This window comes from Anomaloglossus baeobatrachus, chromosome 7 (genome assembly GCF_048569485.1).
Source record: "Anomaloglossus baeobatrachus isolate aAnoBae1 chromosome 7, aAnoBae1.hap1, whole genome shotgun sequence".
Classification (NCBI taxonomy): domain Eukaryota; kingdom Metazoa; phylum Chordata; class Amphibia; order Anura; family Aromobatidae; genus Anomaloglossus; species Anomaloglossus baeobatrachus.
The window spans coordinates 233,135,712-233,279,890 of NC_134359.1; positions in this window are offsets into that span (position 1 = coordinate 233,135,712).

The window sequence follows — 144,179 nt, forward strand, 5'->3', positions numbered from 1 at the left end:
ATATTACAAAGAGAAATGGGCACATTCTTGCATGTAATTGGCGTTTCAGAGTACAAAAGAGTATATTCGATGGAAACTATCTTGGTAAAGAGGAATGCAACAAGACCAAAAAACAAAAAGCAAACTCCTAAAAACAATATTTATTATTATATAGTATTAAAAATGCTCAAAGATACAGAGCATAATAACTCTTATATTAAAAAATAGTAAACTGGTCATGTGAGGTGGATGGGAGGACAAGAAAGGTGAAAGCCAACTAGTGAGAAAAGGAGCGCTGATTATCTCAACACTCAAACCTTAATTCTAGGTAGTATGACTCCAATCCTTAGTATTTTTCAATTCAAATAGCCTATTGTCCTAAGGGATATGCAGAAGGGGATAGTCTATCCCTCCCTTTTACCTACCTACCAGCGGAGGTGCACCATAAAGCATTGGGTACCCCCCGCTCCTCGTCGGCTTTCCCTATTCTGTCCCTTCGACCCGCAAGTCGCAAGAAACACCACCACCAAGAATGGAAAGTGCAAATAGTCGTCAGGTCATTATCATGATATGGTTACCTAAATAAATTGGTAACCCTGATGCAGCTTATCCTTTGAAATGAAAAGGAGAAGCAAAAAGATGATACTTATAAATGTTTTTTGCATCAGATTTGGAAATCCATAAATAGTTTCTAGAGTTTGGTAACAGATGATATTTGGTACCAATATACCGGTGATGTTAAATAATAACATATAATCCCAGCAGGGAACTTATCTGCTAGGATCACTGATAGCAAATCCCAAACCCGACGCGTTTCCCCCCTATTTATATCTTAGGGGTTCATCAGGGGAAGAACCAAGGATTTCATCATATCCGAACACATCAGTTTCATCAGTTTTTTATCTTAATTGGTTTGGCTTCCTAATGATAACAGACCGACATCAATGGCCTTTAGTAATGGGCAAGTCGTCTGATAAGTATTCCCCGCTCGTGCTCCAGGTATAATAACCGTGGTACACCGGGCAGCAAAGCGGCTATCATTAGGAAGCCAAACCAATTAAGATAAAAAACTGATGAAACTGATGTGTTCGGATATGATGAAATCCTTGGTTCTTCCCCTGATGAACCTCTAAGATATAAATAGGGGGGAAACGCGTCGGGATTTGGGATTTGCTATCAGTGATCCTAGCAGATAAATTCCCTGCTGGGATTATATGTTATTATTTAACATCACCGGTATATTGGTACCAAATATCATCTGTTACCAAACTCTAGAAACTATTTATGGATTTCCAAATCTGATGCAAAAAACATTTATAAGTATCATCTTTTTGCTTCTCCTTTTCATTTCAAAGGATAAGCTGCATCAGGGTTACCAATTTATTTAGGTAACCATATCATGATAATGACCTGACGACTATTTGCACTTTCCATTCTTGGTGGTGGTGTTTCTTGCGACTTGCGGGTCGAAGGGACAGAATAGGGAAAGCCGACGAGGAGCGGGGGGTACCCAATGCTTTATGGTGCACCTCCGCTGGTAGGTAGGTAAAAGGGAGGGATAGACTATCCCCTTCTGCATATCCCTTAGGACAATAGGCTATTTGAATTGAAAAATACTAAGGATTGGAGTCATACTACCTAGAATTAAGGTTTGAGTGCTGAGATAATCAGCGCTCCTTTTCTCACTAGTTGGCTTTCACCTTTCTTGTCCTCCCATCCACCTCACATGACCAGTTTACTATTTTTTAATATAAGAGTTATTATGCTCTGTATCTTTGAGCATTTTTAATACTATATAATAATAAATATTGTTTTTAGGAGTTTGCTTTTTGTTTTTTGGTCTTGTTGCGCTAACACTCCTAGTTCTCATTTATTTTTGGTTATAAAGAGGAATGCCCAAAAATGTATAGTAAAAGACCATAATAAGGCAGTTCTACCAAAGTGAAGCAGGATGACAATAGATAATTAAAGATGATAAAAGATAAAAAAAAGTCGTGTCAATACAATAAAAATAGCGATGAAATGGTAAAAGAAAACAAAAAAAATTAACAAAAAAGGGTAAATATAAAAAAATAGCAAAATCTGCTAAGCATTTCCATGTCTGCCCCACCTCTTAACCCTCCACGATGCTGCCCCTGTTGGAGCCACTGAGCAATAATGCCAACAACACACCTCTTGGCTGCTCACTGTGTTCCACAGTGTTTGATTGTACTGATGAGGATGGGAAACCTACTGTAATTGTTTGTACAAACTTCAACTTTTTCACTTCTAAAGGGATTATTTTTGGAGAGGTTGATTAAAAAAAGTCTTAAATTTCCTTATGATTTTTATGAATAGCAAACCAGTTGCAGACCACAAAAAAGGGATCATTTCTTTTACTTTTGGTAGAGATGCCATTAGTTCTTCACATTCAAATTAGTACAGTACACCTGTAGTGTCTCCATATTAAAGGGATAATTTTTGGATGGCTTCTAAAAAAGTTATTGCTTCCCTGCTCCTAAACAGGGATACTAATTCAGTTTCTTCTTTTTCCTAATAAATAGCCAAGGGCAGGAATGCACAGCATATACGAGAGAATAAAAGAAAAGGATAGAAATTATTTCAACTGAGTGAGGGTGCAGAATGCCTATCAAACAACAGAACAACAAGGAGCGAAAGCATTGACATAGGAAAGCACTCAGCTCACAAAAAAATGTATTAATATAAAGTTTATTGTGCAACATTAAAAACACCTAAAAACAAGATAGACACTATCATGCTACTAGGAAACCACCTGATAGACAACATACGTAATATGTAAATATTATAGAGTATATGTAAATACACCTGTATTGTCTCCATATTAAAGGGATAATTTTTGGATGGCTTATAAAAAAGCTATAGCTTCTCTGCTCCTAAACAGGGATACTAGTTCAGCTTCTTCTTTTTCCTGTCTATAGAAAACAACAATTCATTCATCTGCTCCCCAAAATTGATAATTTTTAGACAGTTTATACAAATTAGGCAGCCTAAAAATCCTGTATTGTGTTGTTAAATGCACTGTTGGTTACCTCTGGTTCCCTTCCTTTTTCTCCTAGACAAATAAATCAGTGGAAGTACTTTGGACTTGAAAAAGGCTTTGCTTGCCTTAGGAATCTCAATTTTTTTTTAGTGTATTCCAATTAGGACACACCGTGTTCTACACATATATTCTAGGCAATTAGAGTTTTTTTTAATTATACGGTTCATGCAAATTTATTCTCCATGAATCTTCAAAAGATCTGCTCATCTCTAGTATGTAAAAGAAAACTATATTATAACTACAGTATATACAGTGGAACCTTGGTTTAAGAGTAACTTGGTTTGAGAGTGTTTTACAAGACAAGCAAAGCTTTCTAAAAATTTGTAACTTGGTTTAAGAGCACATACCCAGAACCAATTATGCTCGTAATCCAAGGTTCCACTGTACATTATGTGCACCTATTTTAGGTGTGAGAGAATAGAATCAATTTTGTTCTTAAAGAGACCATCTTGTCTTATAACTAAATGATGTCATAGGCTTCAGCAAACACTGATGGGTGGGAAAGTTTTATTAGTGCATAGTTCAGAGGAGTTCTTTCTTTGTTTGAGGTATTATATAAACCAGTCCCATTATGTAATCAAGCAGAAAAATTCAGTATACCACAAAGCATGTATGTGCTGTATTGATTTCCCAAGCGCTCATAAAGCAAATCTTATTAATTTGGAATTCCAGAGGCATAGAAGGAGTGTAATTCGCTCAGGTAGGTATACACACAACCTCTGTACTACTAAGGTATGTTCTTGTTTATGTTTCTAGCTGTATAGACTGTAAAGAGAGAGATTTAAAAGTTATTAAAAGGTATTTCTTTGTGTCAGAGTTCCTTTGAGAAGTCTGAGAGGTGCCAGAAAGAATTTAATGATCATTTTTATAGTTGTACACTTGATGAATACTAATATTTTTTTCATGTTTTGAAAAATGATTCAAAATGTTTTGTTACTTCTTAAATTAGATTGTACACAAGATTTTCCCAACAACTCCTTCTGCAAGATTTATTATAGTTTTATTTTACTTTAGCTTACATGTTATTTTTATGAGCCTGAGCTTGTTTGTTTTTTTGGGGGGTTTTTGGGGGGGGAGTGAGGGGGACCGAGAATAGCACTATTCTTAATCATAATACTTTCTAAACAATTATTGTATTTTTTCACTGCTGTAAACTGAGCCTTCATATAGTCTGTATTGAGACCTATACATACTCAACATACAGTTGCAAAAAAAGTAAGTAAATCCTTTAGAGTTACCTCCTTTTCTGCATCAATTTCTATTATATGATATTGTTATCCAACTACGCTAATAAAGCAGAAAAAGTTGTACTGCCTCTGTGCTGCCCCGAGGGCCTCTGATGTCACGGCGGTGGCTCTAAGTGGCGACGTGGCCATACCGGGCGCAGGCAACAGGCTTTTTGTAATGGGGAGTAAAAATAATATTTAAAAAGGGGAGAAAAATAAAATTAATAGTTTGTGATGCCAGTTGGGATGTTCGGCTGTGGTATGGCCGGGCACTGCTGGTGGGCCCCAGGAGTTAGGTGGTGATGCACAGGGCCAGAGGGTTGTCCTCTTGTCCCCCCAACTAGGGCTGGTTCCTGGGGAATGTGTTGAGGTAGGGATGGTGCAGCAGGGAATAAATCAGCCAGAGACAGGACAGGGAGCTTTTACCTTTTACTGAAGCCCTGTATAACAGTCTGGAATGTTCTTTTCAGCCTTACAATGAAGATGGATTTCTTCCTGCCCCGATCAGAGTTTTGCTTCTCTGCTGTGTGATGGTAATGTACTTCTCCTGCTACTATTTCCCTACCTGGAATAGGTATCTTGGTATCCTGGGATTCCCAAGACAAGAAGAATCTGGACTTTTGATCCCTTCTGGTGAGCAGGTGACTGGAATCCTGAAGGAAGATTCCCAATTTTTCTAGAAGCTTCCAGACTCACACGTGCCACTGTGCTCACAGGAATTTCACTGCCCCTTATTAGAAAGGCTGTAGTCTCTCAGTTTTGTCACCGACATTAAAGTCACCTAGGGACTGATATCCTGACAAATGTAGCTGACCCCTCCAGAGGTTTCTGAAAATCATCAAGGACACATGCATGACACTCGGCTCTGCTGTACTGCCAGCACGAGCCGAGTGTCATGCAAGGGGATCGCAGTAGTCCCCGTGTGGCCTTGGCCTAAGGCTTACAATACATGTTAAACAGATGGAAATATACATGTAACTGTATGATACTTTTTGTGGCGACTAGGCACAGGGTGTCACATCTCTGTCTTTTATTGATCTCATTGAGCAAACATTCGCAAGGAATAAAAAATTAACAAACTTCTGTATTAATGGATTATCCAAGACACGGGTTTTTAGTTAAAAAGATGAGATTGGCAGTATGTGATTTACAGGTGCTTTGGCCATCAAAATGAAGGCTAGGGGGCCCTTTCACCCTGCGTTGTTACCTACATTTACTGGTCCCATGGAGGCCTCCGACCAAACCCTCCTGCAAAACGGGTTTCTGCCGCATGTGCCGATGGGGCCATTGACTGTAATGGTGCAGATAGAGTCACCATGTACTCTGTCTTAAACTATTTTTGCGTGTATATGCTTTCTGCAGACAGACACCCAGACACAGTCTACTATGTCTGCGTGTCCGCATGCACAAAGCATATACGTCCAAAAATGGTGTAAGACAGAGCACAAGGTGACTCCGTCTGAAAATTACAGTCAATGGCCCCATTGGCACATGCTTCCGAAACCCGTTTTGTGGGGAGGTTCAGACAGCGGCCCCGATGGAACCAGTGAACGTAGGTAATATCACAGTGTGAAAGCAGCCTTATACAGCTTGGTTATTGGTAAATCTCTGGGAATCAATGATTAGTTTGAACTATACCTAAAGAGATTTTAAGTTGGGTTTACACCATCTAAACATTGGCGTTAAACAAATGTCAGCTGGTAACATGCTTGCCGATTGGTGGCTGTTTAATGTCCTTTTCTTCTCTACTGAGAACAATAATATTTTAACCAAGCCAAAAGATAATTTTATCCAACAAACATTAATTTCCTACAAATGTTAGTTCTGAATAAAAGCGCAATATATATGCACCATTTGCCTGAAAAGTTATGAAAACATTGCTAAAGAATAGAGATGAGTGATTCAATTTTATACTAATTTAATTTTTATAATTTTGGGGGGGATTTCACTCAACCCATTACAGTTGTACAATTTAATGTCTTCTAAAGAACTGACCTTACATCAATCCATGAGTAGACAAGTGGCATAGTTAAGGAAGAAAACTCCGTATTATTCTTAGTATTCCTTGAAGTAAGCTTCCTGTTGAGGTTCAAAAACATAACAGGCAATCCTGAACTAAGTGGGAAAATCAAGGATAACAGCTAACATTTTACAACTGAAGAGTATCTGCTAAAGACTCAACAAACAGCAAGATCCTGTCATGATTCCTATGTGCAGAACATTCTGTGTTGTTCTACTATGCTTTATTGCAGAGCCAATATATATTTGCTTATGGTGCAGAGTGTTTTGCAGGATGAATGCTCTGCTGATTGTTTCACAGCACTGGGTTACACGCTATCCTGGGAGGTGCTCTAGCAGATGCTTCTCGTTTCCGGTGATTGCTCTGCTTTATTAGGGAGCATGTTAGCTCATGACACCACCAGTCGTACTTCCTGTTTATAGTTGTGCTGTTGGCTTCCGTGGTGCTCAGTGTTCTGGTCTTAGTCTCTCAACTCTGGATTGTGGTTTACCTGTCTCTGCCTGTCCTCACCTGTTTCTGTTGTGACTTCCCAGCTTCTGACCTCGGACTTCCTCCTGACCACGTCCCCGCCTCCTCCCTTTATTTTGTATGTGCTCTTCTGGAACCCTGACCTTCGGCTTGCATCTTTACCTTGTCTCTGTCTGCCCCCGTATACTGTTGTGCCCTTCTAGTTTATGATCTCTGCCTGTCTGACTACCTAAATAAATAAATACCTCTCCATTCACTGTATACAAGTGTATCTAGCACCACCTTGTAATAGTCATCACAGGTCCTTAATTCATGTGTTCACTGTTAGAAAATCACTAAACTAGAATGGTCTTCATAGAAGGTGAACAACAAAGGAAGCCACTAAAGTAGCATTATAAAAAATATGGTTGGATGTTGCTACAATGCTTTTTTTGGTATTATTCACCCCTTCTCAACCTTGGATGTATTGGTACATCCTATTTTGCAGAGTAATTCCAAAAATGGACGTACTGGTATGTCATGGCGATCATGCGGGCACATTATTTAAATGTTATTTACACCACCAATGTGATGGTTTGAGTTAGACAACAATGTTTTAATTTGTGCCCAGAGTCTGTTTTTTGCATCATACATATTTCCCCTTTTAAAATAGTTTTAATATGTATATCCCTTTGAATTGATATACTAATAATTTTTTTTTACATCATTGGAAAAGATAATCTCTTTTTTTATTTGTTGGATCTATAGAGGTAAATAATAGATATGAACAGGGAGCGACAGATAAAGCTACTGACAAAGTGACAGAGCAAAAGAGTGAGCAATAGAGAGTGATACAGTGACAGAGAGTGACATAGAGAGCAACAGACAGCGCATCAAAGTGACAGAGCAACAGAGAGAGTGACAAACAGAGTGACTGACAAAGTGACAGAGAGCAACAGACAGAGCGATAGAGAGATAGAGACATATAGAGTGATAGAGCGACCAAGAGAGTGACAGAAAGAACGACAGACAAAACTACAGAGAGAGTGATAGACAGAGCAACAGAGAGTGACAGAGATAACAACAGAGAGTGATAGACTGACAGAGGGACCGACGGAGCGACATAGAGTAACAGAGAGAGTGACAGAGCGAGCAACAGAGAGTGACTGACAGAGTGACCGACAGAGTAACAGAGAGGCACAGACAGGGCAGTAATGGGTCTCCCAAATGGACAATGATCCGAACTATATTGCCAAACAGGTTACAAAGTGGCTTAAGGATAACAAAGTCAATGTTTCGGAGTGGCCATCACAAAACCCCGATCTCAATCCTATTGAAAATGTATGGGCAAAGCTGAAAAATCCGGGGGGAGCAAAGTGACTAACAAACATGCCTCAGTTACACGAGTTCTGTCAAAAGGAATGGGTCCAAATTCCTACCAACTATTGTGAGAAGCTTGAGTGCCGCCCCTAAGCAGGCGAGCTGCTCGGATCCAGGACTGTTGTGGCTCAAGGGTCCCCGGACCCAGGGCTTAGCGGCCACTCAATGAAGGGGATATTTACAGAGAATTAGTTTGTGACGCCACCTGTGGGTTGCGGTAAGAAGGGAGTACTGCCGATGCTGAGGGGAGTACTGGGGAAGATGATGTGGGGGCAGCTAGGTGACTGTTTCCTCCGCAGGTAGGGAGGCCCTGGGACTCTGCAGGGTTGGTGGGTGGTGTTGTGCAGGCTTGCTGGGAAGGCAGGACGCATGGAGGGGGCAGTGTACTCACTCAGGTTGTTGTGATGTTAGATGCAGCCAATAAAGCAGGCTCACACACTGTAGTAAACCAAAGTCACAGGGTACCACTGCAACTGCGGGGAGCCCGTCCGGGTGTCCACTCCCACCAGTATCACTTGAATGGTCCGGAGCTTTACAATTACTTCAAACCCTGGCAGACACAGACGGAAGACGACCCCTGTGCATGAACCATAATCGGGCCTTTTGCAGTCCAATAGCTCACCATAAGCCACAATTATACCTACTTTAGAGGAGGAAATAAGTGGCTGCACAGGTTGCACCAATGATATGTCCGCCCTGACTTCAATGTAGCTTAGTTCAGTGCTATTGGCTATTCCACAACATTTGGTACCACACAGTTAAGCAGAACGCAACTGCCTGTCTCAATGGAGTCTCCCACAAGAGCTGGAGTTTCTGGTCTTGATTGGTGTAGTCTACACCTTGAACACAAAGACGGACTTCTGGGTCTTTACAGGTCTTATTGGCTTGATCACAACTTCGGTGTTCTGGGTCTTGACAGGTGTAGTGTATGGCTTGACCAGAGAGACTCCTGCAGCACCCTGGGATATGCTACCCCAGTGATCTGCAGGATCCTAAGGCTTTCTGGAACACCCTATGCTGACAACCCACACCTCACACACAGGTAGGGGCACATTCCCTGAGACCTGGGCGCAGCATGTGGAGGGTTAACAGTGGTCAGATTTGAGAACCAATCCCTTAGCTGTTAGCCTGGGAAAAGGGTGTGGCTTGTGTGAAGCAACAGGTGTTGCTAGGCAGAGTTGGCAGAGAGGAAAAACGACAGTTGAAGGAGTGACAGTTGAAAGGAGCCAGGGAGTGAGAGGGGTGTGAGGATTGTGAGGAGACCCCCAAAAGGTGACTAGGAGGTAGTAGCCTGAGGGTAGATAGATCCCAGGCACTACGCACGAGGGGGTACTGGACCCCAGAGTAGACGACAGCTTCAGGCGGTCTGCTGATCTAGCCGTGTGTGGTGACTTCCAGGGTACCACACCACCCATAGGCTCAGGGACACAGCCTCATATATAGGACCCGGGAGAGGGCACAGAGAAGTAGCCTGCCCCACAAGGGACCGTGAGGCCTGTCATACTGGGCCCGGAAAACAAAGGAGCGGAGTGCCGCAGGTCACCAACAGCTTCAGGCAAGGGGACCTTCAGCTCTGCATGTGCACGGAGGGCTCAACTGGGACTCACGTCAGCACTGGGACAAAGGAAAGTCGGTTGACCAGCCATGCCAAACTGCACTTGCAACATCAAGTGAGTAAATATCAGTTAATCTGCAAGAACTGTGTCGTGTCTATTACTGGTGAACCACAAGGCGCAGCACACCTACATGGGACTTAAGCCCCTACTGGCGGAGGGTGCGAACACACTTGCTGCTATACCATCCGTCCCTAAAACCACAGCAGCGGCGGGACATCGTATTACCGTAACCCGCCAGTGGCGTCACAAGTGACATACAAAATAACCCTGTTACCGAGCGCCCCCAGGTAACGGAACCGGGCATGGCCACCTGTGACAGTGATCCCCATTATCCACCGCCCAGAACCGAGTATCCCAAGGGCCTGGGGTGTGACAGCGCTCTACACTCCTTGACGAACAGATTGCGAGCTTACATATTTTGGGCCAAAATATAAAGTAATATCTCACTATTTGAGGTATGGCACATTTTATCGATTTTTGCAGGATGTGTGTTGACCTTTTGAATTCAGGTGGTTAAATGGTGAACCTGTCATGTGTTATGCACTCATATAGTGCTAACTGACCCACCTGACCTGGCGTTGTGCATTACAGTTCAGACACTCTGCATTTCACTCATTATATGATGGGCTCCCAGTGCAAGCCTTGCGAGTGTGCATGTCTTATGCTAAGCAGCCGCCCATCCCCTCTAGTGTGGAGGTTGTGTGGCTGTATCATCAGCATCATGCATCTGGGCTGCAGCCATCATTATGAGGAAGTCTCTCCATATTCTGTGTGTGCGCATACATCATCTCTCTTGGCTCCTTTTTGGTGATTTTTTTTAATAGTTCTATGTGGTTTTTCTATGTAGTGTATGGCTTGACCAGAGAGACCGGGCTCCAGATCTTGATAGGCATAGCCTATAGCTTGACCTCGGAGATGGGGCTCAGGATCTGTGCTGGGGAAGGAACAGTCCTGGTTGCCTCCTCAGCAGGGTGATCAGCACTCCACACGCAGGACTCTGAGTCTGCTCTCTTCAATGGCTTGGAGCCAACTCCTGCCTCCGTTTGACATCTTGCCCTTTTATATTTTGCTGCTGCATCACTGCAACCACCTGTTCTGGTGTCCTTAAATTCTTCCCTCAAGGAAACAGCTACTTTTTTTAGAGGTTCCACATGGCCACCAGAGGGCAGTGTCTTGCCAGTAGCACTTTCGAATTGCCTGGACTCAAAGACTGCCGTACTCACTTCCGTACAAATGTATGTTTTTTCCAAACAGGTTTGGCATTTCAATTGTCGTTTTAGGTTAGATAACCCCTTTAAGGATATGCTGCATTGTAACTGGTCTGTTGCACAAAATTCATAGTAAAGTCGGCAGTGGCAAAATAGGCACTAGATGGGCGCTCTGACCCCGGAGATTCCTCACCGCACACAGTGCATGCAAAGTGACGATTCACAAGTCTGCAGTCACATCACAGGCACTGTGCGCGTTGAGGATTCTCCGGGGTCAGAGCTAGGAGCGGTGATCACCTGGCCGCAAGTATATGATATGCAGACTCCTCCCCAGAATCCGACTAGATCAGAGCAGCCTTTCTCAAAACAATTAAAGAATGTACGTCTGGAACACCATGGTGTGAACAAGGTGCAAGATACAAAAATATACAACTAAACAATATGATAAAGAGTTGCACACCAGTCACAATGTATAAGGGAATAATGCAAAGCAGAACTGCTATGGGAATAGTGGACTGAAAAATACAATTGACTATCTGAAAAAAGTGAAAAACATAAAAATTGTATGTCCATAACTGCTATGAATAATAGGAATGAGAGATGTTTAGCCATTATATTGATCAATGCAAAGGAGCCCCAAACCAAACGCCAAGGTAATCTCTATTTTTGGGGTCCCTAACCTACGTGTAACCTCACCTGCAGTTAAAAAACTTGCTCTGTATAGGTAGCAAAGGACCAAGCTATATATGTGAAATAAGACACATGGCTATGGGTGGGGCAGGGTTCTCAGACAGAAAATGCATACTAATTAAAGAATGTACGTGTGGAACACCATGGTGTGAACAAGGTGCAAGACTCAAAAATATACAACTAAACAATAGGATAAAGAGTAGAGATGAGCCACCCCCCTAGTGTTTGAGTTCAGTTCGGTTCATCGAACAGCAGGTCTGTTCAGCGAACATTCGACAAACACCTTCGAACCCCATTGAAAACAATGGAAGGCAAACAAAAACACATACAAACACATTATACATGTACACATACAGTTAATAAACATTGACATTATACTAACAGGTCCCCGCGAGCCGTCCTGCAGACTCTGAATCCTGCCACGTTTCCTTCCGATCATCGCTGCACCCTCCCGGTAACCAGCACTGATGATAGGACATTCCGTGATAGCATGTGACCAGTCACGTGTCTATTATCTCATTGGCTACAGACTGGTCACATGGCTAGACATCATGCTAGGTCCTGTCAGTGCAGCTCTCCGGTACGCGGTGCTCGTTTGAGCATCTCCGTTTACCGGCGGGATGCTTGGGCACATGCTTGTAGCAGAGCTGCATGGGTTGAAGGAGAAAGAAGACAGAAGAGCAGGATTGTGGAGGGGTGAGAGGGAGTAATAAACATGGAGTCTCTAAGTGTGTCTGTGTATTTATTTTTATTAAAGTATTTTTTCTCTGTGTGGTGTCTTTTTTTAACCCTTTATTGGAGATTCTTAATGGCCGGGTCAAACTTGCCTAACATTAACCCTAGAACGCATACCTGGGGCCTCGCAGGTCTGCTAGGTCATTTGATTTCTATGGTAAATTGAATTGCTTGCGTGTTCTAGGGTTAAGAATCTCTGGCTTCATACTAGCTAGTAAAAAAAACCCTTTATTACCCAGCAAGCCACCCGGCATCAGGGCTGCTGGAAGAGTTGGATACAGCGCCAGATGATGGCGCTTCTATGAAAGCGCCATTTTCTGGGATGGCTGCGGACTGCAATTTACAGCAGAGGGGCCAAGAAAGCTTGGGCCAACCTGTGCTGCAGATTCCAATCCCCAGCTGCCTAGTTGTACCTGGCTGGACACAAAAATGAGGCGAAGCCCATGTAATTTTTTTTTTTTTTTTAATTCATGAAATTCATGAAATAATTAAAAAAATGGCTTCCCTATATTTTTAGTTCCCAGCCGGGTACAAATAGGCAGCTGGGGGTTGGGGGCAGTCGTACCTGCCTGCTGTACCTGGCTAGCATACAAAAATATGGCGAAGCCCACGTTATTTTTTTGGTGGGCAAAAAACTACTGCATACAGTCCTGGATGGAGTATGCTGAGCCTTGTAGTTCTACAGCTGCTGTCTGCTCTCCTGCATACACTAGTGAATGGAGCATGCTTAGCTTTGTAGTTCTGCTCCCCCTTTCTCTCCCTCCAGCATACAGTCCTGGATGCAGCATGCTGAGCCTTGTAGTTCTGCAGCTGCTGTCTGCTCTCCTGCATACACTAGTGGATGAAGTATGCTGAGCCTTGCAGGTCTGCACCCCCTGCCTCTCCCTCCAGCATACAGTCCTGGATGCAGCATGCTGAGCCTTGTAGTTCTGCAGCTGCTGTCTGCTCTTCTCCATACAGACAGACAGCAGCTGCAGAACTACAAGGCTCAGCATACTCCATCCAGGACTGTATGCAGGAGTTTTTTGTCCCCCAAAAATATTACGTGGGCTTCGCCATGTTTTTGTATGCTAGCCAGGTACAGCAGGCAGCTATAGGCTGCCCCCAACCCCCAGCTGCCTATTTGTACCCGACTGGGAACCAAAAATATAGGGAAGCCCTTTTGTTTTTTAATTATTTCATGAATTTCATGAAATATTTAAAAAAAAAATGATATGGGCTTCGCCCAATTTTTGTGTCCAGCCTAGGAAGCTGGGGATTGGAATCCGCAGTGCAGGGTGCCCAAGCTTTCTGGGCACCTCTGCTGCGAATTGCAGTCCACAGCCATCTTCTGGCGCTGTATCCAACTCTTCAAGCTGCCCTGGGGACGGGTGGCTCGCTGGGTAATAATGGGGTTAGGGCTAGCTGTATATTATCAACTGGCCCTAAGCCCAAAATTCATCATGTCACGCCAATATTAGACATGGCCACCATGAATTTCTAGTACAGATAAAAAAAAACACAACACACAGAAAAATATTTTTATTAGAAATAAAACACAACACAATTAGTGACTCCATCTTTATTGAAATAAAGAACCCCCCTCCGCAGTAATCCTGGGTTAAGGGTCCCGCACCGTCCAATCCGGATTCAATATCATCTGATCGGTTTGCTGGAAGGCAAGCAATCAGATGATGTGTCAGGTTCAAGGGCCTGAATCACATGACACAGCAGCTGATTGTATAAATGGCTATTATACAATCAGATGATGCATCAGTGCAAAAAAAACAAACTACACACTTCTGTGCAGACTCCTGTCTGACAGCAGCAGCTGATAGTTTAGCCGGCCGGGTGGTAAAAAGCCGGCCTCACCGCTCGACTTATAGTGTCAGCTGATTCCGTCAGGTGACCGCATCAGCTGATCATCACCAGGTCTGAGACAGAGAAAAGAGAGAGAAGAGAGAGAATAGAGAGAGAGGAGAGAGAAGAAAAAAGAGAGAAGAGAGAGAGGAGAGAGCAATGCAGCCTCATTCCGTGAACTGCTCCGATTTTAGAGATGTCTCACAGCTGATGTCCGGCTCCTCCCCTCAGTGCATAATTAAATTAAATTATTATTATAAATAATAATTATAATTTAAAATTAAAAACGGTCAGGACTCAAACTCGTGAACTAATTCTCCTTAGGCAGTAGCTCTACCCATCGAGTCACTGCCTGTAATGAAAAGCATAGGAAGATTTGATAATCTTGACCTCTGTATTGCAGTAGAGAATCCAGAAGTGGATTATTCAGCTACAAAGAGAAGAGATAGAGGGAAAAAGAGAGAAAAAGAGAGAGAGAGAGAAATAGAGAAAAAGAGAGAGAGAAAAAAAGAGACAGAGAGAAAGAGAGAAAAAGAGAGAGAAAAAGAGAGAGAGAGAAAAAGAGAGAGAGAGCGGAGAGGGATAGAAGAAAGAGAGAACAGAGAGAAGAGAGAGAGGAGAGAGCAATGCAGCCTCATTCCGTGAACTGCTCCGATTTTAGAGGTGTGTCCCGCGGCTCACAGCTGGTGTCCGGCTCCTCCCCTCAGTGCATAATTAAATTAAATATAATTATAAATAAATAATAAATTCTTTACCGGGACGGGCGGGACTTGAACTCATGAACTAATTCTCCTTAGGCAGTAGCACTACCCATTGAGCCACTGCCTATAATGAAAAGCATTGGAGGATTTGGTAATCTTGACCTCTGTATTGCAGTAGAGAATCCAGAAGTGGATTATTCAGCTACAAAGAGGAGAGATAGAGGGAAAAAAGAGAAAAAATAAAAACAGAGAAAAAGAGAGAGAGAGAAAAAGAGAGAAAAAGAGAGAGAAAAAGAGAGAGAGAAAGAGAGAGAGAAAGAGAGAGCGAGAAAGAGAGAGAAGAGAGAGAGAAGAGAGAGAGAAGAGAGAGAGAAGAGAGAGGAGAGAGCTATGCCACCTCATTGCGTGAACTGCTCCGATTTTAGAGGTGTGTCCCGCTTCTCACAGCTGATGTCCGGCTCCTCCCCTCAGTGCATAATTAAATTAAATTATAATTATAAATAAATAATAATTATAATTTAAAATAAATTAAAATAAATTCTTTACCGGGACAGCCAGGACTTGAACTCAGTCATGAACTAATTCTCCTTAGACAATAGCTCTATCCATTAAGCCACTGCCTGTAATGAAAAGAATAAGATTTGGTAATCTTGACCTCTGTATTGCAGTAGAGAATCCAGAAGTGGATTATTCAGCTACAAAGAGGAGAAAGAGAGAGAAAAAGAGAAAAAAAAAAGAGAGAAAAAGAGAGAGAGAAAAAGAGAGAGAAAAAGAGAGAGAGAAAAAGAGAGAGAAAAAGAAAGAGAGAAAAAGAGAGAGAGAAAAAGAGAGAGCGAGAGAGAAAAAGAGAGAAAAAGAGAGAGAAAAACAGAGAGAGAGAAAAAGAGAGAGGGAGAAAAAGAAAGAAATAGAGAGACAAAGAGAGAGAAAGAGAAAGAGAGAAAAAGAGAGAAAAAGAGAGAGAGAGAAAAAGAGAGAGAGAGAAAAAGAGAGCAAAAGAGAAAAAGAGAGAGAGAGAAAAAGAGAGAAAAAGAGAGACAGAGAAAAAGAGAGAGAGAAAAAGGGAGAGAAAGAGAGAGAAAAGGAGAGAGAGAGATAGATATCACATGCAGGCACTACCGCCCCCATCCTCATCACCGCACACACAAGCACTACCGCACTCATCATCATCCTCGCACACACGCTGGCACTACCGCATTCATCATCATCACCGCACACACATGCACTACCGCCCCCATCATCATCCTCGCATAAACGAAGGCACTACCTGGGTGAAGTCTCCGGTGACAGTGTGGCTCAATTCAGTTGCTGCGTGGAGCTGACACAGAGCGGTCGTGTTCTATGGCGCTCCCTGTCAGCTTCATGTAGCAGAGCTCAAAGCGTCATGTGGATTACTTCGGACCTGAATGGGTGTTTGGGGATTAATAAAGAGGGGGGTTTTTTGCCTTTTATTCCAAATAAAGGATTTTTCGTTGTGTGTGTTTATTTACTTTCATTTACACGTTAATCATGGAAGGTATCTCGGGGAGACGCCTGTCATGATTAACCTAACCTTATTAGACCGATTGCCACCGCACCAGGGCAATTCGGGATGAGCCGGGTAGAGTCCTGGGACTTACATAGTTACATAGATACTTAGGTTGAAAAAAGCCCTAGGTCCATCTAGTTCAACCTTCCTCCACCAGTTCTACATTTGGTCACTAAGTCATTTATAACCAACAATGTTGTGTGTACTGAGGAAATCATCCAGCCCATTTTTAAAAGCTGTTATAGTATCTGCCATTACTACCACTTGTGGTAGGGCATTCCACAGTCTGACTGCTCTAACTGTAAAGAACCCCTTCCTATTTAGCTGTCGGAATCGCTTTAATGCCACTCGTATTGAGTGCCCCCTGGTCCTTAGTATTGTCTTTGGAAGAAATAAGTCATGTGCCAGTCCTTTATATTGACCACACATGTATTTATACAGATAAATGAGATCTCCTCTGAGACGTCTTTTTTCTAAGCTAAACATATCTAACTTTTTCAACCTGTCATCATATGGGAGGCCTTCCATTCCTTGTAGTAGTCTAGTTGCCCGCCATTGAACTGACTAACTTCTGAATGTCCTTTTTAAAATGTGGAGCCCAAAACTGGATCCCATATTCCAGATGTGGCCTTACAAGTAATTTATAGAGGGGTAACAATACGTTGGGATCACGGGATCTAAGCTCTCTTTTTATACACCCTAGAATCTTGTTTGCTTTTGCAGCTGCTGCTTGACTTTGAGTGCTGCTGCTCAGCTTATTTGTAATGAGAATACCCAAGTCCTTCTCCTGTTCTGTAGTTCCGAGTTTACTTCCATTTAATGTATACGCAGTTATAGGATTAAGGCTACTTTACACACTGCGATATCGGTCCCGATATCGCTAGTGTGGGTACCCGCCCCCATCTGTTGCGCGACATGGGCAAATCGCTGTCACACATACTTACCTGTCCGGCGACGTCGCTGTGACGGGCGAACCGCCTCCTTTCTAAGGGGGCGGTCCGTGCGGCGTCACAGCGACGTCACTGAAGAGTCACTGAACCGCCGCCCAATAGCAGCGGAGGGGCGGAGCTGAGCGGGATGTAACATCCCGCCCACCTCCTTCCTTCCGCACAGCGGCCGGGAGGCAAGTAAGGGGAGCTTCCTCGTTCCTGCGTCGTCACACACAGCGATGTGTGCTGCCGCAGGAACGAGGAACAACTTCGTTACTGCTGCAGTAACGATTTTTAAGAATGGACCCCCATGTCGCCGATTAGCGATTTTGCACGTTTTTGCAACGATGCAAAATCGCTTATCGGTGTCACACGCAGCAACATCGCTAATGCGGCCGGATGTGCGTCACAAATTCCGTGACCCCAACGACTCCGCATTAGCGATGTCGCAGCGTGTAAAGCCCGCTTTACTCTGTCCTAGGTGCATTACTTTACATTTATCAACATTAAATCTCATTTGCCAAGTATCTGCCTATTCTGACATCTTATCCAGATCTCTTTGTAATATTGTACTATCAAGGTCAGTTTTTAATATCCTACATAGTTTGGTGTCATCAGCAAAGACTGATGTGGCGCCCCTGAGGCTTCCGTCGCCACAGGTCATTGCACCCCATCCAGCGGTGTGATGCCCCATTCTGGGAGAGGAAGAGAGTGAACTCCGGTCCCCTGGTAAATCCACACTACACCCATTGTTAGGTACATACTGGGACCAGGGAAAGTGGCAGTTACCCCCCCATGCTGCATGCTGGGAGGGGCCGTAAGACCCATCCCTGCTCCTATAGGGTACAGCTTAGCAACTGTGGAGGTGGGAGGAGCCATCTGAGAGCAGACACAGAGAGGAAGGTCAAGTTTAGTTAGTCTACCTCAAGGAGTGAGAGAGTGAGTAGCCAGCATGTAGTTGAAGAAGGAGAACGAGAGAGAGTGGGGAAGGAGGAGGAGGCCTGCTGGAGGCAGGCAAGTAGGAGGAAAGAAAGAAAGAAGGAAAGAAAGCTCCAAGTCAGTCAGGAGCAGAGAAACAGAAGGAGACGCTTCCTGGTGAAGATCCTGGGACCCAGAGGTCCAGGTGACACCACGTAGGAGACAGAAGGAGTCGCAGGGCCACGGGTAGTCTGTATAGCTGTCGGGGCAGTTTAGAGCTATGGTGGCCTGTTCCACAAGAACATCGGTGGAGGGATCAAGCTGCGACAGGGGACGGTCCCTAGAGACTGGAGGAGTGCAAAGATCATCTCCAAACAGTAAAAACCGAGGCCCAGGGAACGTTGTAGACTCCCAGGGCCAGAACCCATAGCAGAACTTCCAGAAAAGGGGTAATCAGCCGACAGGTGACCCCCCAGCCTGGAGGCTGTAGTGGAGGCCAAGCCAGGTTCATCCTATCAAAGGCAATTCTAAGGAAGACAGCAGAAGAAAGAGACACTAAGAGAAGGGTACCGGCTTTCACTCTCAGAATCACCCAGAAACGGCGGAGGTCCCTGACAGTGGTCCCAGCAGTCCAAGGGTCCCTACAGCGCTGTGACAAGAAGTGTGAGTAAAGAACTTGAACTGCACCCTTGAAGTGGTCTCTGTTATTTCGGCTGCATAGACATTCACAAGCACAAACTGTGCCCCGGGCATTGCTCCACCTGTGGGGAGCAGTACCACCATTGCTGCCATAACATCATCCCGGAGGCCTCACACAGCAGCGGCGGCTTAGTAGCCGCATACCACAGGTGGCGTCATGAACACAAACTTTATTCACCAAGCCACATATTCCACTGACACCCACCAGGGCCACGGAGCCGGGCCCAGCCACCACTGACTACCACCGGACTAGTCCGGCCCGGAACCGGGTGTCCCACAGCCCTGGGGTGGGCGAGTCACTGACACTTTACTATCAATCCCATCCACAAGGTCATTAATAAAGAGATTAAAAAGAATCGGTCCTAGCACAGATCCCTGCGGCACCCCTCTGCTGACTATAGCCCATTTAGAGAATGTACCATTTATGACTACTCTTTGTTTCCTATCTTTTAGCCAATTCCTTACCCAGTTGCATATAGTTTCCCCTAGTCCTTGCTTCTGGAGCTTTAGTATAAGGCTATTATATGGTACAGTATTAAATGTGTTTGCAAAGTCCAAATAAATCACATCAGCTGCATTACCAATATCCAGGTTTGCACTTACCCCCTCATAGAACCCCAACAGGTTGGTTAGACACGACTTAAACTTTGCATACTACTGATGTGAGGCTTATTGGATGGTAGTTGCCTGGATATACCCTCTTACCTTTCTTAAATATCGGTACCACATCAGCAATCCTCCAATCCTGAGGCACCAACCCTGTTACAAGCGAGTCTAAAAAGATGAGATTCAGTGGTCTGTCGATTACGGAGCTCAATTCCCTCAATATTCTTGGATGAATGCCATCTGGCCCTGGGTATTTGTCAATATTTAATTTACTCAGACGTAGGCGTACTTCTTCTTGTGTTAAATTTATTATATCGGGTGAGGACATGGTACAGTCAGCTCCTTGGTGAACACAGATAAGAAATGCCTATTTAATATCTCAGTCTTTTGTTTGTCCTCTATAACTAACTTGTTATTATATTTTAAGGGGCCAATACTATCCTTTGTTTTCCTTTTGGCATTAATGTATTTATAAAAGATTTTGGGATTTATTTTAATGTCATTGGCGATTTTTGTTTCAGTAGCTAGTTTTGCTTGTTTGATTTCTTTTTTGCATTTCCTATTGATATCTTTATACTTCTGAAATGCTATTTCTGTATTCTCAGCCTTCAAGATTTTAAACGCCCTTTGTTTTTCTTTTATTATACTTTGTACAGTCTTACTTATCCATAGTGGTTTCTTTTTTTTCCTGGACATTTTATTACCAGAGGGTATAAGTTTTTTACAGGACTCTAGCAGTATATCCTTAAACTTTCCCCATTTATGTTCAGTATCCCCAGTTACCATGACTTTGTCCCAATCTACACATTTAAGCTGTCCCCTTAATTTGTTGAAATCAACTTTCCTAAAATTCCAGGTTTTAGCATTTCCCCTTTGAAATGTTTTATTGAATATTACGTTGAAGCTTACCATATTGTGATCGCTGGTGCCCAAGTGCTCCCGAACATGTAGATCTGAAATTGTATCCGGTCTATTTGACAGGACCAGATCTAGCAAATTATCTCCCCTCGTCAGTTCATCTACCATCTGAGAGAGGAAATGGTCTTGAATGGTAGATAAGAATTTACAGCTTTTAGCACAACCAGAAGATTCTATGTCCCACTGTATGTCTGGATAGTTGAAATCCCCCATAATAAGAACCCAATTATTATTATTATTAGCTGCCTTTTCAATTTGTTCCAGCATTTCCCCCTCTATTTGTTCAGGTATGTTAGGAGGCTTCTAATGGATGCGGCAATTCCGGGCGGCTGCTGGCTGACATTGTTAGGGTGGTGGGCTCCCCATATCGTGGCACTCTCCATCCTGACAATACCAGCCTCCAGCCATGTGGGTTTATCTTGGCTGGTATCAAAATTGGGGGGGACCGCAGGTTTTCTTTTTAATTATTTATTTATTTATTCATTTTACTGAATGATATAGACCGCCGTCGGCTGTGATTGGTTGCAGTGAGACAGCTGTCACTCAGCGTGGGGGTGTGTCTGACTGCAAACAATCATGGGCGCCGGTGGGTGGGGAAATCAGGGAATACCAGATTGAATAATGAGCGGCAGCCATTTTCAAAAGAGGAACAGCCGCCGGAGCTTTGTGACAGCCGTGCAGTGCCGCGCCAGTGATCGGTGAGTAGGAAAGAGAGGGATTGTGCTGGGGACACAGGATGCATGCAAATACACGACGTGCGCACATAGCCTTACTGTGAAAAGCAATGCTTTTGGTGATCGAACCATTATCGAACGGTAACTGGAACGGCCGAACTTGAAGCAAATCGTTCCAGTTCGTCGAACGACTCGAACACCGCCCAAAATCAAATTTGAAATTGGCAAACGGTTCGAATCGAACATCGCTCATCTCTAGTAATGAACACTGGATCACTTTAGTGCTCACTAATCACTAATTATCACATTTATTATTTAATAATTGTTCTTTAGTGAAACCAATGTAGTTTAATAAATTTGTCCAACTCTGCGGATGGACGATATCAATAGCTATAGTTTTAAACATAAGTCTTGTACAATGTAAAAATCATGCTTATAATAACATATTGTAGAAGGAAAGACATAAAGGTTATACAAACCATGAACAAATGTCTTTATTTGGTTTAATTGATGAATGCATGCTTTAATATGTATTGACAAGTCAAGATCATTTTATGATACAAAGGACAAAATTACCAAACCATGCCTGAATTTTGTATTCAAAGACTCTGGGAGCTAAAGACAAAATGGAAAAACTTTATACTTTTAACCTTGTAATGCTATATCATGAATAGAGATGTCCTGCTGATCGAGCGACCTCTGCCTGTGTACCCAAGCAATAAGCTCAGCTAATACATATTTTAAGTGTATATATTTTAAGTATATAAAGTGTTGACAACCTTGAAATTGTTCTTGAAAATAAAGTATAACACCCATAAAATTATTGAAATTACACGTTTTGTTTTCCTTTGTGTGCATTAGAACAACAAAAAAAATGAGAACAAAAGGCAAATTTGACATAATTTCACACAAAAACCCAAAAATGTGCAGTCCAAAATTGTTGCCACTGTTCAAAAATCATGAGTAAACAACTTTGTTTTAAGCATGTGATGCTCGTTCAAAATCACCAACAGGTGACAAGTGTGGGCAATATGAAAATCACACCTAAAGCCAGAAAAAAAGAGAAAGGTTGACATTGCAAGTCTGTGTGTTCCACACTAAGCATGAATTACAAAAAAAAGAAGAAACTGTTTGAAAACTTGAGAACCAAAATTGTTGAAAAATATCAACAATCTCAGATACAAGTCCATCTCCATTAATCTTGATGTTTCTTTGTCCACAGTATGCAACATACAGTCCCTGACAGAAGTTCTGTCACTTATCCATATTATGTAAATAAAAGCTTATAACCTGACTTTAAATTCATCCATTGGTTTTATAATGTACTCTTTTGAAAGCTGAAACCCTCACAAATTTGATTTAGGTCATGAACATAAAGTTTCTGCAAAGCTGAAATATTGATAATTTAATGAACACAAAAAGTAATGTGAAATTCAAACAAATAATTAACTTCCAATACAAAGATATGTTGCATAACATTGGTGAATGAAGTTGTGGTGCTATTAGAGCCATATTTAATATTTTGTGTGAATTCCATGAGCTGAATGAAAAGGTGTGTCCAAACTTTTGGTCTGTACTGTATATATATATATATATATATATATATATATACCGTATATGCCGGCGTATAAGACGACTGGGCGTATAAGACAACCCCCAACTTCTGCCCTAAAAATATAGAATTTGGGATATCTTGTGATACATACGGTATTCAGTATGCTTCAGTATGCTAAGAGCAGGGGGCCACACTGTGTGAGGAGGTGTTTTTTTACTGTCCAGTATAACCAATAGGATTAGTGCAGGGGCGGGGGTACTGTAGCAATATGCACACTTACACCAGCATGTACGGTAAGCTCTTCATTAATGTCCCTGCATGGATGCGAGGGGAATCTGGCGTTACTGCACTAATCCTATTGGTTATAATGGACAGTGAAAAAAAATACACCTCCTCACACAGTGCGGCCCCCTGCTATATATCCGCTATATATCCGCTGTATATGCTGTATGATATACCAGTACGGGGCCGGGCTGTGTATCGCGTTTCCATAACGACGAGGCAGGAACTTCCCTGCTAGAGCGCTGACGTCAAGGCAGAGCTGCTTGCCTCTGATTGGCCAGCGCTCTGCCATTCAGCAGCAGTGACAGGAAGTTCCTCCCTCGTCGCTATGGAGGCAGAATCCAAGCGTGGAACGGAGTGGAGCGGCGCACTACAGCACCCAGGTGTATATCCGGCGTATAAGACGACCCCCCACTGTACCCATTATTTTAAGGGGGTAAAAAGTCGTCTTATACGCCAGTATATACGGTATATATATATATATATATATATATATATATATATATATATATGAAAGGTTATCTATATATATAATTGCCTTATTCTGTCTGACTGTCTGTCTATCTGTCTGTCTTGCTCCAAAATTGTGTGAGCGCGTATGTGCGATATCTTCAGTGTGTGTGTGAGTGTATGCGATCGGATGTGTGTGAGTGTGTTCAGATGTGTGAGTGTGTGTGTGTGAGTGTATGCGATCGGATCTGTGAGTGTCAGCAGAGGAGCACGGCGTGCTGGGGGAGGCTGGGAGGAGAGAGGCTGATCCCGGGGAAGGCTGGGAGGGGGAGGCTGATGCTAGGGGAGGCTGGGAGGAGAGAGACTGATGCTGGGGTAGGCTGATGCTGGGGTAGGCTGATGCTGGGGGAGGCTGATGCTGGGGGAGGCTGGGAGGGTGTAGGCTGATGCAGGGGTAGGCTGATGCTGGGGTAGGCTGATGCTGGGGGAGGCTGGGAGGGTGTATGCTGATGCTGGGGGAGGCTGAGAGGAGAGAGGCTGATGCTGGGGGAGGTTGGGAGGAGAGAGGCTGATGCTGGGGGAGGCTGGGAGGGGGAGATGGATGCTGGGGGAGGCTGGGAGGAGGGAGGCTGGGAGTAGAGAGGCTGATCCTGGGGAAGGCTGGGAGGGGGAGGCTGATGCTGGGGGAGGCTGGGAGGAGAGAGGCTGATGCTGGAGGAGGCTGGGAGGAGAGAGGCTGATGCTGGAGGAGGCTGGGAGGAGAGAGGCTGATTCTGGGGGAGGCTGGGAGGAGAGAGGCTGATGCTGGGGGAGGCTGGGAGGAGAGAGGCTGATGCTGAAGGAGGCTGGGAGGGGGAGGCTGATGCTGGGGGGGGTTGGGAGGAGGGAGGATGGGAGGGGGGAGGCTGAGAGAAGAGAGGCTGATGCTGGGGGAGGCTGAGGCTGGGAGGAGAGAGGCTGATGCTGGGGACAGAGAGGCTGATGCTGGGGACAGAGAGGCTGATGCTGGGAGGAGAGAGGCTGATGCTGGGAGGAGAGAGGCTGATGCTGGGAGGAGAGAGGCTGATGCTGGGAGGAGAGAGGCTGATGCTGGGAGGAGAGAGGCTGATGCTGGTGCACCATGGGGGATGGAGCACGATAGGGGGTGCGCAGCATGGGGGATGGAGCACGATGGGGAGTGCGCAGCATGGGGGATGGAGCATGTTTGGGAGTGTGCAGCATGGCGGATGGAGCATGTTTGGGAGTGCGCAGCATGACGGATGGATCACGTTTGGGAGTGCGCAGCATGGCGGATGGACCACATTTGGGAGTGCGCAGCATGGCGGATGGAGCACGTTTGGGAGTGCGCAGCATGGCGGATGGAGCACGTTTGGGAGTGCGCAGCATGGCGGATGGAGCACGTTTGGGAGTGTGCAGTATGGCAGATGGACCAGGTTTGGGAGTGCGCAGCATGGCGGATGGAGCACATTTGGGAGTGCGCAGCATGGCGGATGGACCACATTTGGGAGTGCGCAGCATGGCGGATGGAGCACGTTTGGGAGTGCGCAGCATGGCGGATGGAGCACGATGGGGGGTGCGCAGCATGGCGGATGGAGCACGATGGGGGGTGCACACCTCTCCCCAACACACACACACACACAACACACCACACACACACTGGGAACCACAAACACCACCCTACACAGACACCCACACACACAGACAACGCTGCACACACACAACACCCAACACACAAACACCGCGGCATACATAAATATATGCACATACCACGCAACACACACACATTGCACAAAACATACCTTCCCCCAAAACACACCACACCCACACAAACCGCGCAACACACACACACACAACGCTACAGACACACAGCGCTCCACAAACAATGGCACACACGCAACACACATACAACACCGCTCTCACCCCCCGCCACACCCAGACAACACCCAGAACATGTACAGCGCCCTACACAAACACTTGGTAACTACAGACAACAACATCTATATATATATATAACAAAAATCATACATTAACTACACAATACGTAAATTCTAGAATACCCGATGCGTAGAATCGGGCCACCTTCTAGTATATCTAATAAAGGTTTACTGGTTTTAGAGGTTTTCGATTTGGTGTATTTGTATATACCTCTATATATATATGTATATATATATATATATATATATATATATATATATATATACAGTACAGACCAAAAGTTTGGACACACCATCTCATTCAAAGAGCTTTCTTTATTTTCATGACTCTGAAAATTGTAGATTCACATTGAAGGCATCAAAGCTATGATTTACACATGTGGAATGAAAAACTTAACAAAAAAGTGTGAAACAACTGAAAATATGTCTTATATTCCAGGTTCTTCAAAGTAGCCACCTTTTGCTTTGATTACTGCTTTGCACACACTTGGCATTTTCTTGACGAGCTTCAAAAGGTAGTCACCAGAAATGGTTTTCACTTCACAGGTGTGCCCTGTCAGGTTCAATAAGTGGGATTTCTTGCCTTATAAATAGGGTTGGGACCATCAGTTGTGTTGTGCAGAAGTCTGGTGGATACACAGCTGATAGTCCTACTGAATAGACTCTTAGAATTTGTAATATGGTAAGAGAAAAAGCAGCTGAGTAAAGAAAAACGAGTAGCCATCATTACTGAAAGTCAGTCCGTCTGAAAAATTGGGAAAACATTGAAAGTGTCCCCAAGTTCAGTGGCAAAAACCATCAAACGCTACAAAGAAACTGGCTCACATGAGGACTGCCCCAGGAAAGGAAGACCAAAAGTCACCTCTGCTGTGGAGCATACGTTTATCCGAGTCACCAGCCTCAGAAATCGCAGATTAACAGCAGCTCAGATTATAATGCCCCTAATTAGAGACCAGGTCAATGCCACACAGAGTTCTAGCAGCAGACACATCTCTAGAACAACTCTTAAGAGGAGACTTTGTGCAGCAGGCCTTCATGGTAAAATAGCTGCTAGGAAACCACTGCTAAGGACAGGCAACAAGCAGAAGAGACTTGTTTGGGCTAAAGAACACAAGGAATGGACATTAGACCAGTGGAAATCTGTGCTTTTGTCTGATGAGTCCAAATTTGAGATCTTTGTATCCAACCAAAGATCTCCCTGACGAAGCGGTAGCGAAACGGTCTTTGGAGTGTTGGTGAGGGCTGGCTACTACCTTCTGGATATGGCTTGAACATTTTTTTGGTCATCTCTGCACTGGTTTAATTGCTGATATTCTCTTACTACCTCATGATCTGTGTATGCTGCTGCATATCTCTGCACCTTGCACTTTATTGTATACCATAATAATATATCTGTATCATGAAGTGTTGGTGCGGCTTTTGACTCCTTATTTAACCCCTTAACGACCCTTGACGTACTGGGTACGTCATGGTGACATGGTGCTAAACGACCCATGACGTACCCAGTACGTCATGGCGAAATCGCGGTCCCGGAGCCCCGGGGAGTCCAATTTGTTTAATTAAACAGTAGATTCGGGAAGGAGGGGACCTCTGCCTGACCTCAGGAGGGGTGGTGCCTCCTCCCCGAACCTACAATGGCTGTGATTGGCTGACGAACGCCACTCAGCCAATTACAGTCACTGTAATGTTCCAGCCATTGAAAATGGCTGGAACATTGAAATCCAGCCCTAATCAGTGCTGCTGTAGCACTGGCCATTGGCTGGAGCTGGGTGATCGGTGCTTCACCCGCCCCAAGCTCTGATTGGAGAGACCGGTCTTGTGACCGATCTCTTCAAGGTGACCTGTGTCCGTCCCTGAGGGTGCCCATCGGTAAGTAGCTGCCCCCGCCGCCCGCCCCTGTCCCCGATCGCCCTGCCAGCCCCGCCGCTGTCTTCTATCACCCTGCCCGCCACCGCTAGTCCCGCCGCTGTCTCCGATCGCCCCACCAGCCCCGCCGCTGTCTGCGATCGCCCCGCCCGCCACCGCCAGCCTCGCCACTGTCTCCGATCGCCCAGCCCGCCAGCCCCAGCCCCGCCGCTGTCTCCGATCGCCCCGCCCGCCACCGCCAGCCCCGCCGCGGCCCCGATCACCACCGCCAGCCCCGCCAGCCCCGCCGCTGTCTCCGATCGCTCCGCCCACCACCGCCAGCTCCGCCGCTGTCTCCGATCGCCCCGCCCGCCCCGCCGCTGTCTCCGATCACCCCGCCCGCCAGCCCCAGCCCCGCCGCTGTCTCCGATCGCCCTGCCACCACCGCCAGCCCCGCCGCAGCTCCGATTGCCACCGCCAGCCCCGCCGCTGTCTCCGATCGCCCCACCGCTGCTCCCGATCCACTGCTGTCCCCGATCGCCCCGCTCGCCACTGTCCACGCCGCCACGCTCGCCACTGTCCCCGCCGCCACGCTCGCCAGTGTCCCCGCCGCCACGCTCGCCACTGTCCACGCCGCCACGCTCGCCACTGTCCCCGCCGCCACGCTCACCACTGTCCCCGCTGCCGTCGCACCCACCTACACCCACACATGTGTTGCAAGCCACCCTCCCCCCACATGTGCTGCAAGCCACCCTCCCCCTCCATGTTCTTGGGGCCCCCCTCCCACCGGGGTCCCCCTCCTCCATGTGCCATCTCTCTCTCCGATCAGACTCTGCCCTCCTACCCGATCTGCTGCCTGCTCTCTCCCATCCTCTTCATCTACTGCCCCCTCTCACACTCCTCAATCTGTTGCCTCTTTCATCTGCTGCCCCTTCTGTCTGCTGTGATCCTGCTGCCTAGATCCATCCTGTAAGGTGGGTATCCCCATCTCACCTCCCTCCCCCCATCCTCCGCCGCTCCTCCATCCGCTGCGCCATTTCCCATCATCCATCCACTGCGCCCTTTCCCATCCTCTATCCGCTGCGCCATTTCCCATCATCCGCTGCGCCCTTTCCCATCCTCTGCCGCTCCTCCATCCGCTGCGCCCTTTCCCATCTTCCATCCGCTGCGCCCTTTTTCATCTTCCATCCGCTGCGCCCTTTCTCATCTGCCGCCCTGCCCTCTCACATCGCATTATCCAGCGCAGTTGCTCGCTTCCAGACTGGAGTGGATGATGCGATGCGAGACTCGTGCATTGCTCTCACGTTTGGCACTGGTCTTAGTGGCAGGCGCTCATATTTTTTTTTTTTATTCATTTTTTTTTTACTGATGTCTGTATTTTTTATTTCGCCAAACTAATTTTTTTGTATGGGGGGTCTAGTTTCCAAAATGGGATCACACGTGGGGGAGCTCCATTGTGTAGGCACCTCAGGGGGTCTCCAAATGCAACATGGCGTCTGCTAATAATTCCAATCAATTTTACTCTGAAATGGCGCTCCTTCTCTTCTGAGCCCCGCCGTACACCCAAACAATTGATTTCCACCACATATAAGGTACCTGTGTACTCAGGAGAAATTGCACAATACATTTTATGGTGCGTTTTTTCCTGATACCCTTGTGAAAAAAAAGCTACCTGTTTGAAAAAACAATTTTGTGGTAAAAAAAAAGATTAAAATATTTTCACAGCTGAACATTACAAACGTTTGTGAAGCCTTCAGGGGTTCAAAGTGCTCACTAAACAGCTAGATAAATTCCATGAGGGGTCTAGTTTCCAAAATGGGGTCAATTGTGGGGGAGCTCCATTGTTTAGGCACTTCAGGGGGTTCTCCAAACGCAACATGGCGTCCGCTAATAATTCCAACCAATTTTGCTGTGAAATGGCGCTCCTTGCCTTCCGAGTCCTGCCGTGTGCCCAAACATTTGATTTCCACCACATATGAGGTATCTGCGTACTCAGGAGAAAATACACAATACAGTTTATGGTGCATTTTTCATGATACCCTTGTGATAAAAAAAGCTACCTGGTTGAAGCAACAGTTTTGTGGTAAAAAATTTTTTTTTTTCTTTTCCCGGCTCAACGTTATAAACTTCTGTGAAGCCCCCAGGGGTTCAAAGTGCACATCAAACATCTAGAAAAAATATTTTAGGGCTCTAGTTTCCAAAATGGGGTCAATTGTGGGGAAGCTCCATTGTTTAGGCACCTCAGGGGGGTCTCCAAACGCAACATGGCGTCAGCTAATAATTCCAACCAATTTTGCTGTGAAATGGCGCTCCTTGCCTTCCGAGTCCTGCCGTGTGCCCAAACATTTGATTTCCACCACATATGAGGTATCTGCGTACTCAGGAGAAAATGTACAATACATTTTATGGTGCATTTTTTCCTGATACCCTTGTGATAAAAAAAAGCTACCTGGTTGAAGCAACAGTTTTGTGGTAAAAAAAAATTTTTTTCTTTTCACGGCTCAACGTTATAAACTTCTGTGAAGCCCCCAGGGGTTCAAAGTGCACATCAAACATCTAGAAAAAATATTTGAGGGCTCTAGTTTCCAAAATGGGGTCACTTATGGGGGAGCTCCATTGTTTAGGCACCTCAGGGAGTCTTCAAACCCGACATGGCGTCCGCTAATGAGTGCAGCTAATTTTGCACTCAAAAATTCAAATGGCGCTCCTTGCCTTCCGAGTCCTGTCGTGTGCCCAAACATTTGATTTCCACCACATATGAGATATCTGCGTACTCAGGAGAAAATGCACGACACATTTTATGATGCATTTTTCCTGATACCCTTGTGAAAATACTAATTTTTATGGCTAAAGTAACATTTTTGTGTTAAAAAAAGTAAAATTTTCATTTTTTCTTCTACATTGCTTTGGTTGCTGTGAAGCTCCTAAAGGGTTAATAAACTTCTTGGATGTGGTTTTGAGCAGAGTGAGGGGTGCAGATTTTAGAATGGGTTCACTTTGGGGTATTTTCTGTTGCCTAGGTTTCTCAAATCACTCCAAATGTGATGGGGTAAATTTTGTTGGAAAAATGAGAAATTGCTGATGAACTTTGAACCCTTCTAACTTCCTAACGGAATTTTTTTTTTTTTCAAAAATTGCGCTGGTGTAAAGCAGACAAGTGGGAAATGTTATTTAGTAACTATTTTGTGTGACATATCTCTCAGATTTATGGGCATAAAATTTCAAATTTTGAAAATTGCGAAATTTTCAAAATTTTCGCCAAATTTCCGAAATTTTCACAAATAAACGCAAAACATATCGTCCTAAATTTACCACTGACATGAAGTACAATATGTCACGAAAAAACAATGTCAGAATCGCCAGGATCCGTTGAAGTGTTCCAGAGTTATAACCTGTCAAAGTGACACTGGTCAAAATTGCAAAAAATGGCCGGGTCTTTAAGGTGAAAACAGGCTGGGGGCTGAAGGGGTTAATGAATTATTCACAGCTTATTAACCGTTTACTATATTGTATAAGCGCTTATGACTTTACCACTGGTGTAATTAATCTATATACTGGTTTAAGTGCTGCTATTTTTTGTACTACCCCATGATCTATCTATGCTGCTATATTTTTTTCTGCACCTTGCACTTTATTGTATACCATATATATCTTACTTGCATTATGAAGTGTTGGTGCGGCTTCTGCTTTTCTATTTAACTTTATACAGTACATGAGCGGTTAATATCATGAATAGCACCCCCTGTTGATGAATTAAAGAGATTTTGGACCATTGTTACCCTTTAAAAGCCATCCTTGATATACCTCTTTGCCCTTTCCCTCATTTGTCTGGTCATTGTTTTGTTTTTAAAAATGTGTGTGTATAGTTTTTAATCAATAAAAATTAATTATGTATCATACCATGTTTATGGAATATTTTGAGGTTAACAAGCAGAAAAGACTTGTTTGGGCTAAAGAACACAAGGAATGGACATTAGACCAGTGGAAATCTGTGCTTTGGTCTGATGAGTCCAAATTTGAGATCTTTGGATCCAACCACCGTGTCTTTGTGCGACGCAGAAAAGGTGAATGGATGGACTCTACATGCCTGGTTCCCACCGTGAAGCATGGAGGAGGAGGTGTGATGGTGTGGGGGTGCTTTGCTGGTGACACTGTTGGGGATTTATTTAAAATCGAAGGCATACTGAACCAGCATGCCTACCACAGCATCTTGCAGCGGCATGCTATTCCATCCGGTTTGCGTTTAGTTGGACCATCATTTATTTTTCAACAGGACAATGACCCCAAACACACCTCTAGGCTGTGTGAGGGCTATTTGACTAAGAAGGAGAGTGATGGGGTGCTACGCCAGATGACCTGGCCTCCACAGTCACCAGACCTGAACCCAATTGAGATGGTTTGGGGTGAGCTGGACCGCAGAGTGAAGGCAAAAGGGCTAACAAGTGCTAAGCATCTCTGGGAACGCCTTCAAGACTGTTGGCAGACCATTTCTGGTGACTACCTCTTGAAGCTCATCAAGAGAATGCCAAGAGTATGCAAAGCAGTAATCAAAGCAAAAGGTGGCTACCTTGAAGAACCTAGAATATAACACATATTTTCAGTTGTTTCACACTTTTTTGTTAAGTATTTAATTCCACATGTGGGTAATTCATAGTTTTGATGCCTTCAATGTGAATCTACAATTTGCAAAGTCATGAAAATAAAGAAAACTCTTTGAATAAGAAGGTGTACTTTTGGTATGTACCATACATATATATATATATATATATATATATATATATATATATATATATATATATATATATATATATATATATATATATATTTGGTACTGTTAACATTCTTGCTATAGCCATATAGGCAACAGCCCATCTATGGAGATGTCACAATAATTAACACATACCGTGCATTGAATGTTCTAAAGAAATATGGCCGAATTGCTTTTTCATTCATCAACCTCCAAAAACTGGAATAAAAAATGATTTAAAAATATCACATATACTACAAAATGATACTATTAATCCGTTCCCAATTTGTCCTATGTTGGTTAATGCTGTATGGAGTGTAATGTACAGATTGCAATCTGGAACCCACCATATTTGAAATGCATAAGAGCCCCCCGCAATGAGATTTGGAAATGCAAGTGGATTACCACAGCAAGGTCCCCACCACCACCATCTTGATACTCCCATAAAACCCAGCTAGTGGCTGGATTTCACAGGAGATTATAATTGTTGCTAAATATTGCAATACTGTAGTATTCAAACAAGCACAGCAAGATTCCAACAGAATCGGGTGTACGGCCGGCTTCACACTTGCGATTAACTCGCACGAGTGAAATGCGAGAAATTCTCGCATTGCACTCGGACCCATGTTAATCAATGATAATCTGCTATTTTTTTCTCAGTCCAAATCGGACTGAGAAAAAAATCTCAGCATGCTGCGTTTTGGTGAGTTTCTCACGCGAGTCTCTCCAATGCAACTCTATGGAAGCGGGTAAATAAACGGATGTCACAAGGACGGCACACACACCATCCTAGTGACATCCGTTTTTCTAAATACATTTATCCTATGTTTCAGAAAACACTGCAAATGAGTGAGGTCTGGCAATGTCGGTCAATCTCTATCTCTGTCAGTCGGTCTCTCCCTCTCGGTCTCTATTCTCTCTCTCGGTCGATCGGTCGGTCTCTCTCTCTGTCTCTATCTCTCTCTCTGTCCATGTCGGTCTCTCCCTCCCACCCCCTCTCTCATACTCACCGATCCACGGTCACCGGTGCGGAGCTGCACGGCGTTCACACTCCTCTTTTGGAAAAGCCGGCCGCTCATTATTCAATCTCGTATTCCCTGCTTCCCACCGGCACCTATGATTGGTTGCAGTCAGACACGCCCCCACGATGAGTGACAGCTGTCTCACTGCAACCAATCACAGCTGCCGGTGGGCGGGTCTATATCATGAAGTAAAATAAATAAATAATTAAAAAAAAACGGCTGAAGGCTGGTATACTCAGGATGGGGAGCTCCACGTTATGGGGAGCCCCCCACCCTACAAATAGCAGCCTGCAGTCGCCCGTTATTGCCGCATCCATTAGATGCGACAGTCCCGGGACTGTACCCGGCTCATCCTGAATTGCCCTGGTGCGGTGGCAATCTAGGTAATAAGGAGTTAATGGCAGCAGCCCATAGCTGCCACTAAGTCCTAGGTTAATCATGGCAGGTGTCTCCCCAAGATAACTTCCATGATTAACCTGTTAGTTAAAGAAAATAAACACACACATCCAAAAAATCCTTTATTTGTAATAAATGACAAAAAACAACAACCTCTTTCACCATTTTATTAAAGTCCCCAAATACCCCTCCAGGTCCGACGTAATCCACAGAGGTCTGACAACGCTTTCATCTCTGCTACATCAGAAGCTGACAGAGAGCGGTCACAGACCACAACCGCTCACTGTGAGCTCCACAGAGCCACTGAAGTGAGTCGCGCTATCAGCGATGACGTCACTCAGGTTACCCGCGGCCACAGATCTCAGCGGGAGGACTTCTGCTGTGGCCGCGGGTAACCTGAGTGACGTCATCGCTGATAGCGCAGATCACTTCAGTCACTCAGGGGATTTGCAGTCACCGGTGAGACCTTCACCGGTGACCGAAAATCAGGCCATGACACACAGACAGAGCCGCGGGATGACAATGAAGTTGGGTGAAGTTCATCTGACTTCATTCTGATCGTGCGAATCTGTCTGTGTTTGCTGTCAGTGGCCGTTCAGCTCTGCTACATGGCTCTGTCTGTGTCTGCTGTCAGCGGCCATGTAGCAGAGCTGAATGGCAGATGACATAGCTGCTGAGAATAAAAACGGATCACATACGCATCAAACACGGAATGCACACGAACTACAATCAGTTGAAAAATCCCGAATCGCATTGCAGTTGCATTGCACACTGATCATAACGTGAACAGAGCTCATGCTACTTTCTAGCATAAGACTCAGGGCTCTTTTCCACTGGCGTTTTTTTTCTCCAAATCCCATCACTTGAAAAAACGGATTGCAATCTGTGTAAGGATTTCCTATGAGGCTGTCTCCTTTTACCCGTTTTTTTATGTCTATACACGGTTTCACCTTCAAATCGCAGCATGCTGCGATTTGATGCGATTCTCAGCTCTCTCACCCCTATGGGGGCGAGAGAAAAGTCAGAATCCGGGTGGCATACGCATGTCACACGGATCCTGACACTTGCATACCACATCAGACTGGCTACCGGAGGAATCTCCTGTAATACCAGGCCTGGCCGCGGTTACATGCACTGAAACCCCGGAGCTGTCCCCTGAGCTCCAGAGTGCAGCCTGAACAGCGAGCGCCGAGTGATGGATTCCCCGGCGATTGCTGTTCAGGTCAGCACAGCTGCAAACAGATCAGGCAGAACGCTGGAGCTCAGATTACAGCTCTGGAGCTCAGTGCAGGTAACCGCGGCCAGGACTGGTTTTACAGGAGATTTCTCCCGTAGCCAGTCTGACGCTGCTTACCTAAAAACTCACATAGCACTTGCATGACGCTCACATGTCATACGGATGCTATGTGAGGAAAAAAAACACACACCGTACGCAGAACACACGCAGATCATACACAGGACACTCGACTCACATTTTGAGCCGGGTATCGCTGTGATTTTTTACACGTCAGTGGAGAAGAGCCGTCAGACCGATTTTACACACACAAGTGTGATTCCAGCCTACCACACAGTTATGTACATTTACTTCATTGGCCTCATAATAGTAAATGAGTCTGTCAGAACTGTCAGTGTTTCCATTGAAATCATGCTTTTCGGGGATTCAGATGAAAATCCCAATGCAGTGCTCATCAGAGAAAAGTGTATGTGTAACATAAAGTAACAAACAGCTCATCGGAAAAATACTTCATGGGTATTGTTGTGATCAGGGATCTCAAACTCGTCTGGGAATATCGGCTGCACATAGAAAAAAATGTTATTCAGGAGGCTGCATTCTTTGCAGAACAAAGTGACTTTTTTTAGTGATACCATATTTTTTTGCTATACACTTTTGGATCACTTTTTTGGAAAATGTTTTGCTCATTATTTTATATTTTTTTAAATCTCATTCATCGTGTGGGTTATGGTACAGTTCTATAGCTTGGGTCATTACGCATGTGGCAATAACAAACATGCACTCTTTTGTTATTTTAGTTGATATATAAAAAAGTATTTTTAATGGCCCCAAAAAATGTTCATGTTTTATTTTTATTTATTTTTTTACATTTTCTTCCCTTTTTGTAACTAATATCGTTTTACAATTAGCACCATATAGTAATTTTGCCCAACATCTAGTAATGTTCCCATCTTGGTCCTCATCTTGTGGTAATGTCCCCATCCTGTAGTAATGTCACCATTCTGGCTCGTACCATATCCTGGTTCTCATCTGGTAGTAATGTGCCGATCTTTGTCCACTTAGAGCAATGTGCTCATCCTTGTCCCCATCCGGTAGTAATATGCCCATCCTTGTCCCCATCCTGTAATAATATGTCCATCCTTGTCCCCATCCTGTAGTAATGTGCCCATCCTTGTCCCCATCCTGTAGTAATGTGTCCATCCTTGTCCCCATTCAATAGTAGTGTGCTAATTCTTGTCCCCTTTCAGGAAAGTGCCCATGATTTACCTCTTCCTGTAGTAATGTGCCCATCCTTGTCCTCATTCTGGTCCCCATCTTGTAGCAACGTACCCATCCTTGTCACCATTCTGTAGTTATGTGCCCATCATGATCCCTATCCTGTAGTAATGTGATTATCCTGGCCCCCTTGTAGTAATGTGTCCATGCTTGTCCCCATCCTGTAGTAATGTGCCCATGCTGGTCCTCTTCTTGTAGTAATGTGCCCATGCTGGTTCTCTTCTTGTAGTAATATCCACTTTCCTAGTTCCTTTCCTGTAGCAATGTTTCATTGCATCCTGTAGTAATTTCCCCTAATATGCCGTTCTTCACATACACATTAAAAAAAAAAAAAAAGTTTCTTCTCAACTGTCCTTCATTTCCTCGGTGTCCTCTTTCCTGCTTCTTAGGGTCACAGGCACGTGAACACCCTGACAATTTATTGGTGCAGTGTGCCTCTGCCATCAATCCTTTTATTTCAGTTGAAAGAATTGCTGGCACCGAGCAGAGATAAGCTCTGTGCACACCTATACCTACGGCAGCCCCAGGCCAATTGGAGGCCAGCAGCTGACCTCATATGCCGACATCAGCTGCTGGCCTTTGATAGGCCGGCAGATACAGTAGTGGTGTGTGATCCAGCAATTGATATAACTGAAATAAAAGCGCTGACAGCAGCGGCCCACTGCACTAGGCCATGATCGTCAATGGGTCCACGTGCCTGCAGGCAGCAAGAAGCAGCCTCAGGAGCTACATGAGGCCTCTGGCCCATGTGTTTGAAGCCCCTAGTTTTGATCATCACCATGAGCAAAATTTAATTTACAAAGTGTGCATATGCAAGGTTTCAGGTCCTTGTCAGTTGAAAATAAACCATAAGGCAAGCTAAGAAATTCACCTAGAAAATAAAGCAAAAATAAGTACAGCGAAAATATCAGTAATCAGTGCTCAAATACATTTAAACAAGTTCATTGTTTATATATACAAAACGACTTATAAAAGCATGAAGAATGTCAGAAATGTACTCTTTACAAAATAGTGAACCTGTTAAAGCTAAGAGAACAAAACATCTGCATTTATTTTTTACATTACTTAGTTGTGCCTTGTGGCATTAGACGTATAATTGAAAACACTACATTTTGGGGTTTGACATTTTGAATGTTCCCTAATGAAATGATAATGAGTTTAATTAAAGCTTTTGAAGTGACATATAAATGCCAGCCATTGCTACAACAAATTGTTAATAATTTGCATACATTGGGTGTTAAGAATATTCTTAACTATTTCATTGGTGTTATTTAATATTTCATCTTAATAGCTATATATTATTTCTACAGTCTCTAAACAGATTAAAGGGAGCCTATAACCTGGTTTTTCCAATACAAACTAAAGCCACCACCTTCAAGGCCTCTTTTATCAGTCAAGCCACCTAAATATAAGCCCCCAACTCCCTCTGCATTTCCATTATATTGTATATAGGGGAACCATAGGGCATCAAACTGTTTATAAGGAGGTTATGGGTCATCATACAGTGTATAAGGGCTAAGGGTAGAGAGGAGCAGATCTTTTCAAATTTACCGGACATCACCAAATTTTTCCAAATACTTTTGCTGTGAATACATCTGCATAATTAAAATGCCTCTAATTAATTAGAAAATATGTGCATAACAATTTGAGTTCCCCTTGACATCTGTTGAACCCATTTTGAGCTCTGTAATGCAAACACAGCCTTTTTGATGTCCAAGTGACTATCTGGCGACGGGAAACTGGATAGTAACCAGCAGCCTGTTTAACAGCACAGCCTTTTCAGAATTTAAGGGCTGCTTATATGGTATAAATTGTCCTAAATGATCCATTTTGAGGGATTGATACATGCCTTGCTGTTGTTTACAAAGAGGCAGTGCAAACAAATACTTTTTGCACAAGCAGTCCAAAAATTACCCCTTTTTTAGGGAGACAAAACAGGAGTTCCATATTCAAAGCTTATTCAAACCTTGTTGTCACAAAGCTTTTCAAAAATTAAGCCTTATTTTGGGAGCTCGTTCATGTATGCATACTCTAAAGAGAGTAAATTTGTGGTCATCAGTAGTACTGTCCAGCCCTATGAAACAGTGAGCAGCTTGGAGATTTGTAGCTGGTGTGGCCGTGCAGTGGTGGCAGGAGCAGCAAGGTAGAGAGTTAAGCTGGGTTTACACACTGCAACATCGCAAAGGACATCGCTGTAACGTCACCGGTTTTGTGACGTAACAGCGACCTTCCTAAGTCTCTGTTGAGTCGATGGTGAGCTGTCAAACAGACAAACCTGGCCAACAACTCAACAGCGATCCGGACCTGCAGAGCGACCTAGCTGGTTGTTGGGGACGTTGATAAGCAGCTTTTTGAAAGGGAAGTTGCTAACAAAGTCGCTGCAAAGTCTTTCACACACTGAAACTTTGTAGCGATGCATGCTGCACAGCGGGAAACAAAGGACCTAGGAATGGTCCTGAACAATTTGTAGCGATCAGCAACTTCACAGCAGGGGCCGGGTCGCTGATAGGTTTCACACACTGCAACATCGCAAACAACATCGCTATTGCGTCACAAAACCGGTGACGTTACAGCGATGTCGTTTGAGATGTTGCAGTGTGTAAACCCAGCTTTAGGAAGGAGTAGGTAAAGAGATGTGTAGTAGTTTCGATCCAGCAGTGGAAGCCCGAGTGGCTGCAGTACAGCCTTCCAGCTACCTCCATTTTGGATGACCTCACTTCCTTGTCACCCCTGTGTGATTTCCAGGCTTTGAAAGTACAGAATCATCTTCTTCACTGATTCAGCTGACCTATGCCTCCGTGTGTGAAATGGCCAGTGCTCTTTGCCCCCCTTGGCTGTTTCCCACCTAGATGGAGATATTTGACCTGTATCAGAGTGAAATTAGCGCTGACAGTATCCCTACCACCACAAATCGTAGAGTCTATAACACAAACTTGTGTTAAAATGATGTTCTAATCTCCTCTGGTACCATGTCTTTCAAGAACAAAGATTGATTGTTCATTTCTTCTAAAAATTCAACTGGAAGACATTTTTCTGATTTAGCATGTTTCATAGCCCTCAGAGTGCTGGGGGTTAAGGAGCTGTGGCCAGAAGATAAACAGGTGTCATCAACAGATTGGAATTTTTGCTCTGTTCAACTTTAAGTGTTACGAGGTGGAAAGTGATTCAAGTTGATGGTGTTGCTGTCAAAGGATACATTTTCATGCGGTTCTTCTTATTTTACTACACAGCCAAGATTAGAGCATGACTGGGGGTTGCAGCCTATAGCCGTGGACTTTATCTGTGCTGCCATCAATAGATAGGGAGACCCAATGCTAATTTTATTTATTTATTTTATACCACGACATAGACGCACAAACAGGGTCTGTGATTCCAACCAATCACATACACTGTCTTGGGGCAGGGACTGACTGTAGCGAATCAGAGATGCCGGTGGGCAGGTAAAGCAGTGAATATGGATGAGGGATAATCAGCGGACCTGGAAGTACAGCTGCAAGAGCAGTTACAGCCACACCGGAGACTCGGTAAGTATGTAATGCTTTATTTTCTTTCTTTTTCAGCCCCTTACACCATTTTACAACACATACGTTTGGCCTCCCATTGAATTAATTGGGCTTGGTATGTTCAGCTGAACTGTTCAGCGAGCATTGGGAGGCTCGGTAAAGATCGTTGAACCGAACTTTGAAAGGTTCGCTCATCTCTACTTACTAGTCCAAGGACACATGTGCCCCAGGTGGTTCTCCAGATTGTGAACCTATATTATGACCCTATTTAATAGGGTTAGTTGTCAAAGATTTTGTACTGAGGTCAGCGGTCTCCCAACATAAACTTGCAACCTCATATACACCTGTGATCTCATAAGTTTGGTTCAGGAGACCGACATTATGTTTGGGAATCATGGACCATATATGGACCATAAAATATGGCCGCCTGAATATGGCCTTATACAGATTAGACTAATCACACAGAAAAATAGTAAGAAAAAATAAAGGAAAGCATAAAATAAATAGAGAAAAAACTATTAAACAGTCATGTCATCCCTTTCCTTTTCCCATTCAATTTCGATTTTATCTACCCTGGCGAAAACAATTTCCCATCACAATAAATTTCCTGTTTAAATATCCCTTTCTTTTTCAATACAAAAAATTTGAAAAGGACCAAATACTTTTCAATATAAAAAAATTATGGAAGTAAAGTATATTGTGTCATACTACGTTTCACCAGTGGATTGAATGAGAACTATTGACTCAGTTCCTCGGAGGGTAAATCTTATTTATCTCAACACAGAAATAATAATAAAAAATAACTGTAAAATCACCTTAAATTTCCGCTAGTTGAAGTCTCCATTAAGTAGGATAACAATGCGTTAATAAAACAAGCACATAAACATAATGATAAATCCATGTACACCTACTTGGTTAATCTTTTTACCTTGTACCATGGGCCAATTATACTTTCATTTATTTGTGACTGAAGGGTGGAAGAAATAGGTCATTAAGCTAATGTCTCCTGACTCCAGCTGTTTTTTCTCCATCAGATCCCTTCAAACTACAGAGAGCAAAAAGCTGCTGAAGCTATTTAGTGTATCATTGAAAAATAACACTCAGCTGCTACAAAGTCATACCAGGAAATGTACCATGCACGGAGAATGTACGTGACCAATTTGTAAAGCAAAAACTGCACACCTCTGTGTCTTTTGGATTTATCAAGAGGGATGTTTTTAATGAGTATTTTTATTAGGAGCATTAGTCATTGCAATCTAAATATGCCGTATGCGAATATTACGCTATCACCGATTTTTATCATAGCGCTCTGTTAAGATGTTCCTTATTATTAATTTTTGGTTAATTACTTTGCTTCCCATGGAAGTAGATGGATATAGGTTCCATTAATAAAACGAATGAGACCTTTGGCTGAAGCATGCAGAAAAAAAAATAGTATAGCTTTGCAATAACACAAAAGCTTTGTAATTAGCATGAACACATTAACATTTTTTGGAATACTATACTGTTACTACTGCATTGAACGTGGCCAGAATTAATACTATATGTATGGCCTTCACACGTCAGTGATTCTGGTACGTATGTTGCAGTTTTTATACGTACCAGAATCACGGACATACGCAGAACCATAAAAATTAATGGGTCTGCGCACACATCAGTGATTTCTCACTGTTTCCCTGCTGTGTACATGCGAGGAGACAAGTCCATTTTTTTCTAGTATCACTGATGTCCCATGGACCACACAGTGGTGTGATCCATGAAACACGTACCAGAAAATTCATCTACCTTTAACATAAAAAGCTTTTAAAACTCAACCATTTCCAGCGATTCTGTCTCCGACCACTGCTGGCTGCTGCTTCCTAGCTAGCTAATTATGCTCATGCATATTCACTGCACAGCTGACCCAGAAGTAGCTGCAGAGGGGAGACAGCAGCAGCCGGAGACAGCATCGTGGGAGACTTCAGCACCATGCATAGCAGCGGAATGAAGAGGTGAGTATAAGTTCCTGATCACCGTGTATTATCACAGATAGCACATGGCGATCACACATGTGCCAAAATCACGGCACATGGAGAGACATACGCACTTTTATCTCGTTAGTGAAAAACGTGTGTTTTTCACTTACGTGAGAAAGGGGGCCTAAAAGGGGATTTCAAAATTTGGCAAAATTTGGTAAATTTTGGATCTGGTTTTCATACATACAGTATCTGTCCAAAGGCTGTATCTGTATTTAACTTGGACATTTCGGGTAGCCATGCATCTTAGATAGCTCAGTAAGCTGACACTTACCTCTCCTTATTTCCATACTCATCTGAAAATTCAGCTTGAGCAAGTGTGCATGTGTGACGCCCTGGCCTATCAGGTCGTCACAAGGGTGCCGTGTAATCTGCCCTTCTGCATGGTACCCGCTCCTCTTTGGTTATGAGTCTTATCCCTTTGGTGTTGCTAAGAACAGGTATACACAAATCCTGAGGAACACTCTGCACCACACCCACCAAACTCCCATTGAGCAGCCTGAGGGGAATAGGGCCGCCCAGATGGATGGATAGTAGAAGGAAGGCCAGAAGTGTCAGTGGTAGTAAGAGAGTGTCAGTGAGCAGTGACAGGAAGAGGTCACGCTGCGGAGCTGGGTTCCTGTACCCATCCCAGGTGCCAGATGTTGGCCTGGCCTGGAAGGAGCTGGAACCCCGGTCGCAGGGGGTAGTGGCAAGGGGCACGGTACTGCCACGGAGGGCAGTTCGGCGGCCTTGTGCTACAACCAGGCAGGGACCAGGGCACGACGGGGTACTCGGACCCTAGGCTGGGAAGTAGCTTTATGCAGCCCAGTAATTAACCCGACGAGGACGGAATCTTCATGAACCGCTCTCTACCCGCTCCAAAATTGGGGTACTAGTGCAATGAGAGGGATAGGACTTCCCAAAAACGTCCAGAAAATCCCAAGCGTGAACCCTGAGAGCAAGCTCACCCTGCTAGCCACGCAGGTGAGTTGGACCCGAGTAGTTTTAGACAAAAGGGATCCACCAAGACTAAACACAGTGCCAAGGGACAAGGCTTCAGACTAACCAGCAAGGCCAAAAGGGCACAGACCCAGTGTGTGCGAACTAAAGCTGCAGGGCATTCAAGACTTTGGTTTACCCGGTGTCAGTGTCAGCATCTCTGGACTGTGTGAGTACGTTGTGCCCCCTTGCTTCAAACGGATCCCCAGCCTACCATCACCGAGCCCCGGGACACCTTCCCCTACCCACGGAGGGGTTAACATCACCAGCTGCCATCCCATCGCTCCCGGGCGCTCTCCCTCTCTCCTAAACGCAGCAGCGGTGGTATCCCATTTTACCACAACCCGTGGGTTGTGTCACGAACACTATCCAATCCACCCTTTCTTCCCCTTTTTCATTTCGAGCGGCCGCATGACCCCGCCTCGGGTCCGGGGACCCCTCGAGCCACTGCGGATCTGGACCCGAGCAGCCCGTCGGCTGTCGTGGGGGCAGTACACATGTTTTTTAAGACATCTTTGATAGCAGCTTATTTATTGGGATTACAAAAATATCAGGCACTTGAATTTTAAGAGTCCAAACATTATCTCCCCTAAGCCCAATTACACATCATATGGCTGGCCAGTCCTTGCAATATCAGAAGGTTCAGCTGACGTTACTGTCATTTTCCTTTCCTTTAAAGCCTTGTGTATAAGTGTCTAGGAAAAGTAAATTGCCTTGTCCACGCTGTCCTTATCTATGTCACTCCTAGGTATTGTTTGTGAGTTGATACACCAGCACTTCTGAGGTGGTGCTCAAGTAGGGTCCAAAGCTGTCTCAAGTAGATGTAGAAACTTGGCAGTCAAGATAAATGTGAATAGTTGTCTTTTATTGAGAAGAACTTGTAGGACCAACACAAGCACAGACTGGAGTAGCTTTTCTAGTCAGGGACTGGAGTAGCTTTTCTGGCATAAGAAATATCGGCATTTTTATTTAGTTTGACAGATGGGTTTAGTCACGACTAGTGTTGAGCAAGTAGTTAGCTATTCGTACTGTTTGAAATAAATCTGCTGAAACAGGTGGAGTTGGGAGAGAGCCAAAGCGGGATCAGTCATGACTACTGTTGAGCGAGTACTGTCCGCTACTCGCATATTTGTAATGAGTAGCGGGCGCAATGTAAGTCAATGGGAAATACTTGCTAAGTAGCGAGTAACGTGAAAGCCGTACTATTCGCTACTCGCATGAAAACTACGGCTTTCAGGTTACTCACTACTTAGCGAGTATTTCCCATTGACTTCCATTGCGCCCGCTACTCGTAACTAATATGCGAGTAGCGGACAGTACTCTCTAACTACTACCTCAACAGTAGTCATGACCACCTGTTTCAGAAGATTTATTTCAAACTGGTGTGAAAACGCCAAAAGACTCAGTATCGGGCAAAAAGTTTGTGAGTTTTCAAATCTTTAATGGCAGTTTTCTGGTGTTAAATCTTTGATAAATGCAGCCAAAAGTATTTCTTTATAAAGAAATGGAGATGATTATGGCATCTATCTATGCAGATATGAAGAAAAAAAATAAAATATTTTATAAATTGAAAAATACATTTGGCAAAACTTCAAAAAATGATGTCTCAACCAATTCAGTCATCAAAGCTCTTGGTGCCCTCCATCACATATGAAGTCACCTTTATTTTAAATGGCACATGGGACATGGGTGTATTTTGCACCTTCAGATTACAGCTGTGATTCCAAGAGTTGTTATGACTATGGCCCCAATTCATCATTGCTGTATTTTTCCTGTTTTCTAGAGTAATTTGCTTGTTTTTAGTGGCTTTAGAACACTTTGTAAGTTGTGCAAAACGTATAGCGACTAAAGGGTGCTTTACACGCTGCGACATCGCTAACGATAAATTGTCGGGGTCACGTCGTTAGTGACGCACATCCGGTGCCGTTAGCGACACCGCAGCGTGTGACACCAAGGAGCGACGATCAACAATCGCAAAAGCGTCAAAAATCATTGATTGTCGCTCCTTTTCATAATATTGTTGGTGCTGCATGCCGCTAGTGGTTCGTCATTCATGCGGCGTCACACATCGCTATGTGTGATACCGCAGGAACGACGAACATCTCCTTACCTGCGTCCACTGGCAATGAGGAAGGAAGGAGGTGGGCGGCATGTTCCGGCCACTCATCTCCTCCCCTCCACTGCTATTGGGCAGCCGCTTAGTGACGCCGCAGTGACGTCGCTATGACGCCGAACGCACCTCCTCCTTGAATGAGGGATTGTTCGTCGGTCACAGCGACGTCACTGAAAAGGCATGTGCGTGTGACGCTGCCGTAGCGATAATGTTCGCTACGGCAGAGATCACCAAATGTCGCACGAACGACGGGGGCGGGTGCTATCGCGCACAAGATCACTAGCTATCGCTAGCAATGTCGCAGCGTGTAAAGCACCCTTCAGGCGAATATCAAGGCAGAAATTCATTTACTATACAAGATAAAAATCAGACAATTTCCAGAAATAAAAAGTTTTATGTGCCATCTGGAAAAACAGCAGCTTGTTTTATTAACCACACAACATTATCTATTCAACTTAAATGAGCCAGATGCTGAATTGCTATTATCAAGTGTTACATACAGTATATTTTTCTCTCAGGTGAAATTAATATTTGCAGCATATGAACCAAATGTTACAAAGAGATGTCATCCTTATGATGTGATCTTATACAATTTGCATTGAATTAAACCTCTACAGAAAGTATTATCTGAAGATGTTCTGGGGTATCTGGCACCATGATGTTAGGAGTAGATCTTTTAAAGGGAACCAACCACCAGGATTTTGTTGTATGAAGTAAAGGCAGTGCCATACAGGCACTAATATGTTGAATCCAGACATATCTTTTGTTGAAAGATTGGATGCTTGATTGCTGAAATATCTGTAATCAAAGTTCCAGAAATGCACTGCACTTTAGTTGACATGTGTCCCAGGGGTGGGCCATTAAGATTTGGGTCCTCGCTGTAAATTCCTCCTTCTGCTTCTTCTATTTCGTGCCCCTTTTTCTTTATTTAAATATCGCGCCATGCCACCATCCCCTTTTTGTTATTTAAATATTGTGCCATGCCGCCATTGCTGCTATTTGCGGCATGTGCACATTGATACAGTGACAATGTCTTCATTAAAATGGCACCGGAGTCCGCACAGGCGAGTACCATGATTTCCGGAGCCACTTTATTGAAGACACTGCGGTGAAGACTATGAGAGATTTATTTGTTTTTTACATCTACGCACATGATCCTGTCGCTCATAGCTTTCTTCGCAGTGTCTTCAATAAAATTTCATTGGAGATAGTGGTACGCGCATGCACGGACTCAGATGCCATTTTAATGAAGAAATTATTACTGTGGCAATTCGCACGAGTCGCCAACAGCAGCAATGGCTCCGCAGCAAGATATTCAAAAAGGGGCACAACATAAAGGATGCTGGAGGAGTAATATACATTGAGGACCTGACCCACAATGGCCCGCCTCTCAATCAAAGGGCAGTGCATTTCAAGCCACACATCCACACCCTCTCCGCCTCAAACTCAATAATATTTCCCAGATTCGTACATTCCTTTCCCAATATGTTGCAAAAACCCTAGTGCATGCCCTTATTATCTCCCGGCTGGACTATTGCAACCTCCTGCTCTGTGGCCTCCCTTCTATCAGTCTTGCACCCCTACAATCTATTCTAAACTATGCCGCCTGACTAATCCACCTGTCCCCCTGCTATTTCTTGACCTCTCCTCTCGGCCAATCCCTTCACTGGCTTCCCATTGCCCAACAACTCCAGTTCAAAACCCTAACCATGACCTACAAAGCCATCCACAATCTGTCTCCTCCACACATCTGTAACCTAGTCTCCTGTACCAACCTCCGATCTTCACAAGATCTCCTTCTCTACTCCCCTCTCATATCTTCTTCCCACCATTACAACCAAGATTTCTCCCGTGCATCCCCCATACTCAGGAATGCTCTGCCACAGCATATCAGACTCTCGCCTACCTTGACAAGGTTCAAAAGGAACCTGAAGACCCACCTTTTCTGGCAAGCCTACAACCTGCCGTAACCCTCAGTCTGCTATAGCACCACACAACCATCTCTACCCTCACCTATTGTATCCTCACCCATCCCTTGTAGACTGTGAGCCCTCGCGGGCAGGGTCCTCTTGCCTCCTGTACAAGTCTCTGCCTTGATTTGTATATGATTTTTGTACTTGCCCCTATGTATACCGCTTTTCACATGTAAAGTGCCATGGAATAAATGGCGCTATAATAATAAATAATAATTATAATTTTTTCAACTTTGATTAAAGATATTTCATCAACCAAGAATCGGACCTTTCTACAACAGGTATGCCTACAATCAGCATCCTAATGCCTGTATGGCACCGCCTTTAGTTAATATCACAAAATCTTGGTGGTTGGTTCTCTTTAAGTCATGTTGTCAGGTTAGACCTAACTAGATCAGACTGTTATTTCCCAGAACATTCCCACAGATGATCAATGGGGCCGAAACTTGGAGAATTAGAAGGCAATCACTTTATACCATTTTCCTGAAAAATTGCACAGTGTGGTGGACACTATACTGCTAGAAGAGGCCACTACTATTCGAGAATAATATTAATATGTATGAGTGTGTAGGTTGTTCCAAATATCTTGGAGATCAACCGTGTATGAAGCTTATGCAAATCCTTTTCTCTCTTCATGTAATCCCAGACAAATTCAATGATGGTGAGATCATGGCTCTGTGGGGGCTGGATCTTCACTTATAGGACTCATTGCTCTTATACATACTGAAGATATTTATTACTGACATTGGCTTTATATTTGGGGTCATTGTCCTGCTACAGAAAACATTTAGTCAATCAGATGCCTTCCTGATGGTATTGTATGATGGATAAGTATCTCTTGTATTTCTTGACATTAAGGACACCATTATTCTTGACCAAATCCCTAACTCTGCTGAAATTTGCAGAGATCCTTAACCAAGTATCATTATTGTCTGAAAACACACAATAAGAAAATACTCCACGATAAATAAAAAAACAAAAAAAACAAAAACAAAGCAATATACAGTACAGACCAAAAGTTTGACACACCTTCTCATTCAAAGAGTTTTCTTTATTTTCATGACTCTGAAAATTGAAAATTCACATTGAAGGCATCAAAACTATGAATTAAAACATGTGGAATGAAATACTTAAAAAAGTGTGAAACAACTAAAAATATGTCTTATATTCTAGATTCTTCAAAGTAGCCACCTTTTGCTTTCATTACTACTTTGCACACTCTTGGCATTCTCTTGATGAGCTTCAAGAGGTAATCACCGGAAATGGTTTTCCAACAGTCTTGAAGGAGTTCCCAGAGATGCTTAGCACTTGTTGGCCCTTTTGCCTTCAATCTGCGGTGCAGCTCACTCCAAACCATCTCGATTGGGTTCAGGTCTGGTGACTGTGGAGACCAGGTCATCTGGCGTAGCACCCCATCACTCTCCTTCTTAGTCAAATAGCCCTCACACAGCCTAGAGATGTGTTTGGGGTCATTGTCCTGTTGAAAAATAAATGATGGTCCAACTAAATGCAAACCAGATGGAATAGCACGCCGCTGCAAGATGCTGTGGTAGGCATACTGGTTCAGTATGCCTTCAATTGTTAATAGATTCCCAACAGTGTCGCCAGCAAAGCACCTCCACACCATCACACCTCCTCCTCCATGCTTCATGGTGGGAACCAGGCATGTAGAGTCCATCCGTTCACCTTTTCTACAAAGACACGGTGGTTGGATCCAAAAATCTCAAATTTGGACTCATCAGACCAAAGCACAGATTTCCACTGGTCTAATGTCCATTCCTTGTGTTCTTTAGCCCAAACAAGTCTCTTCTGCTTGTTGCCTGTCCTTAGCAGTGGTTTCCTAGCAGCTATTTTACCATGAAGGCCTGCTGCACAAAGTCTCTTCTTAACAGTTGTCCTAGAGATGAGAAGGTGTGTCCAAACATTTGGTCTGTACTGTATGTGTATGTATATATGCAGGAATTAGAACCAACTCAATACCAATAGGTCTTAACTAGAGATGAGCCACCCCCCTAGAGTTCGAGTTCGGTTCGGTTCATCGAACGGTGCCCTGTTCGACGAACCGTTCGACGAACCATTCGACGAACCATTTGACGAACCATTCGACGAACCTCTCGAACCCCATTGAAAACAATGGGAGGCAATCACAAACACATAAAAACACATTATAAATGTACACATTCAGTTAATAAACATTGCCATAACACTTACCTGTCCCCACATTCCGTCCTGCACTCTGTCTCCTGCAGCTTTCCATCGGATAATCGCTGCGTCCTCCCGGTAGCGATAGTCACATGTCTATTATCTCATTGGCTACAAACTGGTCACATGGCTTTGACGTCATGCTACGACCTGTCAGTGCATCTCTCCGGTACACGGTGCACGTTTGTGTATTGCCGTGTACCGGCGACATGCTCTGGCACACGGTCGACTCCCCGTTCTGCTTCCCTGTTCCGTTATTGACCGGCTGACACAGCCGGTCAATAACGGAGATCACCGTTGCCATAGCAACGCGCCTGTTAGCGGTCACTTCACCGCTAACAGCACGGCACCGGGAATCACGTGATCGGAGCACCATTGCTATGGTAACCCGTCTATCAGCGATAACAGCCAGCAGCACTGATCACTCATGGAGTGAAAAGCCTGCACGGGGAGCAGCAGCGTCTTCCTCCCATGCAGTGCTGCTGATGGAGCAGAGCTGCATGGGCTGAAGGAGAAAGAAGACAGAAGACGATGAATCATGGAGGGATGCAAGGGAGTAATAAACAGGGAGTCTCTAAGTGTGTTTATGTATTTATTTCTATTAAAGTATTTTTTCTGTGTGGTGTCTTTTTTTTAACCCTTTATTGGAGATTCTTAATGGCTGGGTCAAACTTGCCTGACATTAAGAATCTCTGACTTAATTCTAGCTAGTAAAACAAAGCTAGTATTAACTCATTATTACTCAGCGAGCCACCGGCATCAGGGCAGCTGAAGAGTTGGATACAGCGCCAGAAGATGGCGCTTCTATGAGTGCGCCATTTTCTGGGGCGGCTGCGGACTGCAATTCGCAGCAGAGGGACCCAGAAAGCTCGGGCTTACCTGTGCTGCAGATCCAATCCCCAGCTGCCTAGTTGTACCCGGCTGGACACAAAAATGGGGCAAAGCCCACGTCATTTTTTTTTTTTTTTAATAATTTCATGAAATTCATGACATAATTAAAAAAAGGTACCTGCCTGCTGTACCTGGCTAGCATACAAAAATATGGCGAAGCTTACGTCATTTTTTTTGTACTTTTTTGGCAAAAAAAAATAAAAAATGCTTCCATGGATTTTCCATTGCCAGTGAAGGTAACACCAAGCAGTGGGGGTTAGCAGTCAGTAGCTGCTTGGATTACCCTTAGCTAGCAATACAAAAAAATGCAGCGGGAGCCCATATCTATTTTTTTTAATTACTTATTTAAAAAACTAAAAACAAAAAAGGCTTCCCTGTATTTTGATTGCTGGACATCACAGTGCTGTAAAAATAAATCTTTAAAAAAAATGACGTAGCGCTCCACGGTATTTTTGATTCTCAGCGCAGATAAAGCAGACAGCTACGGGTTGCCACCCCCATCTGCTTGGCGTTACCTTGGCTGGCAATCAAAATACAGGGAAGCCCATTATTTTTTTTTATTTAAAACAATAGTTAAAAAAAAAAATGGACGTTGGGTCCCCCCATTTTTGATAGCCAGCTAGGGAAAAGCAGACGGCTGTAGCCTGAAAACCACAGCTGGCAGCTTTACCGTGGTTGGGAATCCCATGTGAAGGTCACCCCAGGCTCTTTTTTCATAATTATTTTATAAATATTAATAATTACAAAAAAAAGTAGGGTCCCCCCCCAAATTGGATCACCAGCCAAGGTAAAGTGGACAGCTGTGGTCTGGTATTCACAGGGTGGGAAGGTCCAAAGTTATTGGCCCATCACAGCCTAAAAATAGCAGGCCGCAGGTGCCCCAGAAATGGCGCATCTACTAGATGCGCCAATCCTGGCGCTTCACCCCAGCTCATCCCGTGCACTGGTGCGGTGGCAAACGGGGTAATAAATGGGGTTGATATTAGCTGTAAGGTCACCTGACATCAAGCCCAGCAGTTTGTCATGTCATGGCGTCTATCAAATACCTGACATCACAAACTGTCAGTAGTAACAAAAAAAATAGACAAAAAAAAATGTATTTGAAAAAAACACTCCCCAAAACATTCCCTCTTTCACCAATTTATTATAAGGAAAAAAAATAAGGGGGTCCCACGATGACTCTGGACCATCTAGAATATGTGGGGACATGCTCAGGGAACGTATCCCCCATTTTCTAGGAGTGCAGACCCTCTATGTGAGGAGTGTGGGTGCAATGAATCTGCACCCACTCTCCCCGGGTCCACAGCAGCAGAGTCCATGTCGTAACTGCTGCTACCAAAGCTGCCATGCCCTGCTCATGAGGTAAGGGCATGCCTAATCAGGAGAACTAGTCTACATTTCCAAATATTGGTATTTGCTGATATTATACGCTGTATACCTGTGATCACGTGAGCGGGGACCGGAAATACCGGCCTGAATAATGTCTCCAGGGTCTCAGCTACCCCCTGAAACCCCGGAGATTTTCTGACGCTGGGGGGAGCTATTCACTTATTTCTGCCTGCTGTTTATAAAGGACAGATCAGAATAAGGCTACATTCACACGACTGATCCGTTTTTGCGGTCTGCAAAAAAGGTCCAATTTTTTCACGGGTGCATCCGTGTGGCATCCGTTTCCGTTCCGTATACGGTCCGTATGTAATCCGATTGTCATCCGTGTGCCTTCCGTTTTTTTTGCGTACTGCAAAAAACTGAAGGAGGGAAAATACATAAATTTACCCAGGATCCATAGCTTCAACTTACATGAGGCGGTCACATGTTCACTCCAGTACCATTTTCTACTGCTTTTCACAGCGTAGAGCGCTCTGGTGATTTTCCTGTGCTTGTACAATTCATATCAGTCTTTTCTGTCATTATAATGGCAGAAAAACACATAATGTCCCACTCTCCTGCATTTTGTAATTTTGCACCCTTTGGTGCCTTTCATGTGGCACTAAGGGGTGCTTAGCCTTGTATTTAGCCAAAAAAATAAATAAATTTAAAAAAAAAAATGACGTGGGGGTTCCCCCTATTTTTGATAGCCAGCTAGGATAAAGCAGACGGCTGCAGCCTGCAGACCACAGCTGGCAGCTTCACCTTGGCTGGTAATCCAAAACTGAGGGCACCCCACGCTGTTGTTTTAAATTAAATAAATAATTAAAATAACACTTGGGGGTCCCCCCAAAATTGGATCACCAGCCAAGGTAAACTTGACAGCTGTGGTCTGATATTCTCAGACTAGGGAGGGCCATGGTTATTGGACTCTCCCCAGCCTAAAAATAGCAGGCCGCAGCCGCCCCAGAAGTGGTGCATCTATTAGATGCGCCAATCCTGGTGCTTCGCCCCAGCTCATCCCGTGCCCTGGTGCGGTGGCAAACGGGGTAATATATGGGGTTAATACCAAATGTGTAATGTCACCTGGCATTGGCGTTCGTGAGGTCAAGCGTCTATCAGATATCCGACATCACAAATCCAGTCAGTGATAAAAAAAAAAATAGACAACAAACATTATTTGAAAAAACACTCCCCAAAACATTCCCTCTTTCACCAATTTATTAGAAAGAAAAACAAATCCAGATCTGCTGTAATCCAAGGGGTTCCCATGACGATCCATACCATAGTAACTGTCCCATTCAATGAAGAAGAGAATGTTCCCCTTTGGCTGGGAGAGCAATGCAGTGACCTGACCTAACATCAATAGGTCAGCCCAGGTCACTGCAGGGGATGACAAGTGCTGCTGTCAGGAGCGAGGTACATTACCTGCAGTGACGATCTCCTGCACTGCTGATAGCAGAGCTGTCACTGACTTCAATGACCACCGCCTTCACAGCCAAGTATCACTGGAGCCTGTGACGTCACCGCTAGTCCCAGTCTTGGGTCGGCAACGAGAGGAGATGAGACAAGCGGCGGCCATGGAGGACAGTGACAGCGCTGAGGTCGGGAGGGCAGGATTTCATCACTGCAGATAAGTCGAACAGGGTAATGTGTGTGGAGTGTGAGGTGGGTGGAGCCAAGTGGGGTAATGTGTGGGGAGTGCGAGGTGGGTGGAGCCGAGCGGGGTACTGTGTGCGGAGTGCAAGGTGGGTGAACCCAAGCAGGGTAATGTGTGCGGAGTGCAAGGTGGGTGGAGCCAAGCAGGGTAATGTGTGCGGAGTGCGAGGTGGTGTAAGGTGTTAAATACTGTTTGTATAGAGTCTAGTGCAAGGGTACAAGGGAAACACAGACACAGGTTTGCTAAATAGTTCTTGTATTACTTCATACAAGTAAGTGCACAAAACATGAAGGGTTAAACAGTTGCAGGGTGCAGAGGCTGGGAACAAATTAATCAGGAATGGAACCTCAAAGTTCAGCAGAAGTGTCAAAGTATAATTCAGTCTCTCTTACTGTACTTGTAAACGACCATGGCAGAGCAGAAGGGTTCCTGTGTGGACACACGTTCCAGGGATCCAAAACAGAGGATGACAGAAAAGTAGTTCTTCCAAAGACTTCAAGATATCAGGTTACAGGCAGGCTACTAACAGGATTCAGAAGCACTGGTCCATCAGCTGAGATGGCTTAAGCAGGTAATTGGCAGGGAACAGAGCGGGAACATAGAAGCTGAGGAATCCATATTGACTGAGGGCAAAAGTGAGGGCAACAGAACAGGAAGCAAGATGGCCTATGAAGAAAAAACAGATTAAAGCAAAATGACAAAACAAGGCAAAAAGACAGAGAACCTCACATTACTCCCCCCTTAGGGATGGTCACTGGACGACCCCAGACCAGGTTTGTCTGGGTATCTCTGATGGAACTGGCGGAGTAAGCAGGGAGCATTGATGTTGTCGACTGGTTCCCAAGAGTTGTCTTCCGATGAGTAGCCCTGCCACTTAATCAGGTACTGTAGCTGATTTCTGTGCAACCTTGAGTCCATGATTTTCTCCACTACAAATTTTTCCTGACCATCAATTAACACTGGATCAGGAGGGGAAGGAGAACGTCCAGGAAATGTATTAGGTATTGCTGCCTTTAGGAGAGAAACGTGAAACACGGGATGGATTCTCATAGCTCTGGGCAGTTGAAGACGACAAGCCACAGCACTTACAATCTTAGTGATCTTGTAGGGTCCAACATACTTTTGTCCCAACTTAGATGATGGAATTCTCAACTAAGGTTTCTGGTTGATAGCCAGACCAAATCTACCTTGAAGGCTGGTGCAGGCTTACGAAACTTATCAGCTGCTTTCTTATACCTCTCTTGAGCCGATCCCAGGTTCTCCTTTAGAAGATCAAGATTCTGCTGTAGCGAAGAGCTTCTGTCAGCCACAGCTGGTAAGGGCGAATCTATGGGAAGGCGAGGAAGAATATCAGGGTGATAGCCCAGATTAGCATAAAAAGGAGACTGTTTAGTGGAGGCGCTCTGAGAGTTGTTATATGAAAACTCAGCCAGTGGGAGTAGATCCACCCAGTCATCTTGTAGATGGCAGATGAAAAAGCGGAGATACTGTTCCAAGGTCTGGTTGGTCCACTCAGTTTGTCCAATTGTCTAGGGGTAAAAGGCAGAAGAAATATTAACTTTGATGTCTAATGCCTTATAAAAATTCTGCCAGAACTTTGAAGGTAATTGCACCCCTCGATCAGAAATAACCTCATCTGGTACTCCATGCAGACGGAACACATTTTGAATAATTAGGTAAGATGTCTGTTTTGCAGTGGGTAAGCCGACACAGGGGATAAAATGAGCTGCTTTCGTTAAACGGTCCACCACCACCAAAATAGTGTTCTTCCCTTGGGAGGTTGACAATTCTACAATAAAGTCCATTGCAATGGAACCCCATGGATGGGATGGAATAGGTCGGGGCTGTAATAGACCTGTAGGTGAAGAACGTGGAGTCTTGAATCTCGCACAGACTTCACATGAAGTAACGTAATTTTGAACATCTCTTCTGTAAGTGCGCCACCAAAAGAAACGAGAAAGGAACTCTTGAGTCTTTAGAATTCCTCTGTGTCCAGCCATTTTTTGAATCATGAACGAGTTGCAGTACTCTCAATCTGACTACCTCAGGTATGTACATATGTTGCCCTTGAAACCACACACCATTTTTGAAGACCAGACTTACTTCATCAGATGGATTTGCTAGCAAGGAATCTGAATGATATGCCTCCTTGATGTCATTGAGTAAAGGCTACTTTACACAGTGCGATATCGGTTCCGATATCGCTAGTGTGGGTACCCGCCCCCATCTGTTGCGCGACATGGGCAAATCGCTTCCCGTGCCGCACAACATCGCCCAGACCTGTCACACAAACTTACTTGCCCGGCGACGTCGCTGTGACCGGCAAACCGCCTCCTTTCTAAGGGGGCGGTCCGTGCGGCGTCACAGCGACGTCACGGAGCGGCCGCCCAATAGCAGCGGAGGGGCGGAGATGAGCGGGACGTAACATCCGCCCACCTCCTTCCTTCCGCATAGCGGCCGGGAGGCAGGTAAGGAGAGCTTCCTCGTTCCTGCGGCGTCACACATAGCGATGTGTGCTGCCGCAGGAGCAACAAACTACATCGTTACTGCTGCAATAACGATAATCGAGAATGGACCCCCATGTCACCGATGAGCGATTTTGCATGTTTTTGCAACAATGCAAAATCGCTCATCGGTGTCACACGCAGCAACATCGCTAATGCGGCCGGATGTGCGTCACAAATTCCGTGACCCCAACGACTCCGCATTAGCGATGTCGCAGCATGTAAAGCCCCCTTAAGTCTTGATTATGAATCACTCCCAGGAATCTGGAATCAGGAAGAATTGTCTTAGGAGGCGTGAATGGAATGGTGTCAGTCGATAAGATCCTAGACAGTGCATCAGCCTTCCCATTGCGTGACCCAGGCCTATAGGAAACTACAAAACTAAATTGATTTAAGAAAAGGCTCCAACGAGCCTGGCGAGGAGTCAAGCATTTGGCCGACCAGATAAATTCTAGATTGCGGTGATCAGTCAGGACGATTATCTGCTGTGCCGTTCCCTGAAGAAGGTGTCTCCATTCCTTGAAGGCAGCAATAATGGCCAGCAATTCTCTATTTCCCACGTCATAGTTTCTTTCCGCTGAAGACAACCGCTGGTAAAAGAAAGCACAAGGATGTAAAACATTATTCTCACCTGTCCTCTGTGAGAGTATGGCACCGATGGCGCAGTCCGAGGCATCCACCTCTACTATGAAGGCAAGTTTAGGGTTAGGATGCACTAAGATAGGCGCTGAGGTGAATTTATTCTTCAAAAGGGAAAACGCTTCTTGGGCTTGAGACGTCCAGGTGAAAGTAGACTTCTTACGGGTAAATTGTGTGATAGGTGACACTACCTCAGAAAAGTTCCTGATAAAACGCCGATAGAAATTGGCAAACCCGATGAAGCGCTGAACCTCCTTTACATTCTTGGGAGCTGGCCAGTCTTTGATGGCTTGAGTCTTGCTTTCATCCATGCTTATTCCCTGTGAAGACATTATGTACCCCAAAAATTGAATCTCGGTCTGATGGCATTCACAGTTTTCCAGTTTGATATAAAAATGGTTCTGTCGAAGACGCTCCAATACCATCCTCACATGTCTATGATGTTCATCTGTGGAGTTAGAAAAGATTAAAATATAGTCTAGATAAATCACCACAAATGTATCCAAGAGATCCCTGAAGATATCATTAACTAGATGTTGAAAGGTAGCTGGGGCGTTACACAGGCCGAACGGCATAACTAGATATTCAAAATGTCCATAGCGTGACCTGAATGCAGTCTTCCATTCATCCACAGGTCTAATGCTGACCAAATTATAGGCCCCACGGAGATCCAATTTAGAAAAAATCTTTACATGCCGAACTCTTTCTAATAATTCAGGGATCAAAGGCAGTGGGTAGCAGTTTCTGATTGTGACCTTATTGAGCTCCCGATAGTCTATGCAGGGCCTAAGAGAGCCTTCTTTCTTTTTCACAAAAAAGATGGGTGCGGCTGCAGGAGATGAAGAGTGGCGAATGAAGCCCTTGGCTAAATTTTCATCTATATAGTCCTTCAATGCTTTTAACTCTGGTCCAGCCAGGGGGTAAATTTTGCCAAAGGGTATCTCAGCACCAGGTAAAAATTCAATTGGACAGTCATAGGGACGGTGGGGGGCGGAAGCTGGTCAGCGTTCCGCTTATCACACACATCCGCATACTCACAGTATATTGCTGGTAGCTCGGAGATTGGTGTGGGTATCTTAGGCGGGCTTTGCACACTACGACATCGCAGGTGCGATGTCGGTGGGGTCAAATTGAAAATGACGTACTTCCGGCATCGCATGTGACATCGTAGTGTGTAAAGGCTCGATGATACGATTAACGAGCGCAAAAGCATCGTAATCGCATCATCGGTGCAGCGTCGGCATAATTCATGATTACGCTGACGCGACGGTCCGATGTTGTTCCTCGCTCCTGCGGCAGCACACATCGCTGTGTGTGAAGCCGCAGGAGCGAGGAACATCTCCTACCGGCGTCACTGCGGCTTCCGTAGGATATGCGGAAGGAAGGAGGTGGGCGGGATGTTTAAATCCCGCTCATCTCCGCCCCTCCGCTCCTATTGGCCGCCTGCCGTGTGACGTCGCAGTGACGCTGCACGACCCGCCCCCTTAATAAGGAAGCGGGTCGCCGGCCAGAGCGACGGTCGCAGAACAGGTGAGTCCATGTGAAGCTGCCGTAGCAATAATGTTCGCTACGGCAGCTATCACAAGGATATCGCAGTTGCGACGGGGGCGGGCACTATCGTGCTCGGCATCGCAGCATCGGCCTGCGATGTCGCAGTGTGCAAAGTGCCCCTTAGGGGCTGAACAGACTGAAACCCCAGGACTTATCTGCTTCTGCTTCTCTGGAAAATGCAGCTCCTTGGTTTCCCAGTTTATTGTAGGGTTCTGAGAACTTCTGAGCCTGCAGCCATGGCAATCCTAGGATGATGGGAAAATGGGGAGAAGAGATTAGCATAAAAGACAGTCTCTCTTGATGATTGTTATCCAGGAGAACCTTCAGGATCCACTGGTCCAGAGGTTAACAGTGAACCATCCATAGTCTCCATCTGTACAGGAGTAGTCTTCTTCACAGAACGTATCCCATGTTTATGGGCAAAGGAAATGTCCATAAAATGCCGCTTGCTCCGGAATCAATCATAGCAGAGCTAGACACCCTGACTGTGTTAACCCAGAGCTTGATGGAGAGAAATATATGAGAATTGTTCTTCTTACAACTCAGCTGAGACACTGCTGAGGAAACCTGAAAAACTGCAGCATTGATGTGGGAATCGGAGTCAGCAATAACGGAGTTCAAGTCCGAAAAATCAATGTCTACAGCTGCTGATCTCTCTGGAGCCCGTGATTCAGATATTACAGATCTCCGTTCACAACATTCACAGTGTACGACAGCTGCGGTAGTCTTACGGGATCGGCTGGGGCAGTTTGTAAGGAAATGCCCTGACTTACCGCAATAGAAACATAAATTTTCCTTCAGTCGATGTTCCTTGCGTGCATCACTGACCCGTCTCTGTAGAGAGTCCACCTGCTTGGGTTCAGGCTCAGGGTCTCGAGTTCTCCTACCAAGAGACTCTTTAACTGGAGAAGAAGGAAGGAAATTGTTAATACGGTAATTTTCAGATACTCTCTCCTGTCTGCGCTCAGTATGACGGACATCGATCCGAATGCAGAAATTGATGAAATCTCCCAAGGCAGAGGGAGGGTCTGCACGAGCAAGTTCGTCCTTAATCACAGAAGACAATCCTTTCCGGAAGACAGACTTCTTAGCGGAGCTATCCCAAGTGGTGTCGAGGGCCCATCTTCTGAACTCCAAGGCATACTCTGCTACAGAACGTTTACCTTGATGCAAAGTCAACATGGCTGCTTCTGCTGTAGCACCTCAGTTCGGGTCATCAAACACCTGACCCATGGCTGAAATGAAATCATTTAGATTATTCAAACAATCATCATCAGTCTCAATCAGGGGATTAGCCCATGCAAGAGCCCTGTTGGTGAGCAGCATGATTATTGTTAGCACTCTCGATCACTCACTGAGGAACTGTGATGCATGAGCAGCAAAAAACAGTTTGCATTGGTTAATAAATCCCCTGAATTTTTCCCGTTCACCGCCAAAGTGGAATGGTGGCAACTTGGGGATTCCAGAAACCGGGGGTGAAGATGGTGCTTGGAGTCTCCCCTCTAGGGCCTCAATCCGGGCCCGTAAATCACGAATGGTTTGTCCAAAAACCTGCAGATTGTGTTCATTACGATCCTGCACACTTGCACAGCTGGTCTTTAAAGCCTGTATCTCCGCAAGAATTGTGTCTGTCACTTCACACAGATTGCAAATACGGGCTTCCATATTCCCAGACCCTGCAGACTCTATTCTTGGCTTCTGAATCTTGTAAGGTGTTAAATACTGTTTGTATAGAGTCTAGTGCAAGGGTACAAGGGAAACACAGACACAGGTTTGCTAAATAGTTCTTGTATTACTTCATACAAGTAAGTGCACAAAACATGAAGGGTTAAACAGTTGCAGGGTGCAGAGGCTGGGAACAAATTAATCAGGAATGGATCCTCAAAGTTCAGCAGAAGTGTCAAAGTATAATTCAGTCTCTCTTACTGTACTTATAAACGTCCATGGCAGAGCAGAAGGGTTCCTGTGTGGACACGAGTTCCAGGGATCCAAAACAGAGGATGGCAGAAAAGTAGTTCTTCCAAAGACTTCAGGAGATCAGGTTAGGCTGGTTTCACACTACGTTTATTTAACATGCGTCCTAAACGTTTTTTTAGCGGAAAAACGGATCCAGTGCAAATGCGTTTTCACTTCAATGCATTTGCAATGGACTCGCGTCCACCTGCGTTCGCATGCGTTTGCGTGCGTTAGACACAGGATCCGTACTTTTGCGTTATTTTAACATGTTTCAAAAACGCTACTTGTAGCGTTTTTTACCTTTGTCAAAATAACGCATCTCACAGGATCCTTCACATTGCGCCGCGAGCTGCAATGCATTTCAATGAGCGCTGGATCCTGCCTAGCAGAATGCGTTGAGTTGCGTTGTAACAGGATCCTGCTTTTGTACTGAGCATGCCCAGAAAGTACTGAGCATGCCCAGAACCAGTCTCGCGTGATCTGTCTCTCTCTCCTCCTCCCTCCCTCACCCTCTCTATCTCTGTATTTCCCCCTTCCTCTCCTCCCTCTCTCTCCCCTGAGAGCTGCGGACACTCGTAACCAAGGTAAATATCGGGTAACCACTTCTCTTAGTTACCCGATGTTTACGTTGGTTACGTGTGCAGGCAGCCCTGCTCCTAGCAGCTGCAGACACTCGTAACCAAGATAAATATCGGGTATCCAAGCCCGATGTTTACCTTGGTTACGAGCGTCTGCAGCTGTTAGAAGCCGGCTCCCAGTCTGGCACGTTTAGTTCCCCTCACTCCCGATCACATGACTCCAATGCCCGCCCCTAAACATCCAGTGACAGGATCCTGCAAAGTAACACATGCGTTTGTATGCGTTTTTTGCTGTAAAAGCAGGATCCTCTTTTGCAGCAAAAAAACGTTCAGGACGCATGTTAAATAAATGTAGTGTGAAAGCAGCCTTACAGGCAGGCTTCTAACAGGATTCAGAAGCACTGGTCCATCAGCTGAGATGGCTTAAGCAGGTAATTGGCAGGGAACAGGGCGGGAACATAGAAGCTGAGGAATCCATATTGACTGAGGGCAAAAGTGAGGGCAACAGAACAGGAAGCAAGATGGCCTATGAAGAAAAAACAGATTAAAGCAAAATGACAAAACAAGGCAAAAAGTCAGAGAACCTCACAGGTGGGTGGAGCCGAGCGGGGCCATGTTTGCAGAGTGCGAGGTGGGTGGAGCCAAGCGAGGTAATGTGTGCGGAGTGTGAGGTGGGTGGAGCCAAGCGGGGTCATGTGTGCAGGCGGCGGAGTGTGAAGTGGGTGGAGCCTAGTGGGGCCATGTGTGCGGGCGGTAGAGTGCGAGGTGGGTGGAGCCTAGTGGGGCCATGTGTGCGGGCGGCGGAGTGCAAGGTGAGTGGGCCATGTGGCGCTGAGGACGTCAGTGCCGGGGACTGCATGGCTGGGGACAGGTGAGTGTGAGTGTGTATGTGTGTGTACATGCCGAGTGCAGGAGGGGGCGGAGCCAAGCGGGGAAGTGTCCGCTCCCTACACACGTAACCAGGGTAAATATCGGGTTGCCAAGAAAAGCACTTTGTTTGGTTACCCGATATTTACATTGGTTACCAGCTTACCGCAGGCTGCCAGCGATGGCTCCCTGCACACTGTAGCTGTAAAAAGCCCTGCTTTTGGTGATCGAACCGTTCTCGAACGTAACTCAAACTGTTGAGCTTTTAGCAAAAAGCTCGAGTTCCAGTTCAAACTCGAGCATCCCACAAAATCACTCGAACATGAAATTGACGAACCTCGAACCTCGAACATCGCTCATCTCTAGTCTTAACTTAAGAATGAATAACACCTAGGTTCAATTAAAGCAATATATTTCTTTATTACATCACTGATTACACAGACCTTGCGATATCTAGTTGACCGACTTTGGATCTACTCTAACTTTTGAATATCCTTTTTAAAATATGGACCCCAAAACTGGATCCCATATTCAAGGTGTGGCCTTACAAGTGATTTATAGAGGAGTAACAACACATTGGGATCACAGGATCTAATCTCTCTTTTTATATTTTTTTATTGCTTTTGCAGCTGCTGCCTGACATTGAGTGTTGCTGCTCAGTTTGCTTGCAACTAGAATACCCAAGTATTTCTCCTGTTTTGATTTTTCTTCATTGAATTGGTTGGTGGCTGACCCCCACCTTGCCGTGCACCACCAATTTGGTTTGTTTTTCCACCTGTCTTGATTTTGGCTATTGGTGGCTGTTCACATTTAACCATCAAGCCCTGTCCACAGGCTATTTATTTCATGCAGCATTTGCTTGGGCCTGTCTCGCCCACAGCCATGATTGAGTCATGGGTACGGGATTGAAAAGCACCAGGTCAGTGCTGCTATAAACAGTTCTACTTTTTCTTATGTGAGGCCGTATGGCACATTTTAAATAAAAATATTTTAGAGTAGGACTGCCCCAAAGAGATTTGCTGTGACATGGCGGGGTAGCTCAAGAAATTGCAATTTTTGTCAAAAATCTCAAATTACATAATAGTACAGTTTGGGATTTTTAGTGCAGTGCACATCTTATAATACATGCCATTTTGAGTTGAGCTGGCTTTTTTGTTCTTTCTTCTGTTCTGTAGACCTGAGTTTACTTCCATTTAATGTATTTTAAGCAATAGGATTACTCTGTCTTAGGTGCATTACTCTACAATATTAAACGGAACTTGTCAGGTCCAATATGCACCCAGAACCACGAGCAGTTCTGGGTGAATATTGCTAATCTCTGTCTATAGCAGTCCCTGTATACACTAGCATAGATAAAGAGATCTTTAGAAAAAGTATTTCTAAAGATTGTTTCTTATATCCTAATAAGGCCAGGAACTAAATGCAGGGGCGTTAGTTTTCTTGGCTATTCAGCCCACATAGCTTGCTAGGACACCCCTGTGGCGTCCAGCAGAGGATGGATGTGTACTGAGCATGATCTGGAGTCCCAGCACTTCCAGTCAAACACACTATACCTCCTGAAGCTGGGAAGCTTACACCCGGCATCAGTTTAATGTGCATGATTGGAAGTCCCGGGACTCCTATATCTGTGAGTGAAACATCGCACTGCACTTGGATGACATCTGAGTGCAGTGCAATATACACACAGATGAGACAATGAAGGATATTGAAATATTAATCTCTCCCTTTCCTTCGCAGCTGAGATCCGATCACAGGATCAGATCACAGTTTTGTGACACTTGGTTCACGCTTGCAGCAGAGCAGGAGTCGAGTGTGATTAGCATATTGCATCCTATGCACTCACACTGGTTGCTGTTATGATTCAGTGACCAAGGAGGATCAAAAAAAGAGGGCAAAAACTAGGAAATCCAGAGTGTCACCAGAGTGGTTGGAATCTCAGCTGACTGCAGACCTCACACTGACAACACAACAAGAAGTAGCCGTGGGACGAGCCTACGATGACCTAGTCGCCTCGACACAGCGGGAGAAGTAATTCTTCCTAAAGGGAGAAAACATGGAAAGCTAATCTGCCTCGGAGCAGTTCCCCAAAGATATAGATAGCCCCCAAACATAAAAAGCTGCTGAGACAAGATGAAACACAGTACACAGGCAGAAAACAGATTCAGCAAAGATGAGGCCTAAACTATCTATATAAGAAAGGACAGAAAAGAAGACTGTCTGCAGCCGTGCAAAACCCTAAAAGAACCAACACACCTGATAGGAAAAAAGCTGAGACCACACGATCTCTCTCCCACTATATCAGTACTCTGGTGCTACTGGGATCCACGTAAAACACTAATATAGAGAACGGACTAAAATTAATACCAAGCATGACAAAACACAAATACATTTCAAAATATGGAGCAAGTTAAATAGACATTCCCAGCAGGGAATGATCCAACTCCAACCAGAACTCCACTAGCAAAATCAGGGAATAAGCCTAGTACCTCCAAATTAAATAACAGAAAAATGAAAACAAAACCATCAGAGGTACAAGACCAAACTTATCTGTTAGGAGTTCAGGTAGAAACAGAAGATAGGGCAGGCTTCAGAATGTCCACAGCACCACAGGAAGCAACATTGATCACCAGCCAAGACCAAGAGATAACTACTCAGTTATATAGGCCCAGTCTGAAGAACCAGATTTCCAGTCATCATCAGCTGTCTGGCTACTGTTAAGCAGACCAACTCCACTACCAGCACTGGTCACAAGAGGGAGTCGCAAACCAGAACCCAGTCCAAATGTGTTCACAACAGGTTGCCATACGATTACGTAAATCCAGCCTAAGGGGTACTTTACACGCTGCAACATCGCTAGCAATTGCTAGCGATGTCGAGCGCGATAGCTCCCGCTTCCGTTGCTCATGCGACATTTGGTGCTCGCTGCCGTAGTGAACATTATCGCTATGGCAGCGTCACATGCACATACCTGGTCATCGACGTCACTGTGACCGCCGAACAATCCCTCCCTCAAGGGGGAGGTACGTTTGGCGTCATAGCGACGTCACTGCGGCGTCCCTATGCGGCCGGTTAATAGAAGTGGAGGGGCGGATATGAGTGGGACGTAACATCCCGCCCACCTCCTTGCTTTCGCATTGCCGGTGGACGCAGGCAAGGAGATGTTCGTCGCTCCCGCGGTGTTACACATAGCGATGTGTGATGGCATAGGAACGACGAACAACATCGTACCGGTGGCAGCAGCGATATTAAGGAAATGAACGATGTGTCAACGATCACCGTTTTGGAACGATTTTGCGATCGTTGATCGTCGCTCATTAGTGTTACACGCTGCGATGTCGCTACCGGCGCCGGATGTGCGTCACTAACAACGTGACCCCGACGATATATCGGTAGCAATGTCGCAGCGTGTAAAGTACCCCTTAGAGTAGGATCCTATATTATTCGCCAGTTTCAGGTTCACATGTATTTTTTTCAGAAAGCCCCTGTCCTCAGGTGCATTTTGTTTTACAAAAAAGAAGAAAAACCTTTTCTTTACTCACCCTCCCCAGGTCCAGTGCTGAGTCTCCACAGCTGATGTTAGTGTCTACTATTGCCTGCAGCACAGACACCAACCAGTGGCTCATGCTGTCTGCTTGGGCAGATAGTTGAGTTAACTGATTGGCTGCAGAGCATTCAACATGATGCCAACAGTACTGACTTGGCGCTGTTGCCAGTGAGAGTGTCTAAAATGCAATTTGTTTTTTTATAAAACAAACTGCACCTGAGGATAGGGGTTTTCTGCAGCTGGAAAACCCTTTAAGCCAGGGGTCTCAAACACGCGGGCCGCGGGCCGCATGCGGCCCCTCAGGGTAGTTTGTGCGGCCCCCAGGCCCGTGCCCCTTTTCACTATCGCGGCAGGAGCAGGGGCCGCAGCCACTGTCTGCACTTTATGTCAGATGAATGTGTTGTCGGTGCTGCGCTCCCACACCGGCAATGCAATCATCTCACATAAATCACTGACAGTGACACTGCAGCTGCCGCGATAGTGAATGGGGGCACGGGCCTGGGGGCCGCACGAAGCACAGATGAGGCAGCGGAGGGAGCGCGGGACAGGTGAGAAGAATGGTTTGTGTGTGTGTGTTGGACATTAACCCCTTAGCGACCTATGACGTACTGGGTACGTTATGGCTCCCTGGTACTTAAGGACCCATGACGTACCCAGTACACCATGGCGAAAGCTGCGATCATAACAGCGACTTACAAGGTCGCTGTTGCGTCACAGAAAATGGTGATGTAACAGCGACGTCGTTGTCGCTGTCGCTATGTGTGAACCCAGCTTAAGGAATTTGCAGCGATCATAGCCACTAATATTTCAGCCATTGAAAATCGCTGAAACATTGAAATCCAGCCAAGACCAGTGCAGCTGTAGCCCTGATCATTGACTGGAGCTGGGTGACGTCTGTTTCACCCGCCTCCAGCTCTGATTGGAGAGACCGGCCTTGTGACTGATCTCTCCAATCACTGTGGATCTGGGGCCGGAAACCGCCCCCCTCAGCTTCACTCCAGAGTCTGTGGAAGGTGAGGGGAGCTGCTGACCCATTACTACAGGATGGGGTCAAAGTGCGCACATTACTATGAGATGGGGATAAGGCTGGGGACACTACTATAGGATTGGGACATTACAAGGATGGGCACAATACTATTGGATGGGGACATTATTACTATAGTATGGGGACATTACTATAGGATAGGGACTAGCATGGGCACATAACTATAGAATGGGGACAAGGCTGGGGACATTACTATAGGATGGGGACAAGGTGGGCACAGTACTATAGGATGGGGAATAGGATGGCACAGTACTATAGAATGGGGACTAGGATGGGCACATTACTATAGGATAGGGACTAGGATGGGCACATGACTATAGAATGGGGACAAGACTGGGGACATTACTACAGGATGGGGACAAGGTGGTCACATTACTGTAGGATAGGGACTAGAGATGAGCGAACCGGTCGCAGCTCGAGTTCGCTTCGCCGAACGGAGGTCTCTTTCGAGTTCGGTTCGGCGAACCAGTTCGGCGAACCACTCGAACCGCATAGGAAACAATGGCAGGCAAACACATGAAAACACCTAGAAAACACTCTCAAAGGTCTCCAAAAGGTGACAAACAACTCACAACACAAACACATAGGAAAGTGACAAGGACATATACTCATGCGAAAACAAAAGAGCTGGACAAGGAAAAAGAGGAGGAGACACACATATAAGCATGGCACGCCCTTCTAAAATCATGTAAAACACCGCAAGGTGACTCCAAGCGGAGTCTCCCTTTTTTCCAAAAATTGGGCCACACACACCCACCCCTTCAGTGGCAGCACTTGTGCCCTAGTTGTACACTTCACAGCTAGATTTGCATCAAGCACATTCAAAAATATGCCATCCTTAACCGTCCCCAGGATGACCCCGGGGTAGGTAGCAAAGTCTTTGCTGATCCCAGATCTGTTCATTTTGGGTCATTTTTAGAAACACTGCAAGCAAGGGTTACTCCAAGCGGAGTCTCCCTTTTTTCCAAAAATTGGGCCACACAGACACCCCATCAGTGGCAGCACTTGTGCCCTAGTTGTACACTTCACAGGTAAATTTGCATCAAGCACATTCAAAAATACGCCATACTTAACCGTCCCCACGATGACACCGGGGTAGGTAGTTAAGTCTTTCCTGATCCCAGCTCTGTTCATCTTGGCTCCTTTTAAAAAACACAGCAAGGGTTACTCCAAGAAGAGACTCCCTTTTTTCCAAAAATTGGGCCACACAGACACCCCATCAGTGGCAGCACTTGTGCCCTAGTTGTACACTTTACAGGTAGATTTGCATCAAGCACATTCAAAAATACGCCATACTTAACCGTCCCCAGGATGACACCGGGGTAGGTAGCTAAGTCTTTCCTGATCCCAGCTCTGTTCATCTTGGATCATTTTTAAAAACAATGTAAGCAAGGGTTACTCCAAGCGGAGTCTCCCTTTTTTCCAAAAATTGGGCCACACACACATCCACCCCTTCAGTGGCACCACTTGTGCCCCAGTTGTACACTTCACAGGTACATTTGCATTAAGCACATTCCAAATCCACAAGCATTTACTCTCCCCAGGATGACACAGGGGTAGTAAATTCCTTGTGGATCCATGACTTGTTCATTTTGATGAACGTTAGTCTGTCCACATTGTCACTGGACAGACGCGTGCGCTTATCTGTCAGCACATACCCAGCAGCACTGAAGACACATTCGAAGACAATGCTGGCAGCTGGACATGACAAAATCTCCAAGGCGTAACTGGATAGCTCTGGCCATTTTTCAAGATTTGAAGCCCAAAATGAGCAAGTCTCCATTTGCAAAGTCATGGCATCGATGTTCATTTGGAGATACTCCTGTATCATCCTCTCCAGCCGTTGACTATGTGTCAGACTTGTTGTCTCTGGTGGCCTTGCAAAGGAGGGTCTAAAAAAATTATGAAAAGATTCAATAAAATTGCTGTTACCAGCACCAGATACGGTGCTACTGGTACGGGTAGACTGTTGAAGATGACGAGACCGTCCCATGTTTGTCAAGTTACAACTGGGAGATTCATTCCCTGCACCACGGTTGTTTGGTGGAAAAGCCGAGCTAAGATCGAGTAACAGCTTCTGCTGATACTCCTGCATACGTGCGTCCCTTTCTATGGCTGGAATTATGTCACAAAATTTGGACTTGTACCGGGGATCTAATAGTGTGGCAAGCCAGTAGTCATCATCACTTCTAATTTTGACAATACGAGGGTCATGTTGGAGGTAGTGCAGCAAGAAGGCACTCATGTGTCTTGCGCAGCCATGCGGACCAAGTCCACGCTGCGTTTGTGGCATAGAGGTGCTAACCGTTCTTTCTTCCTCTGACATCTCCCCCCGACCTCTTTCAACAGAAATTTGACCAAGGTCTCCCTCATCCGCTGAGTCTTCCATGTCCATGGACAGTTCGTCCTCCATTTCTTCATGTTCTCCTGCACCTTCCTCAACATTTCGCCTGCTACCATGCGCCCTTCTTGATCCCTGTCCCCCATGGTCCCATGCCTGCCGCGTTGGTGATGATGAACGTCTGGACCTTGGTGATGTTGTTGTCTCTTGCGCATACGAATCCTCTTGTAGTTCCTCCCCTTCCTGTTGTCCCACCTCCTGACTCCGAATAGTGTTTAGCGTGTGCTCCAGCATGTAAATGACTGGAATTGTCATGCTGATAATGGCATTGTAAGTGCTAAACATATTCGTCACCATGTCGAAACTGTGCAGAAGGGTGCATAGGTCCTTGATCTGAGACCACTCCATCAGGGTGATCTGCCCCACCTCTGCATCTCGTTGGCCCAGGCTATACGTCATGACGTATTGCACCAGGGCTCAACGGTGCTGCCACAGTCACTGTAACATGTGGAGAGTCGAATTCCAGCGTGTCGGCACATCGCATTTCAGGCGATGAACCGGCAGGCCGAAAGACTTCTGGAGCGATGCAAGTCACTCAGCAGCGGTGGTTGAACGGCGGAAGTGAGCAGACAGTTTTCGTGTCCTGTTCAGCAGGCCATCTAGGCCGGGATAGTGTGTTAAAAATTGCTGGACAACAAGGTTCAACACGTGAGCCATACAAGGCACGTGTGTCACCTTGCCCAGGCGAAGGGCCGCACCCAGGTTTCCAGCATTGTCGCACACGGCCTTACCAGGCTGCAGGTTGAGTGGAGACAACCATTTATTAAACTCAGTCTCCAGAGCTGCCCACAACTCAGCCGCTGTGTGACTCTTATTTCCAAGACATTTCAAGCTATAGACCGCCTGATGCCGTTGCGCTCTGCTGCCAGCATAGTAATGAGGGGTGCGTGATTCCTTCTGCGCAGTTAGAACGCTGGTGGCCTGACCAGGCAAGATTGGGGCGGAGGTGGAGGACCCAGACGAGGTGGAGGAGGCAGAAGCAGTGGCGGAACTTGGACAGACAGAGGATTGACACACAAGTCGTGGGGACGGCAAGACTTGTGCAGCAGACCCTTCACCATCTATCACCATAGTTACCTAGTGCCCAGTCAGAGACATGTAACGTCCCTGTCCATGCTTACTTGTCCAAGTATCGGTGGTGAAATGCACCCGTTCACACACAGAGTTTCTCAAGGAAGCGGTCATGTTGTGTGCGACATGCTGGTGTAGCGCAGGCACACCTTTCTTAGAGAAATAGTGGCGACTGGGCATCTGGTACTGGGGCACAGCGACAGACATAAGGTCTCTAAAATCCTGTGTGTCCACCAGGCGGAAAGACAGCATTTCGGTAGCCAAGAGCTTACAGAGGGATAAAGTCAACCTCTTAGCTTTGTCATGGGTCGCAGGAAATGGCCTTTTATTTGTCCTCATCTGAGGGACAAAGATCTGGCTGCTGTGTGTAGACGGTGTTGAGTAGGGTGTCCCTGGAAAAATGCAGGTTTGGGAGGAAAGTGCAGGTGTAGACATGATGTTGCCTTCATCCAACGTTGGTGCTATCGATGTCTGAGAGAGCTGCACACACGCACTTGTTTCCCCTTCCAAACCAACTGACGACCTACCAAGCAAACTGCCTGTTGCGGTTACAGTGGTGGAAGTTGTGCGTGGAAAACCAGGTGTGACAGCTGTCTCCACAGTCCTAGAAGATGAAGAGCGCGCGGATGCACTGGAAGGGGCAGGTGGTGGATGGTTCGCTCTGCTAGGCCGCATTGCAGCACAGTGAGCTTCCCACTGGGACATATGATATTTATTCATGTGACGATTCATGGAAGAAGTTGTCAAACTGCTGAGGTTTTGCCCTCTACTAACAGAATCACGACAAATTTTACAGATCACATCTTTTGGGCGATCTTTTGCTATGTCAAAAAAGGACCAGGCTAGGCAAGGCTTAAAGGGCATGCGACCTGCTGATCCACCCCGACTAGTGCTCAGAGGCAGAGTGGTGGCTGAGGATGCAGTTGTAGATGTGCTACCAGTGCTCTGACTCTGTCCAGAAAGGCGCAAGGTAACTTCGTCGTCAGTTGCATCCTCCTCCACCGCCTCTGTTGACCTCCTCGAGTGCCTGACTGTGGGTTGACAGTAGGTGGGATCTAGAACTTCCTCATCAATTGTTGTGTTTGCACTCCCCTCACCCTCAGACCAAGCCTCTTCTTGCCCTGACAGAATATTTAAGTTGTCATCCCAATCTGGTATCTGCGTCTCATCGTCATCAGTATGTTCCTCATTGTCTATAACCACAGGTGTTACAGTTTGTAAAAAGGGTCAACATTATGCTCAGAAACTTGGTCCTCATGGCCTGAATCAGAGTCACAAAGGTTCTGGGCATCACTGCAGACCATTTCCTGGTCTGTACTCACTGTAGCTTGGGAGCAGACCTCTGATTCCCAGGCTATAGTGTGACTGAACAGCTCTGCAGACTCAGCCATCTCAGTTCCACCATACTGTGCAGGGCGGATGGAGACTTCAGAGCTGGGAGAAAGCAAGTGTGATTAGGCTGACAACTCAGAGGACTGGTGTTTTTTGGATGCGGTAGTTGAGGTGGCGGAGAGGGCACTTGTTGGACCACTTGAGATCCATTCAAGCATTTTCCTTTTTTGGCCATCATCTACCTTTGTTCCAGTTGTTTGTGTCCGTAAAAAAGGGAGCACATCGGATTGTCCACGGAATGTAGTAGACATCTTACTTTTGCTGGAAGATGGTCTATCTTCAGCAGATGTTAACGGAGATTTGCCACCTTCCCCACGGACAAACCCTTTTTTTCCTTTTCCAACACGCCTCTTCTCCTTTCCACCAGCATCTGTCATTTTGCCACTCATTTTGATTGCGACAATATTGTGCACTTAAAATGTGGTAGTAAAAATTGAGAGGTGGTGTAGATTGCAGCGGTAGTCTAGCTTTATTAACAGCAGAATAAACAACAATAATTATCCCTGACAATGCAACTACGGCCCCATTGAGTTTGAGTGTGCAATGCAGAGGTTCTGCAAATAGATTTGCACTAGTGGGACACTAATGGAAGTCCAACAGCCACTTTTAGGATGCCACAAAGTTTGCTCAGTGTTTGCTAGTATAATGGCTTAGTAACAATGAGTTTGAGTGTGCAATGCAGAGGTTCTGCAAATAGATTTGCACTAGTGGGACAAGTCCAACAGCCACTTTTAGGATGCCACTAAGTTTACTCAGTGTTTGCTAGTATAATCGCTTAGTAACAATGAGTTTGAGTGTGCAATGCAGAGGTTCTGCAAATAGATTTGCACTAGTGGGACACTAATGGAAGTCCAACAGCCACTTTTAGGATGCCTCTAAGTTTACTCAGTGTTTGCTAGTATAATCGCTTAGTAACAATGAGTTTGAGTGTGCAATGCAGAGGTTCTGCAAATAGATTTGCACTAGTGGGACACTAATGGAAGTCCAACAGCCACTTTTAGGATGCCACTAAGTTTACTCAGTGTTTGCTAGTATAATGGCTTAGTAACAATGAGTTTGAGTGTGCAATGCAGAGGTTCTTCAAATAGATTTGCACTAGTGGGACACTAATGGAAGTCCAACAGCCACTTTTAGGATGCCACTAAGTTTACTCAGTGTTTGCTAGTATAATGGCTTAGTAACAATGAGTTTGAGTGTGCAATGCAGAGGTTCTGCAAATAGATTTGCACTAGTGGGACACTAATGGAAGTCCAACAGCCACTTTTAGTATGCCACTAATTTTACTCAGTGTTTGCTAGTATAATGGCTTAGTAACAATGAGTTTGAGTGTGCAATGCAGAGGTTCTGCAAATAGATTTGCACTAGTGGGACACTAATGGAAGTCCAACAGCCACTTTTAGGATGCCACTAAGTTTACTCAGTGTTTGCTAGTATAATGGCTTAGTAACAATGAGTTTGAGTGTGCAATGCAGAGGTGCTGCAAACAGATTTGCACTTGTGGGACACTAATGGAAGTCCAACAGCCACTTTTAGGATGCCACTAATTTTACTCAGTGTTTGCTAGTATAATGGCTTAGTAACAATGAGTTTGAGTGTGCAATGCAGAGGTTCTGCAAATAGATTTGCACTAGTGGGACACTAATGGAAGTTCAACAGCCACTTTTAGGATGCCACTAAGTTTCCTTAGTGTTTGCTAGTATCATGGCTTAGTAACAATGAGTTTGAGTGTGCAATGCAGAGGTGCTGCAAATAGATTTGCACTAGTGGGACACTAATGGAAGTCCAACAGCCACTTTTAGGATGCCACTAAGTTTACTCAGTGTTTACTAGTATAATGGCTTAGTAACAATGAGCTTGAGTGTGCAAAGGGCAGGAGGGTACAGTGGCAGGATTGTGGGTCTGGGTAGAGGAAAGGAAGCCTCACTTTCTATCCCTCCTAATCGGGAAATGCAGCGAGGAAATCCCTGACCTTAGCTACACAGACGCTGTTATCTTGTGTAGCTGTTAAAATCTGTTTTCACAGTCCTGACTGTCACCTATGGCTCTGAGCCTGCTGGTATTAGCCCTTACAAGGGCTAATAGTAACTTCTATCCCTATTCTGTATAGCGCTCTGTGTAGAGCGTACACAGCAGTATCGGAGACAGGAGCTACGCTAGCGGTGACTGACACCCAGACGCAGAAGGCAGATAATGGTGTCCAGATGGGCAGATGCCCGTATTTATAATGCAGGGACATTTAAACAGGGAGTTTTTAAACTAGGATCGGGGGGGAGGGAGGGTAGTGGAGCAAATAAGGGGATAGATAGAGCAGATAGAGACAGGGAGACGGTAGGGGTCAATGAAGGATTAGGGGGGGATGGGACATACAAGGAACGTAGGGAGGCTAGGAGTAATAAAGGTGTTAATAGGATTAAATGTCTACTGGCAAATGCAAGAAGTCTTGCAAACAAAATGAATGAATTGGAGACTCTTATGTCAACCATGGATTATGATGTGGTGGGCATTACGGAAACCTGGCTGGATGAAAGCCATGACTGGGTGAAAAACATACAGGGTTATAGTACATTTAGGAAGGACAGGAAAGGCCAAAAAGGTGGTGGGGTGTGTATATTTATCAAATCTAACCTAAAACCTGTGTTGTATGATGACATTGAGGGGAACAGCAACAATGTAGAGTCAGTATGGGTAAATATACATGGGGAGGGGAATAATGGAAAAATGCTAATTGGAGTTTGCTATAAAGCTGGGGTCACACTAAGCGACAGCGACAACGACGTCGCTGTTACGTCACCATTTTCTGTGACGTAACAGCGACCTTGTAAGTCGCTGTTATGATCGCTGCTTAGCTGTCAAACACAGCAGAAGCAGCGATCATAACGTCGCTGTGCTACATGTGCAGAGAGCAGGGAGCCGCGCTTAGCGCTGGCTCCTTGCTCTCCTAGGTACAGTACACATCGGGTTAATTACCCGATGTGTGCTGCACCTACATGTCACACTGCAGAGAGCAGGGAGCCGCGCGCACTGCTTAGCGCTGGCTTCCTGCTTTCCTTGCTACAGTATACATCGGGTTAATTAACCCGATGTGTACTGCAGCCACATGTGCACAGAGCAGGAGCCGGCGCTGGCAGCAAGGGCAGAGGCTGGTAACGAAGGTAAATATCGGGTAACCAGGGAAAGGGCTTCCCTTGGTTACCCGATGTTTACACTGGTTACAGCTTCGCAGCTGCCAGACGTCGGCTCCTGCTCGCTTCATTTCGTCGCTCTCTCGCTGTCACACACAGCGATGTGTGTGTCACAGCGGGAGAGTGACGACCAAAAAATGAAGCTGGACATTCAGCAACGACCTGCGACCTCACAGCAGGGGCCAGGTCGTTGCTGGATGTCACACACAGCGACAGCGACGGGACGTCGCTGCAACGTCACAGAAAATGGTGACGTTGCAGCGACGTCGTTGTCGTCGTCGTTATGTGTGACACCAGCTTTAGCCTCCTAACATACCTGAACAAATAGAAGGTGAAATGCTGGAACAAATTGAAAAGGCAGCTAATAATAATAATCGGGTTCTTATTATGGGGGATTTCAACTATCCAGACATTCAGTGGGACATAGAATCTTCTGGTTCTGCTAAAAGCTGTAAGTTCTTATCTACCATTCAAGACCATTTCCTCTCTCAGATGGTAGGTAAACCGACCAGGGGAGATAATTTGCTAGATCTGGTCCTGTCAAATAGACCGGATACAATTTCAGATCTACAGGTCCGGGAGCACTTGGGCACCAGCGATCATAATATGGTAAGCTTCAACTTAATATTCAATAGAACATTTCAAAGGGGGAATGCTAAAACCTGGAATTTTAGGAAAGCTGATTTTAACAAATTAAGGGAAGAGCTTAAATGTGTAGATTGGGACAAAGTCATGGTAACTGGGGATACCGAACATAAATGGGGTAAGTTTAAGGATATACTACTAGAGTCCTGAAAAAAACGTATACCCTCTGGTAATAAAATGTCCAGGAATAAAAAGAAACCACTATGGATAAATAAGACTGTACAAAGTATAATAAAACAAAAACAAAGGGCATTTAAAATCTTAAAGGCTGAGAATACAGAAATAGCATTGCAGGAGTATAAAGATATCAATAGGAAATGTAAAAAAGAAATCAAACAAGCAAAATTAGCTACTGAAACAAAAATCGCCAATGACATTAAAATAAATCCCAAAATCTTTTATAAATACATTAATGCCAAAAGGAAAACAAAGGATAGTATCGGCCCCTTAAAATATAATTACAAGTTAGTTATAGAGGACAAACAAAAGACTGAGATATTAAATAGGCATTTCTCATCTGTATTCACCAAGGAACTGACTGTACCAGGGATCATTCAACAAAGTGAAAAATCAAAGTCCACCACCCGATATAATTAATTTAACACAAGATGAAGTACGCCTACGTCTGAGTAAATTAAACATTGACAAATCCCCAGGGCCAGATGGCATTCATCCTCGAATATTGAAGGAATTGAGCTCCGTAATCGACAGACCGCTGTATCTCATCTTTTTAGACTCACTTGTAACAGGGTTGGTGCCTCAGGATTGGAGGATTGCTGATGTGGTACCAATATTTAAGAAAGGTAAGAGGGTAGATCCAGGCAACTACCGTCCAGTAAGCCTGACATCAGTAGCATGCAAAGTTTTTGAGGGCATTTTAAGGGATGACATGCAAAAATATATTGCAGAAAATAATATGATAACTGACAAACAGCATGGATTCATGAAAGATAAGTCGTGTCTAACCAACCTGTTGGGGTTCTATGAGGGGGTAAGTTCAAACCTGGATATTGGTAATGCAGCTGATGTGATTTATTTGGACTTTGCAAAGGCATTTGATACTGTACCACATAATAGCCTTATACTAAAGCTCCAGAAGCAAGGACTAGGGGACACAATATGCAACTGGGTAAGGAATTGGCTAAAAGATAGGAAACAAAGAGTAGTCATAAATGGTACATTCTCTAAATGGGCTATAGTCTGCAGTGGGGTGCCGCAGGGTTCTGTGCTTGGACCGATTCTTTTTACTCTCTTTATTAATGACCTTGTGGATGGGATTGATAGTAAAGTGTCAGTCTTTGCCGATGACACCAAACTATGTAGGATATTAAAAACTGACCTGGATAGTACAATTTTACAAAAAGATCTGGATAAGATGTCAGAATGGGCAGATACTTGGCAAATGAGATTTAATGTTGATAAATGTAAAGTAATGCACCTAGGACGGAGTAATCCTGTAGCTGAGTATACATTAAATGGAAGTAAACTCGGGACTACAGAACAGGAGAAGGACTTGGGTATTCTCATTACAAATAAGCTGAGCAGCAGCACTCAATGTCAAGCAGCAGCTGCTAAAGCAAACAAGATTTTAGGGTGTATAAAAAGAGAGATTAGATCCCGTGATCCCAACGTATTGTTACCCCTCTATAAATCACTTGTAAGGCCACATCTGGAATACGGGATCCAGTTTTGGGCTCCACATTTTAAAAAGGACATTCAGAAGTTAGAGTCAGTTCAAAGGCGGGCAACTAGACTATTACAAGGAATGGAAGGCCTCCCATATGATGACAGGTTGAAAAAGTTAGATATGTTTAGCTTAGAAAAAAGACGTCTCAGAGGAGATCTCATTTATATGTATAAATACATGTGTGGTCAATATAAAGGACTGGCACATGACTTATTTCTTCAAAAGACAGTACTAAGGACCAGGGGGCACTCACTGCGAGTGGAAGAAAAGCGATTCCAACAGCTAAATAGGAAAGGGTTCTTTACAGTTAGAGCAGTCAGACTGTGGAATACACTACCACAAGAGGTAGTAATGGCAGATACTATAACAGCTTTTAAAAAAGGGCTGGATGATTTCCTCAGTACACACAACATTGTTGGTTATAAATGACTTAGTGACTAAATGTAGAACTGGTGGAGGAAGGTTGAACTAGATGGACCTAGGTCTTTTTTCAACCTAAGTAACTATGTAACTATGTAACTATGACATGTGACATGGACATCCTATCACACATGCCGTTGCTTCTCTGGCTAAAATTCCAATTAGCGGTGTGTGTGTCTGGGATTGGCTGACATGCTGGCCCGCCCCACTACACGCGCGCACTTAGGGAAGGAAGACAAGGAAAAAAAAAAAATGGCGATCGCCATTATCCCAGCAGCAGTGATCTGAATGCGCTGTTCCCGCACACTACACGCTGACATTTCATAATAGTGTGAGTCACAGAGTGACTTACACTATTACAGCGGAAAGCCAGCTAGTAATTAGCTTGGCTTTTTGCTGCTAGAACCGTTCTCAAACGTAACTAAAACTATCAAGCTTTAGCAAAAAGCTCGAGTTCTAGTTCGATCTAGAACAGCCCCCAAAATCACTCGAACCGTGAACTGGAGAACCATGAACCGCGAACCGCGCTTAACTCTAATAGGGACATTACTACAAGGGAACAAGGATGGGAAACATTACTATAGAATAGGGATAATGTTGGGGACATTACTATAGGGTGGGGACAAGGTTGGCTCATTACTAAAGGATGGGCACATTACTATAGAATGGGGACAGTACAATAGGATGGGGACATTGCTACAAGGGGACAAGGATGGGGAACACTACTATAAGATGGGGGACAAGGATGGGGAACATTACTATAAGATGGGGGACAAGGATGGACACATTACTATAGATTGGGGACATTACTATAGGATGGGGACAAGGATGAACACATTTCTATAACATGGGGACAAGGATGAACACAATACTACAAAATGGGGACAAGGATGGGGAACATTACTTTAGGATGGGGACAAGGATGGAGAACATTACTTTGGGATGGGGACTAGGATGGAGTACAATACTACAAGGGGACAAGGATGGGCACGTTACAACAATATGGGGAACATTACTAAAAGATGTTGGTCAAAATTTCTATATAGTGCTAATTGTAAGACTATTAGTTACAAGAAAGGAATAAAATATGAAAAAAATAATGTTTATATTTAAACAAAGAATGTGCACGTTTGCTATAATGAACAAGTGAAAATGTTCAAAATCAGTGATCCCAAGGTGTGTAAAAAAAAATAAAATATATATATATTATATATGGTACCAATAAAAATGTCACTTTGTCCTGCAAAAAATGCGGCCCCCCAAATTATTTTTTTTCCTCTGTGCGGCCCATACACCCAGCTGAGTTTGAGACCCCTGCTTTAAGCCATGTTAAGGCTTTATGTTCCCTTTATGGGGTATTCACTTTTTCATTTAGGTTTTATAACTAACTTAAAGCAGCACTCTTGCTGATAGCAGTGGCAGCTTTTCCTCTGCAGCATGAGAATAGAGCTGGGACAATAAAGATGGCCAAACCCAGTGATCTGGATAGCTTTAAATCAGTTCTAAAGCATAGAGTCAAGTTGTTAGTACTCCTTACCTAGGAAACAAGTCATTTTAAGAGTGCAGAGATAACCAGAACCATAAGCACGAAACTGTACATAATGAAATTAAATATTCCTTTGTTCTTTAGAATGGAAAGGATTTTAAATAATCAGCAAATTAACACAGCCTAAAAGAAGATAACATTTTGCCATAATCAATTTCATGTATTTTTTTGTTTGCTTTTATGTATATACAGAGCACATGCATATACACAGAGCACATACATATACACAGAGCATACTGTATATGCGCATGCATACACATGTAAATACAAAGCACTTACACACATATGTATACACAAAACACTTGCACACATATTTATCCATAAACCACTTACACACATGTATATACAAAGCACTTACACCCATATGTATACACAAAGCACTTACACACATATATATACACAAAGCACTTACACACATATGTATACACAAAGCACTTACACACATATGTATACACAAAGCACTTACACCCATATGTATACACAAAGCACTTACACCCATATGTATACACAAAGCACTTACACACATATGTATACACAAAGCACTTACACCCATATGTATACACAAGTACTTACCAAGATATGTATACACAAAACACTTACCCACATACAGTCATATGAAAAAGTTTGGGCACCCCTATTAATGTTAACCTTTTTTCTTTATAACAATTTGGGTTTTTGCAACAGCTATTTCAGTTTCATATATCTAATAACTGATGGACTGAGTAATATTTCTGGATTGAAATGAGGTTTATTGTACTAACAGAAAATGTGCAATCCACATTTAAACAAAATTTGACTGGTGCAAAAGTATGGGTACCTCAACATAAAAGTGACATTAATATTTTGTAGATCCTCCTTTTGCAAAAATAACAGCCTCTAGTCACTTCCTGTAGCTTTTAATGAGTTCCTGGATCCTGGATGAAGGTATATTTGACCATTCCTGTTTACAAAACAATTCCAGTTCAGTTAAGTTTGATGGTCGCCGAGCATGGACAGCACGCTTCAAATCATTCCACAGATTTTCAATGATATTCAGGTCTGGGACTGGGATGGCCATTCTAGAACATTGTAATTGTTCCTCTGCATGAATGCCTGAGTAGATTTGGAGCAGTGTTTTGGATCATTGTCTTGCTGAAATATCCATCCCGTGCGTAACTTCAACTTCGTCACTGATTCTTGCACATTATTGTCAAGAATCTGCTGATACTGAGTTGAATCCATGCGACCTTCAATTTTAACAAGATTCCCGGTGCCGGCATTGGCCACACAGCCCCAAAGCATGATGGAACCTCCACCAAATTTTACTGTGGGTAGCAAGTGCTTTTCTTGGAATGCCGTGTTTTTTTGCCTCCATGCATAATGCCTTTTTGTATGACCAAACAACTCAATCTTTGTTTCATCAGTCCACAGGACCTTCTTCCAAAATGTAACTGGCTTGTCCAAACGTGCTTTTGCATACCTCAGGCAACTCTGTTTGTGGCGTGCTTGCAGAAACGGCTTCTTTCGCATCACTCTCCCATACAGCTTCTCCTTGTGCAACATGCTCTGTATTGTTGACCGATGCACATTGACACCATCTGCAGCAAGATGATGCTGCAGGTCTTTAGAGGTGGTCTGTGGATTGTCCTTGACTGTTCTCACCATTCTTCTTCTCTGCCTTTCTGATATTTTTCTTGGCCTGCCACTTCTGGGCTTAACAAGAACTGTACCTGTGTTCTTCCATTTCCTTACTATGTTCCTCATAGTGGAAACTGACAGTTTAAATCTCTGAGACAATTTTTTGTATCCTTTGCCTGAACAACTATGTTGAATAATTTTTGTTTTCAGATCATTTGAGAGTTGTTTTGAGGAGCCCATGATGCCACTCTTCATAGGAGATTCAAATAGGAGAACAACTTGCAAGTGGCCACCTTAAATACCTTTTCTCATGATTGGATACCCCTGCCTATGAAGTTCAAAGCTCAATGAGGTTACAAAATCAATTTAGTGCTTTAGTAAGTCAGTAAAAAGTAGTTAGGAGTGTTCAAATCAAGAAATTGATAAGGGTGGCCATACTTTTGCACCGGTCAAATTTTGTTTAAATGCGGATTGCACATTTTCTGTTAGTACAATAAACCTCATTTCAATCCAGAAATATTACTGAGTCCATCAGTTATTAGATATATGTAACTGAAATAGCTGTTGCAAAAAACAAAATTGTTATAAAGAAAAAAAGTTAACATTAATAGGGGTGCCCAAACTTTTTCATATGACTGTATGTATACGCAAAGCATCTACACACATATGTATACACAAAACACACACATATGTATACACAAAGCACTAACACACATATGTATACACAAAGCACTTACCCATATATATATATATATATATATATATATATATATACACAGAGAGCATCTACACATATGTATATGTGGCGCCCCTGACCTGGTCAGGCACCACTGAGTACTGCACCCATGCTGGGGGCAGTGCAATACAGGTAATCCAGAAGGCTGACCGAGGTGTGACTACACTGGCGCATAGTGATCAGGTCTCACACATCTACCTTTGAGAGGGCTCCTGGGAGCTTCCAGGAGGAGGCGTGGCCTGCATGTCCACTCAAGGGGTGTGGTGGAGAGCCGGGTTGCTAGGTGGCGTAGGCAGGCACAGTGGGGAAAGAGGAAGAGAAGGAGGAACAAGCAGTCTGGAGCAGAGTGTTGAGGGGAGAGGAGTCTGGAAGTGGAGCTCAGACAGAGCAGACGTGCAGAACCCACGAGTGAGCCAGTTTAGTGTGCAACTCAGGGAGAGCAGACGTGAGGAGCAGACCCTGGAGCTGTTACAGTCTAACAGCGTCCGCGCAGTGACTACCGATGGGGGAGATCGGTCACCTGGTAGTGCCACCCGAAATCCACCCAAGGCTAGAGATAGCAAAGGGGTGGCAGAGTAAGGGGACTGCCAGGGAGGTACCAGGCCCGCAAGGGTAACAGGTCCCAGTGCAGAGATAGATTCACCTTTCTTCTGCCAAACCTGCCGGTGGGGGTACTTCAGACCCACACCATACCAACACAGAGTCCGCAGCCACGTAGGAAAGAGAGGGCCCATAGTTCACAGGAGGCAAGCAGCCGTAGTGACCTGGTCCAGGCTACAAGCAAACGGGCCGAAACGAGGGGAGAACAGGCAGCAGCAACTTCCCTGGGTGACCCCCGTAGGGACTTCAAGTCGGGGCCACCACAAAAACACAAAGGGCTAAGGAAGGCGAGTTGGTAGTCACCCTCATCAGCCAGCTGGAAGGATTCCTGGTTCCAGCCTGGTTCATCCCAGCTACGCCCAGGTTACTCACCCTGCCACCCAAATGTGAATAAAACCCCTGAAAGACGTTCTGCTTGTGCGTGTGAGTCATTCTGCACCTTGTGGTTCCACACACTTACACAGGGCCCTGGGGCTTGCCTCACTCTCGGGAGGACACTACAACTGACTGAACCCACCATCAGCCCCAGGCACCCCTTAATCTGCAGTGGCGGTCACCCTGACTGCAATACCGAGAGTGGCGTGACGACAATCCTAAAAGAAGGTTCCCTACCTGTGACCAGACTGTTCCATCCACGTGGAGTCCCTGAAGGTAATGCACCGACACAACACCTGTGGGGCTTCACATATACACAAAACACACACATATGTATACACAAAGCACTTGGACACATGTATACACAGAACACAAACATGTGTATATACAGAACACATAAATGTTTCTGATGTGTACAGCGCCTTTACTCAAGTTATATCATGTTTCCATGGTTTAATAATCTACTAATTAAACTTTGGAATTTTCTCTCCATTTGAGCCTAATCCATTCCTATACCTTTAGATATGTTTCCCAACCTTGGCAGTGGTATTGCTCTAAGCTACAGAGAATTTACACATTGTTTAGGTGAGCTATTTTTTTTCTCTTTACTGTACACACAAAACTCACAGATCAATACATAGAACACACATGGACACAGGGAGCCCATACACACATGTATAAACAGAGTATATACACATACATATACATAGAGCAAAATTTTACTTATACTGTCATATACACTTCATATTCCAGATACTTTTTTGTTTGTTAAAGCAACCCTTTAAAAAGGAACTGGTTTTTAACCTAAATCATATGACACATAATTAGCCCTAATTATTTTGTGAATAACTTAAAATCTGCAATTCACATGTGGACCGGGAGCTTTTATGCAAAGGCTCATTCAAACGCACGTATACTATGGATGTCTGGTGTCCAAGTTAAAACAGACAGTACACTGACCAATATAAAGCAATAGGGCTATTCAGATGACAGGTTTATTCACCAGGACTGAGCGTCCATGTGAAAAAAATGCAACATTCCCTATTACATATTACATATCTCAAATGTGAATCACCCTTTTCAAGTCTATGGGTGCACAATAAAAATAATCGTATTCAATACTCAACATTCATATAGCATCTGATTTTTACAGATACATTGTCATTGTTAACCTAGGAAATGGTATTTGAACATTGCTGTATTTTAAAATATTGATGTATAAAAATGGATCCTGTACAGATGTAATATAACAATACATGGATGACAATACAAATGTAAATCGTCTGTTTTCTGCATAAAAATCTGATGATTTTTCATATGCTCATCAGATCCTGACTTAAAGGGAACATGTCAGCAAGTTTATGCTATATAAGCTGAAGCCAGCATTCTGCAAGGATTAACACAGAAAATTCAGGGATGCCTGTTTTGTTACAGTTCAATCTGTTCTTTATTTGCTATGTTTGTTAAGTACCTGAACCCTTATCATTGCATGCCGCCCCTTCTGATTGGCACCTCACTGTCAATGTTCAATCTTTATAGAGAGCCGAGACAGATCTCTCAGCCCTGCTACATGACTAAAGGCCCTGTCAGACTCAGAGATAAATCTGCGGCAGATCAGTGGTTGCAGTGCAATTGTGGACAATCAGTGCCAGGTTTGTGGCTGTGAACAAATGGAACAATATGTCCATGATTTCACTGCAACCACAGATCTGCCAAAGATTTATCTCTGCGTGTGACGAGGCCTTAAAGCTAAATATTCTGATTGTGTCAGAACAGCTGCACCCAGTAATCTAAGTGATACATCATTGGATTTTGGATATCTTTGCCTATATCATGGTTCTCTTAGATGAGGTAGCAAAAACCTGATGACAGATTCCCTTTAAGACTTTTGACTCTTTTAGGAATACGCAGCAGACAAGATAGCAAGCTTTAAGAGCCTCTCTAGAGTAATAGTATTCACTAGCATTGTTCACAGACCTGTACAATCATTATATTTTATTACAGGACAAATGTTCCCAGATCCTCCTAATTGCTTGACGGTAGGCATGTGCCCAGCCTCCCTAAGGGGTAAATACAGAACCATTCAATATTGAAATAGAAATAAACTGTATTCACACTTACACTTGTTTGTCTTATCTGGTTTCTAAATGTGCCCAGCTTGTATATGTTATCTTTTATTATACTGAATAATTTACAATTCTTCCTATATAAACAAGATTTGATTTGCCGAGAAATCTCCTGGGTATGGCTGCTGAATCGAAATGGAATGCATAAGCATATAAATAAATAATGTATATAATAAAGGTAAGCTCTATTTACGGAAGAAATCCATTTTAGCAAATCAGTTTAATTTTGCAAGGAAAAATAGAAGTGATTAATATTAATAAGACAAGCAAGCAATATAGTCAAATAATCCAAATGGGAAATTATATTGAAATCTCTTTTCACATTTTCTGTCTGTTCAAACACACACTTTAAATAATGCAGAGCAAGCATATGGCGTATATTGGTTTATTAGCCTGAAATGTAGAAACCATGCAATTACTACATATTCCCAGTAACACGTTGATTATGAGCATCTTATTTATTGCTCACTAAGTGAGTAATCTGAAAATATACTGCTACAACTAATCTCCAATGGAGAATATTCAGAAAGATGTTTGAAAGTAAAGTGTAAGAGGTATGTATTGTAACCATAGCTAGCATTGGGGCAAAGGAAGCAGCCACCTCGGGCACACTCATATGTAGGGGTACAACACTGACCACCATCACTTACATTCTACAAAGTGCAGCAGTCCAATCATCACCTGCTCATGAGTTCTGCACACTAAACACTTACTGAGCTTGGCTTTATCAGTTCAACTGCTTCCTCTGCAGAGAGCAGCAGTCAAGCAGACCCTGAAGAAGTGGTGAAACGCGCGTCGGGATTGGACATCCAGGCTCGGATATAGTCACTACAGGTTAGCATGCTTTATTCCATGTAAACGTTTTAGTACAATATCAATGCATAATTACGGATGTGGTAGTTGTTTAGGGGTAATCCAAGGATATTATACCTTAGATATAGATATCTAAGATATGAGAACTACGGGGGTTTACAAATCCCTATTAGTTTTGCAATCACCCTCACACAGTAAGCTGTTCAGCAATAGGATAATTGAACACCTTTACATTATCCCTGTGATTTAACAGCTACAGGATATTAGTGTGCCACCAATAATATAACTTGTGTAATAATTGAGATTGATTGTTTATAATACATGGTTATTTTTAACTGATCACGTTTGTATTTAATGGTATAGCATTGCAACCTTTTCTATTTTAGTAAGCAACTGGATTGTCCTTGTGTTGTAAGGTTGACCCTAGCTTGTATAAACCAATAAGGTTATGGTTTTAAATATTGTGAATAAAAAGAGTTTTTAATTGGATTTGAGCACCTCCCTCGATTTTTTGAAAGTGTTTTTCATATGTAAATGGTGTGATCCTCATAACATGAAGATTAGCATATAGGGATATAAGAGACAATCTTGTCAGCTTTAGTGTACAGAGCGCAATAGCCATTAACAAAGTCAGCATCTGCTGCAGCCAACAAAGCAGTTAAAATGACAAAGCTGAGCTTAGTAAGTGCTCAGAGTGCAGAGCGCAGCAGCCGGTGAGGATGTAATTGCTGCGCTTTGCAAAGTCAGCAGTTTAATTAAAATTTGTCTATAGAATTTTCCAAAGGAAAGCAATAGTACAAAAGACTAATGCTGTGTAAAAACTTTGCGAGAATTCCTTTGCTTGTCTCTTTTTGCTGCTCCCTACTTTTATTCATATATTCATATGAACATTTGGCTGCCCCGTGAACTGGTGGGTCGTCCTTGAATGGGGGGTGATTTGAACTTTTTCATATTTTTATTTTTAAAAACTTTTTTTTTTTTTACATTTTTTATTTATTTTATTAGTCCCCTAGGGGACTATATGGATCAGCTGTCTGATTGCTTATGCATTTCTGTTGATTAGAGCATCACAGCTCTGATCAGCAGAAATGCAGCGTTCCTGTAAGAGACGGCGCTGTGTCGGCTCTTACAGGAAGCCCGTTATGGCAGTGTCAGGGGTTATAATATGACTCCGAGCTACCATGGCAACCATCGGCTCCCTGTGATCACATCAAAGGGCTACTGATGGTGGTGGGGAATGACAAGTTCCCTGCCATGGCCATTTAAATCCTGTTGTCAGTATTTGGCAGCACGATCCAAGTGGCAAGCAGGCGTGGGTGGATCGCATATCCACCCGCATCTGTTAGGCCCACATGCCTGCTGTTCAAATCAGCAGACATTTGCGGAGATCACCACTGGCTCACTGCAGCAGCAGCCAGTATGCCATTGGTCGTGAATGGGTTAAAAAGAAACTGTCATGTAATTTTTTGATATTAAACTGCCTCAAATGTGTTTTAATTTATTCAATGTGCATCACTAACATGGTTTTCTAAAAAAAAAAAAATGTCCATGTATCTATCTTAGGCCTCTGCCACACTCACGTGAATTTCACGCACGTGCCGAGAGACACGTATTTTCCCTGCGTGTTGTGTGCAGGTAAGTACGTGTCTCTGGTACGTGCGTGACACGTGTGTTCTACGTGTGCTATCCGCGATAGCACACGTAGAATCAGTAATTATTATACTCACCTGGTCCTCCCTGCTGTCCGCGCTGCTGTCCGTGGTGCTGATCCTCGGTCTCCAGCCCTCCCGTCTCCCCGCTGCTGCTGCTGCCAGGCAGTGAAGTGAATATTCTATGAGATTAATGAGCGGCGGTCGGCAGCAAGAGGCAGCAGCGGCAGAGACAGGAGGGCTGGAGAAGGTGAGTTAATGTTTTTTATTTTTTTCCCTGACATGTGTGTTTACTCCGGCGCGTGTCACACGGGACCGCATCCACACTACACCCGTGTGGTACGGGTGCGGGCCGTGTAACACCCGTGCTGCCGGAGAAAACACTGACATGTCAGCGCTTTGAAAATCGCACACACGTACAAACGCACACGGACACACGTTCCGTGTGGTTTTACGTGTGTGTGCCTGCTACAATAGGGTAGCATTGGTTAAAGTGTCTCCGTGCCGCCGGTACGTGTAAAAAATGACAAACACGTGCCGGAGGCACGGATGTGTGGCACAGGCCTTAAAAAGAGTTTTGTATGCTTAGGGGAATGCAGTAAATACCTTGAGTTTCGGTCAAGATGGTGGCCTTTTGCTGGGAATCAGTCATGTCACTTACATTCAAGCAAGATTCTTTTTTCAACTTAGTCACGTCTTCTGCAGTCCTTTGCCAGAAAGTCCTGTAACCCACGAGGTAACAACAACATTCACACCAGACTGGTCACATGGCTATGACGTCATGGAAGGTCTTGTAGTCAGTGAAGGTTACCTGGGGGCACAGCTGAGGCATTTCTGCTGTTTTGGCATGTCGGGATTTTCATATGTGACATGGCGTCCACAATCTATTCCAACCAAAATAATGCTTCTTCAATATGGAGCCCTGCCATGCACCCAAACAGTAGTTTTCCTCCACATATGGCGGATCGGCATACTCAGGAAAATCATACAACAAATTGTATGGTGCATTTTCTTCTGTCACTTTTGTGAAAATACAAAATTTGGTGCTAAAACAACATTTTTGTTAGAAAAATGTGAATTTAATGTTCAATATTATAAAAACTCTGTAGAGCAACTGGGGGTGTCATATGTAGATTTTTGCAAACTTCACTCACTGTCATGAAGGCATCGGGTTCTGTTAAGACTACAGATTCTGACATTCTGCCCGATAAATTCTCAGGTGTCTGTGATCAACGCAGGCAGACTCGGGCGACGACCTGTACAGTGGCAATTCATAGGCAGACTAGGAAGAGTTAAGCACCTCTGCTCCCTTCTAATATATGCTGGCTAGATTCTTCCACCTATGCCAGCTATAGTTAATCTTAGCTGGTCCGGTGAGGCGTTGTGATCCAGACTATCGTGCGATTGTTATACTTGTTTCTAAATGTGGTTATGGAGTTAACCCCTTTTTGCCTTTTTGTTGTTACCATCCTGCTCTTGATTTACTCCTGAGTAGAGATGAGCGAACCGGTCGCGGTTTGGCTCGAGGTCGGTTCGCCGAACGGGGGTCCCGTTCGAGTTCGGCTCATCGAACGTTCGACGAACCAAACTCGAACCTATAGGATATAATGGGAGGCAATCACAAACACATAAAAACACATTATAAATGTACACAAACAGTTAATAAACATTGCCATAACACTTACCGGTCCCCGCGATCCCTTCTGCACTCTGTCTCCTGCCGCTATTCCATCCGATGATCGCTGAATCCTCCCGGTGACCGGCACTGCCAGCAGAGATGCAGGACCTATCGTGACGTCAAAATAGCCATGTGACCAGTCACGTGGCTATTATCTCATTGGCTACAGACTGGTCACATGACTATGACACGTCATGTAGGACCTGCGAGTGCATCTCTCCGGTACACGGTGCACATATGTGTATCGCCGTGTACCGGCGACATGCTCTAGCACACGGTCGACTCCCCGTTCCGTTAGGGACCGGCTGACACAGCCGGTCATTAATGGAGATCACTGTTGCCATAGCAACGCAGTTAGCGGTGACGTCACCGCTAACCGCGGCTCCGAGAGCACCGTTGCTATGGTAACACGTCTGTCAGCGTTACCGCTGTTACCGCTGACAGCCAGCACTGATCACTCACGGAGTGAAGGCTGCACGCTGCTTCCCGATTGTAGTGAGGATTGTAGTGAGGATGAGGTTCCCCAGCCCCAAGTGATGAGCTGGTGAACCTCATCCTCACTACAATCGTCACTACTACTACACTAGTGAGGATTGTAGTGAGGATGAGGTTCCCCAGCCCCAAGTGATGAGCTGGTGAACCTCATCCTCACTACAATCGTCACTACTACTACACTAGTGAGGATTGTAGTGAGGATGAGGTTCCCCAGCCCCAAGTGATGAGCTGGTGAACCTCATCCTCACTACAATCGTCACTACTACTACACTAGAAAGAAAGAAGACAGAAGAGCAGGATCGTGGAGGGCTGACAGGGGGTAATAAAGATGGAGCCTCTAATGTGTCTGTGTATTTATTTCTATTAAAGTATTTTTTCTCTGTGTGGTGTTTTTTTTAACCCTTTATTGGAGATTCTTAATGGCTGGGTCAAACGTGCCTGACATTAAGAATCTCTGGCTTAATACTGGCTAGTAAAACAAAGCCAGTATTAACTCATGATTACCCAACAAGCCACCCGGCTCCAGGGCTGTTGGAAGAGTTGGATACAGCGCCAGATGATGGCGCTTCTATGAGAGCGCCATTTTCTGGGACGGCTGCGGACTGAAATCTGCAGCAGAGGCGCCCAGAAACCTCGGGCTAACCTGTGCTGCGGATTCCAATCCCCAGCTGCCTAGTTGTACCCGGCTGGACACAAAAATTGGGCGAAGCCCACGTCATTTGTTTTTTAATTATTTCATGAAATAAGTGAAATAATTAAAAAAAAACGGGCTTCCCTATATTTTTGGTTCCCAGCCGGGTACAAATAGGCAACTGGGGGTTGGAGGCAGCCCGTGGCTGCCTGCTGTACCTGGCTAGCATACAAAAATATGGCGAAGCCCACGTCATTTTTTTGGTGGGCAAAAAAATTCTGCATACAGTCCTGGATATAGTATGCTGAGCCTTGTAGTTCTGCAGCTGCTGTCTGCTCTTCTCCATACAGACAGACAGCAGCTGCAGAACTACAAGGGTCAGCATACTCCATCCAGGACTGTATGCAGAAGTTTTTTGCCCCCTGAAAAAATTATGTGGGCTTCGCCATATTTTTGTATGCTAGCCAGGTACAGCAGGCAGGTACGGCTGTCCCCAACCCCCAGTTGCCTATTTGTACCCGGCTGGGAACCAAAAATAAAGGGAAGCCCTTTTTTTATTATTTCATGAATTTCATGAAATAATTAGAAAACAAATGACGTAGGCTTCGCCCCATTTTTGTGTCCAGCCAGGTACAACTAGGCAGCTGGGGATTGGAATCCGCAGCACAGGTTGGCCTGAGCTTTCTGGGCCCCACTGCTGCGAATTGCAGTCTGCAGCCGCCTCAGAAAATGGCATTTTCATAGAAGCGCCATCTTCTGGCGCTGTATCCAACTCTTCCAGCACCTGCCTGCTATACCTGGCTAGCATACAAAAATATGGCGAAGCTCACGTCCTTTTTTTGTAGTTTTTTGGCAAAAAAAATAAAAAATGCTTCCCTGGATTTTCCATTGCCAGTGAAGGTAACACCAAGCAGTGGGGGTTAGCAGCCAGTAGCTGCTTGGATTACCCTTAGCTAGCAATACAAAAAATGCAGCGGGAGCCCATATATATTTTTTTTAATTATTTATTTAAATAACTAAAAATAAAATGGGCTTCCCTGTATTTTGATTGCTGGACATCACAGTGCTGTAAAAATAAATCTTTAAAAAAATGACGTAGCGCTCCGCGGTATTTTTGATTCTCAGCGCAGATAAGGCAGACAGCTATGGGTTGCCACCCCCATCTGCCTGCCGTTACCTTGGTTGGCAATCAAAATACAGGGAAGCCCATTAATTTTTTCTATTTAAAAAATAGTTAAAAAAAAAATGACGTTGGGTCCCCCCATTTTTGATAGCCAGCTAGGGTAAAGCAGACGGCTGTAGCCTGAAAACCACAGCTGGCAGCTTTACCGTGGTTGGGGATCCAATGTGGAGGTCCCCTCAGGCTCTTTTTTATAATTATTTTATAAATATTAATAATTACACAATAAAAGTAGGGTCCCCCCCAAATTGGATCACCAGCCAAGGTAAAGCGGACAGCTGTGGTCTGGTATTCTCAGGGTGGGAAGGTCCATAGTTATTGGGCCTTCACAGCCTAAAAATAGCAGGCCGCAAGCACCCCAGACGTGGCGCATCCACTAGATGCGCCAATCCTGGCGCTTCACCCCAGCTCATCCCGTGCCCTGGTGCAGTGGCAAACGGGGTAATAAATCGGGTTGATACTAGCTGTAAAGTCACCTGAGATCAAGCCCAGCAGTTTGTGATGTCATGGCGTCTATTAGATACCCAACATCATAAACTGTCAGTACTAACAAAAAAAAAAAAATCGACAAAAGAAATTTATTTGAAAAAACAGTCCCCAAAACATTTCCTCTTTCACCAATTTATTGTAAGAAAAAAAATAAAGGGGTCCCACGACGACTCTGGACCGTCTAGAATATGGGGGGGAGACACTCAGGGAACGTATCCCCCATTTTCTAGGAGTGCGGACCCTTCATGTGAGGAGTGTGGGTGCAATGAATCTGCACTCACTCTTCTCGGGTCCACAGCAGCAGAGTCCATGTCGTAATGGTTGCTACCAAAGCTGCAATGCCCTGCTCATGAGGTAAGGGCATGCCTAATCAGGAGAACTACTGTAGAGGAAGCTCTGCTCACTGGTATATAGGTGCTCAGAGGTAATAATAGATAAAATTAGTGAGTAACCTCGGCACTCTAAATCTCCCAGACTAAGTCAGTAAGTCACAACGGATAGTAATGCAAAATCACTCTCTATTGGTCCGTATTAAGAAAAAAAATGTTTTCATAAGCATATATGTTTTTGTCCAAAACAAGTTACAAATGACGTTTCGGCCTGAGCCTTCGTCAGATTGGACTTATCTGCATGTAATCATGAAAAATGACAATAATCAGTATCACATAAGAGTGAGAGAACAATAACATAAACTCGAACAATGTAGAGGTACAATTGGGATGCAGCAAAAAAATTGCAACACTGCAAGAAATGAAACACATGATACAAATGTCATAATACAGTACAAGGACAATATAGTAATGACAAATATGGGGTCAGAGTAGGCTTAGACAGCTCTGGTACGAAAGAGATGTCAATCATAAATCAACATGTGCAGTAGGTGTAGAGCTACAGTATGCATGGCAGAGCTAATGGGTAGACCGACCATAGAAAAAGAACGGAGAAAAAGTGGAGAAAAAGTGGAGAAAAAGTGGAGAAAAAGTGGAGAAAAAGTGGAGAAAAAAGTGGATAAAAAGTGGATAAAAAGTGGAGAAAAAGTGGAGAAAAAGTGGAGAAAAAGTGGAGAAAAAATGGAGAAAAAGTGGAGAAAAAGTGGAGAAAAAGTGGAGAAAAAAGTGGAGAAAAAGTGGAGAAAAAGTGGAGAAAAAGTGGAGAACAAGTGGAGAAAAAGTGGAGAAAAAATGGATAAAAAGTGGAGAAAAAGTGGAGAAAAAGTGGAGAAAAAATGGATAAAAAGTGGAGAAAAAGTGAAGAAAAAGTGAAGAAAAAGTGGAGAAAAAGTGGAGAAAAAGTGGAGAAAAAATGGAGAAAAAAATGTAGAAAAAGTGGAGAAAAAATGTAGAAAAAGTGGAGAAAAAGTGGAGAAAAAATGGAGAAAAAGTGGAGAAAAAGTGGAACACCCTTTGGAGCCTTTCATGTGGCACTAAGGGGTGCTTAGCTTTGTATTTAGCCAAAAAAAATGAAAAAAAAATGACGTAGGGTTCCCCCTAGTTTTGTAGCCAGCTAGGGTAAAGCAGACGGCTGCAGCCTGCAGACCACAGCTGGCAACCTCACCTTGGCTGGTAATCCAAAACTGAGGGCACCCCACGCTGTTATTTTAAATTAAATAAATAATTAAAAAAAAAAACACGTTGGGGTTCCCCCAAAATTGGATCACCAGCCAAGGTAAAGCAGACAGCTGGGGCCTGATATTCTCAGACTAGGGAGGTCCATGGTTATTGGACTCTCCCCAGCCTAAAAATAGCAGGCCGCAGCTGCCCCAGAAGTGGCGCCTCCATTAGATGTGCCAATCCTGGTGCTTCGCCCCAGCTCATCCCGCGCCCTGGTGCGGTGGCAAACGGGGTAATATATGGGGTTAATACCAGATGTGTAATGTCACCTGGCATCAAGCCCTGGGGTTGGTGAGGTCAGGCGTCTATCAGATACCCGACATCACCAACCCAGTCAGTAATAAAAAAAAAATAGACGACAAACACATTTTTATTTGAAAAAACACTCCCCAAAACATTCCCTTTTTAACCAATTTATTAGAATGAAAAACAAATCCAGGTCTGGTGTAATCCAAGGGGTTGCCATGACGATCCACACTGTCCCAGTCAATGAAGAGCAGGATGTTCCCCATTGGCTGGGAGAGCAGTGCAGTGACCTGAGCTAACATCAATGGGTCAGCCCAGGTCACTGCAGGGCATGACAAGTGCTGCTGTCAGCGAGGTACATTACCTGCGCTGATCTCCAGCACACTGACAGCACCTGTCACTGAGTTCAATGACCGGCGCCTTCACACCAAGTATCGCGAGAGGCCCGTGACGTCACCGCTAGTCAGTCTCGGGTCGGAAGCGAGAGAAGGTGATGTGACAAGCGGCGGCCGTGGAGGACAGTGACAGCGCTGAGGTCGGGATGGCGGGACTTCATCACCGCAGGTAAGCCGAGCGGGACCATGTGTGCAGAGTGTGTGTGTGTGTGTGTGTGTACGTGTGTACATGCCGCGGACAGGAGGGGGTGGAGCGAGCTGAGCGGGGAAGTGTCGGCTTCCTGCACGTAACTAGGATAAACATCGGGTTACTAACCAAAGCGCTTTGGTTGGATCCCCGATGTTTATCTTGGTTACCAGCTTGTGGCAGGCTGCCAGCGATGGCTCCTGCACACTGTAGCTGTAAAAAGCCCTGCTTTTTGCTGCTAGAACCGTTCTCGAACGTATCTAGAACTATCGAGCTTTTGCAAAAAGCTCGAGTTCTAGTTCGATCTCGAACAGCCCCCAAAATCACTCGAGCCCCGAACTGGAGAACCTCGAACCGCGAACCGCGCTCAACTCTACTCCTGAGTCTTTCATTGTTTGTTTCTGTGTGTGAGCAGTATGTAAGAGTTTTGGTGTTCCCTTTTCTGTCTTTATCTATTTTCCATCACACTCCTGCCCTGTTGTTTCTTGGTAGGAGGGGGATATCTGAGTGATACTGGTTAGGAGCATAGCCAGGAATGGAATTCGGGGCCTCTCCACCATCAGTAGTAGCGCTGAGGTTAGGAATAGCTTAGGGTCGTCTAGCGTGAGGGACAGCATAGAAGCCCCTATCTTAACAGTCAACTCATGACAGGGGGTTGATGTTCCTCACCACACATCTAGAGAAGTTTTTTTAGGAGTATTGTTTCCAAAATGATGGGGGTTTACACAGTTTAGGCCCATCAGGGGTTCTCCAAACCCAACATGGGGTTCGCTAATGATTTTAGCCAATTTTGCATTTTAAAAGTCAAATGGTGCTCCTTTCCTTCCGAGCCCTGCTGTGCACTTAAATAGTAGTTTTCCACCACATGTGGGGTATCTGCGAACTTAGGAAAAATTACACATCAAACTATGAGGTGCAGTTTCTAGTGTTGCCCTTGTAAAAATAAAAAATGTTGGGGCTAAAGGCCGCTTTACACGCTGCGACATTGCTAAAGCGATCTCGTTGGGATCACGGAATTTGTGACGCACATCCGGTCACTTTAGCGATGCCGTTGTGTGTGACACCTATGAGCAATTTTGCATTGTCACAAAACCGTGCAAAATCGCTCACTGGTGACATGGGGGTCCATTCTCGAATATCGCTGCTTCTGCAGTAACGATGTAGTTAGTCGTTCCTGCGGCAGCACACATCGCTCCGTGTGACTCCGCAGGAACGAGGAACCTCTCCTTACCTGCCTCCTGCCCGCAATGCGGAAGGAAGGAGGTGGGCGGGATGTTCGTCCCGCTCATCTGCGCCCCTCCGCTTCTATTGGGCGGCAGTTCAGTGACGCTGCTGTGACGTTGTTGTGACGCTGAACGAACCGCCCCCTTAGAAAGGAAGCGGATTGCCGGTCACAGCGACGTCGCAGGGCAGGTAAGTAGTATGACGGGTCCGCGCGATGTTGTGCGCCACGGGCAGCGATTTGACCGTGTCGCACAACCGATGGGGGCGGGTACCCATGCTAGCGATATCGGTCACGATATCGCAACGTGAAAAGCAGCCTTAAGACAAAATATTTTTGAGGGAAAAACTTAATTTTTTATTTTCATGGGTCAACGTTATAAAATTCTGTAAAGCACTTGATATTTAAAGTTGCTAATCACACATCTAGATATATTTCTTGAGTGTACAGTTTCCAAAATGGAGTCTCTTATGAAATATTAGAAGTTGCTGATAATATTTTAACCCATCCTACTTTTTAACAAAATTAATTATGTTTCAGAAATGTTGCTGATGGAAAGTAGACATGATGTAAGTGTTATTTCTTAACTATTTTGTGTATCATAACTCTCAAGTTTAAAGGCATAAAAATTAAAATTTTGAAAATGTTCTAAATTTTTGCCAAATTCCCGATAGTTTCTCAAATAAATGCAAAAGATATAATTCAAACTTTTCCACTAACATGGACTACAATTGGTCATTTAAAAATAATCTCAGAATCACTGGAATCCGGTGGAGTTATTACCTCATAAAGTGACACTGGTCAAAATTGAAAAAAATTGACTGGTTAGGAATGTGAAAACAGTCTCAGAGGTCAAGGGGTTATCATTTATGTGACAATGTAATATAGCTGTATATGGTTTAAACAAAAAGATGTTATAAATGTACTGTACATACAATGCTTTTCTCATCATATGCAGTGATTCAGCCATTTTTGAGGTGCCACTTACTGTTTCTTTTTATTATTTATATACTTGTGAAGTTATGAGTAGGAAACTCATGGCTCTTGATATCTGCTGAATTTTTTCTCTATAATGTCTCATTTTGTCTGTACATGTCCCCTCTTAATTGTAAAGTGATGCGGAACATGTTGGTGCTGTAGCGCCCGGTTCCAGTCCTGGTAACCCCAGACATGTCTGCTCCCATGCCACAGCAGGGGCACTGTTCTGCTCACCGGTCCGGTGATCCAAGGCTTCCGGTTCCTGCCCTGGGGCCTGCCGCAGCCTCTTCCTGCTTCCAGGCCATACGCAGGCCTTTTGTGAGTGCCAAAATGGTGCGCGTATAGCCACGCCCCCTTTCTTAAAGAGCCAGCATCCTATTACCTGGAAGTGACCATTGACGCCAGCAATCTCCCTGTAAGTATTTAAGGCATTCTCTCCTTAGGGAAGATGCCTGAGCAACATTGCCTATCCATAGTGTGTTGCTTGTTCTCAGGTCCCGTACCCGTTGCTGTGTCTAGTCCCACGTTCTCATGTTCTAGTATCAGTTTCCTGTACCCGCTAATCTGTGTTTCTCTCCAGAGCTTGCTACTACTACCACCTCCATCCTGTCACGTCTGAGTTACCATCTCCGTGCTACCACATCTGAGTCACTACCTCTGTGCTACCACGTCTGAGTCGCCACCTTCGTGCTGCCAACCGTACCGGACTTTAGAGACTCTTTAGTCCATCTGACCCGACCTCACTGATCCTGGCTGCCGTGCATTTAGGCCCCCTGTGACTGCAACTGACAATCCCTGTATAAGGGTTAGCTTGAGGTTAGCTCCTTCGGGACAGTCTGCTGTACAGCCTAGTGGGTCCACTCCCGGATGCTTGCTACCCCTTGGCAACCATAACAGCTGCTACAAAAATTAAAAATGTTATTATTATTATTATTATGGAAATTGCTGCAGGATTATGTATAGGTACTAGTGTACTCATAATGTAGGAAATTAGGAGTTAATATGCATGTCTGTATTTTAAGACTATCTTCTGAAAAAAATCATATAAAGCATAATTCATGAAAATTGCACCTCTTACTGCCACATAAATGTATTGTATTTGACGAAATGGTTTAAGCAATTCAATTTAGATAAAAAGTGCCTTAATTGTAAGGTTCTAAATAATTCAATATTCAATGGGGATATTTTATTAATAATGTGTTAAAAAAGTAAAGAATCAGAAGTAATTCTTTATTCAAATTATTACCATTTGAAGACTGGATTATTGCTTAATAGATTCTACCTAAAACATTTAGAAGAATTTGTTAATCATAAGAATAATATATTTAGGTTATGTTGCCAAAGGGCGATTAATTCAATATATTTTTGCTGCATATTCATATGTAAAAATCTACCGTGTATTACAAAAATATCACAAAATCTCATTTTCACTCCGCAGATAAAATCTGCAGAGTAAATTGACCAGTGTCTTTTCACCCAGTGTTGCACACCTGTCCCAAATCGAAGCTCCGCTTCCTTCTCCCCGGTCCATTAAAACTTTTTGTGCCCCACGTCAGGCTTTACATGTAGCCTGGTGTAATCTCAACTGATGGGTTCTCTAGGTCTATATAAGGCTTACAAAAACACACTCCTGTGTCTTAGTATGAAGGCTTTTAGTTTCTCTGGACATCACAACTTACTCAGTAACTGTCTGTGGTCTCCATGATGTCTACTGTCTACCTGCAGTTTCCAGTACATCTGCTTCCTGTTCCCAGTCTTCCAGACCTCTGCTACCTGCCTGCAGACTCTAAGACATCCCTTTCAATAGGGCTTTCTGTCTGTACTGGAAGAGGTTACTAATTAACCACTGTGCTTCCAACATGACATCAGCACTGCCGCTAATTGCTATATTTATGTACTGATTAAGATTATGGTGTTGTAGTCATGTATTGATGGTGGTTCTGGTTATAAATTAATGTACTGATGATGGTTCTAGTAATGTATTCATGTACTGATGATGGTTCTGGCAATGTATTCATGTACCAATGGGGGCTTCTGGTGATGCATTAATTTATTAATAGTAGTTATGGTGCTTTATTACCGCTTTAAAAATAAAATAAAAATAATAAATTGAAAACTTATTAACCCATACAGTGAAAAGAAAAAAAAATCGAAATGCTTAATTTTGCCACCTTGTCTCCCAAAAAAATTCATTAAAAAGCAATCAAATGTTTTATGTAGGCCAAATTGATCAATAAAAACATCAGCTCTCCATGGAAAAAAGTTATCACACGACTCCATATACAGGACAATAAAAATGTAACTGGTCTTAAAAAATTGAGTCACAATGGGTTTTTTTTCAAAAAGAAAAAAAATTATGAAAATTTGGTATCCCCGTAACCGCACTTAATTGGAGAATCATGTTTACATATTTTTAGCTTACATTGAATACCTTAAAAGCAAAATCCAAAAAACAGAGATGGAATGCTTTAATTCAATGAAGGTTATAATTTACTGTAGGATGGCATGTTATTTAAATTTTCGTATCGAATGTGCAAAAAAGCTACAATCTACAATCGGCACTGCACTAGGTGGTATGGCAGTGACTGTACCACCGGAAACTAGATGAGGTGAGAGTTGAATTGTCATGCAAGTAGATGACAGGAGCATACTTTTATTTCCTCACCATACAATCAGGGATTGAGATCTCACAGTGAAACAAAGTAAGAAAAGAAGTAGTTGGAGTATGACAAACAGTGAATGATGATTATAATGATGATACCAATCAAGTACTATTTGAGGACGAAGCCTAGCTACTAGAAATTTGAGTGTGATAAGGAGTAGCTGGACAGATAGAGCCATGTTTTCGTTACTGGCCCACTTGCATTTCTTTCCCGAAGTGAGCAGTAGATGTTGTGGCATGTGTTGATAGAGAGTTGTGCTTTATATTCTATTCATAGTCTATTCAAGCCTGGATATATATGGCTTATTTTCTTCCTACGAAGTCTGCACACAGCAAAAGATTTGTCAACCAGCAATGTATTTCTACATTCAGAATGTTTGCATGTAAAAGTCACCACCAACATGACTAGAACTTTCAGCATTTGTGGCATCACCTGATTCTCAACTCACCGCAGAAGAAGCAACTCTACCGAAAAAATAATTTTTGCCTGAATGTTGGCTCTACTATTTATCCCCAACATTCACATCCTCCTCCTCTGATGATACCTTGTGACACATCTGGTTCCAAGCTCTTCTACACCACACAATCCCATCATCCGAAATTGGCTGACGATTGCCTCAGTGTTGGAAATGCTCTCCCATTACTGTTTCTCACTTTTAGATTTTTCCTAACCTCAAAAAAAACTACATACAAAAGTATAAGACCTAAAATTTAGCTTTTATTAATATAGATATAAAATGGAACAAAATTCATATATAGGGCACATGCTACAAGGTGTTGGGGGACAGACAGAAACAGGATACACTCAAAACAGGAAAACTATTCATAACATATCAATATGAGGTAGAAAATTCCTACTCCTAATAAAGTGCAAAATGTTAAATTGTGGCATGTGCTGAAAAAGATAAGTTCATAGGTATTCACTATAATACGAACATGACTCTGAACGTCACCCTCAACAGCAAATCCCATAAAAGTCAATGGGGAGCCCAAGTTCGGGGCTAGATGGTCATAGTATGGGCTAAGGGGCTGCTAAAGAAACCTAAATGGGGGTAAGAACATGTCATTTGCCCTGCAAACGTGTGCATAGGTAAATGAGTTTATGTCACCCTAGCAATTATGGTTACATAGCAAGTAAATGAAGAACCTAAAAATTTTATCAGTGATCTGACAGAGAAGGATTTCAGGTATTCTCCACAGATCAACAATTTAAAAAAAGGGCCCTTAAAGATCCTGTGCCCAGTTCACCCACACAGTCAAGATTGCCAGACTGCCCCCACAGAGCAACAAGTTTAACAAATTTCCCCTATGTAGTCTGTAGGCGCAGTTCACCCACACAGTCAAGATAGGTAAAGTTGTCCACACCCGCATGCATGACAATTTGTTAATGAAAGTAAGCTGTGGACAAACTAGTGCAATAAGGTCTTACCCAGTAAAACTGTAATAGAATTAAAGAGGGTGGTCACTGACTTTATGTGGTTGTGCCTAACACAACCCTGAATGGAGCTTAGGAACAGCAGCTGCAGAAGCCACAAGTCTGAAAAAGTTCTACATGGAATCAAAAGAACAATGTGGTTGTCTCGTTGTAGAGAGGTGTCGGCACTGCAGGTGGGACTCAGTCCTGCTGCTGTGATGTAGCCTTTCTCTCCCTTTGGCCCACGACCTCATCCTCTCCACAGAGCAAAGTGACAGGGAAGGTTGGCGGGGGTCCTGGGTGAGTGAGTGGACTTTGTGTAAACAAGCCATACCTTCATGCAGGTATTTGAACAATCCGAGAGACTCCTACCGGGGACTGATGGACAGCCTTTTTCTAACAATTACTCATCATTATTGTGGGCACAACACTTGAACAGTGTAGGCTGGAACACTTTACTTCAAAAGACACTTCTACCACAGACTGCTCCTTGGCTCTTGGTACTACTGCTACTCTTAAGGGGGCTTTAAATGCAGCGATATCGCCCCCGTCGTTTGTGCATCGCAGGCAAATCGCTGCCCGTGGCGCACAAAATCGTTAGGAGCCGTCCCACGGACTTACCTGTCTAGCGACGTCGCTGTTGCCGGCGATCCGCCTCCTTTCTAAGGGGGCGGTTCGTGCGGCGTAACAGCGGCGTCACTAAGCGGCCCAATAGAAGCAGAGGGGCGGAGATGAGCGGCCGTAACATCCCGCCCACTTCCTTCCTTCCTCATTGCCGGTGGCCGCAGGTAAGCTGTAGTTCGTTGTTGCCGAGGTATCACACGTAGCGATGTGTGCTGCCTCGGGAACGCCGAACAACCTCCGTCCTGCAACAATCAATGATTTTTTGAAAATGAACGACGTGTCAATGATCAACGATAAGGTGAGTATTTTTGATCGTTAATGGACGTTCGTTGGTGTCACACGCAATGACGTCGCTAACGATGCTGGATGTGTGTCACGGAATCCGTGACCCCGGCGATATATCGTTAGATACGTCGTTGCGTGTAACGGGGCCTTTACTCTGTGCTTTCTTTCACTTACTTCTCCATGATGAACTGTTTGCCCAAGTCAATAGTAGCCCTATACTATAAGACTAGTACCACTGGACAACAATTGCAACTCAGGATAACCTGATTGGGGTCTGGTAATCACTACGGATGGATGGAGCACTCCATTGTTCCATTCTATGTTGCAGTTTCTGTTTTCTGATTTTGGGCATTGCCATGTACACTCGTTTTCGAGCCTAGGTACTTGCTGGCTTTTACACCATCAATTCTGTCTGAACTTTTCTTTACACTATCCTCTAACAAACTAAGCCTTGTCTTGCCTCTATAAATATTGTCCCTAACCACTCCCAGTGTTCTTAACTAGTCTGTCTGGCTACTCCTTTAACATATTGCCATGGAGCAGTACCTTAAACCAGCCACTGGGTAGACACATGTTCAACATTAGAATACCGTATTTTTCAGATTATAAGACGCACTTTTCCTCCCAAAAATTTGGAAGGAAAATGGGTGGTGCGTCTTAAAATCTGAATATAGCTTTACCTGGGGGTCCTGTCTGTGCGGCGATCGGGCGGCCGGGTGCCTGTGGCTGTGTGTAAGCGGCTGGGTACCTGTGCTTGCGTGCGGGTGGCACCGGGGTACCTGTGGCTGCGTGCGGGCAGCAGTCGGGTGCCTGTGCCTGCGTGCATGCGGCAGCTGGGTGCCTGTGTGCGGGAGGCAGCTGGCACCGATACGCACCCGGCTGCCTCCCGCACACAGGCACCCAGCTGCCGCCCGTCTGTACGCAGGCACCCGGCTGCCGCCCCCACGCAGGCACAGGCACCCGACTGCTGCCTGCACACAGCCACAGGTACCCGGCTGCCACCCGCATGCAAGCACAGGTACTCGGCCGCTTGCATGCAGGGTGGGTGGGCAGCTTGCTGGCTGCCACTCCGTGCGTGCGGGCGGCTGTGCAGCAGGTTACCCAGTTTGTCCACAGTCCCAGTTTCAAATGATGGCGCCGGAGGCGGGCACATGCGCAGATGGAGCTCTTGGATGAGAGCTCCATCTGCACACACACTGCTCCAGGCGCCATCATTTTAACCGGGACTGCGGACACTGGGACACTCACTGCACCGGCCTGCTGTACGACTCACCCACCGCCGCTGCTGCTGCCACCATGCCTGCCACCATGGACGCCGCCGCACCTGCCACCACGGACGCCGCCGCACCTGCCACCATGGATCCCACCACACCTGTCACCACGGACCCCGCCGCACCTGCCACCACGGATCTCACCGCCACTGACCCGCCGCAACTGACCCGATGTGTCTGTCCGCACAACCTGTGTCTCCTGTGACCCCGCTTCACCACCACTGCTGCCCCCCTCCGGTAAGACAACACCGGAGTATAAGACGGACCCCATTTTTATTTTTTTACCTTTTTTATGTCTAAATTTGGGGTGCTTTTTATAATCCGGTGCGTCTTATAAAGCGAAAAATGGTAAATACATCCACAATATGTACACTATTCCTTATATTTACTGACATTTTCAGGGGTTGGTTGCACAAGTCCAGCACCCACTATCATCTGCACTGCTGAAGAATGATGAATTCAAAACACTGAATGCCAATGAAAGGTGTGTTATATTTGACTATTTGACGCGTTTCAAAGCGATCCTCACTTCTTCTTCAGGAAAAAAGGTAACCTGGTGGCTTTCCTGAAGACGAAGTGAGGATCACTTTGAACTCAACCTTTTGGCTATCTCATCATTATCAAGTAGCTCAAAGACAGTCACATTGTTCTTTAAGTTTCTTTTTGGAAAATATGTTAATATACAGTTATGTCCAGAAATATTTGGACAGAGACACAAGTTTTGTTATTTTAGCTGTTTACAAAAACATGTTCAGAAATACAATTATATATATAATATGGGCTGAAAGTGCACACTCCCAGCTGCAATATGAGAGTTTTCCCATCCAAATCGGAGAAAGGGTTTAGGAATCATAGCTCTGTAATGCATAGCCTCCTCTTTTTCAAGGGACCAAAAGTAATTGGACAAGGGACTCTAAGGGCTGCAATTAACTCTGAAGGCATCTCCCTCGTTAACCTGTAATCAATGAAGTAGTTAAAAGGTCTGGGGTTGGTTACAGTTGTGTGGTTTTGCATTTGGAAGCTGTTGCTGTGACCAGACAACATGCGGTCTAAGGAACTCTCAATTGAGGTGAAACAGAACATCCTGAGGCTGAAAAAAAAGAAAAAATCCATCAGAGAGATAGCAGACATGCTTGGAGTAGCAAAATCAACAGTCGGGTACATTCTGAGAAAAAAGGAATTGACTGGTGAGCTTGGGAACTCAAAAAGGCCTGGGCGTCCACGGATGACAACAGTGGTGGATGATCGCCGCATACTTTCTTTGGTGAAGAAGAACCCGTTCACAACATCAACTGAAGTCCAGAACACTCTCAGTGAAGTAGGTGTATCTGTCTCTAAATCAACAGTAAAGAGAAGACTCCATGAAAGTAAATACAAAGGGTTCACATCTAGATGCAAACCATTCATCAATTCCAAAAATAGACAGGCCAGAGTTAAATTTGCTGAAAAACACCTCATGAAGCCAGCTCAGTTCTGGAAAAGTATTCTATGGACAGATGAGACAAAGATCAACCTGTACCAGAATGATGGGAAGAAAAATGTTTGGAGAAGAAAGGGAACGGCACATGATCCAAGGCACACCACATCCTCTGTAAAACATGGTGGAGGCAACGTGATGGCATGGGCATGCATGGCTTTCAATGGCACTGGGTCACTTGTGTTTATTGATGACATAACAGCAGACAAGAGTAGCCGGATGAATTCTGAAGTGTACCGGGATATACTTTCAGCCCAGATTCAGCCAAATGCCGCAAAGTTGATCGGACGACGCTTCATAGTACAGATGGACAATGACCCCAAGCATACAGCCAAAGCTACCCAGGAGTTCATGAGTGCAAAAAAGTGGAACATTCTGCAATGGCCAAGTCAATCACCAGATCTTAACCCAATTGAGCATGCATTTCACTTGCTCAAATCCAGACTTAAGACGGAAAGACCCACAAACAAGCAAGACCTGAAAGCTGCGGCTGTAAAGGCCTGGCAAAGCATTAAGAAGGAGGAAACCCAGCATTTGGTGATGTCCATGGGTTCCAGACTTAAGGCAGTGATTGCCTCCAAAGGATTCGCAACAAAATATTGAAAATAAAAATATTTTGTTTGGGTTTGGTTTATTTGTCCAATTACTTTTGACCTCCTAAAATGTGGAGTGTTTGTAAAGAAATGTGTACAATTCCTACAATTTCTATCAGATATTTTTGTCCAAACCTTCAAATTAAACGTTACAATCTGCACTTGAATTCTGTTGTAGAGGTTTCATTTCAAATCCAATGTGGTGGCATGCAGAGCCCAACTCGCGAAAATTGTGTCACTGTCCAAATATTTCTGGACCTAACTGTAAGTGCCTTTGTAACTTAGGTTTAGGGCAAAATGAAGAGGACTATATCAAGAGCAGTAAATATCAGAGAACTGAGGTTCATTTTCTGTGTCATCTATATCCAAAAGCAGAAGCAATTAAAAGGTAATTGCAGACAAGTAGAATAAAATAAAATAATATAAATTGGTTGTGATATATTAGGGGTAAAATATAGTGGAACGCTGAAATGAAAACCTTTTCTTTACATGATCTTTAAACTACTAGTTGCCATTCTGCTCTTCACTGAATTCTGAAGGAACCTATTCATGAAAATAATGGTTTCTAGATTTGGACTTTTTTAACCATTTCACATTACATGTTATTGCTTTCTCTGTTTGAATGGAAAATGTTACCCTTTAGAAAATATATATATTTTGTTGAATCCACATTCGTGTCACCTCATGAATGCTTTTTTCTCTTTTTAAATATAAGTTTAACACTCCGACTGGAGTTATTACATAGCATTATACAACTACTGGGCTTCTGATGTTAGTACAAAGGCAATACTGCCATAATTATCTAGAAATTAGCACCCTGGTACCTTTGAAATAAAAGTGCTGAATTATACCGTAAAGATAAGCACTATGTTCCTCTGGAAAAATAAAGCTTCCAGGAAAAATAGCGTCACGAGAAGCTTTTATTTACATGTAAAACAATTCTTCCCCACACTTTCATGTGGAGCATCTATTTCAGTTCAGGAAATTAAACTTATGATAATTTTGGGAGCTTCATGCAAATAGAATCTATGTGTATTTGGGCTTTGGGAAGAGTCAAATTGGGCCTCCTAAAGGATCCAGAAGGACAATGTGGTTGTCACTGTGTTGCTGGAGAATGATAAGATGAGATGAGCCAGTTGTTGAATGCGGATGAAAGGTGGTTTATTTCATCCTCATTCAACGTCTGGATATCTAATCACTCTCCAGCAGTGGAGAAACAACCACATTGTTCCTCTGGTTCCATTTGGATCATTCTCAGCCTTAGGGCTCGTAGATTCTGCAGCAGCTGTTTCTAAAATATATACAGGGAAGTGTCAGGCACAAACATATAAGGTGAGTAACCTCCCTTATTTTTTACCGGATACGACCCTATTGCACTCGGTTGTCCACAGCTCACTTTTTCACATTGGGCCTCCTGTGTCCATCATGTTCAGCTGGACAAGCATAAGACATGGCTACCTTGACCACCATGCTTTCTTCATGCTGTCTTTAGCCATATAACAAATAGGCAATGAGTACTGTTAAAGGGTGAAATAGTAGCCAATATTAAAGGGGCAAACTAATATATATATATATATATATATATATATATATATATATATATTTATTTATATATAATACAGACCAAAAGTGTGAACACACCTTCACATCTCTAGAACAACTATTAAGAAGAGACTTTGTGCAGCAGGCCTTCATGATAAAATATCTGCTAGGAAACCACTGCTGACGACAGACAACAAGCAGAAGAGACTTGTTTGGGATAAAGAACACAAGGAATGGACATTAGACCAGTGGAAATCTGTGCTTTGGTCTGATGAGTCCAAATTTGAGATCTTTGGATCCAACCACCGTGTCTTTGTAGAAAAGGTGAACGGATGGACTCTACATGTCTGGTTCCCACCGTGAAGCATGGAGGAGGAGATCATGGTGTGGTGGTGCTTTGCTGGTGACACTGTTGGGGATTTATTCAAAATTGAAGGTATAAAGAACCAGCATGCCTACAAGAGCATCTTGCAGCGGTGTGCTATTCCATACGGTTTGCATTTAGTTGGACCATAATTTATTTTTCAACAGGACATTGACCCAAAAACAGCTCCAGGCTGTGTAAGGGCTAGTTGACTAAGAAGGAGAGTGATGGGGTGCTACGCCAGATGACCTGGTCTCCACAGTCACCAGACCTGAACCCAGTCGAGATGGTTTGGGATGAGCTGGACCCCAGAGTGAAGGCAAAAAGGCCAACAAGTGCTAAGCATCTCTGGGAACTCCTTCAAGACTGTTGGAAGACCATTTCCGGCAACTACCTTTGAAGCTTATCAAGAGAATGCCAAGAGTGTGCAAAGCAGTAATCAAAGCAAAAGGTGTCTATTTTGAAGAACCTAGAATATAAGACATATTTTCAGTAGTTTCACACTTTAAGTATTTCATTCCACATGTTTTAATTCATAGTTTTGATGCCTTCAATGTGAATCTACAATTTTTTAGAGTCGTGAAAATAAAGAAAACTCTATGAATGAGGAGGTGTGTCCAAACCTTTGGTCTGTACTGTGTATATATAGGGGGTCAAGGCTACGCCACCCCTGCAGAAGTGGCCGGCACACGGGAAGGTTTATTAAATGTATTAGTCAGTATTGTGTAATTTGCTAAATGACCACTAGGTGGCTACTGCTTTCCTGACACCTCTAGGAAGTAAGGGGTTAAATTAAAGGAGGGTGTAGAGTATAAATGGGCAGGATGTAGAAGGAGGGTAGGAGAGTCTGCAGTAGGAGAAAGAGATAAGAAGCCCAAAACATTGATTATAGAAGATCCTAAGGGTCGACCTTTGACACTGAACATGCAGAGTCCTGCTTACTAGAGGACCAGTTATAACTGCGTCCCCAGAAGAGGGGTTGAGTCCGGACTGTCGAGGTGGTGTCCGTCTTTCCTTGATAGAAAACCCAACAATTTCCCCAGAGAGACAGAAGGTCAGTGGGCTCTTAAATGAGAACATTAGGTCCTGGCGAGAAGCACAGGCGGAGGGGTGTTATCGGAATAACCCCCTTCAATAGCACAAGCTAAATCCCTGTGGGTGGGACAGAGTGGCTAAAAGACTTTTTGAATCGGCCAGTGCAGTATGACATCAGCCAGGAGAATAAGGGGCCTAGTGGCATTCAAAGAAGGAAACCGTAGCAATCCATTAGGCACTAAACATGGTTTCAATTTAAAAGAACCACGGAAAAAGCAAAGGAGTTGAAACCGTGGAAAGAGCTGCACACCACAGGCAACAATCAAGAACAGGAGAACAAAAAGTGGCTAATATGCAAAAAATTACAAGTATTTATTAAATGGTAATCAATTCATTACAAATGTAACATGGAGAAGATGAAATAGACATGAAAAAACACTGGCACAAAGAATGGTAAAACAGTTAATGCAAAAGGCTGCACAAAAGGCTAGAATGATACAATGCAGTGCAGTAACAATGTAAGTACATGATCAATCATAAAAACATACCCAGTGCAGCCAGATTAACAAATGGTAAAGTGCCAGTAGTGCAGAGGACAGAGGTCTGGATACCCCCCTAGGAAGGGTAACGCGCGTTTCGCGTGAAGAGAGTAACACGCTTCATCAGACCGTGAGGGATATGATTTTCTCCGTTACCGGAAGTACTAAATGGACCAGGTGACCCGTCACATGATCCTTGTTAGCCAATGAATGGTGAGGAGGTCGGCGCATGCGCGGTCGGCGCGGGCGGCCGGGGGTGCGCGCACAGCGTCAGGCAAGGCGTGCACGAGAGGGGGCGCGGCTCCCAGTCCTGCACGCCACTACCAGAGAGACGCCGTCGGGCAGGCCGGGACGACAAGCGCGGACCACGCATGCGCTCAATCACACCATCCACGTCGGGAAGATCACAACTGAAAGTAATGTACTCAGTATGTAAATGTAGAAAGTGCCCGCCGAGTGCCAGCAGTGAATCATGTATAAACATATAATAGTTGATCCGATAGAGGAGTAAAGAAAATAAGTACAATAACGGGCATGATGATAGATGTCCATGGCGAGCACAAATTCGGAGACGGAAAAAAGTTCCAAAGTAGATTCTTCAAACCGACAGTGGTGGTTAAATGCTGGTCACACAGAACGGAGAAAAAAGGCTATGAAAAGAATGAAAAAATAAGAATAATTAATTAAAAACAGAGTAAAAACATAAAATTCTGGAACAAATGCCAGAATAAAAAACAGGCAGATGTTCCAGAAAAAAAGGGGGGGGAGGATAGACAAACCTATTCGAGATTAGAGTCGAGCCCTCTGGTCCCCTATTCCGACTTACTCCACCGGATACTGCTTGGAGCTTTCGAGGATGGTATTATCACCAAAAAAGTCTTTGATGGCTTATTTGTCACCTCTCCCAAGATTCCGACATGTTACCTCCTGCCCAAAATCCACAAAAATCCCGAAAACCCGCCGGGGCGTCCGATCGTGTCTGGCATTGATGGTCTATGTGACCCAGTGTGCCGATTTATAGATTACTACCTAAAGCCACTTGTTGAGACCTTACCATCTTATGCCAAAGACACGACGGACGTCCTGAATAGGGTTGACGGGATTTTTGTGGACACTGACACCCTTTTGGTGACAGCAGATATTGAGGCCTTGTATACGAGCATCAATCATGAGGATGGTTTGGAGGCGGTCCGCTTCTTTCTGGGCAACACCAACCGGGATGGCCATTTCTGTGAACTTATACTTGAGCTGCTCCGCTTCATTCTCACACACAACTTTTTTATTTTCAAAGATCGTTTTTATTTACAGACACGCGGCACTGCGATGGGCGCGGCCTGTGCGCCTTCGTACGCCAATTTGTTCCTCGGCTACTGGGAGAGGGGCATCTTTGGCGACGAGGGCGTCCAGGCGGCTGCCCATGCTCAGTGCTGGATTAGATACATTGATGATGTATTTATTCTTTGGCAGGGTACAGCGGAGCAGCTTACCACATTCATGGATACATTAAATCTTAATTCCATTAATCTCAAACTCACTTATAAATTTGATTTACAGCACATTGATTTTTTAGATATTTCCATTGGAGTTGACCCATGTCGGCAACTACAGACTGATGTCTTTAGGAAACCGACATCGGTCAACTCCCTTTTACACGCTTCATCCTCTCACACTTCTAGTACTATTCAAGCTATCCTGGTTGGTCAGTTTCTCAGAATGAGGCGGATCTGTTCCACCTCTGACAATTTCAAGGCCCAGGCTGAAGATCTCAGCGCTAGATTGGCTGCTAGGGGCTATAGTCACCGCTCCATCAAAAAGGGTTTCAATCGGGCTCGGTATACCCATAGGCGGGAACTCCTACAGCCTTCTGGTCGAGGGGATAGGGGGTTCGGAGAGGTTCGTTTCATTTCCACATTCAATCATGAGTGGCAAACTATGCGCGGTATCTTGAACAAATATTGGCCAATTCTGAAGAGCGATCCGAGCCTGAGCTCCCATTTACCTGACCATCCACTTATGACGGCTCGACGTTCCAGGAATTTGAAGGATTATCTTGTGCGCAGCCATTACGTTCCAGCGGTGTCCCATCCTTTTGGCCAAATTGCCCCCTTATACGGTTGCTTTCCATGTGGCCACTGTCTTGCGTGCACCAATGTTCCTCGCAGCAAGACCTTTACAACTGTAGATGGCAGCCGCACTTTTGACATCAGGTGTTACGTTTCTTGTGCGACCTCGAATGTGGTTTATTATGCCACTTGCGGCTGTCCGAAGGTCTACATAGGTCTGACTTCACGGGAACTCCGAATTAGGGTCCGTGAACATGTGAGGGACATTGGTGCGGCCAAGACGGTGGTGGATGTTTCTACCCTTAAAACCCTGCCTCGACATTTTCGTAGCCATCATGATTGTAGTAGCAAGTCGCTTAGGATTAAGGGTATAGATGTTATTCATGTTGGCAGCAGGGGTGGCAATATTAGGAAAATTCTTGCCCAAAAGGAAACGAAGTGGATTACCATCTTGGGTTCTATGACCCCAGCTGGCTTGAATGAGTCCCTTAGCTTTGCCCCTTTCCTGTAGTTCCTCCCTTTTCCTCCCCCCCCTTTTTTTCTGGAACATCTGCCTGTTTTTAATTCTGGCATTTGTTCCAGAATTTTATGTTTTTACTCTGTTTTTAATTAATTATTCTTATTTTTTCATTCTTTTCATAGCCTTTTTTCTCCGTTCTGTGTGACCAGCATTTAACCACCACTGTCGGTTTGAAGAATCTACTTTGGAACTTTTTTCCGTCTCCGAATTTGTGCTCGCCATGGACATCTATCATCATGCCCGTTATTGTACTTATTTTCTTTACTCCTCTATCGGATCAACTATTATATGTTTATACATGATTCACTGCTGGCACTCGGCGGGCACTTTCTACATTTACATACTGAGTACATTACTTTCAGTTGTGATCTTCCCGACGTGGATGGTGTGATTGAGCGCATGCGTGGTCCGCGCTTGTCGTCCCGGCCTGCCCGACGGCGTCTCTCTGGTAGTGGCGTGCAGGACTGGGAGCCGCGCCCCCTCTCGTGCACGCCTTGCCTGACGCTGTGCGCGCACCCCCGGCCGCCCGCGCCGACCGCGCATGCGCCGACCTCCTCACCATTCATTGGCTAACAAGGATCATGTGACGGGTCACCTGGTCCATTTAGTACTTCCGGTAACGGAGAAAATCATATCCCTCACGGTCTGATGAAGCGTGTTACTCTCTTCACGCGAAACGCGCGTTACCCTTCCTAGGGGGGTATCCAGACCTCTGTCCTCTGCACTACTGGCACTTTACCATTTGTTAATCTGGCTGCACTGGGTATGTTTTTATGATTGATCATGTACTTACATTGTTACTGCACTGCATTGTATCATTCTAGCCTTTTGTGCAGCCTTTTGCATTAACTGTTTTACCATTCTTTGTGCCAGTGTTTTTTCATGTCTATTTCATCTTCTCCATGTTACATTTGTAATGAATTGATTACCATTTAATAAATACTTGTAATTTTTTGCATATTAGCCACTTTTTGTTCTCCTGTTCTTGATTGTTGCCTGTGGTGTGCAGCTCTTTCCACGGTTTCAACTCCTTTGCTTTTTCCGTGGTTCTTTTAAATTGAAACCATGTTTAGTGCCTAATGGATTGCTACGGTTTTCTAACTTTGCTTTCTGTGTTTTGCACAGTGTCTCCAATTACGGCTATGGATTTCCATGTGCGAGAAGAGACATGGCGGTCTCAGCTTAATGATTTTTTCAGACATGACAGTGGTGCAGATGCCAGGTCCGGTGAGGTGAGCCTGCGGGAGGAGGTGGCCAAGTATAAGGGGCTCATTCATAAACGTACCAAAATATGGTGGAACCATGCCTTTTTGGAACGGTATCTACAACAGGGACTCATACCACGTGGACTGAGGGTCCAGGTGTTTCCATCATTTGATATTGATGACAATACCTTTAAAGATAAATGGGAAGATTTCGCCAATAACTGTTCAAAGGGTTTTATCCAACTATTATGTGACCTGAACAGCTCACAACTTCGGGCAATTGAAACTGAGACAGCCGACTTACAAAACAGGATTACTGCGGGACTCAGTACGGAGGCCTTCAAAACCTTTGAGACAGACATTGAGAACGATATGTCCAGATGGGAGAAAAAAGTTAAGGATAGCAAAATTAAAAAATTCCATCGAGACGAATTAGATTTGCAATCCAACAGGGTTTACAAATGGAGGATGTCATCTGACCGATCTAGACCGTTTAGACGATTTAATCAGAACCGATCACGCTCCAGATCCACTTCAACACGGTCGTACACCTCAGGTGAGGAATCTTCCATAGAGGCGTATGATCCCTCCACATCCGGTAATAGGATGTTTATACCCCAAAGGAAATATAAGAAGAAACAGGCGGACACGCCTAGACCTCTATCCGATCCCCCCATGACTAGACAACAACATAAAAATGCTCTACAGGTAATTAACCTGTCCTCACATCCACTTTCTCAAATTCAGATTGAATTATTATCTAAAGGCCTTAGTTTTTCTCCCACTAATTCATTTAATTTCTTTACAGCCTTGAAGGACCTCCATATTTTCTCTCGCAAGGTCCTGTTGAAAAAGTTACACTCCAAAAACCCTCTGTCCTATAACCCTATCGACCGGGCCGAACAAGAAGCTCTCCAGGCCCTGGAAGACCTCCTGAGTGAACAACAGGTAGATCAACAAGGTGGTTTTCCACCTTCTATCTTACCACGCTCCACACGGTTCCCTCCCTTGTCCCTCTGTTCCTCTGTAGAGATTTTTACTAGACTCGTCTCTGACGAATTTAAACTTCTATCCACAAGACGTAGATTTGACAATCTTAATCATGCACAGAGGAGGGCACTCCGTGATTTGCAAAATCTGGATGATGTCCAGATAAAACCGGCGGACAAGGGAGGCAACATTGTGGTTTGGCCCAATAGTCTATATGAGAAAGAGGTATACCGCCAGTTACGCGATAGACAAACCTATTCGAGATTAGAGTCGAGCCCTCTGGTCCCCTATTCCGACTTACTCCACCGGATACTGCTTGGAGCTTTTGAGGATGGTATTATCACCAAAAAAGTCTTTGATGGCTTATTTGTCACCTCTCCCAAGATTCCGACATTTTACCTCCTGCCCAAAATCCACAAAAATCCCGAAAACCCGCCGGGGCGTCCGATCGTGTCTGGCATTGATGGTCTATGTGACCCAGTGTGCCGATTTATAGATTACTACCTAAAGCCACTTGTTGAGACCTTACCATCTTATGCCAAAGACACGACGGACGTCCTGAATAGGGTTGACGGGATTTTTGTGGACACTGACACCCTTTTGGTGACAGCAGATATTGAGGCCTTGTATACGAGCATCAATCATGAGGATGGTTTGGAGGCGGTCCGCTTCTTTCTGGGCAACACCAACCGGGATGGCCATTTCTGTGAACTTATACTTGAGCTGCTCCGCTTCATTCTCACACACAACTTTTTTATTTTCAAAGATCGTTTTTATTTACAGACACGCGGCACTGCGATGGGCGCGGCCTGTGCGCCTTCGTACGCCAATTTGTTCCTCGGCTACTGGGAGAGGGGCATCTTTGGCGACGAGGGCGTCCAGGCGGCTGCCCATGCGCAGTGCTGGATTAGATACATCGATGATGTATTTATTCTTTGGCAGGGTACAGCGGAGCAGCTTACCACATTCATGGTTACATTAAATCTTAATTCCATTAATCTCAAACTCACTTATAAATTTGATTTACAGCAGATTGATTTTTTAGATATTTCCATTGGAGTTGACCCATGTCGGCAACTACAGACTGATGTCTTTAGGAAACCGACATCGGTCAACTCCCTTTTACACGCTTCATCCTCTCACACTTCTAGTACTATTCAAGCTATCCCGGTTGGTCAGTTTCTCAGAATGAGGCGGATCTGTTCCACCTCTGACAATTTCAAGGCCCAGGCTGAAGATCTCAGCGCTAGATTGGCTGCTAGGGGCTATAGTCACCGCTCCATCAAAAAGGGTTTCAATCGGGCTCGGTATACCCATAGGCGGGAACTCCTACAGCCTTCTGGTCGAGGGGATAGGGGGTTCGGAGAGGTTCGTTTCATTTCCACATTCAATCATGAGTGGCAAACTATGCGCGGTATCTTGAACAAATATTGGCCAATTCTGAAGAGCGATCCGAGCCTGAGCTCCCATTTACCTGACCATCCACTTATGACGGCTCGACGTTCCAGGAATTTGAAGGATTATCTTGTGCGCAGCCATTACGTTCCAGCGGTGTCCCATCCTTTTGGCCAAATTGCCCCCTTATACGGTTGCTTTCCATGTGGCCACTGTCTTGCGTGCACCAATGTTCCTCGCAGCAAGACCTTTACAACTGTAGATGGCAGCCGCACTTTTGACATCAGGTGTTACGTTTCTTGTGCGACCTCGAATGTGGTTTATTATGCCACTTGCGGCTGTCCGAAGGTCTACATAGGTCTGACTTCACGGGAGCTCCGAATTAGGGTCCGTGAACATGTGAGGGACATTGGTGCGGCCAAGACGGTGGTGGATGTTTCTACCCTTAAAACCCTGCCTCGACATTTTCGTAGCCATCATGATTGTAGTAGCAAGTCGCTTAGGATTAAGGGTATAGATGTTATTCATGTTGGCAGCAGGGGTGGCAATATTAGGAAAATTCTTGCCCAAAAGGAAACGAAGTGGATTACCATCTTGGGTTCTATGACCCCAGCTGGCTTGAATGAGTCCCTTAGCTTTGCCCCTTTCCTGTAGTTCCTCCCTTTTCCTCCCCCCCCCTTTTTTTCTGGAACATCTGCCTGTTTTTTATTCTGGCATTTGTTCCAGAATTTTATGTTTTTACTCTGTTTTTAATTAATTATTCTTATTTTTTCATTCTTTTCATAGCCTTTTTTCTCCATTCTGTGTGACCAGCATTTAACCACCACTGTCGGTTTGAAGAATCTACTTTGGAACTTTTTTCCGTCTCCGAATTTGTGCTCGCCATGGACATCTATCATCATGCCCGTTATTGTACTTATTTTCTTTACTCCTCTATCGGATCAACTATTATATGTTTATACATGATTCACTGCTGGCACTCGGCGGGCACTTTCTACATTTACATACTGAGTACATTACTTTCAGTTGTGATCTTCCCGACGTGGATGGTGTGATTGAGCGCATGCGTGGTCCGCGCTTGTCGTCCCGGCCTGCCCGACGGCGTCTCTCTGGTAGTGGCGTGCAGGACTGGGAGCCGCGCCCCCTCTCGTGCACGCCTTGCCTGACGCTGTGCGCGCACCCCCGGCCGCCCGCGCCGACCGCGCATGCGCCGACCTCCTTACCATTCATTGGCTAACAAGGATCATGTGACGGGTCACCTGGTCCATTTAGTACTTCCGGTAACGGAGAAAATCATATCCCTCACGGTCTGATGAAGCGTGTTACTCTCTTCACGCGAAACGCGCGTTACCCTTCCTAGGGGGGTATCCAGACCTCTGTCCTCTGCACTACTGGCACTTTACCATTTGTTAATCTGGCTGCACTGGGTATGTTTTTATGATTGATCATGTACTTACATTGTTACTGCACTGCATTGTATCATTCTAGCCTTTTGTGCAGCCTTTTGCATTAACTGTTTTACCATTCTTTGTGCCAGTGTTTTTTCATGTCTATTTCATCTTCTCCATGTTACATTTGTAATGAATTGATTACCATTTAATAAATACTTGTAATTTTTTGCATATTAGCCACTTTTTGTTCTCCTGTTCTTGATGGCATTCAAAGAAGCACAGGTGCCAGGAAAGAGGTCGACCAGTAAATTTAATGATGGAATGGAGTCTGGAGGGTGCCCGTGTAACGTGATCTGAAGGTACCCATTTGGTGAATGCAAGTAAAGTTCCATTGTTTAAAAGAAGTGCATCTGTGTCAGATTCATTGTCTCAGTGGAAGAATGAACTGTGGTGAAAGCATCTCTGCAGTGGAGTGGTGACCGGGATGCAAGGGGTTACTATTGCCTCTCCTAGCCACTCTACATACTGTATATGTGTCGTCCCAGGGACATCGATCCAGCTTCAGGGACGCCACAGAGCCTTCTTCTGAATATGGCAACAGGCATATCAGTTTTGTATATATGTGTCATGACGCCACTCACGGTTTGCGATCAGGGTTATGGGTGACCGCCACTGCAGGTTTAATGAGCTTCTGGGGCTGATGGGGTCTGCAATCGGATGGTGTGGCCTCCTGTGAGTGAGGCTGGCCACAGGGGCTCAGGTGTGTAGGATAGCGGGTCCCAGAATAACTCAGTCTCAGTCCAGAAAGTCTTTCAACTGCTTTTTACTCACGTTTTGATGTTTCTGTGAGCTGACCCGGGCGATGCTTCAATAAACCCGGTGAAACCAGGTATCCTTCAAGCCAGTCTGAGGGTAAACATTAACTCGCCTTCCTAGCACTTTTGTGTTTGGATAACCCCTGACTTGAAGTACTGTGGGGTCTATCCAGGGAAGTCGCTACTGCCTTTTCTCCCCTTTTTGGACCGTTTGCCGGCAGCGTGGACCAGGTGAGACGGCTTCTGGCTTTGTCTCCTTATGGGTCCCTGCGTTGCTGCTGAGGCTCGGACTCTGTGTGGTTGGTGAGGTACTTGTAGTACCCTCACCGGCAGGTTTAGCAGATCAATAAATTGAAGTCTACACAAGGGACCTGTACCCCGTACGTGCCTAGTCACCGGCAGTCCCCAACTCGACTGACTCTCTCTCTGTCTTTCTGACTGGTAACCGTTCTCCCCCGCTAACGGCTACTCCACGTGCAGGGTCTGACTAGCGTGAATGCGCGTCTGCGTCTCCTAGCAACCGCCGCTCACTACTACCAGACTGGCTCGCTCCTCATTTCCCTGACAACCTCTGCACTTTAGCTCCCAGCCCCTCTGCTATAACTCCTGAAAAGAATTGAAGGCTAGCCCCCCTCTGGAGACTACCCAAGGGTCCCCTCTAAAGGTGTGGGAGACCTGATTGCTATGTGTCTGTGTGTACACACCTCATTCCGGCCCTTAGGATTACCTGGAAGTACTGTCCCAGCATGGGTGCAGTACTCAGTGGTGTCTGAACAGGTCAAGGGCGCCACATTCCCCCTTGGTTATCAACAGCACATCCTTGGGCTGCAAAGGCAAGAAAATTAAATACAACGTTTCCCACACAGGGGAGATATTTGCATAAAAACATACCAGGTACCATACCACCACCACCCACGAGTCTTTAACCAAAAACCCGTACAGGAAGTGATCACCAGTCCTTTTGGTGACCTGGTCTCAACCTGGTCCGTCGCAGACCATTCCGGCTACAGTTCTTTTTGTCCTGGTGGCGTAGGGTAGGCCCCAGCATGGGGGGACGATGCACTATGGGGTATGCGCAGCATGGGGGGATGAAGCACGATGGGGGGTGCAGCATGGGGGATGGAGCATGATGGGGGTGTGCAGCATGGAGGATGGAGCACGAGGGTCTCCGGACCCGGGGGGGTCTTGTAGTCACTTCAAGTAAAAAGGGGGCTGATGGGATGGTGGAATAGGACCTTTATGTACGGGCTGGGCCGTATGGAGTTCGTGATCCCACTCACGGTATGTGGGGAGTTTTGACACCACCGCTGCAGTTACGGGGCACCCGGGGGAGATGTTGTGCAGCAAGTTGTTAACCCCTCCGTGGGCAGGGATGGTGGCCCAGGGACCCGTTTGGGTTTGGCGGTGCAGGGAGATGGGTGACTGCAGGGTGCTGGTGTACTCACTATTAGAAAGCACACGAGTCTCTGGTAAACCAAAGTGATGGCGGTCGGTGCCTGCAGCCGGCCGCGTTCGGGTTCCCCCACCTGGCTGGTGGTCTCTGTCTTTCTCCTGCACCTGTTTAGAATGGTGGACTGCCTGTGCTTGCAACTTCAGGAGTCCGCTCCCGGCTGGTTGTCGCCTAAGGAGTCCTTTGCCTGCAGACGCTGGCCCGTGGGATCTCTGAGCCGTGGCGGTGGCGTTTTATCCCCCTTGGTGGGCTGTTGCCTTCTATTAGGGACTTTGGGTGGGACAGGATCTCTAGTCCTAGCCTCAATCAGTTAATTAACCAGCTCCAGTCACTTCTGGACCTAGCTTTAGGGTCTGAGTACCCCCTGTGTGCTCCGGTTTCCGAGTCAGTTCCCCGGGTCGGTACCGGCGGGCTACAACCCTGTCCCGGTCCACCTCGGTTCCACCAAGCCATCTTCCCGGCTCCGTCAGACGGAGACTGCCGTCTGCCTCCTAGGCAAAGCCACCAGGGCTCCTACCCTGGTACCTGTCAGTTTGCCTTCAGTCCTGAGACACAGGCCTGACCTCCACTCTCCTTGAACACTAAAACTGATCTCCTTGAACTCTCCGCTTGAATTGTTCCCCGCCCTCGGGCTGTCTAAAACTCCTCGGTGGGTGTCTTCCAACCACCTGGTTCCGCCCCCTGGTGTGTCTATCAAGTCCTGAGGGGGGTGATGGGGGGGGGTGACTAGGGTTTTAAGGTTGGCTGTGTGTTACCTGTGAGGGAAAGGTGTAATGCGAGGCGCTATTTGTGACTACCTGGCCCGGCCAGGGCATCACACTAGCTCTACAAACCTTGCTGCTGCTATGTAAAAAATCTATTCTCTAATAATACCGCTCTTTCTTAGCTGAATTTAGTGTATGGCAAGCTGATGGAGAAGAGATAGTGTATTAGAGGCATGTAGCAGGGATTCTAGCCTTACAGACTTTGCTACTACTTGAAAAAATATATTCTATTAACTAATAATGCTGCTCTTAGCTACATTTAAAGTATGGAAAGCTGCTGGAGAAGGTATACAAGTGTATTAGAAGTCTGTAGGCAGGGATTCTAGCTTTTCAGACCTTGCTGCTGCTACCTAAAATATTTCTTCTATTCTCTAGCAATACTGCTCTTACCTTTATTTAGTGTTGGGCAGCTGATGGAAAAAGGATATTGTATTAGAGGCATGTAAACAAGGATTCTAGCCTTAAGCGGGCTTTACACGCTACGAGATTGCTACAGCGATCTCGTTGGGGTCACGTATTCTGTGACGCACATCCGGCCGCTGTAGCGATCTCGTTGTGTGTGACTCCTAGGAGCGTTTTTGGATCATTACAATAATGTCCAAAATCGCTCCTCGTTGACATGGGGGTCCTCTCCCAATTATCGCTGCTGTCGCTTGGGCAGTTGATTCTTGTCCCTGCGGCAGCACACATCGCTACGTGTGACGCCGCAAGAACGAGGAACCTCCCCTTACTTGCTACATGCCAGCAATGAAGAAGGAAGAAGGTGAGCGGGATGTTCGTCCCGCTCATCTCCGCCCCTCTGCTTTGATTGGGCGGCCGCTTGGTGACATCGCTGTGACGCCGAGCGAACCGCCCCCTTAGAAAGGAGGCGGTTCGCCGGTCACTGCGACGTCGCTGAGCAGGTAAGTACGTGTGATGCTGCCGTAGCGATAATGTTCGCTACGGCAGCCATCTTCACATATCGGCATAACGATAGGGGTGGGTGCTATCAAGCTCGCCATCGCTAGCATCGGCTAGCGATGTCGCAGCGTGTAAAGCCACCCTTTCACACCTTGCAGCTGTTACTTATGAAATCTATTCTCTAATAGCATCGCTCTTAACTGAATTTAGTGTAGTACAAGTTGATGTAGAAGGGATAGTGTATTAGATGCCTGTAAGGAGGACAACTAGCCTTACAGACCTTGCTGCTGCTATGTAAAAAAAAAAAAAATTCTATTCTCTAATTATACCACTCTTAGCTGCATTTAGTGTAGGGCAAGCTGTTGGAGAAGGGATAGTGTATTAGCAGCCTGTAAGCAGGTATTCTAGCCTTAAAGCCCCGTCACACACAGAGATAAATCTTTGGCAGATCTGTGGTTGCAGTGAAATCATAGACATATTGTTCCATTTGTACACAGCCACAAACCTGGCACTGATTGTCCACAATTTCACTGCAACCACAGATCTACCACAGATCTGCCACAGATTTATCTCTGTGTGTGACAGGGAGTTTACAGACCTTTCTGTTGCTACATAAAAAATCTATTCTGTTCATTAAATGGCGGTATAATAATAATAATCATAATTGCAGTTAGACCCAATGCCCGATGTCCACCCCCACTACTGTTACAAAAGGCTCCTGTCCCGTAATGTGGAGACCTGTTACAGATTTTGGATTGGGACCCGGGAGCTTCAAGTTACACCTCTGGATGTCACGTGCATGTGATTGAAATTAATCATGGCCTCTCTGCATGGTTTCCATTTTTATGTAATATCTTCCATGTCCAACAAGGCATAATTGCTCATATAGCAGAATCCTTATTCTGTAAAACTGTATTCTAGTCGGTTATGGAATAGCTAATATACATTTAGAATAGATGTAAATCCTGCAGTAATTAAATGAATGAAGCATATTTCATTCAGCTAATGATATATAATGAAATAAGTTTTTACACTTTTTGCCAACTTTGGAGTTTCCTTATTTAACAAATTACTTTCCTCTATGGGATGTTTAATTCCACTGTGTTTTCACATAATAGCTCATTTTTATGTTAAAGCAAGACAAAGATGAGATTAAAAGTTTTTTTAATGCATGTTTCCCTAGTAACATCATTCAGCTGCACAAAGGAATAAAATGAGGGCATTACAGAAAGAATTAAAATATTAGGTTATCAAAGAGCTGCAATTGCCGGGGTTTTATCCTGAGATACTGTTGTACTTTGTATGGCATTATATGAAATCACTCAGTTTGCTGGTATGATGTGAATGGGGATCGATCCGAAAATGCAGATTAAATGCATTGTAATGGATTTTATATTTTGTTAAGTATCTGTGAGAGGCCTGTTTTAGAGATATCAGAGGAGACGTGCTCGGATTAGACTCAAGTTTCATTATTTTATTAATGCTTAGCCATAAAATTTGAAAGAGCCATTAAAGGGGTTTTCTTACAAAGACAACCACTCTATAAATGGCAGACGTGACATCAACATCCAAGTGTTATTCATACTTTTTAAGGAGAGGCCACTGCAAGGGTCAGCTTACCATATAACAGGATAGACGCACCCAATAGGTAGCAATAGTGACATTTTTATCCGGTGAGACATAAAATTTGCATGCTTTGCCGATAAAGCTGTCGCGATTCACCTTTGGCTCTACTCTATGCAGAGCCATTGGGTTTGTCTATTGCTCAGTTGTTTGTATTCCCCGGGTCCTTGCCGGTGGGCAGGGCTTGTTTGGTGCCTCGTTCCAGTAATTGCTTTGCTTTATCTGTGGGCTGTTTCCACGGGAACTTTGCCAGTGATAGTTCCTGCTCTGCAGTGTGGGTTTATGGTTCCTGTGAGTTCGTTCTGATCCTCATCCCGCTACCCCGACTTCTCCCCCTGTCCTCGGCTCCATCTGTCTTGTCTGTGCTCCCTGACTTCCTGACCTTCTGTTTGTCTGGTTCCCTCAATCCTGCTTCCACCTTTTATACTTACATTCCCCTTCGACTTCTGATCTCGGCTTGCTCTCTGACTACGGTTCTGCTCCCCATCTGTACCTGACGTTATCTCCCATCTGCCAACCTCAGGCTTCCACATGACTTTGTCTCCTTTTCCTCCTTTGCACTGACGTGATCTCCTGGCTCTGACTCTCAGCTTGTACGATCATTTTGCTACCTCCCTGTCTCGTCTAGATACTGGTAACATCTAGTGGGCAGCTGCTGTATTACACCTAGGAGCTCTACATCACTCCTGTGTACCTGCACCCCCTGTGGTAGCACTACAGGAGCATTGCCAACAAGATGCTATATATAGTTTGTTGATTTACACTATATATAGTTTGACTCTTTAAAGGGAGGCAGGTTTTTGCTATGTTATCTGAGAACAACATGAAGTAGGGGTTAAAATACTGAATTAAGTGATGTGTCACTTATCAGGCTATGTGGTGTTGTTTGCTTACAATGAAGGTTTTATCACCAGGTGATTATCACTGCCTGGACTACATCTGACAGAAAGACCACACCCCCTCCTCTGATAAGAAGCTCACTGTCAATAGATAATGTACACAGAAAGCTGTGGTGTGGGAAGGGTTATCTTTGTGAGCTCTGATACATACTACATCAAAAGGTACCATCACACATAACGAGATCACTAGTAGCGATCCCGTTAGCGATCTCATTATGTGTAACATCTACCAGCAGTCAGGCCTCTGCTGTGAGATCTCTAGTCCTTGCAGAATGGTCCAGGCCATTTTCTTCAAAGGTGATGTCCTGCTGGGGAGGACACATCTCTGTGTTTGACACTGTGTGACAGGGTCACAGTGACTGCTGAGATCGTTATACAGGTCGCTACTGCGACCTGTATTGTTCCTGCATGGCTGGCAAGATCTGACTGTGTGACATCTCACCTGCCACCTCCCAGCCACTTACCAGCGATCCCTATCTGGTCGCTTCGTTTTCGGGATCGATGGTAAGTCGCTGTGTGTGACTGGGCCTTAAGAACTGTGATTTTGTCACAACTGCTTTACCCAGTAAACTAAGTGATAAATCATTGGAATCAGGGTCTTTTTTCCTACATTATGCTACTATCACATGAGGTAACAAAAACCTGGTGACAAATTCCCTTTATTCCCTTTAAAGTGAGTATATCACCAAGTTTTTGTTACTCCATCTGTGAGCAGCATCATATGGGGCAGAGAATTTGAGACCAGCAATGAGTCTCTTAGTGGGCTGTCTGCTACAGTTTTTATAAAATCATTATTTCCCTGCAATGGATCAGTTCTCTGAATGTTGAGCTCTAAATATAACTTCACCTAAACCACTGATTTCTGTCTAGGTCTACTGTGCCTACCAGGAAATTTTAGAGCACTTCAAGCTTCCCTCTGCCCACAAGCTTTTTGGAGATGGAAATTTAATTTTCCAGCAGGACTTGGCACCTGTCCACACTGCCAAAAGTACCAATACCTGGTTTAATAACCACAGTATCACTGTGCTTGATGGATCAGCAAACTCACCTGACCTAAATCCCATAGAGAAACTATGGGGTATTGTCAAGAGGAAGATGAGGGACACCAGACCCAACAATGCAGACAAGCTGAAGGCTGCTATCAAAGCAACCTGGGCTTCCATAACACCTCAGCAGTACCACAGGCTGATTGCCTCCATGCCACATTGCCGCATTGATGCAGTAATTCATTCAAAAGGATGCCCGACCAAGTATTGAGGCATTTACTGTACAGACTTTCAAGTAAGCGCCAACATTTCTGAGTTACAAATCATTTTTTTTAGTTGGTCTAATATAATATTCTTATTTCTAATTTTCTGAGATAATGACTTTTGGGTTTTCATTGGCTGTAAGCCATAATCATCAACATTAACAGAAATAAACACTCAAAATATCCCTCTGTGTGTAATGATTCTATAGAATATATGCGTTCCCCTTTTTATATTGAATTACTGAAATAAATTAACTTTTTGATGATATTCTAATTTATTTAGATGCACTTGTAGTTGGCCCCTGTGCTATTCCACCGTATTCAGATGCTGCCGATCTGCGCTTGGGTAGTGTAATAGAGGGAGAGGACCTGCCACAAGAGAAAACTTACTGAAACACCCTGTTACACCAAAAAACATAGTTGCCTGAAAAAAAATATAAAAATGAACATATCACTGCAGTGGAGGGACAAAAATAAAAACTGAAAGCAGAGACATATTTAGGAAATTATAAGGGTTTTGGCAAGGTAATAAATTATTATTTTTGGACACATAGCACATCCTCTTTAAATTCTATAGAGGTGAGATATTGGCTGTTTTCCGTCATCAGTAGATTGTGGGAATACATGCGGTTTAATATGTGATTTATGGAAACCGTTATTATCACCAAGGTCTACCATGTATATTTTCAGTATTCCAATCAGAAAAGACTGGGAATAGTAATTGTATAGAACAGTTACTTAAAAGAGGACAATTTATAGCCTATAGCCCTGTTGGAATCCAAACTTTACTTACAATTATCGCCAATCTAGACTATTTTGCCCCCACCCGTTTCACAATTCACATCCGTGTACGATAGAAGAATAAAGCTGTGCAGCTTTTTGCTAAGCCACAAGTGAAGTCCATTGTTAAAAAATACTGGAAAATGACAATTAATTGTGGCTGCTCTTCATGAGTCCAATTTTAATAATGAAATGTTTATTTTTCCAGTGACAAGAAAAGCAGTAAAGATTCCCATTGTACTCGGAGTATCATGCTGCGCTTACTAGTAAATCAGCATGCTGTAATTTGCGAAACACTAACAATATAATAGCAGTTTATCCCTTCAGGCCTATATACGAATGCAAATTTATTTTTGATTCAGCTTTGTAAAAATAAAAAAAATATAGATTTTTATTTAGTTTAAAACTCTGTCCTTTTTAACCCTTTAGTGACCCAGGAAATTATTGTTTTTGCATTTTCGCTATTTCCTCCCCTTCTTCCAAGAGCCATAAATTAGTTATTTTTCAGCTGATATAGCTGTATGAGGGCTTGTGTTTTTTTGTGGGATGGGTGTCACTTGTCTCTTTGTTTTTGTAGACTAGTGGGAGCTTGAGGACTGGAGCCCCTTATATATATCAGGGACTCTACATTTAATTGTTGTTTTATTTCCTTTTCTACTGAATTAGTTAAATGTCAGTTTTCTGCTGGCAGCAGTTAAGGTCAGCTACACCTGCTTTGTAGAAACACCCCTTTGTGCTTAAATAGCTGACTATACAAAGCCATTTGTTAGGAAGCTGCCTTGGTGGAAGGAAGCTGCTGTAGAGTCTACAGGAGTCATATCCTATCCATTTTGGTTATTTATCCCCTGTTTGCCTCCCCTACCCTCTTGTCTGTTAAGTGCAATGGTGGGTCTAGTGAACCTCACCTGCCTCTCACTAGTCAGTGCCTCTATCGGGTTTCTCAGGGACCCAGGTGGCTACTCAGCTACAGTTTCAGAGACTGTAAAGGGACTGGCTAGGAGAGTAGAGACAGCTCAGGTGAGATTAGGAGGTGTCCATCTTCCCTCTCACTAGTCCCAGGGCCCACCATTGTTATTGTGTTCCCGGTGTTCCCCCTTGTCTGCGGTGTTTTTTAGGTGTCTTTTTGTTGTGCATCAGACCTCGATTGGTCAGAACGCACTCGCCACGCATTTTGCATGACAATGGGTTGCAATTTTGAACGAGACCAAACCATATAATTTACTGTAAAATGGGTAATAAAAAATCCTAATTACGGGAAAATAGTACATTTTTCCATTGTACTTTGGGTTTTGCTTTGTGCAATTCATTGTGCGGTAAAATTACTTGACAACATGATTCTTCATTAAACTTGTAATTTTTTTGTTTATTCTAATTGTGAAAAAAAATATCTAAAATTTGTGGGGGAAAGTATAAAAATGTTATTTCTGTATGAAAGAAGTAAAATCTTCAAATTTTATTAAGAATCCATTGAAAGTATTCCACTGTGGTGGACAAGCAACATCTTACGTGTTTCAAACGCATATTGTGATCTTAGCATAGAGGTTTTTTTCTGTCAACAATTTCTGAGACCTGTCACTTTTAATGTTCCATCCATAGTGTCGTATAACGGCTTCTTTTTTGTTCGTTGAGCTGTCGTTTTTATTTGAGCCATTTTAGGGTACATAATACGTTTTGTATTCTTTTTTAGAAGTGTGGAGACCTAAAAACCACAATTCTGGCAATCCATTCTTTTTGTAAAGTACTTGAATTTGCAAATGATTGATCGCTTATAGTATATACTGTAATATCATAGTATTCCAGTATATAGGGAAATAATGGTTCAGCTATAAAGCTTTGCTTGTAGCTGGGTTGCCAATTGTCAAAAAATTCCTAGACAGCCCAGAAAAATGAAGGACTTGTTTGCCCTGTCTGTAGAAAACAATTGAGGCTTCCGTGATTTTTTTTGAGGCTGAAGAAACTTATACAGATTATTTTGACTGGAATTACCATTATTTTACAGTTTACCGTGAAAGCAGATCATGTCTTGTCATCAGAATTATGGGCTGTAAACATTTATGATTTTTTGACAAATCACAGCTGTCATTAACCCCTTATATTACCACAATTGCCACCACACAAGGGCAATTGGGATGAGCTGAGTCAAGTCATCTAATGGATGCGACAATTCTGGGGTGACTGTGGGCTGCTATTTTTAGGCTTGGGGTTCAATAACCATGGGCATCCCCAGCCTGAGAATACTAGCCCCCAGCTGTCTGCTTTTATCTTGACTGGGTATCAAAATTGGGGGGCACCGCATGCCATTTTTAAAATTATTTATATAAAAAAAAGTGCATGGGATCCCCCGTATTTTGATACACAACCAAGATAATACTCACAGCTGGGGGCTGCAGTCTGTCAACTTTATCTGCCCTGGGTATCAATATGTGGAGGACCCTGTGTCATTTGTTTTCCAATTATTTAGTTATTTTTACACTCCACAACCAATCACAGATGCCAGCACACTGACAGTCTGACTGCAACCAATCACAGATGCTGTCAAAGAGAGCAGGCAGTGGAAGCAGTGAATATGCATGAGAGTTAATTATTGGAAACGGAAGCAGCATGACAGCTGCGTGGAGACTTGTTAATATACTCGTTAAGTATAACTGTTCTGCTCTAATCCCCATTTTGCTTCCTTTTGCAGCCCCCTAGCTCTTACTAACACCATTTTACAGCACACAAATTCGGATCCTCATAGACTTATATGGAGTTTGGCATACAGGTTCAAGTTCTGAAGCAAACTTTTTTTTGACGAACACGAACATCTACAGGTTTGCCCATCTCTATGGAGGCCAGTAGTAGACTACTATGGTCATGTGGATGATATATGGGAATTCACTGCAGGACAGGCAGAAAAAACTGGATTGACAATGCTGTAAGTGGATGCCTATTTCTAGGGATGAGTGAACCTGAACTGTAAAGTTTAGAGTTCATACCGAACACTGAGTGTTCAGGTGTTAGACCCGAACATAGACTTTTACCTGTACATCTGGATCCTGTTTGGGTTTTTCTTGCAAATAAAGTTTGTTGAAAGGTTGCAGAACAGCCAATCAGCAAGCTTTTCCTGTGTGGGCTCTTCCGGCCCCATCACAGCCATGTCAAGTATTGGCATGGCTGTGATTGGCCGGCCCACCACTGTAAAAAAATAAGTTAAAATGATGTGAGCTAAAAAATAAGTTAAAATGATGTAAGCTCCCGCACTCGTTTTCATAACCAGTGTGGGTAAAGTAAAAGCTACATGCTGCAACCCCCAGCTTTATCATGGCTGGTTATCAGTTCACCAGTGGTCACCGTTGGTACTGTGAGAGCTCCTAGGTTGTAAACTCCAGTTAACTTGCTGATGGATTACTGGACTGCTTTACCACCAAGTCACACAATCTGACATTACAGCAATCCGGGAGAAAGTTCAACCGAGGTCACAGCCTGGGTGAACTTGCTGTCAGATTGATGGACTGCTCTAGCACCATGTCGCGCAATCCGACAGTTCCAGCAATCCGGCAGAGAGTTCAATTGTGGCCACAGTTGGTAGCTAACACAGATGATACTGTGGGAGCACAGTATCCTCTGTATTAGCCACCAATTGTGGCCACAGTTGAACTCTCTGCCGGATTACTGGAACTGTCGGATTGCGCGACATGGTGCCAGAGCAGTCCATCAATCTGGCAGCGAGTTCACCCAGGCTCACTGTTGGTACCATGGGAGCTCGCAGTTGTGAACTCCGGTGACCTGAGTGACATCACCGCTTCTCACAGCTGGGTTGTCCCAGAGGCTGCAGTGAGCGGTTGTGTTTTCTCTCATTGCAGCTTCTTGATGTATCAGAGCTGAGGATCGTCATGGGATGTCGTTGTGGATTACGTCGAGCTTGCGAGGGTGTTATGGCAGTTAATAAATTGATGAAAGAGGGTCTCTGTGTTTTTATTTCAAATAATGGATTTTTCTGTATTTGTGTTTATTTCTTTTGACTTACAGGGTAATAGGGGGTGTCTCATAGATATTACTAACCTAGGGTTGGATGGCAACTATGATTTTTGACAAAACACATCTATCATCAACCCCATATATTACCTCGATTGCCACAGCACCAGGGCAATCAGGAAGAGCAGAGTAAAGCACCAGAATTGGCACATCTAATGTGATATACCATTTCTTGGGAGGCTGCTATTTTCAAGGTTCAGAGGAGTCAATGACCATTGACCTTCCCAGCCTGATAATACCAGCCTCCAGTAGTCCGCTTTACCATGATTAGTTAGCAAAAATGTGGGGGGGCCACTCTCTGTTTTTTTAAATAATTTATTTAAATAATTTTTAAAAAAGACATGGGATCCCCTCTATTTTTGGTAACCAGCCAAGTTAATGCAGACCGCTTTGGGCTGCAACCCGAAGTTGTCTGTTTTACCCGCGCTGGTTATCAAGAATATCCTGGGAGCCCACACTATTTTTTTTTTTAAAAAAAAATATTTATTTTCACACTTAAGTACAGCTAACTCCTCTGCAACCAATCACAGACACCAACACAGAGGGTGGGGGAAAGGTATAGCCATCTGCAACCAATCACAGACACTGGCACTGAGTGTGAGCGGTGAAGGCAGTGAATATTCATGTAGTTTAATGATCAGGCAAGCAAATGGCCCAGAAAAGAGTATTACTGCTGTGTTGTCTTCTGAGAAACATGGTATCTATAATTGGCATTCTCTTACCCCCATTTTGCTTCCTTTTGCAGCCCCTTAGTTTGTACTACGACCATTTTACAGACATTTTTCAGCACAGAAATTCAGATCCCCATTGATATGTATGGAATTTGGCATCTATGTACATGTGAAAGTGACATTTGAGCTGCAGTGTCTCCTCCTGTCATTGATACTGTAAGTCCTGAGCTCAGGCCCCAAGCATATTTTTATTATTTTTGGGGCATGTGTGCGCACATGTGGTAGTACTTTGGCACCAAACCAGTTAAGGTACATTGCAGTCAGTTACACAGGACTGAACTTACTGTTGTACTGCTGTTAACAAGTGTTTAACCCCCGGTGATCTGTTAATGTGCACATGTAATGAGGGGAGATGGAGGGGATTGGTGGTAGAGATAAGGTTGGAAATGGTCTCTAGACTAGCACATTGATCCTGGCTTTCTGAGCTGGGTGTATGTACATTTGTTTGCGGTAAATCCTGACCTTGATCCTGTGTTTCATTTCCCACACCCCAAATCTTTTTATAAACAAAAAGAGTTTGCACTCAGCCATAGTCTGGTCTCATTCATCGTTCACGACCCGCTGTATCCTGGAAACAACCTCTCGGTTCCACATATAGCTCATTGCCAAAGTAACCGTCTAAAAAAGTAAGATGTTTGCTATAAAGCTTGTGACGCGCCCACAAGCTTTATAGCAAACATCTTACTTTTACTCGTTGCCGGGCCACGGTTCTTCTCCTGGGATGCCGAGTGTCAATAAAAGGCTTTGGGATGGGGATGTTTGGGGTAGTTGTTCGTGACGCCACCTGTGGTGCATGGCCAGTATGAGCCGCCGCTGGGGGTGCTTCTCTGCTGGGGCAGATGACTACGCAGGTCGGATGGTGTAGCTCTCCACAGGTAGAGCTAGGCCCCAGGGATGATAATGGTGGTGGTAGTCTCTCAGACGCTGTCAGCACTGGGAGTGCGGTGGTGAGGGCACCGGCAGTAACGGGACGATACAAGCAGTGCAGTCCATGGTCTCTTTACTCACTGATCACTCACTACCATTGGACGTGCTGATTCCCGCTGCGATGGGCTCCAGCTGATCCCAGATACTTTGGAGGTCGTGACCGGCGGTCCCTCAATTAGTTTCCTTTCAGCGGTCTCCCTCCACCCCAGCTCCTGGGCCATGGAACGGGTCACGGGTGCCTGCTACACTCCGCGTGAACTTTGGGATTCCCCTTCTTTTCCTAAGAACCTGAGTCTAGCCTCTAGCTCCAGACCACGGGTCCTGAACTGTTCGTTGTCTCCTGCTCCTCCCAAGTGCAACCTCACACGGACACTGTCCGGTGCAGATTGTGTGTAGGATGGCTCCTAACTTCACCTGTGGGTGCCGCGCCTCCCGAGTACCTGACTAGTTGGCATGAGGTCCTATACCTTGTGATGGCTAGACCAGCACCTACCCTAGTCCGATCCCAGTGACAGAACCCTCGTGTTATGTGCTGGTTGAATGTGATTGTGGTTGTTACCGATGACGACCTCCTCCGCATCAGAGATGAATACTGCACCTTAAGTGAGGTGCAGTACCCTGTGGCGCCTGAAGCCACAGGGGAGCCACACTTGCAAGCGTTGGTCTCAAGCTGGTCAGATCACTGAAGCCAACCAGCCTCAAAGCCCTTAGTGCTTCTCTCATACCGCAGAAGCAAAGCTATTTCTGCTTACAGCATGGGAGAGCACACAGTTTGGGCCACCAACTCAGCCATGTCATGGCTTAAACTGTCAATCTGTGAGAGCACACCACCTGACGGCAAGCAGAACGTCAGAAGGTAGTGAATTGGTGTGATCCTGAAAATGTGAACATGAGACAATCACTAACTTTGTTGATGTGCTGTAAGGATAACATGCAAAGCTGAATACATCAGCATCAAAATGTAGTGTTCAGATGTACAGTATGTATCTATTGTGTGTATTTTATCTACCATCTATCCACTCCGGTTGCATGTTCTTACTTCCATAAAACTATGAAAATAAAGTGCCTTATAGTGAATCAGTATCTGTGTGCGTGTCCATAGTCTAGATACAGTACATAGTACATTTTAAGTAGGAAAGTAAGATGTGACCTAAGCTTTGAACCATTAGTTTTACCAGCACAGCAGAAAGATATTGCAGTGCAATGTTCTTCAGGCAAGATACCAACTATTTGCATTGCAAGTCGCATTAGGTCTCTGAAGGTAGTTTTGATAGAAGGGCACAAAACAGTTCTAATTTTCTTCAACTACTAGAGCATGAAAATGTGTTTTTCTGCCTGTGGCAGCACAGTTAATACAGGGCTAGCTATACATGTAGTCATATCGCTTGCCTTTCCATCATTTGATTATATTATTTAAACTCCACTGGAGAATTGTTTTACTCCTGACATTGATTTGTAAAATTCACATATAATCACATACTTTACACACAAACTGACATACAGACAAATAAACAGTGGTATAGAGGGTGAACAAGTAACTGTGGCATCGGGGCCCGACTGTCAGCGATAGCCCAATGACTCTTTGGCCACATAATCAACTTTATCTTAAATTGAATTTGTCAGGTTAACTGACTGTCCCCATCTGCTAATAATAACTGTCCCCTTGTGCTCCTGTGCAGGTGCACTTCTCCCTGCCGTGCAGAAGGCAGAGCAAAGTACTGTAATGCACATGCACCGGGAAAGGTCAAAGAGCGTTGATGACCCAAAGGTAAAACTCGTGTATGCGCAGTACAGTGTTTTTCTCTTACCTCGACTGGGTACAGTAAAGTGCACCTGTGCAGGAGCTCGATTGAAGAACATAGTGTGGATGACGGATGTGTCATCCACATGAAGCAAAGAAAGAGAAGGCTGACAGTAAGACAAGAGGAGTTGTCGCGGGCGGGGAGGGGGCCGTCGCTGCTGTGCTCTCGCTGGCGCTCGGGTCCGGCGCTGCGTGCTGCTCGCTGCTTGGTGGCTCGAGCGGTGGGCCGGATCCGGGGACTCGAGCGGCGCTCCTCGCCCGTGAGTGAAAGGGAGTAGTTTTTGGGATTGGGGAAGTCGGTTCGTGACACCACCCACGGTTTGTGGTGAGGTTGGGACACCACCGCTGCTCTGGATGGGGATCCCGGGAGCAATGACAGGGAGCAGCCGAGATGTTTCTCTCCCCTCCGTGGGTAGGGGGGTGTTTGGGTGGTCCGGGGCCCGGTGAGGGTAACTGGAGAGTGGATGGCAGGGTTTGGTGAGGTGCAGGGTCGCGGGGGCAGCGCGGTGCCAGACAGCACTGTGGTACTCACTCAGCCAGTAATGTACACGGAGTCTCTGCTAAAACAAACGTCTGGATGGACGGGTTCCACAGACGGCTGCGGTGGTCACTCCCGGTAGGTTGGCGGTGACTGCCTTTCCCTGCACCTGTAGTGTGTTTTCGGCTGGCTTCCCACCGGTAACCCGCTCCCCAGCGTGGATAGATGCCGAGGGAGCCCCTTTTGCTCGCAGGCTCTGGCCCTGGGAACTGTAGCCTTGGCGGTGACTGTATTTCCCTTCACGGTTGAGCGGTTGCCTTCAATCGGGTCTTTGCTGCTGGGAAACCACGGGGGTTCCCGTCGCTAACGGATTTGACCGGTTTAACGGCGACTCCAAGCCTGGTCGGGGTCCGTAGGCCCTGCCGAATGGTGCTGGCTTCTCTTTGCGCCCCGGTTCGGTACCGGCGGGCCACCGCCCGTCCCCGACCCTAAGGTTCCGCGTCGATCGGCCCCTCCTGCAGACGGTCACCACCGTCTGCCAACCTTGCTGTATGTGCCTGGGCCACGTACCCGGACATGGTCAGACTGCTCCTAACTTGCCACCTACTCCTTCACTCTCCCAACTCAACTGTCTTCCTTTCCCGCCTCCAGGACTGTGAACTCCTCGGTGGGTGGGGCCAACCGCCTGGATCCACCCCACCTGCTGTGGACATCAGCTCCTGGAGGGAGGCAACAAGGATTTGTGTGTGACTGATGTGCCTAACCGGGGTGTGTTGTTGCAGTACCTGTGACGACCTGGCTTGTCCAGGGTGCCACAGAGTCACTGGATCAAAACCAGAGACGCCCAACGAATTGGTCCGCACCAGCTTTGAGTATAATGAAAGGTCTTTTTTGTGCCTCGAATATGGGATTGGGGACATACAGTCATTGCCAAAAGTGTTGGCACCCATGAAATTGTTCCAGAAAATGAAGTATTTTTCCCAGGTAATATTGCAATTGCACATGTTTTGTTATACACCTACTTATTTCCTTTGTGTATTGGAACAACACAAAAAACTGAGAATAAAAGGCAACTCATGAATTAGCTTGACAAAAACATTGGCACCCTGAACTTAATACGGTATTTGGTTGCACCTCCCCTTGGAATCAATAACTACAACCAATCGCTTCCTCTTATCAGCAACAAGCTTTCTACACCTCTCAACTGGAATTTTGGACTCTTCTTTTGCAAACTACTCCAGGTCTCTCCTATATGAAGGCTCCTTCTCCCAACAGTAATTTTAAGATCTCTCCACAGGTGCTCAATAGGATTTAGATCTGGACTCATTGCTGCCACTTCAGAACTCTGCAGCCATTTCTTTACATCCATTTCTAGGTGTTTCTTGAAGTATGCTTAGGGTCATTGTCCAGCTGGAAGACCCATGAACTAGGAGGCAAGCCCAGTTTTCTGACACTGGGCACTACATGGCAACAAAAAAGAGACAGTTGCACACTTCAGTGCTAAGATATGTGGAACAATGAATATAGGCATATAGACATGCATTACTGCTATGAAAAACCATGTAAAAGTTGAGATACTTAGCACACAAAATTGGTCAGAATTTATGTGAGCCCAACAGCCAGGGGCAAGGCAACCTCATTTTTGTTGGGTCCCTATTAAACTAACACCTCTGTTTGGGTTAAAAAAACCTACAATTTATGGGCGGACAGGAATCTACAAATGGAGAATTAAAATCGTCTGAGGCTGAAGAGCAGAAGTGCTTAATCAGGAGGCATGACCCTGTAATTTAAGAAAAAGACCCAGTGCCCTACCAATCCCACTTCCCTGTGGTGATAGTTGGAATGACACTATATTGTATTTGTTTTAACTGTCTTGTATTAATATGTATTTTTCCTCCTGTAATAGACCCACTGCCACCATAGGTTATGGGTACTCGGGTCCCTCAGAGAGAAGGGATGGACTAGGAGATGATGGGGCATCAGGAGTTAATTGAGAGGGTGGCTCATCAGCACAGGAAAAGATATAGGGGAAGGAACTTCCTGGTTCAGTGAGATAGGGAGACGCTGTGTTAGTGTAAAGAAGGTGAAAGAACAAGGAAGGACCAGAAGAGTGGAACGAATTGGGTAGAGGTGGTGAAAGCAGGACAGAGACAGGACAGAAAGCAGAAAGGAAGAAGCAGCTAGCAACAAAGATATTCGGAGGGGCTCATCTACAGGACATAAGTCCAGAGTGTCATGGAGATCTAAGGAGAAAGTGGGATGCTCCTACCTTAGGCATTATATGCCGGTACCTGTGGGAAAGCAGTTGTGGCGGTGCGCATCAAGTGAGTCCAACCATCTGTAAGCCGAGCTGTGTGATCCACCAGCATGCTGGAGGAGTGGGTCTGAAGCGGGAGGATAAGTTGCCCCATTACGGCCATTCCTGTAGAGCCGAGCCAGGTATAGAAGATGATGTGTAAAGATGGCAATGATGATGATGTCTCTGTTCTGAAAAGATGGAAAACGTCTGTTAAGCAACTATTCAGTAAAATTGTTCAAGTGTTACCCAGTAGTTGTCTGCTTTCTGAGAGCATGGTGCAGGAGGACCATGGAAGTGTACGGGAGCTGGAGAAGCCGGCTGAAGAAGTGAAAGTGCAGCAGTCAGCAGGTACCACCTCCACACCACATAACACCCCCTCCACTCTGCCCCCAATGTCTGTACTTTGCCGGTGTGGGTTGAGAACTTCTGTAAAGGCCCTTGCCCATGATTGCCCCTCTCCGGAACTTTACAGTATCTCATCAAGTGGAAGGGTTATGGTCCGGAAGATAACTCCTGGGTTAATGCAGAAGATCATCCTGCAGATCGCCTGGTGAGAGAGTTGCTTGAGTGACATCAGAGAATGTTTGTCTTTGAGGATCCAGTGGCTCATTGTAGAAGTGGGGGCAGGGGCTGACATATCATTGGTGCAACCTGTGCAGCTGCACAGGGATCCAAGAGGTAAGGGGGCCCATTTCTACTTCCAAACCAGATGAAATTATGCATTATGATGAGTTTTTGGACTGCAAAGGGTCCATACATTTTTTTTACACAGGAACACTTTTCTGTCTGAGTCTGCCAATGTATTTAAGTATCCATATATCAACTTTAACACACTACAGTCCCTGACAGAAGTTCTGTCGCTTATCCATGTTATGTAAATAAAAGCTTATAACCTGACTTTAAATTCATCCATTGGTTTTATAAATGACTCTTTTGAAAGCTGAAACCCTCCCAAATTTGGTTTAGGTTATGAAAATAAAGTTGCTGTAAAGCTGAAATATTGATCATTTAATGAACACAGAAAGGTCAGATTTTGGCAAGACAAAAGTTTGTCGCCCACAGAAAGTAATGTGAAATTCAAACAATTTAACTTCTAATACAAAGATATGTTGCATAACATTGGTGAATGAAGTTATGGTGCTATTATAGCCATATTTAATATTTTGTGTGACTTCCATGAGCTTGAAGGACTGCATTCATGTGGTTCAACAATGATTCATGCAATTTATTGATGAAGTCATCAGAAATAGCAAATAATGCAGTCTTACATGCCTCCCAGAGTTCATCTAGATTCTTTGGTTTTGTCTTCCAAGCTTCCTCTTTCATCTTACCCCAAACATGCTCAATGATGTTCATGTCTGGTGACTGGGCTAGCCAGTCCTTGAGCACCTTGATCTTCTTTGTCAGGAGACACTTTGTTGTAGAGATGGATGTATGAGATGGAGCACCATCCTGCTGCAGAATTTGACCCCTTTTATGATTGGGAATGTAAGAGGTAGCTAATACTTCTTGATATTTTAGGCTATTGATATTGCCTTCAACCATGCAAATGTTTCGCACACCCCCATACTGAATGTAACCCCAGACCATGATCTTTCAACCACCAAACTTAACTGTTTTCTGGATCCATACGGGCTCCAGTAGGTCTCCTGCAGTATTTGCTACGGCTGTGGTGTAATTCAACTGAAGATTCAATAGAGAAATCCACCTTCTCCCACTTTTCCAGCGTCCCTCTTTTTAGCAGGCTGTGGGAATTGGCAAATGTGACACGGTTTTTTAATTGCCTTTTGTTTAGTGTTGGCATCTGGGCTCTGATACGACCATGAAGGCCATTTCGAGACAGAATCCTGCAAACTGTTCTACTTGACACAGGGACTTGAGGTGACCAGGCCTTTTGGAGCTCTGCTGCAGTGGAACAGGGGCTGGCTTTGGATTTTCTAACCAACAAACGTTCTTCCTGAGCAGTTGTCTTGCGGGGTCTGCCAGACCTGGGCTTGTCAAAAACATCTCCAGTCTCTTCAAATCTTTTTTTAATTCTTTGTACTTGATGCTGAGAAACATTAAAGGTGCCAGCCACCTCTGCAGTGGATCTGGTCTTCAGCCTCTTGATCATTTAGTGAGCACAGGTGAGGATGTAAACTAAGATTGGGTGCATTATATGACAAGGCGACAAAACTTTTGTCTTGCCAAAATCTGACCTTTCTGTGTTCATTAAATGATCAATATTTCAGCTTTGCAGAAACTTTATTTTCATAACCTAAACCAAATTTGGGAGGGTTTCAGCTTTCAAAAGAGTAATTTATTAAACCAATGGATGAATTTAAAGTCATGTTATATAAGGTTTTATTTACATGACATGGATAAGCGACAGAACTTCTGTCAGGGACTGTATTGTGTTAAAGTTGATATATGGATACTTAGATACATTGGCAGACTCAGACATAAAAGGGTTCCTGTGTAAAAACAATGTATGGACCCTTTGCAGGGACTGTAGTCAAACCATTGGGATGGAGAAGATCTAGCTATAGATACATTTCCATTTTTTTAGGGAATTCTATCTACCACTGTGACTCTGAATGGTTTCTGATGGAGTCTATATGTTGATAGAACCATTTCTATAAAAGTCAATGAGAAGTCAAGATCAATATATTTTTTTATTAACCGCCTCGGGGGAGGGGGGAGGGGGTACTGTTATGCTTTGGGTTTGGGATTTTATCCAGTAGCCTTGCGCTGTGTTGTCAGTACTCTTCCTCCAAGAGCTACAGTCTGGTTTTTCCATGTCCAAATGCTGACTCTCTTTTACCTTTGTGTTTATCCTTTTTGTTTGCAGTTATTAGGTGTTCTCACTTGCTCATTTTCTCTGTCCTTTCACATCCTGGGTGTTGCAATTTATACTCACCTGATACTATCCTTCTCTGCTGGCTATATTTCTATGTGGATTATTGCTAAGGAGCCCCAACCCTGCAGCTAAAGGATATAGGGGGAGAACAGTGTTGTTTTCTCTGTGTTTCAATGAGCTGTAGCTTCCTATAGCCAGCAGCATTCATACAGCTCCAAACCATGACACTCCCACTACTATGCTTGACTGTAAGCAGGACACACCTTTTTACTCCTCTCCTGGTTACCACCACACACACTAGACCTTATCTGAACCAAATAAGTTTGTCTTGGTCTCCTCACACCACAGGACATGGTTCCGGTAATCCATGTCCTTAGTCTGCTTGTCTCCAGCAAACTGTTTGATGGCTTTTTTGTGCATCATCTTTAAAAGAGGCTTTTTCCTGAGATGACAGCCATAGACACCAGTGTTAGGAAGTGTGTAGCGTATGGTCTGAGCACTGACTGGTGGACCTTTAACCTCTGCAGCAATCCTGTCAGCACTTATATTTCTATTTTGAAAAAAAAAACACCTCTGGATATGACGCTGAGCATGTGTACTCAACTTCTTTGGTTGACCATGACTAGGTCTGTTCTGGGTAGAACCTGTCTTGTTAAACCGGTGTATGGTCTTGGCCACTGTGCTGCTGTTCAGTTTCACGGTTTTGGCACCAGGCCATCTTTATGTAGAGCAATCATTCTTTTTTTATCAAATCCACAGAGAATTCTTCGTCATGAGGAGCCATGTTGAACCTCCAGTGACCAGTGTGTGCAAATGTGTGAGCGATAACACCAAATGTAACACACCTGCTCCCAACTCACATTTAAGACCTTGTTACACTAATGAGTCACATGACACCGGGGAGGGAAATGGCTAATTGGGCACAATTTGACCATTTTCACTTAAGGGTGTACTTAGTTTTGTTGCCAGCGGTTTAGACATTAATGGTTGTGTCCCCCGACGAAGCACATTTAGCGAAACACGTGTTGGGACGCTGGTCCCCACGTGTTACCCCGGCTATCTGGTGATCTGCTTCCTGGTAGGTAGTCTGCCCTATGTATGATACTTTGGAACTATTCTATGCTGTCTGCTGGCAACTGTTGCATTGCTTGGGCTATCATTTACCTTGTGGGTACTTAGCCCTGGGATCTCCTTCTAGATCACCTGGAGTTTGTTCTCCTCTACCTCTTTCCGGGACACGTGGGGTCTCTCCCCCTCAGCACTTCTTCCTCTTGGTCCTCTATATTTATATGTTACATGTTTTTGATATACCCTACAGCATGATATAATAAAATGTTTTATACATTTCTAACTATGGCTTGTTTGGGTGTTTCTGTCACTGGGCAAATTTAAAGACTCTACTTCTTTTGGTTCTATTGCTAATTTGAGTTGTTGCCTGCACTACATGCCTATGTGGTCCTTTTTTGTTTATATTAATGGTTGTGTGTTGTTATTTAGAGGGCACCAAATTTAGACTATTATACAAGCTAATTTCTTAAACCTCCACGCCATTGCCTACAAAATTAATGAGTGAATTATAAAAAGCGGAAATATAGTTCTCCCTTTTTTTTCACATATCATTTATGAGATCCAGTCAAGCAGTGTATAATATTTCCCTTTTTTAATGAAAACTGGAATGATGTTTGTACCTCACAGACATATTCTGTCATATTGACATAAAAATCATGTAATCTCACCACTGAGCAGTATGTATGTATCAACGCGGTGGTAATATGGAGATAAATAAAACAGAATAATCACCGACGTGTCTGTACCAACTACGTCTCTGTGTCATGTGTTCCTTCCAATATTGTAACAGTGAGTTAAGAAAGGACACATCAAAGGTTCCAAGTTGTAAGTCTTTTAGAATGGAGGATAGCAGAAAATCTGAGTACATGGCTCACTTCATATGTTTTTAGTTGTAAGAAAATATGTCTTTATTATCCCAACATGGAAATCTATATTCCAAGCAAAACATCCATATTTACAGGTGGTTGGAATAAAAGAAAAATGTACATAGAATAAAAGTTACAATTAAAAGATATGGAGAAAAATAAGATATAAAAAGTATATACAAGAGCCCTATGCATGTGTGAGAGGGATCTGATCTGTGAGACCCCCTTCACATGTCAGTGATTCCGGTATGTATGACGCTGTTTTCATACGTACTAGAGACATACGCAGTCCTATTAAAGGGAACCCGTCACCACTTTTGTTGACTATAAGCTGCGGCCGCCACCACCGGGCTCTTATACACAACATTATAACATGCTGTATAGAAGAGCCCAGGCCGGGGGTATAACATAGAAAATACTCAATAATACTTACCTAAAGGTCACGCGGTGGGCCTTATGGGCGTCTCCGTTGTCCGGTGCCGGCGCTACCTCTTTTGGCCATCTTTGTGCTCCTTCTTCTCTAGCCGCAGTGCATCTCGGGTCCGACGTCATACATACTCGCCGGCATTCAGGTCCTGAGCAGGGCAGATCAAATTATTGTAGTGCGCCTGTGCAGGACCGGCGAGAGTGTATGGCGTAGCCGCGTCATGCACCCAGGCTTCAGATAGAGGACGAAGATGGCCAAAAGAGGAGGCGCTGGCACCGGATAATGGAGACGCCCATAAGGCCCACCACGCGACCTTTAGGTAAGTATTATAAAGTGTTTTTTATGTTACACCCCCGGCCTGGGCTCTTATATACAGCATGTTAGAATGCTGTGTATAAGAGCCCGGCGGTGGTGGCCGCAGCTTATAGGCCAAAAAAGTGGTGATGGGTTCCCTTTAAAATCAATGGGTCTGATCACACATCAGTGATTTCTCACGGACCGCGTGTCCGTGTGTTCCACACGGAGACGAGTCCATTTTTTTCCCGGCAGCACTGATGTCACACTTGAGCACACACTGATTTGATCTGTCTGACATGTACCGGAGAAAACACGTATCTTTGAAATAAAATTAATTTCTATACTCACCTGTCTCCAGCACTGCTGTCTTCGATGCTGCCGTCTCTTGGTTCAGGGCCCGCTCATTACTCTTATTGCACATTCAGTGCACGGTGGACCCGGAAACAAGTGTGAACACAGCGCCTGAGACATCAGCACGACGGACAGCAGCACTCTGGACAGGTGAGTAAAAAGTCCCTGCTCTCTGTGTGCTATCCATGATACACATGTGTGCCAAAAATTACGGCACACAGAAGGCCATACGCACCTTCAACACATCCGTGAAAAACGTGTGTTTTTCACGGACGTGTGAAAGAGGCCTTACAGAAGGGTTTAGTATTTAACCCCTTACTGACATATGACATTCCTTTATGTCATATCTTGCAGATGCTTCCTGTAAATAGACATAGTGGTACGCCATGGCAATTGTTCAGTCACAGGAGATGTGTGACTACACGATTGCCGCCTTTAGGTGTGCATGCCTCTGGCTGTTTAACCCCATAAATACTGTGGTCAATAGTGATTGCAGCATTTAAGAGTCTGTGAGAGGACGTTCACTCCCTCTCCCACCCATTCAGCACCCCTTCAACGTGATCTAATAATGATCACCAGGTACACAAACTATTGTGGCCTGTTAGACCATGCAACTAGCATGGTCAAAAAGCCATTCTGTCAGTCAAACTGACAGGTGTAATGCATTGCAATGCATGTGCATTGAAATCAATTACAGCAGTGATTAGAATAATTTAAGCTTAATTCCCATTAATGGATTAAGTAAAAAAGAGAAAAGATTAAAAAAAAAAAAAAAAAAAACCCGAACAAATATTTAAAACAAAACAAAATAAAGAACAAAAAAAATTGAAAAATATTCCATTAATCCATACATATATTGATATAAAAACAAAAATAGTACACATATTTAATTTTACTGCTTCCAGATCACCATAAAAATGTAAATAAAAAACATGGCAAAAAACTGTCTTTTCATGGTGCAGCCAAAAAAGTGGAATAAAATATGATTAACAAGCTGTCTGGAAATAGACATGGTATCCATAAAAAAAGTCATCTCGCCCCTCAAAAAAACAAGCCCCCACTCACCTTCATCAGGGAAACAATAAATGAGCTATAGCTGTCAGAATAAGGCCATGAAAAAAGAATGTCTTTCAATAAAGTTGTTTTAGTTGTGTAAAAGTGGTAAAACATTAAGAAACATAGAAATGTGGTATCGTTTTAATCGCTATCTCTTGTTGATGGTTCTTTGAGGTCCTGATGAAGGAGACAGTGATCTCTGAAACGCATTGACCTGAAAAAAGAATAAAGAGATGGAATAATCAACATTTGTTCCTTTGATTATAGCGCGGCATACACCCGATCTCCCCTCATTTTTGTAAACTTTTGTTCAAATCAAAGTTTATTGACGTTATTAAAGACAAGGTATCAAGGGACAATTATCCAAGAATTAATCATTACAACCATACCATAAGGGAATTTTTTTTTTACATATAATATTTGTATGTGGCACAAGAGTTCTTGTGTCCGATGCACATAAAACTAAAATATACTTGTTTGAGGAAAAGAAGAATGAAGATGCAAAAGAGCGAGGAATAGTGTAGAAAGCTTAGAAGGTAAGAATACATGAAAATAAAAAGATAAAAAAGAAAGTAAGATAAGCCAAGAAAGATAGAATAGATAATACATAGGGCGCCTGAGCCCCGTCCCGCCCCCACCCCACACCGATCAAACCTAGTTATCCCCCGATCCAGAGTCCCAGTTCCGATGAGTCCCTAAATAGAACCCATGGAGTCCACACGTCTAGAACTTTCTCTAAAGTCTCCGTTGCCTGACCCATTAGTTCTTCCATCCTAAAGATCTCATTGAGTTCTGCAACAAATTCGGATATAGAAGGGGTCTTCGTTTGTTTCCATAATCTGGGAATCAGCCTCCGCGCAGCCGCCAAGAAGTGCCTGAGGATGTTCTTCTTGTATTTAGCAATAGAGAACTCACTCAGGGACAAAAGGGCAAGCTCAGGGAAAGGCCGAATTCCCATCCCGGAAACCTTATTGAATAGGTTGAACACGTCGTGCCAAAATTTTCTTATAGGGTGGCATTGCCACCAGATGGGTATGTAAGAGCCTCTCTCTCGCAGACATCTCCAACAGGTATTGGAAGCTTCAGGAAACATGGCTCAAATGGTAGTCGGACATCTATACCATCGTATCAGAATTTTGTAACTTTTCTCCTGGGTTATAGTGCTTGTAAAGGAGAGTTTTGTAAATAATAGAATCCTGGTACGATCCTCCCCAGAAATAGGTCTCCCCAGGTCCTCCTCCCATTTGGAGAAGAAGTGAAGCGGAGCCCCGTCCGCTGTTACGCTTTCTAGAAACAAGCTGTTTAACAGTGAGACCGAATGGACAGTAGCCACACCCCTATGCAAAGTTGTTCAAATATCGTGGGAGTCCTAAAAATGTTATTACGAGGGAGCAGGGATTTGATATAACTCTTTACCTGTTCATACAAAACCCAGGTCCCTGACGGAATATCAGACTCTGGAAAAATATGGAAGGGGTCTAATCTCCAAAGTGTCAATATAGTCGTTGACTATGGGATGGGCCTGTTTCTTTTTGTACATCAAAAAACCTTTAGATAAGAATCCATAGGGATACAATAAATAAAGGAAATGATGATGAAATTGATCTTAAAATAATATTTTTATTCAATCATTAAAATAAATATTTATTACAAATTCATAGAAATACTAGGCAGGAGAAAGTCCCATAAATTATAGCAGCGGTTTACAAGAAAATAAAGTGCTTAATGCAATGACCACTATTATATATAGATATCTATTTATCATATATAACAAAGTGCACACTGCAAAATTTAAATATCAAAATGATATGGTATATAAGAATAAGATGTGGTATAAATGCCTTTAATATCAAAATATATAAAGTGCTAAAATGTGCTAATCTATAAAGGGAATTATACCTTCTATGTGGTCAAAAAGTGATCCAGGCGTTCCGCTATTCCCCGACGCGTGTTTCAGCGATCCTTTCCTCAGGGGGTGCTCTATTTCTTTTTGTGTAGTATGATGTTGCTATGAAGACAATTTTTGTAAACTTTTAATTTGCCCTTAAACCAAATACTCATATCACAAAAAATAATCAATTAAAATGCTTTGTAATCACTAGATAGTTGGGAAAAAATAAGTATTTTTACAATTAAATGTGTTTGAAAAAATGTTACTTTACAGAGATAAACTTAAGGCCACTTTACACACTGCGATATCGGTACCGATATCGCCGTAGTGCATACCCGCCCCCATCGGTTGTGTGACACGGGCAAATCTCTGCCCGTGTTGCACAACATCGCCCGGACCCGTCACACTACTTACCTTCCCTGCGACGTCGCTGTGACTGGCGAACTGCCTCCTTTCTAAGAAGGTGGTTCGTTCAGCGTCACAGCAACGTCACAGCAGCGTCACTGAACCGCCGCCCAATAGAAGCGGAGGGGCGGAGATGAGCAGGACGAACATCCCGCCCACCTCCTTCCTTCCGCATTGTGGCCGGGAGGCAGGTAAGCAGAGGTTCCTCGTTCCTGCGGTGTCACACGGAGCGATGTGTCCTGCCGCAGGAACGAGGAACAACTTCGTTACTGCTGCAGTAACGATATTTGAGTATGGACCCCCATGTCGCCGATGATCGATTTTGCACGTTTTTGCGACGATGCAAAATCGCTCATAGGTGTCACACGCAACGGCATCGCTAAAGCGACCGGATGTGCGTCACCAATTCCGTGACCCCAACGAGATCACTGTAGTGATCTCGTAGCGTGTAAAGCCCGCTTTAGAATGCTACCCATGATGTTTTCCTATGCTGCCTGTGCTCAACTTTGTACAGATCCTTTAGCTGAAAATCGGTGCATGTTGTTTCTATGAATCCAACAGAAGTTAGCAAGGTGGGGGAGATAAGTGATTTTTTTTTCTAATAATGCCAGTGGCATGGACTCTTCCAAGCTGCTGATTTACATGACGTTACTCCTCTCTGCAAGTTCCTTTCATCCAAGTAGTGATCCTATGTGCTATAACAGAGGAGTTGTGAGCTCACCTCATAAATCACATCAGCACAGTATGAAGTCCGTAACTGGAAATTTATACTGGAAATCAAAACAGTGGATATGTCCAGACATGTTTAAATATATCTAGACACTGAGCTCATACTGTACTGAGCTTTGCCTTATGGAGATTAGCTCAATGCCCTCTGCAATAGCACATGTGATCGCTATTATAATGAAAGGATCATTCAAAAAGAAATAACATCATACAAATAATCAGCATGTAAAATAATAATGCAAATAATCAGCAATAATCAGCCCTCTCAGCTGCAGTTGAACAGAATATTCACATATCCTCCCTCCTATTGCTAACTTTTGTGCTGTACTGTAAATACAGTGGGGAAATTAACTATTTAATACACTGCTGATTTGGCAAGTTTTCCCACCTATAAAAAATGGAGAGGTGTGTAATTTTTATTGTAGGTACTCTTCAACCGTGGCAAACAGAGTAAAAAAAAATCGAGAACATCACATTGTATGATATTTTGTCAATTATTTTGCATTTTGTTGCGTGAAATAAGTATTTGACCAATCCACAAGAATTCTGGCTCTCACAGACCTGTTATTTTTTCTTTAACAAGCCCTACTGCTCTGTACTCATTATCTGTATTAATTGCACCTGTATGAACTTGTTACCTGTATAAAAGATACCTGTTCACACACTCAATCAACTCCACTCCAACCTCTCCAACATGTCCAGGACCAAATAACTGTCTAAGAACTCCAGGGACAAAATTGTAGACCTTTTCGAGGCTGGAATGGGCTACAGGACAATTGGAAAGCAGCTTGGTGAGAAGTCAACAACTGTTGCAACAATTATTAGAAAATGGAAGAAATATAATATGATTATCAATCTTACGTGGTCTCTGGATCCATGTAAGATTTCCCCTTGTGGAGTACAGATGATTCTGAGAAAGGTCAGGAATCAGCCCAAAACTATGCAGAAGGACCTGGTCAATGACATGAAGAGAGCTGGGACCAAAGTCTTAAAGATTACCATTAGGAACACACTACGCCTTCATGGATTAAAATCATGCAGACCACGCAAGGTCCCCCTGCTCTCGCCAGCACATGTCCAGGCCCATTTCAAGTTTTCCAATGACCATCTGGATGATCCAGAAGAGGCATCGGAGAGAAGGTCATGTGGTCAGATGAGAATAAAATAGAACTTTTTGGTATCAACTCCACTCACCGTGTTTGGAGGAAGAAAGATGAGTGCAACCCCAAGAAGACCATCCCAACTGTGAAACATATCAACTGCTGCTTTAGAAGACTTTATTATTAGTTCTCTTGTAATATTGTCACATCCAGGGGCAATGTTTTTTGACAGAAGCTATATCGCAGCAACAAATTTGTCTTAAGATGTTCTGTTCGCTATCATTTCTTGTAATGGTGCTCTGTGTATTCTTTTTATCTTTCCTTGATCTGTTCTGTCTCAGTTAGTTTGTTCCCAATGGTGTCTTTTAACATTCCCAC